Raw genomic sequence first — 140,250 nt, 5'->3', positions numbered from 1 at the left:
AGGCTGGCAAAAATATTTTTTAAGTTGTGCACGAGCCAACATTGAGGACAAAAAATTAAAAATCAGCAGACTGATTTTAACTAACGGCTACCAGTTTGCAACCTTTGATTTTCATAATTAGGTATGGATTGACTCAGGAGAAATGGGATCCAGCCATATCTGGCTCCTACCTGGCTTGAGCGGATCATCAAACTTCTCTGAGACTCAAGTCTCCTCATCTTACGATGAGATTTTAGAATTCAGTCTTCCTTCCAACTCTTGACAGTCTGTGCCTGTGTTTTAGAGCAGTAGTGTCATGTGTGTACTTGTTGGCTCGTGAATATGTCACTGCTTTTGCATTCAAGACTGGAAAGTGTGTGCATGTCCTTTTTGCTGGGAGGTAGGAGGTTCCAAAAAACATATCATGACTTTACCTTTCCTCTTTGTATTAGAAACAACTGAGAAATAGACCAGGAAGCCAAGTGAGAATTAAACTATAATATGTGCTCTTTTGCTGGCAAAGCTGAATAATGACTGCCCTTTCAACCTGTGGTCAAAGTAGAGGTCATTACCTCCTCCTCAAGTTTAGGCCAAAGGATCTGCCTGTGGGCAGAATTTGGGCTACACAATAGAACTTTACACCAACAGCCATACTGAGGACCCGGCCTTCTCACATTGTGGGAGCATCACTAACAGTCAGTGCTCAGCACATTCCACCTGCGTCGTGTTCCAGGTACGCTTGCCTGGCCCAGTGACTCCTGGAAGCAGGAGATGAAAGGAAACCTGACTCTACATGCAGACAGATCACTGAGCAACAAACTTCAGAGGAAGCAGCGCTACTGCTAGCCCACATGATGCCTCTGTAAGAATTAGAAAAAGCTGCCTCTTCCTCTGGGCAGACACTGCCACATTGGAGTGCATGGCTTAGCAAGCAGGAAATAAATTATATTTCAGCCCAGAACTCATCTACCCTGCTGCACAACTACAGCAGCAGCTTGGGCGGGGGCTCCCATTTTATGGGCTGAGGATGGGATTGCAAGAGGAGGGCCTTGAGTCATTGTCATAAGTTCTGTGACTATGCTGTCCAGAATGGTAGGCACTAGCCATATGTGGCTATTGAAATTTACATTCAAACTAATTAAAATTAAATAAAACTAAAATTTCACAGCTCAGTCTTACTAGCTTACTGTAAAGTGATCAACAGGCCAGGCACGGTGGCTCACGCCTGTAATCCCAACACTTTGGGAGGCGGAGGTGGGCGGATCACTTGAGGTCAGGAGTTCGAGATGACCCTGGCCAACATGGTGAAACTCCGCCCTTACTAAAAATACAAAAATACAAAAATTAGCTGGGCATGGTGGCATGCACCTGTAATCCCAGCTACTCAGGAGGCTGAGTCAGGAGAATCTCTTGAACCTGGGAGGCAGAGGTTGCAGTGAGCCGAGATCATACCACTGCACTCCAGTCTGGGTGACAGAGCGAGACTCTGTCTCAAAAAATAAAAATAAATAAATAAAGTGCTCAATAGCCACATGGGGCCAGTGGCTACCATACTGGACAGGCAGATGTAGAACATTTCCATCGTCACTGAAAGTTCTCCCATTGTCCTATGGGACCACTATCAGTTGTATTAGCCACTTCCGAGTCTTAACTAGCTTACCTTTCTCATCTCCTCCCCTGCCATCCCACATAACGGACTGCATTTTCTAGTCCTTCTCGTGCGTTCCCAATATCCCGAGTGGAATCCAATCATCATACTTTTTGCTCCTGCTGTTCCCTCTTCCTGAAATGTCATTCCTCTACCAAGAACAATCCATCCAATCAAATCCAGCTCGCTCTTCCAGGCCCAGATCACATGACAACTCCCTAAGTTTCCTAGGTGGGCACTGTTATCTCTTGAGAGCACACTGTACATTTATCTGTCATAGTACATTTAGCACTGATTCTAGTCAAGTGTTAGGCTGTCTTGTGGCCCCTGCTCACCGTGTGCCTTTGAGAGCTGGTAGCTGTCTTATTCACCTCTGTGTCTCTAGGGCCAGTGTACAAAAGCCCCTCAAAGCTATACCTCTGGGAGGAAAAGTCTCTTGAACCCTATCATTAAGACCTTGCGTCAGATACGTGTGTCATGATATTTTAATGCGATTAATAGTTTTGATAATTTAATGTTTAATAACTCAGCAATATTTTTCATCACAATGCCTTGAGCACTCTCTGCCTGTTGTTTCTCTGAGCCCTTCTAGATGAGTACATTTTTCCCCAACTCACTGCTGAGAGAACAGAGGCGCAGGGACGGGCAGTCATCCAGGGTGACTCAGCTAGCAAATGGCACAGTGACATTTGGACAGAGCTCTTCCTGACTCCAGGGCCCAGATGCTGGAATGCCTCTCATGTGAGCGAGTGGTCTATGGAAATGGTCTGGCAGACCTGCATTTGTTTAACTGAGGCAGAATGGAGGATGAAGAGCTCAAATTAGGCAGAGGGTTCGTTCTGGGCAGCTGCCCCTGCTGCACACGGATAAACCCAGAGAAGGTCAAGGCGAAATTGAGGACGGGTCTCTGGGAGGCTTTCTCAGGCTTCATTCCTCTGGACAGGGTTGGGCAGGTCAGGGGACCTTGTTTGAACTCTCCTTTTCCTCTCCTACTCTCAGTCCATCGCTTCTTGTAAAATTGGATGTTGCAGAAAGGCAAGTTTGACTCTGGCTGGGAGAGGATTGTGTATCCCCAACTTTCCCTTATGCCTCAGCTTCAGGTCAGATGCTCTGATCTCCTCTCTGTCCTTGGGGGCACCATTTCCACGGCAGGCCTAGGTGAGCTGGGAAGTTTTATGATGACATTAAAACAAATTCCTTTCTGCAAGAGGCTTTTAGCTTGAGTGTCAACTAACTCTGGACATCTTGTTACTGAAGCTCTTCTAGCCTGGGGAGGGACATTTTATACTCAAAACTCATTAACGAGAATGGGAAAACTGGGGGAAGGAAGCACAAGTTATCAGGTACAGCCGGTCCACCCATGGCTCCCTCCAACCCTGGTGTAGGTTTCTGAGGGGCAACGCTGTGGGGCAACACCAGTCATTGCCAAAGCACAAGTCTCTGACCTCCCGCTAGAGTGGCCTCGGTTTTCTCTGTTTTTGGCCTTGTCTTCCTTCCTCTTCTAGTTTTCATGTTCTTGTTTCTCATTTTCTCTTACCTCTGTACATGCCTTAAATCTCCTAGTGAGTCCCCTGGGTATCGTGTGGCCCTACTGGGGGTATTCAGCTCAGAACACATCTTCATTTGGTTTTTGAAGTCCAGCTCTCCACCTCTGTCCCCCTTCCCAACCCACAGTAAACATCCCTGTTCAATGTTTTGAGGTCCAGATTCTATGACTATAAAAGGGTTGAATTACGAGCCAAGATATGCACTTGAGGAAGGAAACGCCTGCATTTAAGGGGCCAGGTCAATTGCCTCCTGGCAGATCACCTTTCCCTTTGGCCCTGCCCTCCCCAGATTCGGGTAACTGCACTTGTTATTCTGACCTTAGCAATTAGATTCTGAGCCCTTCTGTTCCTGGTCTGAGTTCCTCCCTGTTAGTGACATTGGTTGAGCCTAATCTCTAGGTTAGGACAGCCTGATAACCCATTGCCAACTCCTGGTGATGGTTCTGTTTTGGTTTGGCATAGTGGGACTGTTCCCCAACTTTTGTTAAGCCCTTTGTAAGACCTGAGCCTCTCCTCCTAAAACTGGGCACTATCATGTAGAAGTTAGGAGCACAGCCCCTAGTGTCGGACCGGCTATGTTTGAATCCTAGTTCTGTCCCTTGCTAGATGTGTAACCATGGACTCGTTATCTTAGCTTGCCATGCCTCTATTCTGTTTCCTGTAAAAGGTAGGAATTATAATGCCCATTTCACGGTGGTGTTGTAAGGATTCACTGCGATAAGACCAAAGAGATGGGACCTTCTCTCTTGGGAACTTGACAGTTAGGTCCAAAGGAGTGTGAGTAAAACCCAGGTGCAATTTAGGCAGGTGACAATAACCAAGGAGCCCAACCTAATGCAATAGGCAGGAAGTTGTATGGGGGAATAGATGGCAACAGAGTCAGAAAGCAGAGAAGTAAGTATTAATGCAGAGAAAAGTGAGATCCATAGGCAGAAATTCTACCTAAGGCCAGGCCCAGTGGCTCATGCCAGTAATCCCAGCACTTTGGGAGGCCGAGGTGGGAGGATCAAGGTAGGTCGGGAGTTCAAGACCAGTCTAGCCAACATGGTGAAACTACATCTCTACTAAAAATACAAAAATTAGCCAGGCATGGTGGTGTGTGGCTGTACTCCCAGCTACTCAGGTGGCTGAGGCAGGAGAATCACTTGAACCCAAGAGGCAGAGGTTGCAGTGAGCCGAGATCACACCATTGCACCCAGCCTGGGAGACAGAGCAAGACTCCATCTCAAAAAAATGATAATTAAAATTAAAAAAAAAAAGAAATTCTATCTAAGAGCCCAAAGTAGCCCCCTGCCCTCTCCCATCTCCTGCAGGGCATGGCACCAGTTCCAAGTTAGGGTAATCTGGAAACTAGCCTTGAGTGAAGGGGCTGAAAAGGCTCAGGCAAGCGGGACAGGATTTGTAGCCTGCTGCTGGAGTTCTGAATAAGGACTCGAGTCCACCTTCCCAGGATTTAGAAGGGCTAGGGAGGTGTAAAGGTGCAGCACAAAGCTACAACCTGAACATAGCACCCACTCACCTCTTGGTACTCAGTGTGGTTGGCTCCTTGGCACCCTTGGGAAGCCATTCCTTCCTTACTCTTAGTCCCTGTGTTCTTGGTGGAGTTCCCACATCCAACTTCCAGAGTAGACCAAGTGACCATGCCTGGCTAAACAAAGCATGGTGCCTCCCAGGCCACTGGGACTGGTTCAGAGAAGGGTCACCTTAGGTAGCTGATGTTGCTGCAGCTATCTTGCCACCGTATGGAGCCAAGACTGAAAGATGAAAGACAGCAGGGCAAGGAGGAGAGGCCCAGAAAGACCAATGACATTGTTGGAGACACAGGACAAAGATCCTAATGACATTGTTGGAGCCTTTGAATTCAGCTGTGCCTGGAGCCAGCCCCTGACCCTGGAGTTTTCAGTTACATGAATCAATAAATTATCTATTAGCTTAAATCAGCTTGATATGAGTTGTCTATCACTGTTAACCAACAGCATCCTAACCAAAGGCTAAAGCAGCTGAAAATAGCCTAATTCCAGACCTCACGTGCTCATTGATAAAGAGTAAGTTCCTGTCGTCCCATGAAGCCATGATACCATCGGCCTCACATCTGGATAAGGCTCAGGCTAAAGATGCCTGACATTACTGTAAATACCTGGGCAGGAGTGAGTTGGCAGAGCAATGACCAGGGATACAGAAAACCAGGTTCTTCCTGATGCCTTATATCCTGCTTTAATATTTCCATCTGCCATTGAGGAGTTCAATTGGTTGCCACCATTTTAGAGAGCATAATGGTTATACTTTACCTTCAAAAAAAATCTATCATCTATCTATCTATCTATCTATCTATCTATCTATCTATCTATCTATCTATCTTGCTATCTTGCTATTTTGCTATCTTGCTATGGAAGAACCAAGGCAAAGAAAAGTGTAAAGATGATCCTACCAATTGTCCCAGAAGACAGCCCCTGGAACAATCATAAAAAGAATCCCGGCGGGGCGCGGTGGCTCACACCTGTAATCCCAGCACTTTGGGAGGCCGAGGTGGGCGGATCACGAGGTCAGGAGATTGAGACCATCCTGGCAAACACGGTGAAACCCCATCTCTACTAAAAATACAAAAAAAAAAAAAAAAAAAATTAGCCGGGCGTGGTGGCGGGCGCCTGTAGTCCCAGCTTCTCGGGAGGCTGAGGCAGGAGAATGGCGTGAACCCAGGAGGCGGCGGAGCTTGCAGTGAGCGGAGATCGGGCCACTGCACTCCAGCCTGGGCGACAGAGCGAGACTCCGTCTCAAAAAAAAAAAAAAAAAAGAATCCCAAATCCTTTGAACTTTTTTGTCTATGACAAATAGCAAAAGCATCCATTGCTGTTAAATATCTGTTACTACCCCTCATTCCTTCCATCTTACAGATGTAAAAGTTGAAGAATTAGTTGCTATCTTAGTTAAATTAGAATAGCTGCTTAAACAAGGGATCCCAAAATATGTAATGACTCCACCTACTTGAAGTTCACCTCTTGTTCCCCTAATAGTACTGGATTGGTGAACAGTTGGCAGGGCAGGGCTTGTCCTGTGTAACTGTTTAAAGATCCAGGGAGAGGGAGGCTCTGCCGTCTTCAACATGTGAGGTCCTCTCGATTCCAGCCAGTTGGATGGGGAAGGAGCACGCAGGAGCAGTGCGTGGGAAACCTTTATGGGCCAGACTTGAAAGTGATGAACAAAACTTCCAATCTCGTGCAACTGGCTAGAATTCAGTTACGCACCTGTAGCTAAATGCAAGAGAGTCGGAGCCAGCTGTGGTGGCTCATACCTGTAATCCCAGCAACTCTGGAGGCTGAGGAAGGAGGATGGCTTGAGGCAGCAGTGAGCTATGACTGCACCGCTGCACTCCAGCCTAGGCAACAGAGCGAGACCTCATCTATTCAAAAAAAAAAAAAAAAAAAGGAAGAGAGTCTGAGAAACGTAGTTTATCTTTGTGCCCAGGAAGGAGAGGAAAATATGGATTTGGTGAGCAACTATTAGTCCCCGCTACACCATGCGGTGTTTCCTTTCTGAATTGGAATGGCATTTTGAGCTTGCAATTTTTTTAGTCTCTTCTGCGTCGTTGCAATGCCCAACAGCTTTGAGAGTATAATCCTCACCCGAGAGAAGTGAATCATTTCCTTCTTATATCTTTAGGTGGATACTCAATATATATTTATTAAATGGATATGTGAATTCATAAGGTAAAAACAAATAGAGCCTGTTAAAATACGTTGTTTATTAGATCACTCTTTAGCCTTAGAAAACTTTCTTAGAATGTTTGTATGACTAGCCATCTTCTTTTACCATTTTTGTTTTATAAATACATAAATATCATAGAAAGGAAAATTTCAGGAAGTAGAAACATATACTGTTTTTTCGCACTAAACTCAGCTATTATCAAGGACCTGTTAACTTTTGCATTCCTTTGTATGCTTAAAAAAAAAAAAAAAATACTCTCTTTATCTCTTGGTGCCTCCAGAATGCAAAAATCCCTGAGCTCCACGAATCTCCTATAAGGCTGCTGGAGCTTGGATGTTAGAAGTCCTCATGAGGGCTTTTCAATAGTATGACTTCCTCTTGCAACATTGGCACCTCACTTCTCACTTAAAAACATTTGCTTATGTGCTTTTCAAAGTGCTTTTATAGCCAGGGTTTGATTCAGTCCTTACAAGTCTGTGAAGGTGGCATGAGGTCATCATCACCCCTCGGACCGAGAAGGGTTCATACACGAAGGTGAGCTCAGAGCTAGAACTAACACCCGGTCCCTCTGCCTGCCATGTAAACCATCTCCCAGAGGAGTGCTGCGTTAATGAGCTCAGATTGGCTCCCTCCTCACCCCTTACTCCTGTTTTCTATCCCACGTCAGAAAAAGGCAAAAAAAAAAAAAAAAAAAAAAAGACAAAAGAGCAAGATCAAGGTATACCTCTTAACCTCTAATTAACACAGAGCCACTACCCAACCCCAGAAGTGGTCCCGCACCAGTAGATGAGTCATTTGTCCACTCAACTTTCTGCCGACCTTATTTATCAACAAGAAATGTGCACAAGTTCTCTTTGCTAGCTAAGAGGCTTTCCACTATTACAGGCTGCCCCCTACGGGGAGGAGACCCCTTTCCCTCCTAGCCTTTAGCATTGTATTTTGAATATAGCAGACTAGAATTTTGATTAGATTTGTTTTTTCAATTATACGGTGGTTCCCTCACTTTTATAAGCACAGTAGAAGTCGCTGTTGGCACCATGTCACTAGGGGCTTAAAGACAGAAACCGGGTTGATTTCCACATAATGATCCAAATAAAAAAGGCTGAGGAATGAATCCTGAACCACTAAGTCCACCGCAGTTTATGTAAGTGGTTTATACTGAGACATGGCCATAGCACATTACCCTGATTTCTGAGCATAAAAATAAAGCATTTTCCTGTGGATTATTTCTAACCTGCGCATTTTTTTTCCAAAGCCAGGTTTGCCTTGACCCCAGGGTGAACATTTAGAGAGCAATACTTCTCAGTCGCAGTTCCCATGATGTTATCAATTCCATTGTAGGGCCAATAATTAATTATAACAGTAAGAAAGACATGATTCAACCAGGCCTCCCTTCCTGCCCTTAAATCCACAAAACTCCCTGCCACCTGGGCGGTTGTTGATGTGTGTTTCTGTGTGTGTGTGTGCATGTGGGTGCACATGTGTACTTAAAAAAAAAAAAAACGATTAAAATTATGTGTAAAATATACAAATGAAAAACTTTGAAAAAGAAAATATCAGAGTAACTAAAGTAGCTGTAGAAGAGTGGTGACGTTAGTGGAAGATGGGTCTTTTACTCTCTTTTTCTAAAATAACTCTATTGTAGTGTTAGTACTTAAATAACTAAAATTCATACTATTAATTTTACATTAATTCAACATAAAAATTCTAAGTACTTTACTGTTCCTCTAATGTTTATGATGTACCTGCTACATGCCAGTCATTGTCTGGGTGCTAAGGATACAGGATGAATAAGACACAGTTCCTTCTCCCGTAGGGCTTCTACTCAAATAGGAGAGAGAGACCATAAACAAGTAATTATACAGGTTTATTAATTAATATGTGATATGGTTTGGATCTGTGTCCCCACCCAAATCTCATGTCAAATTGCAATCCCCAATGCTGGAGGTGGGGCCTGGTGGGAGGTGATTGGATTTTGGGGGGGATTTCTCATGGCTTAACACCATCTACCTCGGTGCTATCGTGGCGAGTTCTTGTGAGAACTCCGCCCTCTCTCTCTTGCTGCTGCTCTGGCCACGTAAGACAAGCCTGCTTCCCCCTCGCCTTCCACCATGATTGTAAGTTTCCTGAGGCCTCCCCAGAAGCCAAGCGGAGGCCAGCATCATGCTTCCTGTACAGCCTGTGGAACTGTGGGCCAATTTAAGCCTCTGTTCCTTATAAATTACCCAGTCTCCAGGATTTCTTTATAGCAACATGAGAACAGACTAATACCCTGCATACAACAAATATTTATGGAGCACATACTATGGTCCTGAATATGTTTATATGCTTTGATCAGCAGTGAATGAGGCGAGCAAAGACCCTTGCCTTCCTGGAGCTTATGGTCTAATGGATATAGATCATGATTTGTTTCCAATCATAATGACTATAGTGAAGAGAAAGTGCTAGCCGGGGACCTGACCTAGGCTAAAAAGCCTGGGAAGGCCTCTCCAAGGAAGCAACATGATTTTAAGTGCCTCTGTAAAATAGGGCTTTGTTTTGCCATCCAGGACAGAGGGGGCTACCCTGGATGTGGCAGGAGTTAATTCTGGTGGACACTGAAGTCTGTCTCTCAGTTTCATCTGCCACAGAGTGTAGCCTGGCACAAGAGCTGCCCCAGGCAACGTGTGGCCTCCAGGCCTTGGGCTAGCTGTGTGTAAGGGGATTTGGAACCAAGTTTCCATTAGCAGTCCCTGTCCATTTTTGCTGCCGTGCACTGTTTCTGGTAAGTCCTGATATAGAAACCAGCAAGGCCATCCTTCCCTCGCAGCACAGACAGTAACTAATGGGCCTTTCTTCTGAAGACGCGAAAACTGGAGCAGGGAAGACAAATCCAGCCTGAGCCAAGAGGCCTCCGCATCGCTGGTCAGGAAGAAGCAACTGCTAGATTTCTGGTTTGCCCCTCAGACCGTGGAGCTCTGGGTCACCAGCCTGAACCACTTAATGCACATCACGCCTGGGTCTAGTTGGAAATGGCTGAAGGCACTTAAATGGAACTCCCAACCTTTGTCCTCAGCTTCCGAAACCACAGGTAAGTATTTAGGTCTGTGTTGTATCGATCATGCCTCCCACTGGCATCAGGAAAAATGCTGTGAAGCAAGTCAACTTTCTAGTGACAAGGGAAGTCATTCTCCTAATCCGCTCTCACTGGACAATCAGGTTGACAAAAACCATTAAGTTTTCCGAGATTAGAAATTCACTGTCAGAGGGAGCCGTGTATAGAGTTTTCCACTCCATTACACCCAGGACAATAACCAGAGGCCAAGTGACAGGAAAAGGCTGGGGCGTTTTAAAGTTTCCTGTGTCCTTGGGTAGAGAAAAATAAATTCACAAAGCGTCTCCTTTTTGTAGGATGTGGGATTATATATAATCTCATTAATCAATGCAACAAGCTATGAGGAGAGGTCTATTTATTGCATTTGACAGAAGAAGCTGCCGAGGTTTTGCAGGAATAGGTATGCTATCTAAGATCACCCAGTTAGTTAGTGTTGGATGGGGCTGAGAAGCAGAGTCAGAAGACTGGAGGGGTCTAGAGACTAAATGACCTGCTTTCTCCTAGGCAGAATAGCACTTAAGCCATCCTTGAACCCACTTCCCCCCGGAAAGACTCCACCGTTCTGTAGCAAGTGGAAGCGGGCTCGCTCAGGGGTTAAGATCGCAGGCTGTGGTGCCTGGCGGATTCACATCCACCCCCCAACTCTGCCTCCCACCGTGTGCCTTGAGGCAAGTTCTTTCCCCTCTCCAAGCTTCTTTCTCCTCCTCTTATTCGTAAGAAGATAATAACCTAAAACACTACCCCATAAGGGTTCTGAGGATTAAATGAGATCACACATGTAAAGCATTTATCATATTGACCGGCACATGGCAAGTACTTCGAAAAACAGAAGACAGTCAGCAATAGGAAGTGGTTTCTCACTTATATCTTTACTATAAATTTATATAAACACATTTTAAAGTTTGAAAAACAGAAAAAAAGAAAAATTCACCTATATTCATAACAACTATTACCACTACAGTATATTTCTTCCAGTACTTTTTTCCAACGAATCTATTTTTTCCCACAGATATAATTTTTTTCTGTAGTATTACATTCCATTCTTTTTCACTTAAAATTATATTAAAATCATTTATTCATATTTCTGTAATCTTTATTTTCATAACTGTACTGTATCTTATCATCCGAACATAACCATAGTTTTCTTATCCATCCCTCTATTGCCTGACATTTGTTTTCAATGTCCCTTATTATAAATAATGCTGGCTCAAGCCTGTAATCCCAGCACTTTGGGAGGCCCAGACGGGTGGATCACCTGAGGTCAGGAGTTCGAGACCAGCCTGGCCAACATGATGAAACCCCATCTCTACTAAAAATACAAAATTAGCTGGGCGTGGTGGCAGGTGTCTGTAATCCCAGCTACTCGGGAGGCTGAGGCAGGAGAATCACTTGCATCCAGGAGGTGGAGGTTGCAGTGAGCTGAGATCATGCCATTGCACTCCAGCCTGGGCAACAAGAGTGTAACTCCATCTCAAAATAAATAAATAAATAAATAAATAAACAAATACAATTAATAATAATAATAAAATAAAAATAAATAAAGTGCTGAGATTACAGGCATGAACCACCACACCCAGCCTAAAATCTGGCAAAACCAAATGTTGGTAAGAATGTGAAGCAATAGGAACTTTCGTTCACTGCCAATGGGAATGCAGAGGGGCACAGCCACTTTGAAGAGCTGACATTATCTACTATTAAAACTGTTAGAAATGCCTATCCTATGACACAGTAATACCAACTCAAAAGCATATATTCTAAATCAAGCATTAGAAAACTTTTCCTGTAAAAGATTAAAAAGTCAGAATTTTAGGCTTTGCAGGCTATGTGGTCTCTGCTGCAACTACTCAGCTCTGCTGAGCAAGAAAGTGGCCACAGACAATGCAGAAAGAAACCGGCATGGCTGTGTGCACTAAAAGTTTAATTATGGACACCAAAATTGGAGATTTTTTATTTTTATTGTTATTTTGAGACAGGGTCTTGCTCTGTCATCCAGGCTGGGGTGCAGTGGCGCAAGCAGGCTTACTGTAGCCTTGACCTCCCAGCCTCAAGCGATCCTCCCACCTCAGCCTCCTGAGTAGCTGGAACTACAGGCACACACCACCACATCCAGCTACTTTTTAAAAACATTTTTTTGTAGAGATGGGGGTCTCACTATGTTGCCCACACTAGTTTCGAACTCTTAGACTAAAGTGATCCTCCCCTCTCAGCCTTCCAAAGTGCTGGGATTAGAGGTGTGAACCACTGCGCCCAGCCCTGAATTTTATATAATTAATTTCATATAATGTATCTTCTTTGGATTTTTCCAACCATTAAAAAATGTAAAAATCATGCTTAGTGCACAGACTGTACAAAAGAGGTAGTGGGTCCATTCTGGGTTATGGGAGGTAGTTTGGCAACCCCTGCTCTGTAATATTACTCAAGCGGTGGTCCAGGGATCAGTAGCTCAGTAACAATTTGTTAGAAATGAAAACATAAGGGCCCACCCTAGACTGACTCAACCAGGATCACTAGGAAAAAAAAACAAACAGGAATCTCTATCTTTGCAAGCTCACCAGCTATTTTTATGCACACTGAAGTTTGAGAATTACAGATGTGGTTCTCAAACAGACATATGTGCAAAAGCCTGTATGTACAAGAATGTTCATAGCAGCATTATTTGTAATAAACCTAGACTGAAAACAACCCAAATGTTCAGGAACAGCAAAATGTCTAAAAGCAGTAAAATAGGTAAACCAAATAATATTCAGTAATGAAAATACATAAAGTAGGCTTTATGCTCATATTATGATAATATGGATAAACCTTTTAAATGTTTATATGGATAAACCTTTTAAAGAATGTTGAGCCCAAAAAAAAATCCATTAAGGAGGCTGAGGCAGGAGGATCACTTGAGGCCAGAAGTCCAAGTCCAGCCTAGGGCAACATAGCAAGACCCCATCTCTACAAAAAATTTAAAAAATAGCTAGATGTGGTGGCACTTACCTGGAGTCCCAATTCCTCAGGAGACTGAGGTAGGAAGATCACTTGAGCCCAGGATTTCGAGATCACTTGAGCCCAGGATTTCGAGGTTGCAGGGAGCTATGTTCTCACACTACTGCACTCCAGCCTGGGCAACAGAGCAAGATCCTATCTCTTAAAAAAATCAATAAACAAATAAATCCAGACACAAAAGAATATGAACTCTATGATTCTGTACAACAATATAGAGTTCAAAAATAGACAAACTATTGTTTTGAGGTGAGCACTTAAATGGCAAAACAGTCAAATGAGGCAAGGAAGTTATACTTAAAATCAGGATTGTGATCTTTGGGAGGAAAAGGGGTGTTGTGTTTAAATAGGCACACAGGAAGCTTCTAGTGAGCTGACAATGTCCTATTTCTTGACCCGGGTGACTATAGCATCTGTATTCACTTTATGATAATTTGTTAAAGTGTACGTTTATGTTTTATGCACTTTTCTCTATGTGTGATTTTTTTCACAATAAAAAATTAAAAGGAAAAATAACTGCGAGGAGTGGCAACTTTCTGAGCTAGCCCTGTGTATAGAACCTGCCAGATCCACTTCACACCTTGACTTCCTGCTTGGCCGATTCCCTGTAGCCCACCCAACTGCAAGTTGCAAATTTATAGGCCAACTGAGCCCAGATGGTTTCCTGCGATAGCTGCTAGGGGCATAATAATGAATACACGTCTCCCCGCACGTTCCCGAATGCGTTTTGGCAGGATTTTTCCTGCAGGCAGTAAAACCTTGTTACAAAGTCTCCCTCTGTCTCAGGGGCTTGGCCACATTGCAGTTGAGCCACACTGCCTCCTGTTCCAGGCAGCCATCATCCTTGCTCCACATAGCATCCTTGAGAGCTGGCTTTTTCTCCATTGTCCTGTGAAGCTGTTTGATTGATTGTTACTAATAATCATTGCATTTCAGAAACTCAGATTTCTGTCCTCACAGCTGGAACTTTCTCTTCACACTAATTAGAAAACCATCCTCTGGGAAATGGGGCATCTTTATTGAGTCAATCTTTGGCAATGACTAAGTCAACTGGCAAGATGAAGTTTACAGCAGGGAGATGAAGGGACTAAAACTCTTCCAGTACACTGGTCCCAGGCCTGAGTCCAATAAGCCAGGCTGACCTGACAGATATCCAGACACCCTCATCTAGAGAAACTAAGGGTTGCATTACAGAAGGGCTAACTAGAGGTTGGGGTCAACCCAGAGGTCAAAGAGCCATCCCAGCTAATGACCCCCAATTTTCTTCCCCTTCTTCCTAATTTACTGTAGCTCTGGGGTATTAGCTACATAATTAAGACCACATTTCCCAGACTCCCTTGCGGTTAATACAGTCATGTGACTAAATCCTCATTAATAAGGACGCAAGCAGAGGTGGTATCTGGAACTTCTAGGAAAGGTCCATGTCCTTCTCCTTTCCCTTCTGTGTTGTTGCTTGGAAGCTTTAGCAGCCATTTGAACAATGAGGTGACGTTTGAAAATGGCATCCACACCAATGAACAGCAAAGCATCATGCAAGTCCTGGACTAATTTTTGGCCTTTTTTTTTTTTTTTTTCAAGACAGGGTCTCACTCTGTCACCAAGGCTGAGTGCAGTGGCACGATCTCGGCTCACTGCAACCTCAACTTCCCAGCTTCAAGCAATCCTCCCACCTCAGCCTTCCAAGGAGCTGGGACTATAGGCGTGCACCACCATGCCCAAATAATTTTTTATTTTTTGTAGAGACGAGGTCTCACTATGTTGCCCAGGCTGGACTCAAGCAATCCTCTTGCCTCAGTCTCTCAAAGGGCTGGGATTACAGGCATGAACCATGGCACCTGGCCTTAATTTCTTGGCTTTTGTAAAAAAAAAAAAAAGAAAAGAAAAGAAAAGAAAGAAACTTCTATCTTGTCTAAGCCACTGCTTTGGCGGAGTTTCTGTCACTTGTATTTGAATCCAATCTTAATTGGTACAACAGCTTTTTTCAATGGTAAAGAAGTTGAAACAACCTCAGTGGCCCACAAGAAAGGACTGGCTAAATTCGTTCACTCATTTGCTTACTCATTTATCGCATTTCTAGTGAGTGCCCACCACATGCTCAGCTTTGATCTAGGCTCTGAGCTATTGGGGATTTAGTGGTAAAAAAGGTGTTGTCTCTAACCTGACGAACTTTGTTAAAAGAGGAGGCAGAAGGCATAAGTAAATGCACAATATAATGATGTGTAATTAGTGGAACCATAGAGGCTAAGTAGTTTTAAAAATATAGGAAAGGATAGGAAAGATAGGAAAAATGGTGACACATTGCTAAAAGGCGGATAAAGATCATGCACACTGAGTTCAATTTGTGAAACAGCATATATATTTGCATGGAGAAAAAACTAAACTGATATATGCTTTGTCTGAACACCTTGAACAGCAGTGGTATTTAGTAGGTAAACAATAAATGATTAATGAATGAAAGAATCTATTTCAGGATCAAGGGATTCTGTTTTTTCTAGGTATTTTTCTGTACTTTTCAAATACCCCCCAGTAAGTATGTATTACTTTTGTAATAAGGAAAAAATATCACCATTAGGAAACAGTGAATTAGGGAGTTAAGGATCAAGATGGCATGTACAGCAGCGATTTTTGTTAGAATGCAAACTAAGCTGTGCTAGACTTTACTTAGTCTCAAAAAGAAACACAAGTCTGAGGTCTGAGTTTGGCCTCTCCCTAAGGGGCGGGGACTGTGGCTCTCCACCCCATGCACGGTCTGGAAGCAGGCAAGAAAGTTTGCCCTGGGCTTTGTTCTACATTTTAGTGGAGCAGGGCCCACTGCAGCCAAGTTATTAAGCACTAGGTCTATCACTTCTCTTCCCGTGGCTCCTCTCCGCTGGGCCTCCTGCCCTACCATCAAGGCAGCTGTTGTTGTTTTGTAGAGGCTAATTAACTCCACACTGCATGAAGCCAGACGCTAATTGGCCCAGTCACTTAATCAACTTGAATGTCTCTCTTCTGGTGGACACGGCTGCTGCTTTTTGTTCCCCTGATCATCAACAAACGCGGTTCCAGGGGAAGGGCAGCAACAGCCTCTGGTGGTGACAGCCTCAGCCTGTCACCTACCACAGGAAATACTGAGGCTCGTTTTGACACCTCAGCTCAGTGGACAGGCCCTCAAGTTCATGATCACCGAAGCATCTTGAGACCTGAGCTTATTGCTTCTCTTCCAAACACTGCATGATGATATGAGTCATCAGATGGTTGGTTCCTCAAGAGAATTGGCCTCATCTCTGTCTGTTGCTGACACGTAGTTAAGGCTATAACATCTAACTTATACAGCTACCTTTTGCTGAGTGGTTTTTTTTTTTTTTTTTTTTTTTTTTCTGTAGCACTGTGTTGGAGCCTTTCCAACGGAATATGAACACAACAATTGCACAGAGTAGGTAAGCAATACAGATTTTTAACCGAATGAGGAAGAGTGATGTTTATCACTCTTATCCCATTTGTCAGATGAGGACACTGAGGCAACAATAGTGTTTACATCTGTAATTGAAATGATGTACATATTCCTATAAGATTAGGACCAGGAAGTATTCTAATCCCCCCCCACTTGTTTTTTGGTTTTTGGTTTTTTTTAGAAATGGAAGCTTTCCAAAAGAAAAATGACTTTCCTAAGGACACAGAGTATGACAAACAGAATAGTGTTACCCTTCCCAAAGACGTTTACCTGCTAATCCGTAGAAGCTATACATTTGTTACCTTAGATGGCAAAACAACCTTGCTGGTGTGACTAAATTAGGATCTGGAGATGGGAAGCTTCTCCTGGAGTATTTAGTTGGGTCCAATGTAATCACGAGGGTCCCTATAAGAGGGAGACGGAAGTCTATGAGTAGAGAGAGCTATAAGAACAAAAGCAATGTCAGATAGGAGAGAAGAAGCTGCTGGCTTTAAAGATGGAAAGATGGGCCACAAGCCAAGGAATGCAAGAAACCTCTGGAAAATGCAAGCTGGAAAACAGGAAGAGATAGATATTCCCCTGAAGTCTTCAGAAGAAATGTAGTGCTGCCAACACCTTAATTTTAGACTTCTGACCTCCAGAACTATAAGAGAATAAAACTGTAATGTTTTAAGCCACAAAGTTTATGGTAATTTGTTACAACAGCCATGGCAAATGAATACTGATTTTGTTACTGCAGCAATACAAAACTGTTACACACTGCAAGTGGAAGATTTAAACAGCTTGACATTTAGGCATTAGGATGTGAAAACCCTTTTTGACTGAATTGATGAGATTTTTCCATACCTAATCAGTCCATGGTGATTTTGAATTCTAGCTTCCCATAAAGATGAAGATAACTGTGCAGGTGGAACTGTTGGCCTGCTTTCTCACCGCCAACATTTCCTCTGTCTCCTTCCTAGTCTATTCTACACTTCCTGCCCTTTTACTTCCTCTTTCTTCCTCAAGAATCTAAAACTCAACCTTGCCAGGCACAGGGGCTCACATCTGTAATCCTAGCACTTTGGGAAGCCAAGACGGGTGGATCACGTGAGCCCAGGAGTTCAAAACCAGCCTAGGCAACTTGGCAAAACCCTGTCTCTACAAAAAAATACAAAAAATAAGCCAGGTGTGGTGGCATATACCTGTAGTCTCAGTCACTCAGGAGGCTGAGTTGGGAGGATCACCTGAGCCTGGGGAAGTTGAAGTTATAGTAAGCTGTGATTGTATCACTGCACTCCAGCCTGGGCAACAGGAGTGAGACGCTGTCTCAATAAATAAATAAATCCAGCCTCACAATAGAGCTCATCTGGGGGAAACCATGGTTTCCCTTCAGATTTCCCTAAATCTGAAGGTCAGCTTTAACTGGGGCAGAAAGAGTCACAGAACTTGTGGGAGGTTGGTGTTTGGGAGATGTTAGACAGAACACTTAAACTCTTGTGTTTGAATCCTACCTAACCCACCTGCTTCCAGCGTGCCTCCATTTCATCCTCCATCTGAAGGGTTGTTGTAAGAATGCAATGAAATAACCCACATCGGGCCGGGTGCGGTGGCTCTTGCCTGTAATCCCAGCACTTTGGGAGGCCGAGGCGGGCAGATCATCTAAGGTCAGGAATTCGAGACCAGCCTGGCCAACATGGTGAAACCCCCGTCTCTACCAAAAATACAAAAAATTAGCTGGGCGTCGTGGTGGGCGCTTGTAATCCTAGCTACCTGGGAGGCTGAGGCAGGAGAATCACTTGAACCTGGGAAGTGGAGGTTGCAGTGAACTGAGATCATGCCACTGTACTCCAACCTGGGCAACAGAGTAAGACTCTGTCACCAAAAAAAAAAAAAAAAAAAAAAAAAGGGAAGAAAGAATCCATGTCATGCTTAGCATAATACCTGGCAATGATAAATGCTCAACAGATGTTGGTGATAATGACACTGACTCAAACTGAGCTCCTGGTTCTCAGGAGCCTGGGTTTACTCCTCAGAAGCCTGGGTTTACTCCTCAGAGGCTTGAAATCTGGAGCAGTGGTTCTCAAACTATAGCATGCACCAGGTTCCTCTGAAAGGGACTGAGCCCCTCTTCCAGAGTTTGATTCAGTAGATCTAGGGTGGGGCCAACATCCGTCCCAGGCAATGGGGATTCAGTGGCACCAGGGACTACACTTTGAGAACCACTGATTTAGAGCTGAGAGTCAAGGATGGTGCCTTCACTATTGTTCCCCAGTGCCCAGCATGGTGTCTGACATATCATAGGCATTCAACAAATATTTGTAGAATGAATACATTTTTTTCCACTGTCTCCCTGAGGCTTTAAATGTCTGGGAAGCTGCCCTTCTCCATAAAAGAATTCCTTTCTCTATCTTTTTTATTGCCATCGTATTTACTACAACTTGGTGCCGACAATCTCCTCTTCATAGACTCCCTGTTTTCCCCTTGAATACCCTCCATTTCCCCAGCGAGTGTCTCTCCCTGGATCTCAACCTTTTCCATTAACTCCATGCACTGCACAGCCTGTTCCAGGACATCAAACTTTAATTTAAACAGAAAATAATCAATAAGCTTAGCAAATTGCCCATGGCAACCTCTGCTGAGTGAATCAAAGAGTTTTATAGGTAATTTAAAGGGTGTCTTCACTCATCCCTCAAGGTAAAGCTTAGCACATTGACAAGAGCCCTTTTCCTCCCTGGCTCGGGAAGCTCTGGAAGGAAATGAAAGAGAAAGGACTTAGGTCCTGGGGTTGGGGGAGGCTGGGCCGGGAAGGAAAGATCTGTCTTTTAGGATTAAAAGCTTCTAAGAAAAAAAACACTGACATTAGATATTGAACCCCATATGAGTTGGGGAGTTTTGGATTGCAGAAAACAGAAATGGACTCTGGATAACTTTAGAAAATAAAAATAATGCCAGTTTATAGGGTGTAATTGAAGAAAAAGGCCAAATAGCTGGGTCGTATATTAGCAACCAGGGCTGCTTTCTGATAGGTGCTGTTTAGGGATGTGTCTGTGCTGCTTTCTGTCTTTGTGTCTTCTGATTCAAGATTGGTATTCCAAGCCAACATCTGAGCAGCCTCACTGGGTTCCAGTCATGGCCTTCCCTTGGCCCTCGGGGAGAGGTGCCTGATGGAAAGTCTCACCAAGAATGTAAGTGGGAAGAGAGGAATAGCAAGGTGGGGAGTTACTGAGGAAGGGAGTGGTGAAACAGGACTGGCAAACACATGTTTCTACTAAGGAACACCTCTGATATTAAGAGTTGTTATTGTTTGTTTGTTTTTTTTCCAAACGAAGGCAGGCAATCCAGCAGTATATATGAGTATTTATGAGATCCTGGGGTCCATGCAGGACTTTGAAGGACCATCAAGCACGTAGCCTGTTTATGTGCCCAAGCCAGGGAGCTATTGTTTTCCAAGAATATCCCCAGGCTCCTCTGAGAAGATTGTTCAACTTCTAACTCCTTACAAACAAGGCATTCTTCTCTCTATCCAGGGTGACATGAGAAATATTTGATGACTGGCATGCCATAGGCATAGACTAATCAAAAGAACAGCTGTAAAGAGCACAGAAGACCAAACTGGTCCATGCCACTGACCATCAGTCTAGTGTCTCCTGAACCCAAGTAGGGCATTGAAAGCCCATTCCTGCCAGGCGCGGTGGCTCACGCCTGTAATCCCAGCACTTTGGGAGGCCGAGACTGGCAGATCACGAGGTCAGGAGATTGAGACCATCCTGGCTAACACGGTGAAACCCCGTCTCTACTAAAAATACAAAAAATTAGCTGGGTGCAGTGGCAGGTATCTGTAGTCCCAGCTACACAGGAGGCTGAGGCAGGAGAATGGCGTGAACCCGGGAGGCAGAGCTTGCAGTGAGCTGAGATTGCACCACTGCACTCCAGTCTGGGTTACAGAGCAAGACTCTGTCTCAAAAAAAAATAAGAAATTAAAAAAATTTAAAAAAAATTAAAGAAAGAAAGCCCATTCCTTCTGATCTGCACAATGAACGTCTAGAATGGCTTCTCTTTCCTTGGGAGAAGTACTGGGGTCTTCTTTCCTGAGTTTCACAGACTCAGAGCTTTGTCAGTGCCTCCAGAATTTAGTGTGAAAACAGTCAGATGGATCTAGTGTTCTGAACAGAGCTGCAATTATCCCATGCAGTCCACTACTTTCTCCTGCCTGTTGGACTCTGGAGCCAGACTGCTTGAGTTTGAAACCCAGCTCTGTGACCTTGATCAGTTTACCCTTTCTGAGCCTACCTTTCATGTGTGAAAGGGAGATAATAGTAGACCTGTGACGTGGTTTGGCTGTGTCCCCACCAAATCTCATCTTGAATTGTAGCTCTCACAATTCCCACATGTTGTGGGAGGGACCCAGTGGGAGTAATTGAATCATGGGGGTGGGTCTTTCCCGTGCTATTCTCATGATAGTGAATAAGTCTCATGAGATCTGATGGTTTTATAAAGGGGAGTTTCCCTGCACAAGCTCTCTTCTCTTGTCTGCTGCCATGTGAGACCTGCCTTTCACCTTCCTCTATGATTGTGAAACCTCCCCAGCCACGTGGAACTGTGTGAGTCCATTAAACTTGTTTCTTTTGTAAATTGCCCGGTCTCGGGTATGTCTTTATCAGCAGCATGAAAACAGACTAATACAGCCCACCTCATAAATGTTGTAAGAATTAAATAAATTAAAGCTTATAAAGTACTTAGTCTTATGCCTTATTAATAGTTAGCACTCAATAAATGCTAGTTGTTCTTACTAATATTATTAATATTTGTCTTCTAAAAACATCCAGGACAGAGGGTCCTAGAACCAAAGAATTGGGGTCCTTGAGAAAATCGGTGTTGAAAGATTCTTTGGAAACCAATGGATCTAATCCCTTCCTTGAATAGAAAGGGCACTGAAGCTCTCATTTGCCTGAGACCATATAGCCAGTTAACGGAGCACCTTGACTGTGACCCAGCCTGCTGCAGTGAGGGCAGCCTGTTTGCATACAGTAGCCTTGTCAGTACCCATAAGAGTGGCGTCAGAAGCCTGAGAGGCCTGATAATGGAACCTGCCTCACCATTAGCTGTGCATTGCATCCAGCCATCCTGGCACTCCCTGCCACCCTTGGGGGAATCAGGAGGGAAGGCAAGATGGGGAGTGCAAGACCCCAGAATAAAAAGTCAGAGATCCTGGCTTCTCACCCTAATCTTGCTTTATGCCAGCCTTCCCCAATGGGAGGAACAGGCATTTCTGACCACCTTTATTCATCTCAAAGTATTTTCACACACCCTATCATTTTGTTTAATCTCCAGTCTTCCTGTGGGATAGGTATTATTAGTCCATTTATAAATGAGACAGAAGATGAGTGATTGATACTTAATCCATTTTTTAAAAAATCATTTCTTATGAAACTTTTCAGACATGCATAAAGGAAAATGAGACCATACATTTCCATTTATCCATTCACAGCTTCAATAATTAACAGATGGCCATTCTCGTTTCACCTGTACTCCCCTCCCTCACTCTTTCTCCTCTACTATAGAGCAAATTCTAGACATCATATTATTTCATCCATAAATATATCTGTAAATGATAAGAACTCTTTTTTTTTTTTTTTAGACGGAGTCTCGCACTGCCGCAGGGGCTGGTGTGTAGTGGCACAATCTCGGCTCACTGCAACCTCCACCTCCCAATTCAAGCGATTCTCCTGCCTCAGCCTCCTGAGTAGCTAGGAACAGGTGCCTGCCAGCATGCCCGGCTAATTTTTGGTATTTTTAGTAGAGACGGGGTTTCACTATATTGGCCAGGCTGGTCTTGAACTCCTGACCTGGTGATCTACCCACCTCTGCCTCCCAAAGTGCTGGGATTACAGGAGTGAGCCACTGTGCCTGGCCAAGAACTCTTTTTTTAAAGATAACCACAACTGGCTGGGCACAGTGACTCACGCCTGTAATCCCTCTACTTTGAGAGGCCAAGGCAGGTGGATCACGTGAGGTTAGGAGTTCGAGACCAGCCTGGCCAACATGATGAAACCCCATCTCTACTAAAAATACAAAAATTAGCCAGGCATGGTGGCACGCACCTGTAATCCCAGCTACTTGGGATGCTGAGGCAAGAGAATCACTTGAACCCAGGAGGCAGAGTTTGCAGTGAGCCGAAATCACACCACTGCAGTGCAGCCTGGGCGACAGAGTGAGACTCTGTCTGAAAAAAAAAAAGATAACCACAGTACTATGAATTTTTTATATCAAGATGTAGCTGTTCCTTTTTTATGGTTCTTACATAATATCTTAATTGTTTTCTTAGAATAGTAGTAATTATTATTTTCACTTAACATCATATCATAAACATTTCCTATGTCATTAAATGTTCTTTTAAAATGTAATATTTAAGCATGCATATTAATAAATCAATTAATTTATTGAACCAATCATGATTTTAGATATTTATGTTATTTCCACATTTTTAACATTAAAAAGTGCTTCAAATAAATGTCTGTGATAGACAGCTCAGTGTCTTCAAATATCCAAATATCCATTCTCCTCTTATTCTTTGGAATGAAACCCCAATTTTACTAGGTGTGACAAAAGATAAGCTAAAACAATTTCATTTTCCAGCTTCTTTTGCAATTTACTGAGGCCAGGTGAATACATCAGCCAGCGAAAACTATGTAGAAATGTAAGTGGGACCTGGAGGAAGGCTGCTTAGAGAGAACTGACTCAGCCAGGCAGTGCTCTGTTTTTGCCCTCCCCTTCCTGCTTCTACTGCTGGGAATGCACGCAGAGTGGCTAGGGGTCCAGTGCCATCTTGAACCATTCAAATGGAAACAACACTTCCATTCTGCACATTCCACTTCCTTCTGCTCACGATGGTTGAGCAAAGGAAAGAAAGAGCTTGGATCTTTGATGGCCCCAGAGCCAGGGATTTGTTTACCCCTGGACCTCCTTTGTATGACAAAGCAATAGATGTCTCTCTTATTTAAACCTCTGTTACTGGAATTTTCCTTGGTATGCAACTGAATCTAGTTCTAATGGGATCTTTGCACATGTGCATGATCACTGTATACAGCACTTCAAATTCTTACCTTGTATTATATTTATTTTCCTATCTCACCCCTCCTATTAATCTGTAAGTTCCTTGAGGACAGGGTTTTGTTTGTTTGTTTGTTTGTTTGTTTTAATGTTTTATCTTCTTATCCCACATAACACCTATCTAAGTTCCTGGCACAAAATATAAGTTTAAAAACATTTTTTTGAAAAAAAATGAATGAGCATATAAATGTGGGAATGTGTGACCTTGAGCAACTGATTTTACTTAACCAAGACTTGGCATTCTTAATTTCAAAAGAAGGTATAAATTCCTACTACAGGTGTTTTTGAGAAAACTCAATAATCTGTTATTGAAAGATCCACGAAAACTATACAATATAAGGGTTTATCGTGAAGGAGGACAGGAGAACAGAGTGATGAGAAGGTCTCGAGACTGGGAACATGTGGGTCTTCACAAGGGACAGCAGGAATGTCGTGGAGCTGGGGTAGAGTCATTGAGTGGAAGAGGAGCAGCATGAAGTTGGAAAGGGGTCTTGCAGGTGATGGTGAAGATTTTCTTTTTTCTTTTTGAAACAGGGTCTCACTCTATCACCCAGGCTGGAGTGCAGTGGTGTGATCTCGGCTCACTGCAGCCTCAACCTTCCAAGCTTAAGTGATCCTCCCACCTTACCCTCCAGAGTAGCTGGGACTACAGGCACACGCCATGATGCCCAGCTAATTTTCATATTTCTTGTGGAGATGGGGTCTCACCATGTTGCCCAGGGTGGTCTTGAACTTCTGAGCTCCAGCAATCTCCCTGCCTTGGCCTCCCAAAGTGCTGGGATGACGGGCGTAAGCTACTGTGCCCAGCCTATGGTGAAGATTTCTAAATGTGATTGGTGTCTCAAAATGCATGACCCTCACAAAGTTATGAGAGGGTTACATGACAGTGCTTACCACAGTGCCTGCTGTAAGATAAGCATTTAATACATGGTCATTGTCATTATTTCATTATTGTTGTTGTTTTTACTGACAGGGCAGTACAGTTGGAAGAGAATGGAACCAGAAGTCAGAAAAACAGGGTTCCACTCTTGGTGTTGGAAGTTTCCAGTCTCACTAGCCAAGTGAAGATGCGGAAAATACAAGCCCAAGTAAGTGACTGCCAAACTTATGACAGCCTCAGAACCATTTACTCAAATGGAATATTTCACGAGAAGTCAAACATGTCAAATAGACGCAAGTGGCGTGATTGTGGTGGGGGAGTGGGTGGAAGTCTTGCACACCATTGCCGCTGCTCAGCTGTCTCTTCCTCTCCACAGTGGCCCCTCAGGGGGCTTCTCAAGGCACTATTTAAAAACCGCTAGACATATGCTGAAGGCCATTAGTCATTAGGGAAATGCAAATCGAAACCACAATGAGGCAGAGCACAGAGGATTTTTAAGGCAATGAAACTATTCTGTATGATACTACAATGATGGATACAAATTATTCTATATTTGTCAAAACTCATAGAATATCCCACACCAAGACTGAACCTGAATGTGAACTATAGGCTTTGGCTGATTATGTGCTGTGTCAATATACGTTCATCAAGTGCAACAAATGTATCACTTTTGGTGCATATGTCAACAGTGGAGAGGTCGTGCATGTGTGGGGACAGTGGGTATTTGGGAACTCTCTGTACTTTCCACATAATTTTTATGTAAAACTAAAACTGCTCTAAAAAAATTAAGTTTACCAAGTAAAAAAAGCACAGTATGTTCTCACTCATAAGTGGGTGTTGAACAATGAGAAAACATGGACACAGGGAGGGGAACATCACACACGGGGGCCTATTGGGGCGTGGGGGCTAGGGAAGGGATAGCATTAGGAGAAATATCTAATGTAGATGATGGGTTGATGGGTGCAGCAAACCACCATGGCACATGTGTACCTATTTATCAAACATACACGTTCTGCACATGTATCCCAGAACTTAAAGTATAATATAAAATAAAATAAAAAACTTAAAAAGGCATTAAAAAAAAACACACAATAAGATACCACTTCATACTCACTAGGGTAGCTATAATTAACATTTAAAAAAAACAAAACAAGAAATGGAAACCAAAGAGTTAGCAAAGATGTGGTGAAATTAGTTGAAACCTCCATACATTGCTGGTGGAAATGTAAAATGGTTCAGTCACTCTGGAAAACAGATTGGCCTGGCCAGTCCTCAAATAGTTAAACATAGAATTAACATCTGACCCACTCAGTCTACTAGCAGGCATATGCCCCAAAGAAGTTAAAACAGGTATTCAAACAAAACTTGTAGAACAGTGTTCATAGCATCAGTATTCACAATAGCCCAAAGGTAGAAACAATCTGAATGTCCATCAACAGATGAATAAACAAACTGTGGTATGTCTGTAAAATGAAATATTATTCCATAATAAAAAGGAATAAAGTATTGATAGATGCCACAGCATAGATGAACCTTGAAAACATTATGCTAAGTCTCAGAAGCCAGAGACAAAATGTCACATACCGCATGATTCCATTTATATGAAATTATCCAGAAGAGGCAAATTCACAGAGATAGAAAGCAGATTAACGGTTAGCAAGGGCTAGAGAAAGGAACAGAGAAGGTGTAAATGTGGCATAAACAGGGGTGGGTACTGATGGTGCCATAATGGAAGGCCCTGGAAATTCACCAGACTCCATCACTGGGAGTAACGAAGACAATTACATCGCTGGAGGATTAAGTTGTGAGCGATTTCTAGTCAAATCCAAAGGGTCGGGCTCTTTGTTGCCTACAAAGGTTAAAACAAGAGGCCCTCCAGGGATCCAAGGGATCAGGAAGGACTGGTAGAGAATTCTAGACCTGCGCTGTCTAATACGTTGGTCACAAGCCACATGTAGCTATGAAGCACTTAAGATGTGGCTAGTCTGAATTGAGATATGCTATGGTGTAAAACACACATCAGACTTTGAAGACCTAATATGAAAAAAAGAATGTAAAATAGGTCATTAATCATTTTATATTGATTGTATACTGAAATAATATTTTAGATATATCGAGTCAAATAAATATATGATTAAAACTAATCCCGCCTGTTTCTTTTTACTTTTTCACGTGGCTACTAGAAGTTTTTATATTGCATGTATAACTCACATTATATTTCTGCTGGACAGCACTGCTTACGGAATCATTGCTCCTCAAGGGCAGAGGTGGTGCTATCCAGGGGCTTTGGAGGCAGAGACCACTCAGCCTAATGCATCATGTGGACATTAAAGCTTCCCAAATGGTTGCTGGGAAAATGTGGGCATATCTTGTCCCAACACAGCACAACCCACAGAATCTATTAAGCAAACCAAATTTTGCTTGTGTCCTGGATACAAACACAGCTGCATCCAAAACTTAAAGTCTTTTAAAGCAACTCAATTTTCTCAAAAGGACCCTATGTCCATAAAAATAGCATCAGTGGAGGGGTAAGTCCCCACCATGCCCCTCCCTGACCCCCTAATAGGTCTCCCAGAGTCTCAGAAAGGGTAAATGAAATAGAATTTTCAAAACACTTGAAAACGGTCAGAAAAACCATGCAATGTTTCTTCTGTGGCAGAGTAAAGATTGCACATTTTCTAACAGGATAGAAAATAAGAACAAAGATCCATATAGCCAGTCCCCCAAACCACCATTTTAGTCAGTCTGCCTGAGCTTTTGGCTGAGTTACAAAATGAAATAAATCCCTTTATAATCCCTCACTCTGGCTCCAAAATATATTTTCACAAGCACCAGAGCAGACCCTTTGGGCATTTCTTCCTAGAAATGCTCATCTTTACTCCAACTCTTTTTTTCTGATCATATCCTTTTATAAAATAGTGAACTGAAATGATTCTTGTGTAGGTTATATCAGATGGGGATGGGGAGAGGGGAGATGTGGGCAGTGGTGCAAACAGAAATCGGCCTCACAAGCTCAACATCACTCCCAGACTCTCCATAATCCTCCCCGGATCACACACCTTGGTTGGCTTCTCCTTCCACCGAACACACTGAATTTCCCATTTTCTGCCTAGCTACATTCTCTTGCATTGTTTAATCTTTGAGTTGTTACTTAACACTTCACACCGCTTGTAGGGTCTTTGAAGAGTATGATACTTTCCCTTAACCTCCACCCCTATACCTAGCTCAGTATAACTTCACATAACACTCAGTAAAAATTCGTTGAATGACTGAATGAAGTTGAATCTGATATTTGCCAACTGCGATAAAATAGAGAAAATCAATGTCAGCTTTTCCAGCTAGATAGAGAAATAGGACAGCTATATAAAATGATCTGTAGGAAAAATTGCATCCAACACTTTACTTTCAGCTCTCCAAAGGAGGCTGTTATAACAATGGACTATAAATACTGGGTGAATGCTGTATCTGTAAAGAAGCAATTCTAACAGTGGGCTGGAAGAGCCAAGAAAATCCAGCTTCTTCTCCCTGTGTATATACACAGGTGCGCCGTGTGGAATGAAATCCACTTAACTTGATTTTATGGACAGTGATTCATGCAAACTCAGTTCCAAACTGCGCAGCACGGCTCAGTTAAATAAATTACAGCAAGAGTAAGCCAGCCAGCAGTAAGGCAGAAGACAGAAAATAAACTTGAGGTCGAGGATTGAAATTTTAGGAGTTCTTGATATGCCAGAATCATCTTTCTTCTGGGGGTTCTGAAGGGATCTTAGAGATCCTTCAAGGTCAAGGCCCTGATTTAACTCTCCAGAGTCACTTGGAGAGTAACAGTCAGGGCTGCTGGATCCCAGGTCAGAGCATTTTTCCATCTTATCGGGATCTCGAACGTCTTGTTCACTGCCTCAATGCGAGGCACACTCAAGAAACCAATGAATGACTAAATCTACTAGGCTGCGATAGCCAGAGGCAGCATGACAGAAGAGGAAGAAAGATCTAAGAAGCTTACCCTCTAGAAAGAAATGGGAATTCCTTCTGTGGGGATGGAATGTGTAGGGATGGAAGAATACTGCTCCAAACAGCCCTGCCTAGATCTCCAGCTTTCCAGCCGCACCTGGGAGCCGCACAAGCAGCTCCGTACTGTGGCCTCTTCAGTTGCTCTGTGACAGGCCTGCTGCCGTGCTCCAGTTCCTCCCGTTAATGGCACCACCTGAGAGCCTCTGGAGCAATGGCATCACTGCCCAGGTGTGCTGATGCATCAGCAGAGAAGACCTGGCCTCATTAACCCCTCAGTACCCACTGGCGCTGAGCACACGTTAGGACTTACGTGACATTTTTGGGAGTGTTCTGTGAGATAATGCTGCATCCTTAAAATAAATTATCCATGCCCTTTTTTCCCCCCAAGCTAGCTTGAGTTGTTTTTTATTTGCCATGAAAAGATTCTTACACAAAATAAAGGATCTTAGTAGCTGGGAAAAAATGGATAGATACATTTAAGATATGGCAGCCTTAAAACATGGCTGCAAATTCTTTAATAATTGTCTGCTCAAGAAATGAGGTCTACATCCCTCCCCCTTGAAACTGGGCAGGTTTGTGACTGTCTTAACCAATAGAGTAAAAGAGATGTGAAGGAATATATGAGTTCCAAGGATAGGACATAAAAGGCCACACAGCATTCACCTTGTACTGCTAGAACATTCATTCTTGGAGTATCGTGCCACCATATAACAAGTCTGGCCAGGTGCGGTGGCTCAGGCCTTTAATCCCAACACTTTGGGAGGCCGAGGCGGGCAGATCACTTGAGTTCAGGAGTTTGAGACCAGCCTGGCCAATACAGCGAAACCCCATCTCTACTAAAAGTATAAAAATTAGCCAGGCATGATGGTGGGAGCCTGTCATCCAAGCTACTAAGGAGGCAGGAGAATTGCTTGAACCCAGGAGGCAGAAGTTGCAGTGAGCCAAGATCATGCCACTGTACTCCAGCCTGGGCAACAGAGCAAGACTCTGTCTTAAAAAAAAAAAAAAAAAAAAAAAAAAAAAAAAGTCTGACTACCCTGAGGCCACCATGCTGCGGACATCCTGCCAACAGTTCCAGCTGAGCCCAAGCCAGCCCAGGGACACGGCACATGTGGAAGAAGAAGATTCCAGATGATTGCAGTCCCTGTTATTCAAGTCTTCCCAGTTGAAGCCCTAGACAGCTGACAGCAGCGACAAGCCATCGCCCCATGTCCTCTCCAAATTCCTGATCTGCAGAATACACGAACAGAAAAAAAATGGTGCTTGTTTCATGTCATTAAGTTTGGGGCAATTTGTTACATGGTAATAATATATAACTGAAACAGAAGTGTGTAAAGGAATAAGAAAAAGTCCAAGAGTATGGAGCATTGTTTAGCTGGTGTGACAGTGGGGGATAGTGAAATGCCAGTGCAGTCTGTAGCTTCCAGAGGCTGGGAGCTTAGGGGTGTTGGCAAAGGTGGCCTGTTGCAGAGAGACATTGCCTCTTTTGGTCTACACGTGGGCCAGCTCCGGGAGGAGGCCCTCATATAAGATGAGGAAGCTGAAATAGGAAACAACCAGCCTGCCCTGCGAGTGTCGTTTCTCGGCCCCATGTCAGTCACAGAAGAGCCAAGAGCATTAACTGGCAGGGGAGCCACTGAAGTCTTTCAAATGCTCCCACCCGTGGAACCTGGACTCTGGGTTGCAGAGACAGAAATCCAACTCAACTAGTGTAACCAGCACACGAACAACATAACATGTAACTTGGGACCAAAATAAAATTTTATTTCTCTCAGCCCCTTTAAAGTTTACTTAGCAAGGGATGGTGACATCACACTATTCGTGAGTGGCCCAACAGCACAAGTCTGGCTGTTGAATAAAACCGTGACCCCATATGCTGGTGGAGCAGAAGTCTCACGTGCTTCCATAAACAGACACTTTCCAAAGTAGCAACATGACATTTCACTGTGCTGAGGCCAAGTCGTGCCCAAGTCTATCCAGCATTTCATGACCTACCAGGTAGTAGTCCCTACATTAGACATAGCCGCAGCAGTATGTATTATCTATCATCAAAATCGTGCTGCAAAACAAATAACACAACACTTCAGGAATATCTAAGAGTTAACATTCTGTTCACGAGTCTGCAGGTCAGCCAGGCAGTTTCACTGGGCTTAAGAGTGGTCACATATGCATCCACAGTCAACTGTCGGTTGGCTTAGGGAGCTTGGTTGACCTTGGCTGCACGGGCCGTCTCACATATCTGGGGCCTTGACCTGGCTTTGCTCCTGATGTCTCATCTCCACTGAGAGGCAGGACTAGCTGCATTTCCTAGGCAGACTAAGAATCGCTAAGCCTAACTGGGACGGTGACCGCATGCACCTTTAAACACAGGGCTTGTAACTTAGCCCACACCTGACCAATCAGAGAGCTCACTAAAATGCTAATTAGGCAAAAACAGTAGGTAAAGAAATAGCCAATCATCTATTGCCTGAGAGCACAGTGGGAGGGGCAAGGATCAGGATATAAACCCAGGCATTCCACCCGGCAACCCCCTTTGGGTCCTCTCTCCTTCTATGGGATCTCTGTTTTCACTCTATTTCACTCTATTAAATCTTGCAACTGCACTCTTCTCGCCCATGTTTTGTTACAGCTGGAGCTGAGCTTTCCCTCGGTCCACCACTGCTGTTTGCCACCATCGCAGACCTGCCCCTGACTTCCATCCCTCCGGATCCAGCGGGGTGTCCGCTGTGCTCCTGATCCAGCGAGGCACCCATTGCCACCCCCCATAGGGCTAAAGGCTTGCCATTGTTCCTGCACGGCTAAGTGCCTGGGTTTGTCCTAATCGAGCTGAACCCTGGTCACTGGGTTCCACGGTTCTCTTCCATGACCCACGGCTTCTAACAGAGCTATAACACTCACCACACAGCCCAAGATTCCATTCCTTGGAATCTGTGAGGCCAAGAACCCCGGGTCTGAGAACACGAGGTTTGCCACCATTTTGGAAGTGGCCCGCCACCATCTTGGGAGCTCTGGGAGCAAGGACGCACAGAAACACCAGGACAGGAGCAAGAGACAGCTGGGCTTGGAACTGGCACCACTGTCCTTTCCACCGCTTTCTATCGGCCAAGACAAATCAGGTCAGCCCCTGTTCCAGGGGTGGGGATGCAGTCTTTACCTCTCAATGGGAGGAGCTGGGAATAGGGGAAAGGAAAGGAGAGCCACTTTGGAGATCAGTCTGCCACATAGCGTTTCCCACCCAGTGGCAGAATACATTCGATACATAAAATTTAGAAGCATGCCCAGAAAAGGTTTGCAGTACTCCGGAATGCCAAAGTACACAGGTTGAGAACCATTAGCATACTGGTTAAGAATTGGAGCTATAGGGTGAGACATCTGCGTTTCAATTCCTTCTCTACCACTGCTGGATGACCTTGGGCAAGTTCTCAACCTTTCTGAGCCTCAGATTCTTCACCTAAAAAGTGAGAACAGTAATAGCATCCATATGATAAGGTTGTGAAGATTAAATGGTAACATCTGTTATAAAGTGCCTAACACATGGCTTCCCACATAATAAGTGCAAAATAAATAGCAATGATGATGATTATTAGTTTCATAATAAGGTGCCAAAGCAGGAACTGGAGTGCCTGGATTCACCCTGATACTGTTATCACCTTCAATTCATTTAGCTCACCCTCAGGAATGCCACCAAGTTTTGGTAAAGGTAGGCTCATAGAAGGAAGAAAAAAAAAATGAAGCATCAGTCTCCATAGTAACTAATTAAGAATATGTCCCTATGTGCTCTCCAGTTTGCCCCCAAAGTATCATAGTTTTGAAATGTGTTGGCTTTCACAAATAATCTCAGATGTGGCCAAAGATTTAGCCACAAGAATTTTCAGCATATTATTGTGAATAATAGTGAAAAATTGGAACCCAAAGAAGATTGGCTAAATAAATAATAATACCTTTACATGATTGAATACAATGTAGCTATTAAATATGACATTGTAGGATATTTAATGACATAGAAAGATGCTGACGATATGTTGCTTAGAGAGAAGAGCAAGGAACTGCACATAGGGCAATGGACTTTTTTTTATTCTCCCACATTGCCCAGCACAGCTGTAAGTGCAGCATGAGGGTTCTATAATTCCTTATTGGTCAATACCAGAACTTCAGGAAGGTGGAAGGTTAGGCAATCTCGTCTTCCATTAAAGTATTATTTTCCTGACTTCAACCATTGGGTTCTTCAGCCTTCATCATATTCTAAATCCAGTCATGAATCAACATATGAAGTGTTTATCCTCATTAATAGTCAAGGATGAGCAAATCAAAATAACCCTGAGATACCACTACACACCCACCCAAATGGCTAAAATTAAAAAGACTGACAATACCAAGTGCTGGTGAGGAAGTGGAGCAATGGCAACTCACATACAACCTTTTGAAAATACTTTGGCTGAAGCTGTAAAAATTGAGTGTGCATAACGCAGCCCACTTTTAGTTGACACTCAACAGAAATGTGTGTGCATGTACTCTAAAATACAAACACAGGAATTTTTTGTGGCAGCATTATTTAGAACAGCCACAGGCCAGATGGGGTAGCTCACACCTATAATCCCAGCACTTTAGGAGACCAAGGCAGAAGGATTGCTTGAGGCCAGGAGATTGAGACCAGCCTGGGCAACATAGTGAGACCCCATCTCTACAAAACACAAAAAATTAGCTAGGTATGGTGGCATACACCTGTAGTAGTAGCTTCTTGGGAGGCTGAGATGGGAGGATCCCTTGAGCCCAAGAGTTGGAGGCTGTAGTGAGCTATGATTGTTCCACTGCATTCCAGCCTGGGCCACAGAGCGAGACTCTTTCTCTCAAAAAAACAAAAACAACAAACAGAACAGCCACAAACTGGAAACAATCCATATGTCCATTTATAATAAAATTGATATGTCCATTTATAATAAAATTGATAACTTGTGTTATATGCATACAGAGAATTATCTGTAATAATGTAAATGAATGAAGTATAGTTATAAGCAACAAAACAAAGTGGAACAAAATAAGCCAAATATTAAAATATATACCCACTCATAAACTATATTATATGCTTCCATTTATATAAAGTGTAAACACCAAAAACTAAACTATAGTATTAGAAGTCTGGATAGGAGTTACTCTGGGGAGGAGAGAGGAACTCTCTTGGAGTTCCTCTTGGAGTGCTGGAGGTTCTGGGGTGCTGGTAATAACCTGTTCTTGATCTGGATGGTAGTTACATGGTGTTTGCTTTATGAAAACTCATGAGGCCAGGCTCAGTGGCTCATGCCTGTAATACCAGCACTTTGAGAGGCCGAGGCGGGTGGATCACTTGAGATCAGGAGTTCGAGACCAGCCTGGCCAGCATGGTGAAACCCCATCTCTACTAAAAATACAAAAATTAGCCAGACAAGGTGGCAGGCACCTGTAGTCCCAGCTGTGCAGGATGCTAAGGCATGAAAAGCGTTTGAACCCCTGGGGCAGAGGTCTAGTGAGCTGAGATCATGCCACTGCACTCCAGCCTGCGACAGAGACCCCTCAAAGAAAAGAAAGAAAGAAAATTCATGAGCTATACACTTAATAAGCTGTGTACTTTCTAGATATTTGATATACTTTACAATACAATGTTTTCATATAATAAATTTAAAATAGATCATATAATAAGACATGGCTTTATAGCACTTTCTAGGAGTTAATGCCTAACAAAGTGGATTGACTGTCTTTTAGGATTCCTCAAGAGACAAGACAGCATCCCTCTGAGTGTCGCCTGACTCCCCAGCTGCACAGCCCAGCTTCTGACGATAGAGCCCAATCTGGCAGCTAATTGAGACTAGCAGAAACCCCAGCTGGGGGATTTCTGCGAGGAGCCCAAACAAGGAAAGAGACCCACCCCACAGGCACTGGTGGCTCATGGAAGCCTGTGTCTCTGCCTGCGTTGGAGATAGGAGAGCATTTAGATCTGAACAAAGCCCCTACCAGCCCCCACTGAAGGAGCTGTTTGTTTCCAAAGACCTGGTGGAACAACTAACTGTAAGCTCGGGAGAGGAAATTACACAATGGATGTTGAAATGTGGGCTTGTTGAAAAGTTGTCACTCGAGTAATGAATGCCCTATTTCCTGTTTTTTTGCCGAAAGTTAAATGCTGGGCATAATTAGCTAGTAAAAAAGCAAGCTTGGCAGCAGAACAAAAATAGCACATTTTGGGAGCCCAGGCCAATTAAAATTGTTTATGCAGCCATTTAGCAATATTTTTCTCCAAACTATTATGACCGGGAAATATGCAGCATGAGACTGTAAGGCAAGTTCCTCAGAAGAAAAATGGCCCACACACTGATCCTTTAAACAGCCTGCTGTTCTCAGGGGATTTTATAATAAGAATGAACACTTCCATCCTCCTGAACTCCCTGGGCCTCCTTGGGATCTTGAGAACAGCATCAGTCACACTCTGTAGCAGGCAGCTGTTGACGAGGCGCTGCAACCTGCTAATGTTAAGATTAGCCAAGCTCCCCTATGTGTTAGCAGGGCCAACGATTATGGATTTAGCTGCCTAATGCAGTCATTTAAATCATCTGGCTGATGCCATAATCGGACCGAGTATATGAAACATTTTTGTTAATAACCGGACACTCTGGCTGGTGTTAGGATTCCTTGCTAGAACTCAGCAAAATTGCCCTTGGCAATGTTTGCCTGGATTCCAGCTCTTCTTCTCATTGCTGTCTCCCCTACTCCCTGTGACCCTGACAATCTTCCACCTCAAGTACTCAGATTACATCTTTCTTTCCCTCTCCAGCCTTCCTGTCAAAACCTGCTTTCAGATTCTTCATTTACAGTTGGGTAGAATAGAACAGTCTGATAACAGCTTTCAATGCTAGCAATCACAGCTTCTAGCTAAGACATGAAGCTGTGATTATGAAATTCCAGGCATTACCCCACTGGATCAAGGAACGGTGTGGGCAGTTTGGAGGCAGGGATCTTCTCAGCCTCGCCAAAAATTTGCCCAAGAGAAATAGCCTATTTTACTTAAGCTACCAGGTTAACCCACTTGGTTGAACCCCTTTATTGGCTGATAGGAGAGAGAAGATCTCTAGAGATTTTCACTCAATGCTAACACTGCCCCAGAAGCTCCTGTGCATTTTATCTGAGCTTGGCCACCTCCTCTGCCAGAGTTGTGGATGGCAGCTCACAGGTTCTTCCCAGCCCAGAGGCATTGAGGGGAGCACCTGGGAGGCTGACTATTAAAGCCTTTTGTCCTTGCTGGATTGGACAGAATTATTCAAACAGCAGAGGAGCCATCTCCTTCCTTCCTGTTCACCCTCTGCTCTTTTTTATAATGAGTTATTCATTTGTTCATTACTTCATATGTAGGTAGTACTTATAAGTATATGATTGTTAGAAACAAAATGCTTGTTCCTCGGTGCCACAAAGAAATAGCACTCGAACATAAATTTTCTCAGCAAGGCTATTTTTGCTTCTATAGAGGGGTGCGACTCGTGGATGGAGTAATGGCAAAAGCACACCTGAACAAGGGATGGGATGGAGTTCTTATTTCTAAAGCAGGTAGCCCCTACTGCTGTGTTGTTCCCCTATTGGCTAGGGTTGGACCGCACAGTCTAAGCTAATTCCGATTGGCTGTTTTAAAGAGAGCAGGCAAAGAGCCAGAGTGGCGGGGTGAGCAGTTTGGTGGGACAGTTATGGAACAGGTAACTAAAGGTGACTTAGGTCAGAGCAGGTGACCAGGGGTCACTCAGGTCAAAGCAAGTGACTGGGATGAGTCAGGATGGAGCAGGTGACCAGGGGAACAGATGTGAACTACTGATTAAAAGTGGTGGAAAAGGTTGTTTACTGAAACTATGTGGAAGTTAAACTTTAAAATGGAGGACAAAGAACTGAACATACTGACATACTGATTCTTTGAAGAGAAATCTAGAACTCACTGTATCCAACATGTATGAATAAAAAACAATTTAACTTGACATTAATGGATCTCTTGGGCTTGACCCCAGCCTCCCCGTCTCACCTTTTCTCTGACTACTCATTTTCCTGAGTTTGCCAAGAACCTCCGGCCTCATAGGCACACACTGTACTCTTCTACTTTTGTGCTTTGTTCGGGCTGTCTCTCCTGCCTGTGCTCCTTTTTCTCCACATATGCAAATCTATCCCATCATATAAGGCCAACCTGAACCCCGCTTCTTACCATGAAGACATCTCTGACCACTTCCGGCCACAGTGATCTCCTGTTCATCTGAACGCCTATAGCATTTATTCCCTCAACCTGTGCATGGCCTTTAGTCAAGAATGGCCTTTGACATGTCCTGCATTGCTATTGAACATTTTTGGCAGGGGAAGAGGGTGGCATAGGATCAGACTCACTCCCTCCCTCCCTCCAGCCTATGGGCATTTGAGTCAGGAAGAGACCCTGGTCCACAGTTCCAGGTCAGAACTAAATGAAGTTCCTGGCAATAGTCCCGCCCCCTGGATCCCCACAGGAATTTCCTGTTAACACCCCTGCCCTCTGTTCTCCATTTCCTCTCCTCCAGGCCCCACCTCTGTCATGAGTTGCCCTGGTAGCACCTCCATTCTCTCTCCCCTCCACTTCAATAAGCAGTATAAGGCTTAAGATAAGAAAACCTTACGGGGTCAGCTCCGCAGCCCCAGAAGTGCCACTGTGTTGATTTTATTTTGTTTCTATAGGTAGATGTGGTTGCGGTGGCTGGAGTAACGCTTTGCAAAAACCAGTGACTTTGAAAGGTCATCAACCCTCTGTTATTCATTCAGCAAATATTTTCTGAGCACATCTGTGTCCCATACCCTATGTGGGACCCCAAGAATATAGCAGTGAGCAGATGTCAGCCCCTACCCTCTGTCTTCAAGGAACTGGTAGTCTAGAAGGTGATCCAGGCTGTTAAACAAGCAGTTAGTACAAATTCTGTATGATGGTGCTGCCAGAGGGCTAAGGTATCCCAAGAGGATAAAATTCTGTTTTGTTCAACAATATCTGCTGAGAAGCAGGGCCCACAATGCTCTTCTATGATTCTTTTCAGAGACTGCAAGTTCTTCCTTAGTGTTTCACCCAAGTCTTCAAAAATCTCAGGTTGTTCCTATTACCTGTGAAAATTAGCAGCAACCTTTATTTATTTATTTATTTTTTAAAGTGCTGGTCACAACACTTCGCAGAATTCTTCATGGATTTCAAGACAATAATCAGGTCATGCCTCCAGCTTTCCACCAGCTGCTTTAACTTTGTCTAGTGTTTAAAATTATGCTACAAAAGCAGTAATTCAGGCACCAAGGCTACTAGCTATTGCTTACTGAGCATGTGTTCAGTGCTGGGCCCATTCCACAGGGTATATCATTTACTCCTCACGCAGGTCTGGAAGAGAAGTCTGAAGGCCAGGGAGGGCCTGAGTTACCATACACCAGGCCATCAGCAGCTCCTTTGAGTCTGCATTCTCAGCTGTCTACCTAGTGAGCTTCTATTATTTTGACCAGACCCTCATCTGTTCTCTCCTCTTTCTGGTATCATCACTCACCTTTGCTAGATACAGACCATCTGGTTACCCCAACCTCCCTTGACCAAAAGGTAGGCAAGTGACTGAAACTAGACCCAACTAATATTGAATTTGAACTTGAACTTGATATTGAACTCCCTTGAACTTGAATCTTATGAAGCTTGGCTGGTGCTGATCTAGCCCACTACTGAGTTCCAAAGAGACTTTCCTTTAAGTCTCACTTTGCTTAAGTCCGTCACAGTTTATTTCTGTTGCCTGCAACCAACAAACTGTAACCAAAACTGTCGTTACTTACAAGCTGGTGCTGACAAACACAAATCTTCTTATTCTCCTTTTGTTCCAAAGAGAGAAAGCTGATTCGGCCTGAAACTTGCAAAGTCCCCTCAGCACTTTCTGAAAGGAGGAGAGTCTTGGGTGCCAGGGCCACAGACCGTGGGACATTTGAGAAAGGAACTGCCTGATAAACAGCAAACGTGCCAAGCGAATGCTTTCAGGGAAACAAGGGTTGTCTGAACGCTATTGATTCCAGGTCCACTAATGGTTCAGGCTGTGAGGCTGGGTGTGACAGCTCTGCCTCACTCAGTGCTGTAACACACTGCCAAGTCAGGCCTATTTTCTGGTGTCAGCAGGGAAATGGGAGACTATTAAGGAAGCACCTTATCAGGAACTGAGCTCAGTGTCACTGGGGAGATGGTGGCAATTAGCATGATGGAAGCCATGCCCCCGCTCCTAGCCAGGTGCAGAAGAAATTAGTAGGAGACCTCCTAACTGACAAGTCAGCAAAGGCCCCAGCAGGAAGAGGTCCCTGGGCAAATGCTGATGCTGGCTTTTCTCCTATTGGGAAGATCCCTACTCCTTCCTAGCCATCTTCTGAGGTGCTCTCCACACACTCGTTTGTGGGTGTCTGTCTCTCTACTTTGCCTTTCCCCAGCTGCAAAAGCACTAAAAACCCTTCTCATTTGAATGGTGCGTCGTATGGATTATGTCAGGCAGCAGTGAGGGCAAGGGCCCAAGATTTGGAGACTAGAGTGTCTGTGACAGATGGGTGAATAAGGCAGACACTGTCTTTGCCTTCTGTGGCTCTGAATCTAGAGGAAGCTACAAGTGAATGTGTGAGGGGCCTTACTTTGAAGAAACGCTCACACGTGGCTTATCGCTTCTCTCCCACCCTGTACCCCATTCCAAACACAGGTGATGTAAAGGAAGTGGGTCTAGCCTGCAAGCTGGGAGACCCATTTCCTGCCCTGTGTGAGTTTACTGTGTGACATCTCAAAGACCCCTTTGCCTCTCTGAGCTTCTGTTTTCTCAACTATAAAATGAGGCAATCACTAGGTGTTCTCGGAGTTAGTGCCTCTCTCCAAGAAGCAGATTCCAGGAAAGGATTGAACATGCGAGGACTTAACAAGAAGAAATGCCTGTGAGAAAAATGGTGAGGGAGCTGGGAAAAGCTGAGAGAGCCTCGGAGGCCCCATGAGGCAGGTCTGACTCGGAGTGAACAAGAGCGAGAAGGAGGTGAAATGGAGGCAACCTAGACTGTACTACAGTCTAAGGAAGGCTCAGAAAGGCCATCAGAGAGTTCTTGAGCCAAAGTGGGCTATCAGAGGAGTCCAGTGTCTTCCAGAAACAGGACTACTTTAGCCTCTCTGCTGCATTCTGTCATCCGGAAGCAGCTTGCGGGAGGCCGGGCCTTGGAGCACGCAGTGATGGATTGTGGAGCCAGCAGCTGGGGCCTCCTGTCATTGGAGGGCAACAAGGTGCATTCTTTTGGCAACAGCAATCTCTAAGCATCCTGGATGCCCTGCTGTTCCATGTGACAACAGACCCCAGACCCATGGCAACTTGAGAGGGCCTGGCTGGGCACAGCCCGGCGGGCCGACCTCTTAAGTAGCCCCTGCGTGGCAGCTGTTCTCACACATTCCCTGATGGCAAAGTTGGCAGGATATTTATGTTTGTTTGACACTTTGGGATCAAATGTTTCCTGTCTCTCCTATTTTTGGCCTTGCTTTGGTCTTCAGAGAAGGGAAGTTGGGGGCTTCAGTTTCCCTGCTGTTGTCTTTGTTTGAAGTAAAGCCAAACAAAAGACACCCTACCCTGATCATGTCTGTCCTGCCTTTCCTGGGGCCTCCCAGCCCTGCAGCAGCTCTGCCTCACGGACCCTCCACGCGTGTGTCTACACGTAGGAAGCAGTATGGGTCTGGTATTCAACTTCTAGGTGGGTCTGGGCTTAGACAAACCTGGATATGTGTATCTGTTCCACCACTGCCAGCAGCACAACCCTGAGCAAATGGTTACCTTGGTAAGCCCTAACTTCCTTATCTATAAAATGGGGATATTTGCCTAACTCATTGCTTGAATCCAGGAGTTCAAGACCAGCATGGGCAAAAGAGTGAGACCCTATCTCTAAAAAAAAAAAAAAAAAAAAAATTTAAAATTAGCTAAGTGTGTGTGGCACGCACCTGTGGTCCCAGCTACTTGGAAGGCTGGGGTGGGAGGATCATTTGAGTCAGAGAGACTGAGGATATAGTGAGCCGTGATCACATCACTTCACTCCAGCCTGGTTGACAGAGCAAGACCCTGTCAAAAAGAAAAGAAAAGAAAAGAAAAGAAAAGAAAAGAAAAAAGAAAAGAACCTACCTTATAGAGTCACTGCAAGTATTAAATAAGATAAGGCACACACATGAAGTCTTCAGTATAGCTTGGCTTATGGTACACGCTCAGTGAATGATACTAGTTGTAGCACTTACAAAACATCTACTGTCAGTCTTCTTATTACCTTCAGTAGTATCTTGTGGTGAGTGACATGGAGGTCTTGGAAGTTTCTCCTATCCTCAAGAAGCATACAGACTAGAATCATAACACACAAAAAGCCTTGCTGGGATCAGCCACTAGGGTTTTGGAGGTTGGTTTGCAGAAGTTTGCCACAGTTAGGTCTGTCTCATTCAATTCTCCACTTTTACAAGACTTCCCTCTCATGTCTGCACGTGTGATCTGAACAAATGGGCAGTGTCTTAGACCCGGCACACCACAGCATGTAGAGATGGTGCTCCAGGCATGATGAGAGTACATTCCAGGCACTGAGTGGACTGGGGACCGGGAAGAGAGCTGGTTGGGAGTGATGATAGATACAGCAGGAGGGAGAGGTGTGCCCTCAAGTCCCAGTGATAAAGGGCCTCATAGACCAGATTAAGGAATTGGACTTGATCCTGAAGGCAACGAGGGTGCCCTTGAAGAGTTTCAAGTGGGAGAGTGATGTAATCAGATTTGTCTGATGGCTTCAGAACAATGTACCGGGTTAGCCCCTTTCCCTGGGGAAAGCCTGTCCCCTGGGAAGGAAAATAGGAAGAGAAAGAACTGGAATTGCCACCGCCCCTTAAAAGCACTGCCTGCTCAAACTTTCCCTGACCTGTCGTGTCTGAACAAAGGCCCCATGGCCAGCTGGAGAGGAGCCTTGTTGATTACTCACAATTCCCTTCCCGAGAGGACGGGCGCTGATGTGTTTTCTCTTGATAACACTGGCTCCTTTCGAGCAATAGGACTTCCTGTCTGATCGGAGAGCAATTACTGCACCTCCAAAGAGAAAACGCTTTAAACAAATCCAGTTTTAGCCCTCTGTGATAACGGAGACGTTTGCTCACTCATCAACCATTAGCCCTGAGCTTAAGGAAGAGTGAGTACTTAGGACCAGAATGATGTTTCCAGATCTGTTTGGTAAAAGATTCCAGTGGCTGAAGGGGACATAATCCCAGGGAATCTGGACCCCCTCCTCCAGCCTGGGCTCAGAGCTCCTGGCTCTCCTGATTCTCCCCAACCCACAACAACCCCCGCACATCACAACCGTAAGGTTGGGTCTACTTGGGGCAAGTCGTAGCTGCTCAGATCAAACTCAGTGTCTCTTGGTCTGTGTATATGAGAGGATCATAGGGAAATCTGCATGAAGACAATTTGTTACCCAACAGCCAAAAGTTAAAACTGCTTTTTCCTTCCCATTTTAGGTGGCAGTGGTTTTTTGTTTTTTGTTTTGTTTTGTTTTGTTTTTTTGAGACGGAGTCTTGCTCTGTCTCCCAGGCTGAAGTGCAGTGGCACAATCTCGGCTCACTGCAAGCTCCGCCTCCCGGGTTCACGCCATTCTCCTGCCTCAGCCTCCCGAGTAGCTGGGACTACAGGCGCACGCCGCCACACCCGGCTAATTTTTTGTATTTTTAGTAGAGATGGGGTTTCACCATGTTAGCCAGGATGGTCTGGAACTCCTGACCTCGTGATCCGCCTGCCTCAGCCTCCCAAAGTGCTGGGATTACAGGCGTGAGCCACTGCGCCCGGCCTGTTGTTGTTGTTTTAGACAGGGTCTCACTCCATCACCCAGGCCGGAATGCAGTGGTGTGATCAAGGCTCACTGCAACCTCTGCCTCCCGGATTTAAGCTCTCTTCCCATCTCAGCCTCCCAGGTAGCTGGGACTACAGGTGCACGCCACCACACCCAGCTAATTTCTTGTATTTTTAGTAGAGATGGGGTTTCACCATGTTGCCCAAGCTGCTTTTGATCTCCTGGGCTCAAGTGATCCACCTACCTCGGTTTCCCAAAGTGCTGGATTACAGGCATGAGCCATGGCACCCGGCTGGGAGATTTGAAAACAGAAAATTCTACCTCTAACATTGTTACCAGAGACCATGAGCTGTCATAACTGTCTCCTTTCCAGGACCTGCTGAAATATCCCTCACTCCTTCCTTGCTATTGTAAGACTGAGAAAAGGATAAAAGGGAGATAATCATATATTAGTTAACACTTACATGGTGCTTGCAATGTGCCAGGCACTGCTCTAAGCACTTCATGTATATTAAATCCTGTAATCCTCAAAATGATCCTGTGACAATACTACTATTATTATTACCACTTTTAAATGAGACAACTGGGGCATAGGAGAGCTAAGAAACTCGCTAAAGGTCACACAGTCAGTGTACGGCACAGCCAGACTCCAGACCCAGGCAGTCCTGGCTGGAGATTTTGCACTTGAAATCACCACGTGTACTACACACAACCATCATGCTCTCCCCGCATCTGTACCTCTTCCTGTGTTCAATCCTGGCTCCATCCTTACCTCTTCCAGGAGGTTTTCCTGAGCCTACAAGTTCCTCGAGGGCAGGGATAGTAATCTTACTCATCTCTGCCTCCTTGGCACTTAGCATCTAACTGATGCTCAGAATATTTGTTGAATAAATATAATGATTTATTGAGCACTGGCCAGAGATTCTTTGTGTTCTAAGGACTTCTGTAACTGTCAGCACTCTCTAAGTCGTAACAGCTTGTAATGTGCTCATGACGGTCCTCACAAGTGAATGCTTTGTGTCCTGGCGTAGACTGTGAGATCCTCTGGCCTTCCTTGGCAGGAAGCTGAGTTCAAAATTAGTGCACAGTCGGTATTCTGATGTGGCATTTTCTCTGCTTTCCTTCATACTAGGTGTGTTAGGCAAAATAATGGTTCCCTCAAAATTTCAATCCCAATCCCCAGAGCCTGTGGATATGTTACGTTATACAACAGTGAGGGAGAAATTTACACATAGAACCAGGTTGCTAACCAGCTGGCCTTGAGATGGGGAGAGCCGCCTGGATCATCCAGGTGGGCCCAGTACAATCACAAGGGTCCTTATAAGCAAGAATCAGAGTGTAGTTGGAAGATATATACTGCTGACTTTGAAGATGGAGGAAGGGGCAAAATAATGGCTTCCCCAAAACGTTCATATTCCAATCCACAGAACCTGTGGATATGCTATGTTATATAATAGCAAGGACCCAAGGAGTTCAGATAGCCTCTGGATTCTCTCCCAGAGGCTCCAGAGGAATGCAGCTTGTCGACACCTTGATGTTAGCCCCATGACACCCATTTTAGACTCTGACCTGTAGAACTGTAACATAATACATTTGCATAGGGTTTTTTGTTTGTTTGTTCGTTTGAGACAGAGTTTCACTCTTGTTGCCCAGACTGGAGTGCAATGGCACAATCTCTGCTCACTGCAACCTCCGCATCCTGGGTTCAAGCGATTCTCTTGCCTCAGCTTCCCAAGTAGCTGGGATTACAGGCACCTGCCACCATGCCCAACTAATTTTTGTGTTTTTTTGTAGAGACAGAGTTTCATCATGTTGGGCAGGCTGGTCTTGAACTCTTGACCTAAGGTGATCCACCGGCCTCGGCCTCCCAAAGTGCTGGGACTACAGGCGTGAGCCACTGTGCCCAGCCATCTTGCACTGTTTTAAGCTCCTAAGTTTGTGGTCATTTGTTACAGCAGCCATAAGAAACTGATACACTGGTACTGGACACAGGACAAAATCGACATGGTCTCTGCCGTTACAGAGCTTGCTGAATATTCCCAGTGTCTGGGGACGCTGGTTTTGGCAGACAGTTCCTGAAACACATTGGGTCCCAGAAGCATTTCTGGGGCAGTATGAGATCTGCCCTCTCTGGGGCTGAGAGCCTGTCAGTGGTGTTTTGTGCTCTCTTTGGCGGACTTACCTCCTTTAGCATGTAGCACATTTTCTACATGCTAGTGACTACACTAAGTGTTTTGCATACAGATCTAATTTCATCCTGACCACAGTGCTCTGAGAGAGGTATTTTTATCCCCATTTACCAGATGAAGAAACTGAGGCTCTGAGAGGAAAAGTGACTTTCCTAAGTGCACACAACCAGTAAGTGGTAGGTATGAGCCCAAGACTTCTGACTCTGAGCTCACATGTGCTGCCAGCCACTCTGTTTTGGTTCCAACCTCTGCAAGGCAGGGGGCAAGGTAGGCCAACCCCACCCTGCTTCACCCCAGCCCCACTCACACCTCAAGGCAGTTGCAGGGCCCACCCAGGGGTTCCAGTAATAGGGCAGAGTCCTTTGTCTAGGCAAATGCTGTTCCCACCCAGTAGCACAGATGGGTGTTTTCCTCCCAGAAGCCTGACTGAGGCTGAAATACACATGATTCAGTGTAGCTCATGAGGGGCTGTTTTGGATAAAAACTCTAGGACAGGCTAGGTGTAGTGGCTCACACCTATAATCCCAGTACTTTGGGAGGCCAAGGTGGGTGGATCACTTGAGATCAGGAGTTCGAGACCAGCCTGGCCAACATGGTGAAACCCTGTCTCTACTAATAATACAAAAATTAGCTGGGCATGGTAGCACACGCCTGTAATCCCAGCTACTAGGGAGGCTGAGGCACAAGAATCGCTTGAACCCCAGAGGTGGAGTTTGCAGTGAGCCAAGATCGCACCACTGTACTCCAGCCTGGGTGACAGAGTGAAACTGTCTCAACAAACAAACGAAAAGCCCTTGGGCAGAGTGGGTGATACGGCAGTACGCAGCAGGACTGGAGACTGCCGGCCAAGTGCACAGAGACAGACATGGGCTCCGATTCCCGGGGAGCTCAGGCCTGGGGAATGGCCCCTGAGGAAGCTGAGACTGGGATGTGGCTCTACTCCAGGCCTTCTCATTAGGCCAGCTTCATGCCTCCCCAGCCTTCATCTCTGAGGTGGCTGCATTTCCACCAAGTGGAGGCACCTCGATCCAGCCTTCAGGAAATTATGGCTTAGGGTTGGGGGCAGTAATTATGGCAATAACAACAATGGCAATAATAATAAAATAGTTACCGTTTATTAGGTGTTTGTAAACATGAAAGTAATCCCATTTAACCCTCACAATGATCATTTGAGGTAGATTCTCTTATCATCCTCACTTTACAGATGGGGAAACTGAGCCTCAAAGAATGGACTTCTCAAAGTCGCACAGCCAGTAAACATAGAGCCTGGTTCCCCCAGTTCCAAAGCACATGCCCCGTAGGAGTTGGGGACACATTTACAACTGAGATCATTAACCAGGTTGCTTGTCATCATGACCTAAAAAAAAAAAAATGGTGGGGGGTGGTCTCTGGCCTGCTTCCATTTCTCCAAGGATCCTGGCTCTGATGCAGCTCTTGGCTCTTGGTTTGGGAACCCTGCTGTGGGACTCAGGGCTCTCTAGCCAGCAAAGGGTGTGTGTGTCTGTGGGGCGAGCCACGCTATCATACTGAAGTAGAGTGGAGAGGAAGTGACTCAATCATCAAAGGCCTGGTCTTCCTCGGGGAACTGTCCCTAATCACAATTATCCCGCTACAATAATACCATTTCAGAGACACTGTGAGCCAGGGCACTGTGTAGCCATGTAAACTGCTTCCTGTATCTGCCAAACCCAACAGCATTCGGCAATTAATAGAATCCAGCAAGGCCTCCTGCTCCGATAAGGCCAGAGCCATGCTGCTGCTGGCCTTGTTGTTCTAATGACGAATAGCCCTTATGTTGCAAAGTCATCCTCTCCTCCCTGCTAGCAGGGCCACAGTGGCCTGGGGTCCCAGGAGGCCAAGGACAGCTATGCACAATCTGCTTGGTCTTAAAATTTCATTGAGATGAAAATTATTTTCACTGTCCTGCTAAATAAAAATCATGACTATCCAGGTCACCCTCAGATCCCTTGGTGGAAAACTGATGTTGTGGGATTGGGTAGGACCCCTGCAGCCTAGAATGGAAACCCCAAGTAAGCAGGCACTTCGTAAGGTGGCTCAAAGGAAGAAGGAGTTAGAAAAAGGTCATACAGTGCCACCTTTAGATGGTACCAGGGCTCTGGGATATTCACGAACCTCAGATCCTTCGCAGAGGGCGGTGGCTCACACCTGTAATCCCAGCATTTTGGGAGGCTGAGGTGAGAGGATACCTTGTAGCCAGGAGTTCAAGATCGGCCTGGACAATATAGTGAGACCCCATCTCTCCAAAAATATTTTTTTTTAATAGCTGGGCATGGTGATGCATACCTGTAGTCCCAGCTACTTGGAAGACTGAGGCAGGAGGGTCCCCTGAGCCCAGGATTTTGAGGCTGCAGTGAGCTATGATTGCATCTGCACTACAGCCCTGGAGACAGAGTGAGACCCCTATCCCTGAAAAAAAAAACAAAAAAGAGCCTAGGATCCTTATAATCAACTGCTTTGCAGGGCACAGAGAAACACTGGAGAAAATGACCTACCCCCACAGAAATTCTTTGTGGTCCTCCAGATGCTGTTGGGAGACGTTGTTTTGGTTTCAGGGCCTCCCTGAATGTCCAGGGCGAATGTAGTTTGACAAATGATGGTGACCTGGCAGACCTACCTGGCTCTGCCACCCAAGCTCGGGGTCAAACAAGGTAGATGTACTTTAAAACACTGTTCTTGTCATGTTTCTATTTTCCTTTGGTAACTAGTGCCCTCATTTCTTGCCACAGGGTGGGGCATCCTCATTTCCTTGTGAAGGATCAAGTGTCTGCATTCTCCAGGGGAAGAGGTGATTAATTCATTTGACTCATTTTGGACGCTTCAGCCAAATTCCCACGAAGGTCACGCTGGTCACGCTGGTCATGCTGACTGTGGTGTGATTCTGGCTCTCTTCTCAGAGGAGTGACTTCAGAGCTGGCTCACTCTCCCCCTCCCAAGAACAATGCAAATGAAGGCAAAGGGATTTTTGCCCGGGCAAGGCCAGAAGAACCTTTGGGGAGGAGGGAGAGGTTCAGAGGATGTGGGTGTTTTAAAATTGGCTCTCGATTTGGTGGAAGACATAGTCCCTCTCTCAAGGTGATTTGCAAATTGTACTCAAGCATGGTCATTTCCCCTGATTTAGGTCTTTTTTAATTGTTAGCTACTATTCTGAGTTTGGGGCCCATTCTGATGAATTTTCTTGGTAGAATTTTGTTTGTTTGTTTGTTTGTTTTTTTGATAGTGTCTCACTGTCACCCAGGCTGGAATGCAGTGGCAGGATCTTGGCTCACTGCAACCTCCACTTCCTGAGTTCAAGCGATTCTTGTGCCTCAGCCTCCTGAGTAGCTGGAACGACAGGTTTGCGCCACTACACCCAGCTAATTTTTGTCTTTTTAGTAAAGACGAGGTTTCACCGTGTTGGCCAGGCTGGTCTCGAACTCCTGACCTCAAGTGATCCACCTGCCTCAACCTCCCAGAGAGCTAGGATGACAGGCGTGAGCCACTGTGCCTGACCTTTTTATCATTATTATTATTATTTTGTAGACACAAGGTTTCACTATGTTGCCCAGGCTGGTCTCAAACTGTTGGGCTCAAGCAATCCACTTGTCTTGGCCTCCCAAAGTGCCAAAGTGCTGGCATTTACAGGTGTGAGCCATTGTGCCTGGCCAGAAATCTCTTTTTCAAGTTCTAGTCGTTTTATGCTATAATAGAAGGAACTGGGGAGGTAGACAGGAAGTAGTAATGGAGCGGGTACTCTAGCATAATGGATGGTAGTTTGGCTGCTAGGATTTGAGTCCCAGCTCTGCACCTCCTTGCTGTGCAACCTTGAGCAAGTTACGCACCTGTCTCCATCTCAGTCTCCTTGCCTGTACCATGGTGGTAATTATAGGACTCACTGCACAGGATTGTTGTGCTGGTACATGGAAGTGCTCATTACCCACATAGTGAGCTACTAATGATGTTTAATTTTTTTTTTTTTTTTTTTTTTTTGAGACGGAGTCTCGCTCTGTCGCCCAGGCTGGAGTGCAGTGGCGCGATCTCGGCTCACTGCAAGCTCTGCCTCCTGGGTTCACGCCATTCTCCTGCCTCAGCCTCCTGAGTAGCTGGGACTACAGGCGCCCGCCACCGTGCCCGGCTAATTTTTTGTATTTTTAGTAGAGACGGGGTTTCACCGTGGTCTCGATCTCCTGACCTTGTGATCCGCCCATCTCGGCCTCCCAAAGTGCTGGGATTACAGGCGTGAGCCACCGCGCCCAGCCATGATGTTTAATTTTTATGTTGTATTAGAGTATCCCTTTTCCCTACTTCTCAGTGTCCAGACCTTCCTCAGGAATAGCCCACCTATGAAATGTCCCTTATTATATGTGTAACAGAATGAAATATACAACTCATACCCAGGCAAGGCTTGGACAGGAGACTCAGTACTCAACTAGGTAGTCTATTTCATTTTCAGATCATTCTGGTTGATAGAGATTTCTTCTTTTCATTGAATGAAAGGCTGTCTCTCTGGAGCCATCATTTAGTTTCTGCTGTGCTCTCCAGAACCATAGGTAATTTAGGTCTAACATTGCTTCTGTGTGGAAACTCGTCAAATATTGCAAGAGAATTGGTATATGCCTTCTGAGATGTCTCCATCCAGAATGCTTGTGAGTCCAGTCCATGAGGCTGGTCACCCTCATTGGAACATGTCCCCATTTATCAATTTCTCTCTGGTGGGAGGGTGAGATCAAAGAAATCAGAAGACTCATTCGTTTAACAGGAAACACTTTGCAAGTTTCAGATATTTTGTTATGGGGGTGAATCTCCACCCCTATGGCACCAAAATGGTTGGAGGTGGCTGATTAATGAGAGGTGGTTCTGGAGATTAAGCACGTCCCAGTGCCCTGTAGCTAGCTGGCAGAACATTTCCTTCACTAGAAGTACTGGAGGTAGTTTTCATGGAAAGATGACAGGGCCCCTCTGAGGCAGGGCTGTGGCTCAGCCTTCCCAAGGCCTGGCAGCAGGTTGGGCCAGATAACAGCTGGATAGCAGCATCAGGGAGCCACAGGAAGACCAGTACTAATCTCTCGGGCCATGTTGTGTGAGCATCTGAGATCTGGGGAAGGGACACTATGGTCTTTGACGCATTTGATTTGGGCCCAGGAGACCTCCCACTCCCTTGCTTCATGTTAACAGTTAGCTGCTTCAGAAGATAATATCCAGTCCCAACTTTGTCGTACCTAGTTCAAAGGGAATAGCTGAAGCTGACTTTCGCTTTTAGTTGCTCTCTAATGAGAATTTCAGTCCAAATTCCTTGGTCCAAAGTCGTATTGAACGGTCATGACTATCACGCATGTTTGAGCCTTAAGTTACTTTGTCTAGCTTTTTACATCCTGGGCACTTAGAAAGCATTTGTTCAGCCATCCATGTAGCCATCCATCTATCCATCCATCCATCCATATATTCATTCAACAACTTGTGTCTGAGTTCCTACTGTGTGCCAGGCACTGTGGTAGGCATGGGGCTATCATGGTGAGAAAACCAGGTAGATTGCAGATTCCTGCCCTGGCTGAGCTTAAGATCTAAGTGGTGGAGGCATACATTAATTAAAGAATTACTAAAGTATGTACAGAACAACAAACGAAATCAAATGTTATAAAGAAAGGGAGTAAAGTTCTAGAGGAGTGATTTGCTAAGAATCCCATCCAGGACTGTGGGAAGGCCTTGCTGAGACAGCACCCAAGGAGAGAGTAGGTGTCATGTTTACTCCCCAGCCCCCACTCCACACTGCCTAGGGGCCTAGCATGGTCCTCAGCACATAGTAGGTGCTTAATAAAGTTACGTGAATGCAGGAATGTATGCATGTGTTGACCACGTTGCCCTTGATTAGAATAATACTCTAAATGAAATCTCTTAGCTGTGTAGCTCTCCAGAATTTATATAATGCTTCATGTCCATAATTTTTTGGTGCTCGGAATGCCCTCAAAGGAGTGGAAAAGATGGATATTGTTCTCCTAGTTTGATGGGTGAGAGAACTGACAAAACTAAGTTTATATCATAGGAAGGAAGTATAGTGGGTAAAATCTTGCTCTTTGAGTCCTGTAGTCCTGGAATAAGCTCTGCATCTTATCGGCTGTGAGAGGCCTGTAATCAAACATGGAGTTCAACAACTTTGCCACATTTTTCCCTGGGCCTGGTGCTTTCCTGAGTTGAGGTTTGCACTAGAGGGCCCAAAGTAATGATTATCTCACGCTTTTTTTAGGGCCCTGTGAGAACTGGGCTTGCTCGTGGCCCACACGATTAATTAATTGGAGCAATGTCAGTATCCCAGGAAGGAAAATGTAAGCTTTTCAACTTTTGACAAGACTTTCTGTAAACTCAACAATCCAACAAATATTTATTCTGTGTTTACACAGAAAAGGCACTGCACTGTTGTAAATATGCTTTTCATATCTTAGTAGGGGAATCACCTTCCAGAAATTTCTGTTTTCATAAAATTAATAACCACAGTGACCAATTGTTGAGCCCTCATTATGTACCAGATGCTGTGCTAAGTATTTAACACCCATAGTTAATTCTCACAATGCTACATGATAGGTGATATTACTCCACCCCCAACAACCATGAGAGTTAATTTTTTTTTTTTTTTTTTTGAGACGGACTCTCACACTGTTGCCCAGACTGGAGGGCAGTGACATGATCTCGGCTCACTGCGAACTCCGCCTCCCAGGTTCACGGCATTCTGCCTCAGCCTCCTGAGTAGCTGGTACTACAGGCACCTGCCACCATGCCCGGCTACTTTTTTTGTATTTTTAGTAGAAACGGGGTTTTACTTTGTTAGCCAGGATGGTCTCGATTTCCTGACCTCATGATCTGCCTGCCTAGGCCTCCCAAAGTGTTGGGATTACAGGCGTGAGCCACTGCGCCTGGCCGAGAGTTAATTTTATGTGTCAACTTGACTGGGCCACAGGGTACTCAGATATTTGGTCAAACATTATTCCGAGTGTGTCTGTGAGGGTGTTTCTAGGTGAGATTAACAGTTAAGTTGGTAGACTAAGTAAAGCAAATTGCCCTCCCCAGTGTGAGTGTGCCTCATCCAATCAGTTGAAGGCTAGAAGAGAACAAAACGATGGACCATCCTCAGAGCAACAGGAAACGTTTGCCTGTCTGCCTTCAATGTGTATAGATATCTACATCTATTCTGTTCAGACCTCAATCTATACCATGTCACACGGCCAGAGCAGAGGCCAGGGGGAGGTTGCCACACATATTTAAAAAAAAACAGATCGCTCAAGAACTCACCCACTCTCATGAGGACAACACTATATTTATTCTTTTTAGGCCTTTATCTCATTCGATCGATCGATAGATAGATCTTCTATTAGTTCTGTTTCTCCGGAGAGCGCTCATATATCCCCTTTACAGATAAGGAAAATGACGCCCCAGCCCTTCTCATGAATATATCCCAAGCTCCACCCATCCTCTTCCCCCTAACCCCACCCCCCCGGGATTTGAAACCAAACATCCTTTTGTTCTCCTAGAGTTCCTTGATCTCCTGGATTGGAAGTGTCCCTGTCTTGGGACTCTTTTCTGCATTCATCTCCCTCCCTTCATTCCTGCTGCCAGTACCTACTGCCAGACCCCCAGCTTCCTCCCTGTGGGTGGAGGTGATATCACCTGAGGGGTTCCCATAGCTGCCGACCCTCCTGATCACCAGTCAGGATCTTCCCCAAACTCAGGTCTTCCCTCCCCAGGCCCCCTCAGTCACCGGAGGCTTTAGGCACAAAGCCCAGGGCTTACATACTTTTTCAGATTAAGTCCCAGCATAAAGCTTTAGGTCTGAAAAATATGTTTTAACTGATACCAAAATATGAAAAGAAGAATTGGAATTAATAAATATTCCAACAATGCCTTAAAAATTAATTTGTTAAACTTCGTAATTTCATCTCAACAGAAAATAATTTTAGGATTTTTGTTTTGTTTTGAGACAGAGTCTCCCTCTGTCACCCAGGCTGGAGTGCAGTGACACAATCTCAGCTCACTGCAACCTCCACCTCCTGAGGCCCTGCCTCAGCCTCCTGAGTAGCTGGGATTACAGGCATGCGCCATCACGCCCAGCTAATTTTTGTATTTTTAGTTGAGATGGGGTTTCACCATGTTGGTCAGGCTGGTCTCGAACTCCTGACCTCATGATTTACCCACCTTGGCCTCCCAAAGTGCTGGGATTGCAGGAGTGAGCCACTGCACCTGGCAATTTTAGGGTTTTTAAAATCACTTTGAAAGAATATCTGAATGTGCATGGTGACTGTTGCATCATTCCAGCCAGTGGTAAAATAAATGTATTTGTAAGCAAGTAATTTTTTAACTTTTATTTTAGGTTCAGGGATACATGTGCAGGTTTGTTATAGAGGTAAGCTCATGTCATGGGGGTTTGTTGTACAGATTATTTTGTCACCCAGGTACTAGGCCTATACCCAATAGATTTTTTTTTCTTTTTTTTTTTGAGATGGAGTCTCGCTCTGTCGCCCAGGCTGGAGTGCAGTGGCCGGGTCGCAGCTCACTGCAAGCTCCGTCTCCCGGGTTTACGCCATTCTCCTGCCTCAGCCTCCCGAGTAGCTGGGACTACAGGTGCCCGCCACCTCGCCTGACTAGTTTTTTGTATTTTTAGTAGAGACGGGGTTTCACCCTGTTAGCCAGGATGGTCTCGATCTCCTGACCTCGTGATCCGCCCGTCTCGGCCTCCCAAAGTGCTGGGATTACAGGCTTCAGCCACCGCGCCTGGCCGATTTTTTTTTTTTTTCTGATTCTCTCTCTTCTCCCACTTTCCACCCTCACATAGGCCCCAGTGTCTGCTGTTTCCCTCTTTGTGTCCATGTGTTCTCATTATTTAGCTCCCACTTATAAGTGAGAACGTTTGTGTAATAAGTAATTTTAAAGGTGAGTTATCAAAATCTCGTCTACTTTTTCTAAAGGGAAAAGTATATATATATACACACACACACACACACACACATATATATATAGCGTGGGATGCGGCTGTGCCTGGGTCCTAACAAATTCTTAAAACCCCTTGCCCGTTTGTATCCACTTATGGTATTCAGTGCCCCCCATTACCCAGCCCATCCTGCTCTGCACTTTATCTCATTCATTCATTCATTCATTTTTTCAACAAATTCAACTAATACTTGTGATTGATATTCTGAGTTAGGCATGACCAAGAAGGAGCCAACATAACAAGTTGGCCTGTCCACAGTAACACCAGTCAAAGCAAAATGCCTCAAGCTTACCATTGCAGGGGCAGACAAGGACGGGGAGACAAGGAGAGAGAAGTATGAGGCTGAAGTAGGCACCTGGGGTCAGGTTGTATAAGGTCTAGTAAGCCACAGTAAGAGGCCTGGATTTTAAGCAGGGGAATGATTTGCTTCATGTTTTAAACAATTCTCTGCCACTGCTAGGTGGGAAGCCATCAACAACTGGAACGTGCATTTGTATAGTGCTTTACGATTTACACAGGCATACGGCACTAAGCAGGACAAACCTGGTCCCCACCCTCCAGAAGCTTACACTAGACTGTGGGGAGTAGCAAAGTGGCAAGTGGATTGGAGATCACCTATAAGCAAATAAGCAAATAGATTACAATCAACTGTCAGGTTTATTTGAAGAGAAATAAATGAGGGAAAGAAACTTGAGTGTGGCTGGAGGGAAGGTACTCTTTTTAGACAGGCTGTTTTTAGAGAGGCTAAAAAGGCCTCTCTGTGGAGGTCACATTGAAGCAAAAACATAAATTAAGTCAAGAAGTCAGCCAGGCAAGCGTCTGAGGAGGAGAGTTCCAGGCACAGGGAATAGCCAGTACAGAGGCCATGAGATAGATACGGGCTTGGTGGGTTGGAGGGAAGGTAAGGACGCCAGCCCTGCTGGAGCAAGACTGAACAAGAGGAGAGAGTTAGGAGCTAAGGGCAAAGAGCTGAGGGGAGTGGGCAGGACACGGAGGATTTTGGTCAACACTCAACTCCCCTGCTCTCCAGAATGTTCCTACAGCTGCTCACTTTACAAATGCTGCCATTGTACGGGAGGCACTTTAATGGCTGACTGGCTCATTAAGCAGTGGCAGCAGTTTGCCAAGCCATGGGACATCGTGGATCTGCCAACACCTCCCTCCGACAGACATCTCTGTGGGCAGAGCCAGCCAGGCACAAATTACCTCACTAAACAGCCACTGCCTGCCAATTCCAGCAAAGGCCTCCTTGGACCCCCTTGGCTTTGTTGCCCTAAGAGTCCCACTTGCCGCTCACCATTTTCCTCTTAAATGCCAATGGCCCCGTCCTTGTCTGCCCCTGCAACGGTGAGCTTGAGGCCTTTTGCTTTGACTGGTGTTACCATGGACAGGTGAACTTGTTATGTTGGCTCCTTCTTGGTCATATTCTGACTCAGGATTCCTGATTCTTAAATGTAGCAGGAGTTAAATGAGTGAGACATAATTCAAAACTCTCCCATTTTAGAAGTCTGTGGTGACTTATAAACATTTTTCACATGAATGAAACTTTGTTAGCTTTTGTTGAAAAGTTTTGGGAGGTGACGGGGGCTGTAGTTAAACTTGCCCAGTAAATATTTCTGGATCACCTCTTAGTGACAGGCACTATTCGATACACTGGTAGAGCAGTGACCAAAACTCACCAAATCCTTTTGGAAGGAACTTATGTTGAGGGGAGAGGGAAATGGCCAAAGAGCAAGTAAATGACAAATGATCAAGGCACATTCAGATAGTGATCAACTCCATGGGGAAAATGAAACAAGCTGAGTGGGGCTGGAATGGACAGAAACTTGGATCAGATGGCCCAGGACCGGCTCTTTGAGAAGATGGCATCACAGATGAGGCCTAAATTAAAACAGGGAGCCAGTCATGGACTCCTGGGAGAGGTAACAGATAGTGCAAAGGCACTGAAGTAGGAATAGCTTAGCCCTTGGTAGAACAGAAAGGCCAGTGTGACTGGAAGATGGTGAACAAAGGAGAGAGAAGTATGAGGCTGGAGTAGGCACCTGGGGTCAGGTTGTATAAGGTCTAGTAGGCCATAGTAAGAGGCCTGGATTTTAAGCAGGGGAATGATTTGCTTCATGTTTTAAACAATTCCCTGCCACTGCTAGGTGAGAAGCCATCAACAACTGGAACGTGCATTTGTACAGTGCTTACGATTTACACAGACCTCCATGTTTGCAATCACATTAGCATCACAATATCAAACGAAATGGATAGAATTCTTCCTATTTTACAGAGGAGAAACTGAGGCTCAGAAAAGTTTAAGTGATTAAGCCAGATAAAATGTCAACAGGTGGCAGGACTCAGTGAGAAGCACCTAGTGAGGAGGCTGCTTCTTAGGAAAAGTTTCCCGCATATGGGTTAAAGAGAAATGAACAGAAAAATCTAGATGATATGGACAACTTCGTAGACACATACAATCTATCAAGATTTAAACCAGGAAGAAATTAAAAACCTGAACAGACCAGGCACAGTGACTCATGCCTATAATCCCAGCCCTATGGGAGGCTGAGGTGGGCAGGTTACTTGAGCTCAGGAGTTCGAGACCAGCCTGCCCAACATGGTGAAACCCCGTCTCTACTAAAAATACAAAAATTAGCCAGGGGTGGTGGTGTGAGCCTGTAATACTAGCTTCTTGGAAGGCTGAGGCAGGAGAATCACTTGAACCCGAGATGTGGAGGTTCCAGTGAGCCAAGATCACCCACTGCAACCTCCATGCAACTGTAACAAGATAAAAGCCATAAAAAAGCCTACAATGACTTCACTGCTGAATTCTACCATTTAAAGAAGAACTGATACTAGTTCTACCCAACTACTCTGAAAAATAGAGGAAGGACTACTTCCAAACTCATTCTACAAGGCCAGTATTACTCTGATACCAAAATCAAAGATATGTCAAAAAAAGAAAATGATAATCCAATATCTCTGATGAATCTTCATGCAAAAATCCTCAACAAAATTCAAGGATACTAAATTCAGCAATACATTAGAAACATCATTCATCATGACCAAGTGGGATTTATCCCTGGGATGCAAGGATGGTTCAACATACACAAATCAATTAGTGATACATCATATCAACAGAATGATATATGATTTTTGGTGAAGTCTTTAGTCTAAAACCCTGAAGACTCCACCAAAAATCTATTAGAACTGATAAACAAATTCAGTACAGTTGCAGGATACAAAAGCAACATACAAAAATCAGTAGCATTTCTGTATGCCAACAATGAACAATCTGAAAAAGAAATTTTAAAAGTAACCCATTTACAGTAGCCACATATAAAATTAAGTACCTAGGAATTCACCAAAGATGTGAAAGATCTCCATAATGAAAACTATAGGCCGGGCATGGTGGCTCACGCCTGTAATCCCAGCACTTTGGGAGGCAAGGCGGGTGGATCACCTGAGGTCAGGAGTTTGATACCATCTAGACCAATATGGTGAAACCCCATCTCTACTAAAAATACAAAAATTAGCCGGGCATGGTGGCATGTGCCTGTAGTCCCAGCTACTCAGGAGGCTGAGACAGGAGAATTGTTTGAACCTGGGAGGCCGAAGTTGCAGTGAGCTGAGATCATGCCACTGTACTCCAGCCTGGATGACAAAGCAAGACCCTGTCTCAAAAAAATAAATAAATAAATAAAAATAAAGATAAAAAATGTAATGAAAACTATAAAAGACTGATGAAAGAAATCGAAGAGGAATCCCCAAAATGGAAAAATATTCCATGTTCATGGATTGGAAGAATCAAAATTGTTAAAATGTCCATACTTCCAAAAGCAATCTACAGATTCAGTGCAATCTCTATCAAAATACCAATGGCATTCTTCACAGAAATAGGAAAAAACATCCTAAATGTATATGGAACCACAAAATACCCAGAATAGACAAAACTATCCCAAGCAAAAAGAACAAAACTGGAGGAATCACATTACCTGACTTCATATTATACTACAGAGCTTCAGTAACCAAAACAGCATGGTACTGGCATAAAAACAGACACACAGACCAACGGAACAGAACAAAGAACCCAGAAACAAGCCCATACACCTACAGTGAAATCATTTTCAACAAAGCGCCAACAACATACACTGGGGAAAAGGCAGTCTCTTCAATAAATGGTGCTGGGAAAACTGGATCTCCATATGTAAAAGAATGAAACTACACCTCTGTCTCTTACTGTACCAAAAAACCACATCAAAATGGATTAAAGACTTAAATCTAAGAACTCAAATCATAAAACTAATACAAGAAAACATTGGGGAAAATCTCTGGGACATAGGTCTGGGCAAAAATTTCTTGAGCAATATGCCACAAGCACAGGCAACCAAAGCAAAAATGGACAAATGAAATCACATCAAGTTAAAAAGCTTCTGCACAGCAAAGGATACAATCAACAAAGTGAAGAGACAACCCACAGATTGGGAGAAAATATTTGCAAACTACCTATCTGACAAGGAATTGCCAGCCAGAATATAAAAGGAGCTCAAACAACTCTATAGGAAACAATGTAATAATCTGATCAAAAAAGAGGCAAAATATTTGAATACAGTTCTCAAAAAAAAAAAAGACATACAAATGGCAAACAGGCATAAGAAAAGGTGCTCAACATCGTTGATCATCAGAGAAATGCAAACCAAGACTACAATGAAGTATTATCTCACCCCAGTTAAAATGACTTTTATACTAAAGTCAGGCAATAACAAATGCTGGGGAGGATATGGAGAAAAGGGAACCCTTGTACACTGTTGGTAGAAATGTAAATAGTTCAGTTACTATGGAGAACCGTTTGAGGGTTCCTCAAAAAACTGAAAATAGAGATACGATATGATTCAGTAATACCACTGCAGGGTATATAGCCCAAAGAAAGGAAATCAGTATATCAAAGAGATATACTGCACTCTCATGTTTGTTGCAGCACTGTTCACAATAGCCTAGATTTGGAAACAACTTAACTGTCCATCAACAGATGAATGGATAAAGAAAATGTGGTACTTACACACAATGGAGTATTATTCATCCATAAAAAAGAATGAGATCTGGCTGGGTGAAGTGGCTCACACCTGCAATCCCAGAACTTTGGGAGGCCAAGATGAGTGGATCACTTGAGGCCAGGAGTTTGAGACCAATCTGGCCAACATGGCGAAACCCTGTCTCTACTAAAAACACAAGAAATTAGCCAGGCATAGTGGCGCGTGACTCAGCGAGACTCCATCTCAAACAAACAAATACCTAATTAAATTGTTTGTATCACAAAGGATAAATGCTTAAGGGGATGGATATCCCATTCTCCATGATGTGATTGTTGTGCACTGCATGCCTGAATCAAAACATCTCATGTGCCCCATAAACATATATACCTACAATATACCCACAAAAACTAAAAATTAAAAAAAAAATTTCTTTTTTTTTTTTTTTTGAGATGGAGTCTCGCTCTGTCGCCCAGGCTGGAGTGCAGTGGCACGATCCCAACTCACTGCAAGCTCCACCTCCCCGGGTTCATGCCATTCTCCCACCTCAGCCTCCTGTGTAGCTGGGACTACAGGCACCTGCCACCACGCCCGGCTAATTTTTTTGTATTTTTGGTAGAGACAGGGTTTCACCATGTTAGCCAGGATAGTCTCGATCTCCTGACCTCGTGATCCGCCCGCCTCGGCCTCCCAAAGTGCTGAGATTACAGGCGTGAGCCACAGCACCCGGCCAAAATTTTTTTTAAAAAATGGACGAGCAGCTATAACTCTATCCATCTCCTCCCTTGCTGTGGCCAGCAAACCGCACAGTCATGCCTGCTTTCCTCCGTTTGCGTGTGTCATTCCTTACCTGGAATCCCCTCACCCCCATCCCCTTTCCTTCCTCCTACTCAATCCCTTTCTCAACAGCTGCTGCCACAGGAGCGCTTTCCTCTTCCAGCCACCCACCAGAGTGCACATCAGGGTGCTTAATTATTATTACATCAGTATGTCCTTGTATTTTGTCTCATCACCATACCCTGCAGATGCCCATTCCCCCCCAGATTTTGTTCGTACCCACTACCACACGCTAATTCTCGTGATAGAGCTAAGCATGTAGTAAGTGCTTAATGTGAAACAGAATTCTTTTATTTTTATTTTTTATATATTTTTTGAGACAAGGTCTCACTCTGTCACCCAGGCTGGAGTGCAGTGGCGGGATCTTGGCTCACTGCAGCCTTGACCTCTGGGGCTCAGGCGATCCTTCCGCCTCAGCCCCCCAAGAAGCTGGGATTATAGACGTGAGCCACTGTGCCTGGCTAATTTTTTGTAGAGACAGGTTTTTGCCATGTTGCCCAGGCTGGTCTCAAACTCCTGAGCTCAAGTGATCAGCAGGCCTCAGCCTCCAGGCATGAGCCACCACGCCCGGCCAAAACAAAATTCTTTCTATTGAATTAGAGTTATCATTTCCTGAGTGCTTCCTGTCTGCCAGGCACTGAGTTATTGGTATTTTCCAAAAAGTATTTTAGTCAATTCTAATAGCAATCGTCTTTGAGAAAGTTACTGTTATTATTTTATACATGAAGAAATGGAAGCTCAGGGATATTAAAAAGAAGCAAATGACACATTTCAACTGTTCTATACATATTTTTAAAAAGAAGCAAATAACTCCTTAAACCCATACTGTTAATCTCCGTTGTATTAATACTTCCTTCTTATTGAAGACAAAGTTTTTTCCAGCCTTGATATATGAACCTTAGGTGTTAAAAACAGGACTCTAAGAACAAATCAAAATGTTTTCTGGGCTGGGCGCCGTGGCTCACGCCTGTAATCCCAGCACTGTGGGAGGCAGGGCAGGTGGATCACCTGAGATCAGGAGTTTGAGACCAGCCTGGCCAACATGGTAGAACCCTGTCTCTACTGAAAATACAAAAATTAGCAGGGCGTGGCGGCGCACGCCTGTGGTCCCAGCTACTTAGGAGGCTGAGGCAGGAGAATCCCTCAAACCCAGGAGGCGGAGGTTGCAGTGAGCCAAAACTGCATCACTGCATTTCGGCCTGGGTGACAAAGCAAGACTCTGTCTCAAAAAAAGGAAAAAAAAAAATGTTTTCTGCTGCAAACACATAGACTATCATTGCAAAACTTTCTGGGATTAACCATCAGTCCATTGGTCTACACGTCTATCCGTTCATCCATTTATCCTAGCAACCACCTTCCCCTCTGATTTATGCCAAGTCTCTGAGGAAGGTCCAAATATGTCTACAGATAATGGGAGGGGTGACAGGGGAAATGTGTCAAGGAGGTCTGGCTTGCTTCATACTGCCCTGCTCCTTCCCTGAATTAACCCCTTTGCCCATGTAGAAGAAACAGAGGAGTGGTGTCAGTAAGGCTATAGAAACAGGTTCTTGACATCTCCTCTTGTTATTACCACTCCTTTTCAGCTCTGAGTCTAATCAGCCCAGAGCTTCTGCTGAATTTTTCATCCTAAGGAGGCAAAGTATGCTTCCGAAACTCACATTCAGATGTGCAGATCAGTTGTTCCTCTGGATCCGTGGAGTCCAGCGAAGCAAAAATGGCCACTGCTGCAGCGTAGGAGAGAGAACGGCAAAGGACCACACGGGTGTCTTCCTTCTGCGGTACTCCTTGGTCAGTTCCCTAATCTCCCGGCTTCCATTTTTTCCTTTATTTAATAGGCGACTAGAACAGGATTTTCTTTTTCCTTCACCTCCTTAATCTTCTCCCAACACAAAGTCTCTGGTATAGAAGAGAACTCTAGTAAGACAGAATAAAAACACTGAAACTTTGTTAAGCTAATAACACATCCAAAGGAGACAATGATGAGGAGGAGTGGGCAATAGCAACAAGAGACAGGTCTGTTGGTCCTGTAGCTACTCCACTCTAGACTTAAAGCAGAGGCAGCAAACTGAAACACCCTGACGGAACAGACAGGTAATAGAAATAAGCGCAATCAGAAAGCCAGATCTATACAATAGGGCCTTGATGAGCGAGATCACACACGCCTGCTGAGAGGGGTGGGCGCAAGATTGGTGCCACGTGGGAGCACAGGCTCAGTGCTGACAGATCCTTCTGGCTTTGTGAAAAAAGTCAGAAATTCTGATTTTATGCAAAAAATTGTTTATTTTTAAGCATTACTTACTAAGTCACATGATGTGTTAAAGGGAAATACTCCTCTTCTTGAAGATTCCTCATGGAAAGAGACATCTCTAAGAGTAACACTCCTAGCCTCTCCCTACTCCTTACTCATTCCTCCCTTGATGGGAAAAGTACCTTATGACTGATGGGTTTGGAGGGAGAAACTGGGCATTCATTAGAGAGTGCCTTTTCCTCCCTTTCCCTTTGGGTGCTACCTGTCCACATGGGGCACAAGCTCTGCCCTGATGAAAGGCAGCCTCCCGCAGTTCAGTATGAGTAAGTCTGCCTAATTCTAGGATTCTGTATTAGGGGCCCTATTTGCCTATAAGGTATTCTCCAAAAATCCGCTCTCTTACTCAGGTGAAACCCAGCCTCCATCAGCTGGCTCTTCATCTTATTTATCAGTTGGTTCGCAATTCAGGCAGAGAAAAGAACCTCTAATAACTGGGCCTCCCTCAAGTCTCCAAGAGCCAGCTCTTGTCTCAGGTATCAGCTTGCTCCCTCTGAATACGAATCAAATCTCTGGATGCAGTATGAGGGCCTGCCATCATCCCCCCATGGTGAAGCTGGGAGCCATGCTTAGAACCCTGAGGGTCTTCTGGTGATTCTACAGGATGGAGCTCAGAGGGAGGGGGTAGAAAGGATTGAGGAGATTGTGGGAGGTAGGAGAAGAGGGACGGGAGGCCGGGCGTGGTGCCTCACACCTGTAATCCCAGCACTTTGGGAGGCCAAGGTGGGTAGATCTCTTGGAGTCCCAGAGTTTAAGACCAGCCTGAGTGACATGGTGAAACCGTGTCTCTACAAAAAATACAAAAATTAGCCCGGCATGGTGGTGGGTGCCTGTAGTCCCAGCTACTCAGGAGGCTGACCAGGAGAATCGCTCGAACCTGAGAGGCAGAGGTTGCAGTGAGTTGAGATCACACCACAGCACTCCAGCCTGGGTGACAGAGTAAGACTCTGTTTAACAAAAAAAAAAAAAAGAGGGAGGGAAGACCCAAAAAGAGAGACACCTGGATGCTCATCCAAAGGGGACATTACGGGGACTGAAAAGCGACTTGGAGGGAAAACAAAAGAAGGCCTTGCACCGTCTTCTGAACATCAGGCGTGTTATTTTCCATTAAATAATGATCTGTACCTATGCACCCTTCCTGGAGGTAACATAAAAATAACAACATCTCTCATGCCCCTTTCACAAAGCTGAAAGGGTCAAATGTGTTATCTTTAGAGAATCTGATCGTATGACCCTGTTATCTGTATCATCAACAACATAATTCAAGGTGCCAAGAAGAATCAAACTTACTTATCCTGACACTCATTTCCAAAACCCCAGAGCACTAAAATCAGATGTTATTTTCTTAAGGACGATTTAACCACCATTGGGAACAAGAGAAATTACTACCTGGGAAAAAATATTAAATAGCAAAGGAAACTATTTTGAGTCTCACGTATCTAACATTTATTGAGCATTTACTATGTGCCTGTCACTGCTCTGAGAACTAGGGATACAAAATTGAATAAGTCCTCTGAACAAAGAGAGTGGGAGTCGTGGCAATTTCCGCCAATTCAATATGCTGTGTTTTTGTTTTGTTTTATTTTAACTGAAAATGTATTTTTAAAGAATGTTTGGGAATTATAGCCCTACGATAAACTATGTTTTGTTTCACTTCCTTTAGCCGCTATTTTATGACAGCACTGACCTTCTGACCAAAAGCAAAATTCTGGCCTTTCTGAATATCCCATATTGGCTGGGCTTACTGGGTTTTCAAAATAAATGGATTAGATTTCTCGACCTGTCAAAATACAGAACACGAGGGCTTCTTTCAACTTGGGGGCCTGCTCTAAGTGCAGATTCAGAGTTCACTCATCTGAGCAGGAGGGCTGAAGTCCAGCTTCTCAGCAACCTGTTATTTTTGATGGAAGTAGAGGTGACTAGAACAAAGAAATTTGCTCAGGCTGGTCAGACTAACTGAAACTTGATGTCACCGGGGCAATCAAGGCATCAGATGCCTTGGACTTCCTCAGAAGCATATTTCAGAGGATCCTATCTCAGACGTAAGCCTAAGCTCCTGAGAGTTCCTGTGGTTACATCCCAGGGAGGGGTCCAGGGAGGAGGTGAGGCCCCTGGGAAGATGGTCTGAGGTGCCCAGTGCACCATAACAAGTAGGGATAGCTATACAATGATGGACTGTGTTGTCAATAATGGAAGGATGGAAAGATGCTTAGAACAACCTGGATTTGCACCTCAGCTTCACTACTTTCTAGCTATGTGACCTTGAGGAAGACCTCAGTTTCCTCATCTGTGCAATGGGGCTGATAACAGTACCAACTTTACAGGACTGTAAAGATAGCAGGCCCGGTATGGTGGTTCATGCCTGTAATCCCAGCACTTTGGGGGACCAAGGCAGGAGGATCACTTGAGCTCAGGAATTTGAGACCAGCCTGGGCAACATAATGAGATCTCATCTCTAAAAAATGAAATAAAATAAATAATAATAATAATACTTTTCTATCTTCAATAATAAATTAACCTTAGCTTACTATACCTCTTTTACTTTATACACTTTTAGATTTTTTAAACTTTTTGGCTCTTGTGTAATAACATTTAGCTTACAAAAATATTTGTACAGGTATACAAAAATATTTTCTTTATGTTCTTATTCTACAAACTTTTTTCTATTTTTAATTTTTTTACTTTTTAAACCTTTTTGTTAACAAGACACAGAGCTGGGCATGGTGGCTCATGCCTGTAATCCCAGTAACCTGGGAGGCTGAGAAGGGAGGCTCACTTGAGTCCAGGAGATCGAGGCCAGCTTGAGCAACCAAGCTCTACAGAAATTTTGTAAAAGTTAGCTGGGCATGGTGGTGCTTGCCTGTAGTCCCAGCTACTTGGAAGGCTGAGGCTGGACGATCACTGGAGCCCAGGAGTTCAAGGCTGGAGTGATCTATGATGTCACCACTGTACTCCAGCCTGGGCAACAGAGCAAGACCTTGTCCTTAAAAAATGTATAATTAAAAAAATTTAAAAATTAAAAAAAAACAAAGACACAAATACATGATTAGCCTAGGCTTACACAGTCAGGATCACCAAGACATCACTAGGTGATGGGAATTTTTCAGCTCCATTAGAACAGTATGGGACCACTGTCCGTCACTGACCAAAGTGTCATTATTACGTGCATAACTACATATTAGAAAATGCCAAAACTGGGTCAAACAGAAATTGTGATGCTCTAACAGTTAAATTCTTTTCTTTTTTTTTTTTTTTTGAGATGAAGTCTTGCTCTGTTGCCCAGGCTGGAGTGCAGAGGGGCAGTCTCGGCTCACTGCAACCTTTGCCTCCCAAGTTCAAGTGATGCTTGTGCCTCAGCCCCCTGAGTAGCTGGGACCACAGGCATGCACCACCATGCCTGGCTAATTTTTGTATTTTTAGTAGAGACTGGGTTTCACCATGTTGGCCAGACTGACCTTGAACTCCTGACCGCAAGTGATCTGCCTGCCTTGGCCTCCCAAAGTGCTGGGATTACAGGTGTGAACCACCACGCCCCATCTAATGGTTAAAGTCTGTTGTTGTATTGTTGTGGCTATATGCCAACGCTTACTCAGAGATAACATATAAAGTCAAATTTGAAATATTTTGTGAATGTGAGGCTGCTGGGAAATGACTGACCCCTCCCCTCCCCTCCCCTCCCCCCCACCCCACCCCACCCCACCCCACCCCTGACCCTGCCCTGAGGCCCTGATCTCTCCTTGTATATGAGAAGGCTTCAGGAGTGTTTAAGGTTTGGCTCACCTTATCTTTTCCCCACTACCTTGTCGCTGTGTAACTTTTTAGGACCTGAGCCCAAAGCATGGGGAAAGAGAGAAGCAACTCCCAGAGTCCATTTACGGTATGTGTAGGAACAGCAAAGGCCTCACAAAGAGGGGAACTCCACTGCAGGAAGTGCGTTTATTTCGCAAGTTACAAAGGGAAAGGGAAACCTTTCTGGAGTGTGCTTTGCCCTCCAAGGCCACAGGATTTAAACTTCTCTGCCACACCGCCATTGCTTTGAATGAATTATGGGGGCCAATTATCCTGTGAGCATGTGTTTCCTCTATTGTAACAGACTCCATGGTGCTTTCTGTACCTTTCTACACGGTCAGGGTGGGGGATCTTGCCAAGGTCAGCCAGAAGCATCCTATATGACTGCATGAAGACCCAAAGTCTTCATAAAGAGAAGGGAGAGGGGTGGCAGGCAAGGACAAGAAAGGAAGTGCAGGAGAGAGGAATGGAGCCACCCCTCCCTTTTTTTTTTTTTTTTTTTTTTTTTTTTTTTTTTTTTTTTTTTTGAGACTCCTCTGTTGCCCAGGCTGGAATGTAGTGGCACAATCTTGGTTCACTGCAACCTCCACCTCCCAGGTTCTCCTGCCTCAGCCTCCCAACGAGCCGGGATTACAGGCACCCGCTACCACACCCAGCTAATTTTTGTATTTTTGGTAGATTCAGAGTTTTGCCATGTTGGCCAGGCCGGTCTCAAACTCCTGAGCTCAAGTGATCCACCTGCTTCAGCCTCCCAAAGTGCTGGGATTATAGGCGTAAACCACCACGCCCGGCCTGGAGCCACTTATTAATTCTATCTGGCCACAACCAACAGCTCACTCAAGACATTTGCAGAGTGGTTTTGGGATCACAGAACACATCTCAGAAAGAGGCACATGAAAATCCAGCTCCGGCTCTGCCGCGGTGGGGTGCAGAAACCCAGTGGAATAATTCCACACTTCCATTTTGCTGGCTCTAGCTCCTAGCAGATCATTAAATGGACATCAAGAGCTGTCCCAGGTGTTGGGAATTATACGATAGAAGGGTTTCCCAGCTAGGAAGTGAGATAAATCATGGAATGAATGCCCACAGACAAAGGGAAGTGCCTATCAGCACTAGGCCAGTGAACAACCTGGGAGCCACAGGAGCATAAACCAGAGAGGGTTGACGCTGCCAGTTTATATGCTTCTGTCTAACTGTTACTGTGAATTGGGAGCCAGGGAGCAATGTCTGTAGCATCTTGAACTGAAAAAGAATCGTCCATGGTGTTCCCAAGTTTGTCTTCTTTATATTCTTTATTATCACCATTACCTTGACCTTCACCATCAACATTGCTATCATCATTATCGATCATTTTTATCATCATCCCTGGCCTGTGCACAGTCTCTCACAGTTTACAGAGAACTTCTGCACCCGCTATGACAATTGGATCATCACACTAACTCTTTGACGTGGACACAGCAGGATTAGTATCTCCATTTTTCCAAAGTGTAAACCAAAGCTTAGAGAAGGTAAATGGTGGGCCCTAAGTCACACTCAAGTTCAAGTCTCATGTAAATACTGTCAATTTACAACACTAAAACTTTACCTTGAGAATATCAAAATACTTAACAACTGATAAGGTATGGGTACTAACCAGTCAGGACAAACACCAGCCATAAACAGTGGATGTGGCCATTCTGATTCATGTATTCGAATCTCTCCCAGATATTTGACCCAAAGCCACTACTCTCAACACCACAACTGTGTATCTTTGGGTCCTTCTCTGCCACTTCACATAAGCTCTTCTGTTCCCAAATAACACTGTAAGATGAAGCCCTAAGAGGTGAGATGGTGAGTTATTATAATAAAGAGGGGGCTCTCAATCTTGTCTTCCTTAATGATCTTGAGACAAGGAAGAGGGGAAAATGGCTTAGAGGGGTTCTAGAGGACATGACAGCTAGGACATGGGATTGTGGGCTGAAAGAAGTCACCACTCTTGAGAGCTGGAAGGTTGACTTCAGACCAAGTCTTTAGAGTGTCATGAGGGAATCACAGGTGTGTGTTTGTTTGTTTGTTTAAGATAGAGTCTCTCTCTGTTGGCCAGACTGGAGTGCAGTGGTGTCATCTCGGCTTACTGCAACCTACACCTTCCAAGTCCAAGAAATTCTCCTGCCTCAGCCTCCCAAGTAGCTGGGATTCCAGGCACCCACTACCACCCCCAGCTAATTGTTGTATTTTTAGTAGAGCCAGGGTTTCACCATATTGACCAGGCTGGTCTCAAACTCCTGACCTCAAGTGGTCCTCCTGCCTTGGCCTCCCAAAGTGCTGGGATTACAGACATGAGCCTGTAATCAAAGACAGGAGAAAAAGCCAGGAATCAGGAGCCAGGTGGAAATAGGATTGGAGAGGAAGCCAATTGCGAATCAAATGAGAAACCTATTTTCCCACTGGAAAAGAGTCTGCTACTTGCTTCTCTTGGTATCTGGCAAGTAGATATGTTGGCTTAGATACAAGGATGGGGATAGATAACAGGTAGTCAGTGCTTTCATTAAAGCTAACAGAAAATGTACACAATAGGAACTCAGAAATTAACAGAAGTTCATCAGATTTTCACTTTCTCAGAAGCTACTCTATTTTCCATTAAAGAATGCTAATTTTTCTATTTTTCTTTAGTTTTATCAACTCTTCCTATGTACTCTTCTTTGAAAAAGATATTTTTTGGTCAGGCATGGTGGCTCACACCTGTAATCCCAGCATTTGGGGAGGCCAAGGCAAGTGGATCACTTGAGCCCAAGAGTTCAAGACCAGCCTGGTCCACATTATGAAACCCCGTCTCTACCAAAAATACAAAAAATTAGCCAGGAGTGGTGGCACATGCCTGCAGTCCCAGATACTTAGGGGGCTGAGGTGGGAGGATTACCTGAGCCCAGGAGGTTGAGGCTGCAATAATCTGTGATCACATCACTGCACTCCAGCCTAGTGGACCAGAGTGAGACCCTGTCTGAAAAAAAAAAAAAAAAAGATCTTCTTAAATTCAAAAGTAATATTCACTCATGGAGAAAAATTAATACAGATAAGCCAAAAAAAAAAAAAAAGACAAAGAAAATTAAAATAACCTATGATTTCTTTATTAAGAAATAATATGGCTTAATATGTTTATATACATCTTTCCTGACATTGTCCCATGCATAAAACTATCATCATAATTATTATGATTTATAAAAATTTAGCTATTTTATGCCTAATGTTTTGTCTACCTACCGTTCTTGAAGTTCAGGGCCATTATCTTTGTTTGACAATATAGACTTAACATGAGGAGTCTGGAAATATTTTATTGCTTTGGTATCTTGTTGATATCATAAAATCAGAGACAGAATAATATTTGTTAGAAATATCCAAGCACAGGGCTCAGAAACAAATCGCTGGTGCCTGAGCAGCATTCTGTGTTTTCAAAGTGGCCATGTAAAACACGAAGCCCGGTGAAACTATATATCACCACTACATAAACAATAATAACAATTCTTGATTTATATCTTCATATTTTCTGCCTTGTTCTTGCAGAAAAGTTGGTAAAAGCTGATTAGACTGTTACACCTACTTTTTTAGCAGATGGAAGATAGGAAAAAATATTACCACGATGAAAGCGGGGGAAAGCCCAAAGGAAAATGTGTTTTTTAAAAATCGAGGACTTGTCAGCATGATGCACAGCTCTGAAGATTAGAGCAAAGCAAAACAAATGTGTGAGTTATTTCTTGGATCAAAAGTTTCAATCATCTTTTGAGCTTACTTCTCAGGTATTGGGATATCTATAAATGCTAAGCAAGATGGCCAACTGAAAAAAAAAAATTTAATCCAGAATGAGGGGCTTTCAGGTAAATTGGTCTTTAGCCATGTTTCTGGCTGTGGTCTTCATCAAAAGAATTTCTAACAGCAGGGGGAGCAGAGTTTAACATTAAGATGTTTCTTTTTTATGATTATAATCTTGCTGAATTGATATGAGGCAGAAATGTGTGCAGAGATATGACACCAAACAAAGGGCCCCATTTCTCTGTTTAAACAGAGGCACCCGGAAGAAATTATTCTGCAGGATATTTGAGAACACATAGTATTCTTAGGTTGGTGCAAAAGTAATTGCGGTTTTTGCCATTGAAAGTAATGGCCAATAATATTATGTGATAAAGGCCAGTAGTATTATGTGATTACTTCTAATAAAATGTTCTCACAAAAAGTGCTTGGTTAATTAAATTTTGTATGCTGTAGGGTACTAACAATTTCAGAATCCACTGATTCGGAATTTATGACATTTTAAGCATAGCATGCCTGAGTCTTATTGGATTTTTAAAAGGGCTGCTGACCAACCCCCTAGTGTTTATTGAGATTTACTTGTCCGGAACTCAACCAACCACTCTCTGGGTTAGAAGAGAACTTCTGTTCTTAGACAGCCTATATTTTCATTGACGAGAAAAGTCTTACTCATAGGAAAACACAAGACCAAGAAAACACCGTGTTGAGCTGCCATTGAGGTTTCAGAAAAGAAAAATAAAATTGTTGTGGGCTAGAGAACTGAATCCTAACACTGCTTTTTACATGCTAAAAGCAATAAGAAGGGGAAAGAAAAGAAAACCAAAAAGAGCAAAAATGGATGTTCTACTCCATGGTTTCATATTTCATGAAAAACGGAAATGGAAGAAAATCCAGGCAAAAGGTGATATCAAGTGGGGGTACCAGAATCAGCAAAAAGCGAAAAGGATGCTGGGAACAGAAGAAACATTTATGATGCTCTTTTAAAAAAAATTTACTGAGCACCTATTATGTGCCAGACACTATAGTAGGTGTTACAGATTAAAGTCAATAAGATAGACATGGCCCTGGTCTTCATGGGGCTTAAATGAGTGGAAGAGGCAATAACCAAGTAAACAAATACATAGACCTAAAACTATAAAATATTTAGAAGAAAACGTAGAAATAAATCTTTGTGGCCTTGGTTCAGGTGATGGTTTCTTAGATACAACACCAAAGCACAGGCAACAAAAGAAGAAAAAGATATATTGGAGTTCTCAAAAAATTAAAAATGTTTGTGCGTCAGTGCACACTACCAAGAAAGTAAAAACATACCCATAAGAATGGGAGATAATATCTGCAAATCATATATCTGATAAGGGACTTGTATGCAGAATATATAAAGAACGCCTACCCTCAATAATAAAAAGGCAACCCAACTTTTCAAATGGGCAAAGAACATGAAGAGACATTTCTCCAAAGAAAATATAAAAATGACCAATAAGCACATGAAAAGATGCTCAACATCACTAATCATTAAAGAAATGCAAATCAAAACCACAATGATACCCCTTCACATCCACTAGGATGACTATGTTCAAAAAGACAGACCATAACAAAGTGTTGGCAAGGATGTGGGCAAATTGGTGGGTTGCTGGCGGGTTGTAAAATGATGCAGCCACTTTGGAAAACAATTTGACAGCCCAAAAAAAATGTTAAACATGGAGTTATTACATGACCCAGCAATTCCACTTCTAAGTATGCACCTGAAAGAACTGAAAACCTAAGTCCATATAAAATATTGTACACAAATGTTCATAGCAGCATCATTCATAAGAGCCAAAAAGCAGAAAAAAAACTCAAGGATCCATCAGCTGATGAATGATAAACAAAATGCTTTATATGCATGCAACGTAACATTATTTGGCTCTGAAAATGAATAGAATCCTGATACATGCTACAACATACATGAACCTTAAAAATATTACGCTACTTGAAAGAAGCCAGTTTTGTATGATTGCATTTACATGAAATATCCAGAATAGGCAAATCCATAGAGAAAGAAAATAGATTAGTTGTTGCCAGAACTAAGAGAAAATAGATTAGCTGTTGCTCTCCTTCTGGGGAGAAGGAGGAATAAGGAGCAACTACTAATGAGTATGGGGTTCCTTTTTGGGGCGATTGAAATGTAAAATTAGATAATAGTAATGGTTGCACAACTTCGTGAATATACTCAAGAATGCTTTAAATGGGTGCATTTTATAATATGTGAATTATATCCCAATAAAGTTGTTACAAAAACAACCAACCAGGCAGGGCACGATGGCTCACGCCTATAATCCCAGCACTTTGGGAGGCCAAGACAGGCGGATCACCTGAGGTCAGGGGTTCGAGACCAGCTTGGCCAACATGGTAAACCCTGTCTTACCAAAAACACAAACTTATTCGGGCGTGGTGATGCATGCCTATAATCCCAGCTATTCGGGAGGCTGAGGCAAGAGAATTGCCTGAACCCGGGAGACGGAGGTTGCAGTGAGTCAAGATCGTGCCATTGAACTCCAACCTGGGTGATGAGTGAAACTCCATCTCAAAAACAAACAAACAAAAACAACGAACTGAAATGACAAAATAGGTCACCTTACTGCTCTATGGGGGAAAGGGAAAAAGGGTCATAGAAGGAGGAAAGTGGAAGCAGAGTGGCACAGAAGAGGCCGGTGCATTAAGGATTTTCTGGGGTAGAAATTTTAAAAAATGAAAAAGATAAATAAATAAATAATTAAATGTAAAAGAAAGAAGCTACTGCAGCCATCAAAGTAACAAGTAACAGTGATTCACGTGGGGGTAGTGGTAAAGGAAGGGGGAATCATGGGGTTTCGGCTTGGGTACATGGGTGTAGGGTGGTGCCATGTCCCATCCTCCATCAGCAAGAAATTCAGGTCTGGGTCCAAACAAAAAAACCCACACCGAATCATAATCCTAATGCTATGAGGTAGGTATGACTATCCCCATTTATAATTTTCTAAAACAGCTTTATTGAGGCCAGGCACGGTGGCTCAAGCCTGTAATCCCAGCACTTTGGGAGGTCAAGGTAGGTGGATCACCTGAGGTCAGGAGTTTGAGACCAGCCTGTCCAACATGGCAAATCCCCGTCTCCCCATTGCTACTAAAAATACAAAAGTAAGCCGGGCATGGTGGCAGGCACCTATAATCTCAGCAACTTGGCAGGCTGGGGTAGGAGAATCAACTGAACCCAGGAGGCAGAGGTTACAGTGAGCCAAGATTGGCTACTGCATTCCATCCTGGGTGACAGAATGAGACTACATCTCAAAAAATAAATAAATAAAACAGCTTTATTGAGATCTAATTGACATGCAATAACTGCACATATTTAAGGTGTACAATTTGAATAAAAAAATAAAGTGTCCTGGACACTTACACTCTTCCAAGACTAAACCAGGAAGAAGTTGAATCCCTGAATAGACCAATAGCAGGCTCTGAAATTGAGGCAATAATTAATAGCCTACCAACCAAAAAAAGTCCAGGACCAGATGGATTCACAGCTGAATTCTACCAGAGGTACAAGGAGGAGCTGGTACCATTCATTCTGAAACTATTCCAATCAATAGAAAAAGAGGGAATTCTCCCTAACTCATTTTATGAGGCCAACATCATCCTGATACCAAAGCCTGGCAGAGACACAACAAAAAAAGAGAATTTTAGACCAATACCCCTGATGAACATTGATGCAAAAATCCTCAATAAAATACTGGCAAACCAGATTCAGCAGCACATCAAAAAGCTTATCCACCATGATCAAGTGGGCTTCATCCCTGGGATGCAAGGCTGGTTCAACATTCGCAAATCAATAAACATAATCCAGCATATAAACAGAACCAAAGACAAGAACCACATCATTATCTCAATAGATGCAGAAAAGGCTTTTGACAAAATTCAATAGCGCTTTATGCTAAAAACGCTCAATAAATTCGGTACTGATGGAACGTACCTCAAAATCATAAGAGCTATTTATGACAAACCCACAGCCAATATCATACTGAATGGGCAAAAACTGGAAAAATTCCCTTTGAAAACTGGCACAAGACAGGGATGCCCTCTCTCACCACTCCTATTCAACATAGTGTTGGAAGTTCTGGCTAGGGCAATCAGGCAAGAGAAATAAATCAAAGGTATTCAGTTAGGAAAAGAAGAAGTCAAATTGTCCCTCTTTGCAGATGACATGATTGTATATTTAGAAAACCCTATTGTCTCAGCCCATAATCTCCTTAAGCTGATAAGCAACTTCAGCAAAGTCTCAGGATACAAAATTAATGTGCAAAAATCACAAGCATTCTTATACACCAGAAGCAGACAAACAGAGAGCCAAATCAGGAATGAACTTCCATTCACAATTGCTTCAAAGAGAATAAAATACCTAGGAATCCAACTTACAAGGGATGTAAAGGACCTCTTCAAGGAGAACTACAAACCACTGCTCAGTGAAATAAAAGAGGACACAAACAAATGGAAGAACATACCATGCTCATGGATAGGAAGAATCAATATCATGAAAATGGCCATACTGCCCAAGGTTATTTATAGATTCAATGCCATCCCCATCAAGCTACCAATGAGTTTCTTCACAGAATTGGAAAAAACTGCTTTAAAGTTCATATGGAACCAAAAAAGAGTCCGCATCTCCAAGACAATCCTAAGTCAAAAGAACAAAGCTGGAGGCATCACGCTACCTGACTTCAAACTATACTACAAGGCTACAGTAACCAAAACAGCATGGTACTGGTACCAAAACAGATATATAGACCAATGGAACAGAACAGAGTCCTCAGAAATAATACCACACATCTACAGCCATCTGATCTTTGACAAACCTGAGAGAAACAAGAAATGGGGAAAGGATTCCCTATTTAATAAATGGTGCTGGGAAAATTGGCTAGCCATAAGTAGAAAGCTGAAACTGGATCCTTTCCTTACTCCTTATACGAAAATTAATTCAAGATGGATTAGAGACTTAAATGTTAGACCTAATACCATAAAAACCCTAGAGGAAAACCTAGGTAGTACCATTCAGGACATAGGCATAGGCAAAGACTTCATGTCTAAAACACCAAAAGCAACAGCAGCAAAAGCCAAAATTGACAAATGGGATCTAATTAAACTAAAGAGCTTCTGCACAGCAAAAGAAACTACCATCAGAGTGAACAGGCAACCTACAGAATGGGAGAAAATTTTTGCAATCTACTCATCTGACAAAGGGCTAATATCCAGAACCTATAAAGAACTCAAACAAATTTACAAGAAAAAAACAAACAACCCCACCAAAAAGTGGGCAAAGGATATGAACAGACATTTCTCAAAAGAAGACATTCATACAGCCAATAGACACATGAAAAAATGCTCATCATCACTGGCCATCAGAGAAATGCAAATCAAAACCACAATGAGATACCATCTCACACCAGTTAGAATGGCAATCATTAAAAAGTCAGGAAACAACAGGTGCTGGAGAGGATGTGGAGAAATAGAAACACTTTTACACTGTTGGTGGGATTGTAAACTAGTTCAACCATTATGGAAAACAGTATGGCAATTCCTCAAGGATCTAGAACTAGATGTACCATATGACCCAGCCATCCCATTACTGGGTATATACCCAAAGGATTATAAATTATGCTGCTATAAAGACACATGCACACGTATGTTTATTGCGGCACTATTCACAATAGCAAAGACTTGGAATCAACCCAAATGTCCATCAGTGACAGACTGGATTAAGAAAATGTGGCACATATACACCATGGAATACTATGCAGCCATAAAAAAGGATGAGTTTGTGTCCTTTGTAGGGACATGGATGCAGCTGGAAACCATCATTCTTAGCAAACTATCACAAGAACAGAAAACCAAACACCGCATGTTCTCACTCATAGGTGGGAACTGAACAATGAGATCACTTGGACTCGGGAAGGGGAACATCACACACCGGGGCCTATCATGGGGAGGGGGGAGAGGGGAGGGAGGAGGGATTGCATTGGGAGTTATACCTGATGTAAATGACGAGTTGATGGGTGCTGATGAGTTGATGGGTGCAGCACAGCAACATGGCACAAGTATACGTATGTAACAAACCTGCACGTTATGCACATGTACCCTAGAACTTAAAGTGTAATAATAATAAAAAATAAAAAAATTAAAAAAAAATAAAGTGTACAATTTGATAAGTTTTTAGTTTTATTCTTTTAGAGATGGAGGCTCGCTATGTTGTCCAGGCTGGAGTACAATGACTACTCACAGGCACAACTATAAAGCACTACAGCCTTTAACTTCTGGGCTCAAGCAATTCTCCCACCTTAGCCTCTCGATTAGCCTGGACTACAGGTGAACACAACCACACCCAGTTTCCCTATTTACAATTGAATAAATAAATGTGGCTCAAATAAGTTAAAATACACACCCTAATAAACCTTACTGCTGTGATTAATGACAGCCTGACTCACACCCAAGCTCTTTACTGTAGTCTATAGGAAGAGAGAAAGAAACTGTAGGTACAATACTTCTAGTCAAGAAGGAGGGGTCAGGCATTCACATGGAACATTTTTGTCCCTTTGGTTTTGGCCTAATATCTTGCACATACTGTCATTAAGAACCAGAGAACTCCCCAAATATTATCCTCAGCTTCCAGCCTGTAGCCAGAGGTTGTTAATTCTTCCCAAATGTGTTTACAGCTCTCTCCATTCACGATGCTGTGGCTTTCTTAGTTCAGTGTCCCCTCATCTCTTCCAGGAGGTATTGCAACACCCTCCTAACTCTTCCCCCTGCATCCAACCCTAGCTACCACACCATCCCTTCCCCCGCACAATGGTGGTGGAGTGTGCACACACGCACATGCACACACACCCACACACACATACACACACCCATCCTTCTTGATCCCTTCTCCAGCTGGGATGCTCTTTCTAAAATGCAAACCTGTTCCATTCACCACCTTCCTTAAAACCCTTCAGAGATACCTACTGTGGCTCAGGATCAAGCTTAAAGTCCTTAACACAACTTCCACGGCCCTTCCCAAGCTTGACCCTGCACACCTCTCCAGCCTCTTCCTCATTCTCCCTCCCCATGTGCACACCCTATGCCCTATGTGCCAGCCACACTAAACTACTTCCATTCCCCTGAATGTGCCATGCTCCACTGACCTCAGGTTTTTGCACACGCTATTGCATTCCTGCCAACTGCTTGCATAGCTAACTCCTACATATCCTTTAGTCTTCCTGACCCTCCAATTCAGGACCAGGTACCCTTTAAGCCAGCCTCAGGGCACTCTGTACAGCCCCCCTGAGCAGAGAGGGGTTAAGGGGTGACGAGCTGAGCAACCACCTGGGGCAGAAATGTACAAGTGGGAATAAAAATCATAGGAGGTGTAACAAGATTAGAAAAATTTTATCTCCTAGAACCACTCAGGATAGTACACTATGTGGTTAGAAATAATATGCTGATAAGTCCCTCAAGGTTGGGGGCAATGTGCCCCAAGGGGCATGCCCTCCAAGGGTGTCACCCCTGTTTTACTATAGAGTGGTTGTTTGGTCCAGTGGGGAATGTGAGTTTGGGGCCAGAGTGGAATTGCTCAGACCTTTGGGTGTCAGGCTGAGTGTTGACATCAACAGGCCTCCTTTCTTCATCCTTCCCTCCTGACAGGGTCCCAACATGTGTTATAATATATATGTCTAGCATACACGCTAGAAAGCTCTAGAGGAAGGGAAAGTACCACCAAAAAACTCTGGTGGGTGAGCAGCAGTCCTACCTCCCCAAGTGCTCAGCCCCCTCTGTAATAAAAACTGAATAAGTGGTGGCTCATGCCTGTAATCTCAACACTTTGGAAGACCAAGGTGGAAGGACTGCTTGAGCCCAGGAGTTCAAGACCAGCCTGGGCAATATAACGAGACCTTGTCTGTGCAAAAATTTTAAAAATTAGCCAGATGTGGTGGCACATGCCTGTGCTCCCAGTTACTTGTGCAGCTGAAGGGGAAGGATTGCTTGAGTCTAGGAGGTCGAGTCTGCAGTGAGCCGTGATGGCACCACTTCACTCCAGCCTAGATGACAGAGCGAGACGCTGTTACGAAAAACCCAAAACTGAATAAAGATTTACAGCACATTGATTCGATAAAGTTTCTATTTATTAACCTGTCCAGGTGCTCACATATGCCAGTCTGGATGTGCCCATCAAAGCATCCATCACATAATAGTAACTTACTTGTGGCCCTGCTGGAAAGGCTGTACCATGATAATCATGAGTGGTTAATGCCAAGTGTTAATTCACTTAGTTATCAAAATAATTCCTTCGGGTGAATGCTATTTCACCCCCATTTTATAGTTGAGGAAATGGAGGCATAACAAAGTAAAGTCATTGGCAGGGCTGGATTTCAAACCCAGACAGTGTGGCTCCACCTGGTGCTCCAACCAGCATGACACGCTCCCCCTTAGGATGGGACTGCGTCCTCCTTTCACCTGAAACAGCCTCTGCAGCCGAGCACAGACCTAACACACAGGAAAATTTAATAAATGTTAGTTGAATGAATCTTCAATTAGTAGAAGACTGTTTATTCACTTCTTCAGTAAATATTTATCAAGTGCCATCTATGTGGCCAGCATTATTCTGGGCACTGGCACAAAGTGGTGACAAGACGGCTGCATGCCTGAGTGGCCTCTTGTTCAGCCTGACACATGATGCAGAAACCCCTTCTCCCACATTCCCACCTGATGGCCATCCCACCTCTGGTTCAGGAGATGGAAAGGCCATTGCTGTTAGATTATTTTTTGTTTAAGAGACTGGCCTTCCTTGGCCTTCCACTTGAAGACGTGCAAACTTGTACCACAACCTCATGCCTACAACAGCCTTTTACATCTTGCAAGATAGTTGTAGCTCCTTCAGGTCTTCTTTCTTCTAGGCTGGACTAAGCTTCCTTAGTTCCTTCCTCAGTTGATATTCTGATTACATTTCTGCAGGAGACAGCTTTTATTTACTCACTCACTCATTCATTTAAACTTTACTGACTGGGTGTGGTGGCTCAGCCTGTAGTCCCAGCACTTTGGGAGGCCACGGTAGGCAGATCGCTTGAGCTCAGGAGTTTGAGACCGACCTGGGCAACATGGCAAAAACCCTGTCTCTACTAAAAATACAAAAATTAGCTGGGTGTGGTGGCGTGTGCCTGTAGTCCCAGCTACTCGGGAGGCTGAGGCAGGAGGATCTCTTAAGCCTGGCAGAGGTTGCAGTGAGCCAAGATCGTGCCACTGCATTCCAGCCTGGGCCACAGAGCCAGACCCTCTCTCAAAAAAAAAAAAAAAAAAAAAAAGCTTTACTAATGACTTACTATTAATATGTACCGGGTACTTTGCTAGGCCCTATGAATGCAGAAATGAAGGGCATGGTTTCTTCCCTCAAGAAATGCAGGGTCCACTGGGAGAATGAGGCATTTAGGGAAATAATTTCAACATTTCCTAGGTGACAAGTGTAATACAGATACAGTTATACTGAGTAGAACCACTCAGTGCTACAGTTAGACTTTAAGCCGGCCACACTGGGGTCATTCAGTGTGGCCATGTTTATCTTGCATAGTGGCCACCAGAATAAAAAGAAGAGCTAGGAAATAAACATCTCCACTATCCTGACATGAGTGTTGTCGTTTAAAGGATGCAGTCCAGAACTGTAACTGATTTATTTAGCAGGTGGCTAACTTTAAAAAAAAACCAGTATTAATTTCATGAAATTAATAATTAATTAATAATCAGGCCCATCCTACACTAATGAAATGAGAGATAGATAGATAGATAGATAGATAGATAGATAGACATTTTGCATGTTTCATCCCTGGTAAATATCCTCTTATTTAAATCTAGCAAAGCTCTCATATACAATACCAGGCCTTAGGAATCAAGGTCCAATTTCCAGCTCCATTATTTCAACCTCCAAGACCTACCTCATAGGTCTGTTGAGGGCATTAAAAGAAACAGTGAATGAAATGATCTGGCATGTTGTAAGCCCCATAGTTGGTGCTCAATAAATGCTAGTAATATTCATTGAGATTCTTTAAAATCTGAGTCTGGACACCCAACGTATGAGGCTGCGCGCCAGCTTCATATCAACTGCAAACCTGACAGTGTGTCTTCTAATTTTCAATAATCACTCCACTCCCAACTCCATTCCTCATCCGCATCTGCTTCCCTTCCGTTTCCATCTTTGCTCGGCCCAAGTATCAGGTGCTATCTCAGAAGGTTGTCAAACCAGCATTGCCACCTGGAGGACAGCATGAGAATCTGGGTGAAAGAACAACTCAGCTGTTCTGTGCCGGCACTAACGAGGCCAAGTTCACAGGTTCATCCCCAAAGGGACCAATTAGCTTTACACCAAGAGGCACTCCAGAGTGCAGCCCCAGCCTCTAACCTTGGCCCTCAAGTCACACGTGTGAGGCTGGTTAGAAGTGAATTCATCAGTCCAACCCCATTTTCCATAATTTCTTTAAAACCCAGTCGTAAGGCAGTGTGGAAACAACAAAAATGCACAAGACCTTCTTCTTCCTCTTAAAGAAGCTTCAGCCTGCAACAGTGTTTCCCCAAATGAGTCCTGAGACATTAACAGGAGTTATGAGAATAAGTGGCTCCAGTGTTAAATCAGTTTGGAAAATAATGATCTAATCAAAGTTGAGGGGCTTGTTTAAAAGGGCTTCGCAGAGCTTGCTACATGCTAATGTGCACATGCTAATTTTCCAAGAAGGAAATGCAATGTGCAGAATTTTGCAGATTTGGGCAGCCATAGGCATCAGCACCTTTAAAAAAAAAATAAAAGAATAGTAACTAAACTACTAGCCTAGGATATGGCTACTTTCAATGGAACATCTATTTTAAGAAGCAATTCATCCATGGGAAAGGTTCACAGTCTATTACTAAGTTTAAAAAAGCAGGGAGGGGGAAGCATACTGTAGAACAGTATCACATTTTGAAAAGATAGAAAAAGATGTACATATACTTGGGAGAATAAAAAACAAAAAGACACAAATCAAAATGTTAGCAGCCGCGATCTTTTTGTTGGAGTGGTAGTTGTTTCTCTCTGCTCTGCTTTTCAAGTTTTCTGCCGTAAACACACAGCACATGTCAATTTTAAAATAAAACCACTGGCCTGGCATGGTGGCTCATGCCTGTATTCCCAGCACTTTAGGAGGCTGAGAAGGGCAGATCACCTGAGGTCAGGAGTTTGAGACCAGCCTCACCAAAATGGCAAAACCCTGTTTCTACTAAAAATACAAAAATTAGCCAGGCATGGTGGCATGCACCTGTAATCCCAGCTACTCGGGAGGCTGAGACAGAAGAATCGCTTGAACCCTGGAGGCAGAGGTTGCAGTGAGCCAAGATCATGCCACTGCACTCCGGCCTGGGTGACACAGCAAGACTCCATCTCAAAAAAAATTAAAAATTTAAAAATAAAACCACAAAGCCCTTGTTTTAGGACAGTATACCATCTTCATATGACTATTATTGTAGAATGCAAATGTTTCTTACTTACAATGGGGTTACATCTTGATAAACTAAGTTGAAAATATCCTAAGTCAAAAATGCATTTAAGGCCGGGCACGGTGGCTCAGGCCTTTAATCCCAGCACTTTGTGAGGCTGAGGCGGGCAGATCACGAGGTCAGACAATCGAGACCATCCTGGCTAACATGGTGAAACCCCGTCTCTACTAAAAATACAAAAAAAAATTAGCCAGGCATGGTGGTGGGCACCTGTAGTCCCAGCTACTTGGGAGGCTGAGGCAGGAGAATGGCGTGAACCCGGGAGGTGGAGCTTGCAATGAATCTAGATGGCGCCACTGCACTCCATCCTGGGCAACAGAGCGAGACTCCGTCTCAAAATAAATAAATAAATACGCATTTAGTACACCTAAGCTACTGAACATCATAGCTTAGCCTAGTCTACTCAGACATGCTCAGAACACTTACATCAGCCTACAGTTAAGCAATATCATCTAACACGAAGCCTATTTTATAATAAAGTGTTGACTATCTCATTTCCATTTTAACATTACCAAAAGTGAAAAACAGAATGGTTGCATGGGTACTTGAAGTTTGCATGGGTACTTGAAATATGATTGCTGCTGAACGTGTATCGCTTTCACACCACTGCAAAGCTGGAAAATTCTAAGTGGAACCATCATAAGTCAGGGACCATCTACACTCCTAAAAGCTAACATTTAATGAAGAATAACTAAATGCCCAAATTACGAATTGCCTAGACTATTTAATCTAAATTTCATGTAAATTTTATAAGACAAGGTACCATTTTCTTGCCCCAATTTAAAGATGAAAGGCCAGGCATAGTGACTCACGCCTGTAGTCCTAGCACTTTGGGATGCTCAGGCAGGTGGATCACCTGAGGTGAGGAGTTCAAGATCAGACTGGCCAAGATGGCAAAACCCCATCTCTACCAAAAATACAAAAATTAGCTATGCATGGTGGTGCGCACCTGTAATCCCAGCTACTCGGGAGGCTGAGGCAGGAGAATTGTTTGAACCTGGGAGCCGGAGGTTGCAGTGAGCTGAAACTGCACCACTGCTCTCCAGCCTGGGCAACAGATCAATACTCCATCTAAATAAATAAGTAAATAACTTGAAGAAACAGAGAAATAAAACTGATGGAGCCAGAATTTGGACCCATTACGTCCCTGTGTGCCATCTACCTCCATTCCTCAACACACACACACACACACACACACACACCCACACAAACACACACACAGAGAGAGAGAGAGAGAGAGAGAGAGAGAAACAGATGAGAGATGACACTGTTCCTCCATGGAGAGATACTACACTTGGCCAACAAGGTAGCTTTGCTATCTCATTGGCTACTGGCTGCCATTTATTAAGGGCTCACTGGTGCCTTTTATTTTGCTGGGTGGAGCAATTCAGCTCTTTCCAGCTTCTATGCATATATTCTACTGCCGCCCCTCCTCAATACATCCAAACACCATGGTTGTGCTCTGTTAAGTAGCAGACCTACCTGATCTCACGCTAGTGCATGCACATGTCCTCTCTCTTTCTCTTTCTCTCTCCCCCTCTCCCTCCCTGTGTGCTTCTGTGTCATGTGTACTGTCTATCACTTCTGGGGAAGGGCACAAACGACAAATGAATTTCCTCGCTGATATGAAGTGTGTCTACCTCCCTTAAAAGGCAGAAGTGGCTGTAGTCAGTTTGGTTTAATACACTATTTTTATTTTCCATTACACATACATTATCAAAGTAGGTTATTTTATTAATTCAATTTTACAGATGAGGAAACTGAGGTCAGATAACTTGTCTGAAGCACCAAGGCAGATGGACCTTTGTTTAAACCAGGCCTGTCTGACTTCACATCTTGGTGTCACTAAGATGTAAAGAATAATGAGTTCACTCTGAGCTTCAGGACATGAGAAAGTCCCCTGAAGAAGTGGTTCTTAAAGCATAAAAAGGCTGACTCAATTTCTTCAATGTTAGCAAGGACAAACTGGTTAGAAGAGACCCCAGCTAAAGCAAGCACACAATTCTTCACCCTTCAGGTCAGAAATCTGGTCCCACAAACCAGTTTATAATGATTAACCTGACTGCTTACCTCACTGATAGCCGTGGCCTTCTAAGAGAAAATTCCTCCTTTTTCTCTTCCCCTGCCCCACTCTGGATTCCTCTTTAGGAGCCAGGCCATCATCCACATTTGAAAACTACTTCATTGTGCTTTTTTTTTTTTTTTTTTTTTTTTGTATTTTTGATAGAGACAGGGTTTCACCATATTGCCCAGGCTGGTCTCAAACTCCTGAGCTCAAGCGATCCGCAGGCTTTGGACCCCCAAAGTGCTGGAATTACAGGTGTGAGCCACCACACCCAGCATTGTTGTGCTTAGTCTTAAAAAAAAAAAAAAAAAGCCAGGCTCAGTGGCTCACGCCTGTAATCCCAGCAGTTTGGGAGGCCAAGGCAGGAGGATCACCTAAGGTTGGGAGATCAAGACCAGCCTGGCCAACATGGAGAAACCCTGTCTCTACTAAAAATACAAAAAATTAGCCAGGTGTGGTGGCGCACACCTGTAATCCCAGCTACTCGGGAGGCTGAGGCAGGAGAATCGTTTGAACCCAGGAGGCAGAGGTTACAGTGAGCCGAGATGGTGCCATTGTACTCCAGCCTGGGCAACAAGAGCAAAACTCTGTCTCAAAAAAAAAAAAAAAAAAAAAAAAAAAAATTCTGAGAGATCTTTTTCTTTGCCTCCTTAGGTCTAAGGAAAGGTGGTGACTTGGCCCTTTCCTTGACTGTGTGGCACCTTTTAACCAGACTCCTGCAAAGCTGAATAAACAAGTTTTTTGCCCTTCCACTGCCTTCTAGGTGAGTTTGTAGCTAAATTTTCCCACCAGCCTGGTCTCAAAGGTTGAGCAGGGCTCAGGGCAGAAGGCATAGCAAAACAATCTTAGACAATATGGGTTCTTCATTACGTCTGCAAAATGGCACTAGCACCTTTGACCAACCGTTAATATTGCATGACGCTGACATCCTGTGATGTAGCTGGAGTTTGAGAAATGGAGCTGAGGGTTGATTCTGGTCCAAAAAATAAATCTTTTCTATTGCCATGGAGCAGTTACAGTTGCACAACTGAAATACCAGCCCTTTGGAAAAGCTATCAAACCCACTCATGCAGTTGGGTAATATCATCATCCGAAGCATTTCTTAGATGCCTGGTGTTGGAAGCACAGGACAGAGTAAGTTAAGCGGATACAATCTATTATGTGAGACATTTCTAAGACAGGATGTAAGTTTCTGGTGCAAGCAGTGAGACTGGTTGAGACAGAGGCCAGCGTGGTATCTTATAATAATAACCAACATTTATTGGACCTCTTCCCTTTGTCAGGTCTGAGCTATATGTCTCACATACACTGTCTCACATACACTGTCTCACATAATCCTCAGAGCAACCCATGAGGGAGGGGCTATTACTACCCCCGTTTTACAGATAAAGAAACACAGACTGCTAGATGTTGAGTAACTGGCCCAAGACAATAGAGCTAGTAAATGGTGGAGTATAACTCAAGTCCCAATCCCTCTTCCACCACAGTCCGCACGCTTGATCACTGCACCCTACCTGTATGATCCATGCAGAGTAGCTCCAGCATGAATTTTAGAGTTGGATAGCCCTAGATTCAAATTCTGGTTGCATTACTCAATTGGATCAGGTATACAACCTCTGTAAACTTTAGTCACCCCATCTGCAAAAATTAGTGGTGACACTAATACCTAGCTTTCAGGGAAGTAAAGAAAGAAATATTTGTGTAACTGTATTGCATCCAAAGGCCCACATGGATGGGTCCCAGAACCCAAATCCTTCTTTCAACGCACAGCAGGAGGAAAAAGACTCCAATGTCAATCGTTGTTGTTTTGTTTCATTTCTAAAACCTCTAGCCCATGGGCTGGGCATAGTGGCTCACCCCTGTAATCCTAGCATTTTGGGAGGCTGAGGTAGGAGGATCTTGAGGCCAGGAGTTCAAGACCAGCCTGGGCAACACAGCAAGACCCTGTCTCTACTTTTTTTTTAATTAAAAAAAATTTTTAATTTTTTTTTTTTTTTGAGATGGAGTCTCAGTCTGTTGCCCAGACTGGAATGCAGTGGCGCAATATTGACTCACTGCAACCTCCAGCTTCCAGGTTCAAGCAATTCTTCTGCCTCAACCTCCCAAGTACTGGAATTACATGTGCCCGCCACCATGACTGGCTAATTTTTGCATTTTTGGTAGATACGGGGTTTCACCATGTTGGCCAAGCTGGTCTCAAACTCCTGACCTCAGGCGATCTGCCTGCTTTGGCCTCCCAGACTGCTGGGATTACAGGCATGAGTCACCACACCTGGCCAAAAATTATTTTTAAAAAAAGAACAAACAAACAAAACCCTCTAGCCCATGGTAGGCATCCAGTAAGTTGTAGCTATTATAACTATTTTTTTTACAAGTTATATCTTTAAATAACTAGCCAATTCATCTAATTGAAATGCTATTTCGATCATCCTACTTTTCCCCCACCACTACTTTTCTTAGAACCTCTAAACTGTTTCTACTAATTTGCACTAAAACAGAACAGGATGAGTAGCAGAAGCTCCATCGTAGCAACACCAAGCTATGTTCCCTCAAAATTTTAGATTGGGCTGGGGACGGTGGCTCATGCTTGTAATCCCAGCACTTCAGGAGGCTGAGGTGGGAGGATTGCTTGAGCCCAGGAGTTCAAGACCAATCTGGGCAGCATAGTGAGATTCTGTCTCTGTAAAATAAAAAATAAAACAAAATTTTAGACTAATCTGTACCAATTTGGAAATCTGAATAAAGGAACCCCTCAAAGCTCTCCAGGCAAAGAAGTTTTATTTATAAAACCTCTAGCCCATGGGCTAGATGCAGTGGCTCTCACCTGTAAGAAAGCTTGGTCCAAAGAGGTGAGACCCACCCACCAGCTTGGTTTAAGTACAGATACAACTTCAGGGTTGGAGAGGAGAGATAGGTATTTGACACATAGATTTTGTGTGGGCCCAGCACTTGAGAATTTGTGTCTAATTTGAGACAGCAATCTGTACTTCTTCCTTGATCCAAGACTTTTCCTGCATGCATAAATATGACCAGCAGTTTCCTTCTGTTACGAAAGCTGAGGGTGGTCTAGCTAGGGACCCACAAGACCAATGCTATCAGGAGAGAAGCACCTGGATCTGCAGCACACACTCTGCCCTCCCTCCTGTTAGGATGGGGAAAAAAGCAACCAGGTCCTGTGCCCAGGACCCCATCTGTCATCACTTTCTCAAGGATTTTATTTCTACAGGTTATCTTTTTATCTCCTGCAGGGTTCAAGTCCTCCTCCTCCTCTGTATCATTGCTATCTGTATACAAACATCTCTTAAAAGTTATCTAGGACCAGGCATGATGGCTGACCTCTATAATCCCAGCACTTTGGGAGGCCAAGGTGGGAGGATCACTTGAGCTCTGGAATTCAAGACCAGCCTGGGCAACATGACAAAAGCCCATCTCTACCAAAAATACAAAATACTAGCCGGGCATGGTAGCAGGAACCTGTGGTCCCAGCTTCTTGGGAAGCTGAGGTGGGAGGATGATTTGAGCCTGGGAGGCAGAGGTTGCAGTTAACTGTGATCACACAACTATACTCTAGCCTGGGTGACAGAGAGAGATCTTGTTTAAAAAAAAAAGAAAAAAAGAAAAAAATTATCTGAACCATCTATCTGTTCCCTACACTGCTCCTTTGCACAAAAAAGCTCTGAAAGAGTTGCTTATATCTCACCTCCCATCCTTTTCCTTTTCTCAGCCTACTCAGATGAGGCTTCTGTGCCCCAGCTACCCGCTATTCCACTAAAACAGCTCTAATCAAGGTGCCAAAGGCCACGCCTCTGTCTTCATCTTAATTCCCTTACTAGTAGCCCCTTGCTTGATCTTCTTCTTCCTGAAATGTATTCCTCCTGAGGGCTCCATGAACTCCTGCTTGCTTGGCCTTTTCCTACCTTACTTTATACCTCCTTCATCTGCTGGTTGTCTCCTCCTCATTCACCACCAGCCCTCTAAATGTCGGAGTGCTCCAGTCTCCATCCTCAAAACTCTTCTCTTTCTTTTTTTTAAATGTATTTATTTTTATTTTTTGAGACGGAGTGTCTTACTCTGTCACCCAGGCTGGAATGCAGTGGTGCAATCTCAGCTCACTTCAATCTCTGCCTCCCAGGTTCAAGTGATTCTCCCGCCTCAGCCTCCCAAGTACCTGAGACTACAGGCATGTGCCACCATGCCTGGTCAATTTTTGTAGTTTTTTCATTTTTATTTTACTTTAAGTTCTGGGACACATGTGCAGAACATGCAGGTTTGTTACATAGGTATACAGGTGCCATGGTGGTTTGCTGCACCCATCAACCCATCATCTTGGTTTTAAGCCCTGCAGCATTAGGTATTTCTCCTAGTGCTCTCCCTCCCCTTGCCCCCAACCCCTGACAGGCCCTGGTGTGTGTTGTTTCCCTCCCTGTGTCCATGTGTTCTCATTGCTCAACTCCCACTTTTTTTTTTTTTTTTTGAGACGGAGTTTCGCTCTTTTTGCCCAGGCTGGAGTGCAGTGGCGCAATCTCGACTCACCGCAACCTCCGCCTCCCAGGTTCAAGCGATTCTCCTGCCTCAGGCTCCCGAGTAGCTGGGATTACAGGCATGCGCCACCATGCCTGGCTAATTTTGTATTTTTAGTAGAGACGGGGTTTCTCCATGTTGGTCAGGCTGGTCTTGAACTCCTGACCTCAGGTGATCCACCCGCCTCTGCCTCCCAAAGTGCTGGGATTACAGGCGTGAGCCATTGCACCCCGCCTTAACTCCCACTTATGAGTGAGAACATGTGGTGTTTGGTTTTCTGTTCCTGTGTTAGTTTGCTGAGAATGATGGCTTCCAGTTTCATCTATGTCCCTGAAAAGGACATGAACTCATTCTTTTTTATGGCTGCAAAAAAATTACAAAAGTATTTTTGTATTTTTAATAGAGATGGGGTTTCACCACGTTGGCCAGGCTGGTCTCAAACTCCTGAGCTCAAGGGATCCGTCCGCCTCAGCCTCCCAAAGTGCTGGGATTACAGGTATGAGCCACCTCAAAGCTCTTCTCTATGGGTGCTACTCGAAAGTTTCACCTAACCTCGATGCCTGCTTTAAACACCTTTCACAGATGCCTTGCGAACACCAGTGCCTCTCAAACACTTCTCTGTAGTCCAGAACTCATCCCTGAACCCAAACACAGATACTACTACCACTGTCCACTTCACATCTGCACTTAGAAGGATGCCTAGCATGTGCTTCAAACTCAACAGTGTCAAAATAAAGCTATGGTCTTTCCCCCAAATCCACTCCCCTTCAATCCTGTGCCACCCAACTAAATGGCACCACTGCCCACACATTTGCCCAGGCCCCAAACCCGAGAGTCCCCTTATTTTTCTTCCCCTTGTGTTCCAATTCCAATGCGTCAGTAAACCCTATCAGATCACTCTCCATAAGAGATCTTGAATCCAACTTCCTTCTGTGACAACTGCTCCCATCTTATCCCAAACAACCACCATTTCTTGCCTGAACTGTTTCAACTACCTCCTAACTAGTCTCATGACCATAACTCTTGTCTTAACTATAATACATCCTCCACACAGCAGCCACCGTGATCTTTCCAAGGTGTAACTGGGATCATGCCAAGCCCGCTTCCCTATTTAAAACCTCCGGTAGCTTCTCATTATGTTGATAAACCCAGCCTCTTTGTCGTGGCTTACAAAATCCTAAGTGATATGGTCCCGCCTACCTTTCCAGTCATTTCCTTCTTCCTCTTTGTTCACTACACTCCAGCTACAACAGCTGCCTTCTGTCATTCCTGGCTAAGGGCCTCTACCCTTGCTGTTCTTCCTGCCTAGAATACCACCTTGACTAAAACAGCCTCCCTAGCAACTCTCCACTTGTTATCCTATGCTATCTTTCTTTATAGGACTCAGCAGCGTGTGAAATTAACTTATGTACTCACCTAGTCTCATTGGCATGTAAACTCCTGGGATCGAGAATAATAGCTGGAGAGCAGAGGCACACACTGTGGCTTGCACACATCTCCCTGGATTCAACCACTGCTCTACACGTCGGATTTAAGCACAGCTTCTGCCTCCCCTGACTTGGTGACCCATGTGGATTGCACTGTCTGGTTTTTGACGCCCGCTCCCCATTTGACTCTTGGCTCAGCAGGTTCCCTGTATTTCAGCAGTGCTCAAAGCCTTGCTTGACAGACACTTCCTCTGCCATCTTGGACCCCAGACCTATTTCTCTATGAAGAGAGTTCTGTCTGAGGTCAGTTAGCCCACAGGGTGCAACAGTCTAAACTGGCCCTCTAAACTATAAGAAGGCTTCACCTGAGGCCAGGCACAGTGGCCCACACCTGTAATCCCAGGACTTTGGGAGGCCCAGGAGGGCAGATCACTTAAGGTCACGAGTTCAAGACCAGCCTGGCCAACATGGCCAAACCCCGTCACTACTACAAATAAAAAAATTAGCCAGGCGTGGTGGCACCTAGCTCCTCAGGAGGCTGAGGTGGGATAATCGCTGTAACCTGGGAGGTGGAGGTTGCAGTGAGCCAAGATCACGCCACTGCACTCCAACCTGGGTGACAGAGTGAGACTCCGTCTCAATAAAAAAGAAAAAAAAAAAAAAGAAAAGAAAAATAAGAAAAAAAAAAAAGAAGTATTCACCTGAATAGGCCCACTTCGACCACTGGGTCTTGAAGCAACTAAAGCAAAAAAGAAACTCAAACCACTCCAAGGGAAATGAGATTATTTCTTTCTTTTTAAATTTTTTTTTTACGACAGAGTCTTGCTCTGTTGTCCAGGCTAGAATGCATTGGCATGATCACAGCTCACTGCAGCCTTGACCTCCTGGGCTGAAGCAATCCTCCCACTTCAGCCTCCCCAGTAACTGGGACCATAGGCGCATGTCACCACACCTGGCTAATTTTTTTTGTTTTTTAGGGATGGGGGTCTCTCACTATGTTGCCCATGCAGAAGGTTCCTTTTTTGTGATTTTCCGCATGCTAAGCAGCCAAAATCACTAGGCTATCCATAAAACTGGACTGTCAGGATGTGGCTGAAGCTCACGTGACCAGAGAAATTGTCTGGCCCTGGAACAATGCATCCATCTCATCCCAATGGTGGCCGACTGGAATAGTCTGTCAAGCATGATATTACACAATGGTCTGAAGCCCTATTCCCTACTTCACAAACACAGCACCAGTAATAATGAATACGATGAATGAATACGATGTGCTGAGCCTATTACTCAATACTAAGTGTCGAGTGCTTTACGTTTATCATCTTGCTTAATTCTCACAACAAAATCAAGGTAGGTTATTATTCTTATTTAACAGATGAGAAAACCAAGGCTCAGAGACAGGTGAAAGAATTTGCCCCAGGTCATATAACAAATGAGTAGGAGAGCCTGCATTTCTGACTCCAAAGCCTATGCTCACAACCCTTACCCTCTAAATAGTTGATTATGAGTGCATTCACACACCCCCACACACCAAATTATATACTCCTTAAGAGCTGGGAGTTTGTTTTTGTTCCATAAAATCCTTAAGAACTAGGAATCTTTTTTTGCTCATCATCACAAAGCACAGAGACTGATGCTGAGTGGATATTAGCACATTTTGATGAATGAATTCCTAGTACTATTGCATTTGTACTTTTTTTTTTTTTGAGACAGAGTCTCGCTCTGTTGCCCAGGCTGGAGTGCAGTGGCATGATCTCAACTCACTGCAACCTCTGCTTCCCAGGTTCAAGCAATTCTCCTGCTTCAGCCTCCCAATAGCTGGGATTACAGGTGCCCGCCACTACGCCCAGACTAACTTTTGTATTTTTAGTAGAGACGGGGTTTTACCATGTTGGCCAGGCTCATCGTGGGCTTCTGACCTCAAGTGATCCGCCAGCCTCAGCTTTCCAAAGTGCTGGGATTACAGGCGTGAGCCACTGTGCCCAGCTGCAATTGTACTATTAATTAACTTTTTTATTTATTTATTTTTTAGAGACGAGGTCTTGCTCTGTCACCCAGGCTAGAGTGCAGTGGCACCATCATAGCTCACTGCAGTCTCGAACTCCTGGCCTCAAGAGATCCTCCCACCTCAGCCTCCTGTGTAGCTGCTATTGCATCAGTGTTATGATGTATACATAGTATTATTAATAGATCAATATAAATATCCATTGCCATAACACCACTGTTGGCTTTCCTATTCCCTGCTGTTGATCATTTGGGCTATTTCTATAGTGTGTGTGTGTGTGTGTGTGTGTGTGTGTTTTGTTTTGTTTTTAAGACGGAGTCTTGTTCTGTCACCCAGGCTGGAGTGCAGTGGTGTGATCTCAGCTCACTGCAACCTCCGCCTCCCGGGTCCAAGTGATTCTCCTGTCTCAACCTCCTGAGTAGCTGGGATTACAGGTGCACACCACCATGCCTGGTTAACTTTTGTATTTTTAGTAGAAACAGGATTTCACCATGTTAGTCAGGCTGGTCTCAAACTCCTGACTTTGTGATCTGCCCACCACAGCCTCCCAAAGTGCTGGGATTATAGGCGTGAGCCATCACACCTGGCTTAATTTTTAGTTTTAATGTACAGTACAGTAATTTGCTCTTACTGGAACATGGAATGGGAAAGAAAAGTGGAAGATGAACCTAATGAAAGAAAAATAACATGCTGCATCGTTCATGAGACTATTCAGGTGAATCCAATTAAATGATATGCTAATTATACAATGGAGAAACAATTATGGAATTACAATAATAAAATTACTAGCCTTTTCTAGTAAATGTAAGTACCACAATTTTCACTAGAAAAGCACATTTAATATAGTGTGTGAAATACACAGTACTCCCACCCCCAACCTAGGTTAGATTCAAAAAATTTTCAAAAGTGAGTATAAGAATACAAATGAGATTCTAGCTTGGCCAGGCATGGCAGTTCATACCTGTAATCCTGGCATTTTGGGATTACACTTTGGAAGGCCAAGGCAGGAGGATCACTTGAGTCCAGAAGTTCGAGACCTGCCTGGGCAACACACAGTGAGACCCTGTCTCTGAAAAAAAAAAAAAAAAAATTAAAAACAAATAAACAAAAAGCAAATGGAAGAGTATCCGAATTCTATAATTTAGTGGGAAAAAAATGTGGCTATCTTTTAGCAAAATGAATTTGGTTAATAATGTACCAGAAGTGTGTGTGTATATATCACTCTAGGACTGTGGTTTCTAGTTTAAATTTTTGAATTTGCTCTCCCAAGTTCTTTTATTGAATAACTCTCAGGTACCCTCTGGTGGATGAGATGAAGAATACTTTGGTACCAGATGTGCCGTCTGTCACCTATTCATGTATTATGTGCCTAAAAGTAATCATAACCCACATTGTTAGGTTTACATATATAAAAGATACAGGAATAATGATTATTTTTAAAGAAGTGCTTTAGATATTTATAGTCATAGCTAATGGCGAGGATTTACATTTATTTTCTGAGGTGGGATCCCCCTATGTTGCCCAGGCTGGAGTGCAGTGGCTATTCATAAGGGTGATCATAGCTCACAATAGCCTTGGACTCCTGGGCTCCTGCATCAGCCTCCTGAGTAGCTGGGACTGTAGGTGTGCATCGCCATGGCTGGCTAGAGTTTACTTTTATATTTATTAAATATATTTATTATCTATTCTATTATTATTAGATTGTTAAAATTAATTGACAAGCCAAAATATATTAGATAATTAATAATTAATTATTAGATAATAGTATTAATACATTATATTTTTGACTTGTCAATTTATTTTAAATAACTGCTACTGGAAATTTCCCTCTTACTACTATCTTTGGAGTAAAAAATTAATATGACGGTTTTAGTCACCTTAAATAGTCATTAAACATCTTTTCAAAGGACCCATAGGTAGGTTAAAGAAAAATATTAACTTTCACTCAAATGTAAATAATTTAAAAGACTACATAACCTAACTATAATTTCTGCTTTAAGAAAACCTAAAAATGGCAAACAAAAAGTCCACATTTTCCCAAATGGGTGCTGTGAGAAACTAGTTCCCTGATGTGCTGGAGGGGGAGTAAGAGAAGGGTACTCTCTTAGTTGAGAGACATTTCAGAAGATTAATTTCCTCCCTTTGTTTTGTTTCCACACTCAGATTGTAAGTTTCTGACAATTTGCTTTTCGTGCTACTTGCTCATGGGAAGAGCATGTCCTGGGCCACGCAACACAAATTTTCCAGTTTGATTCACAGCTCAAGTTAGCCTTGTGAAGTTAAATGTCAGCATTCATGGTCAGGCATGGTGGCTCACACCTGTAATTCTAGCACTTTGGGAGACCGAGGCAGGAGGACCACTTGAGGTCAGGAGTTCGAGACCAGCCTGGCCAACATGGCGAAACTCTGTCTCTACCAAAAATTCAAAAATTAGCCAGGCATGGTGGCACATGCCTGTAGTCCCAGCTACTCGGGAGGCTGAGGCACAAGAATCACTTGAACACAGTAGGTAGAGGTTGCAGTGAGCCAAGATGGCACCACTGCACTCCAGCCTGGGCGACAGAGCGAGACCATGCCTCAAAAAATAAACAAAAAATAAATGTCAGCATTTATATTTATATAAAAACATATATGCATGTGTTCTTGTATACATATAGTGATTTAGCTGAGTCGTTAATTTAGTCATAGCAAATACGCTTAACACTTAACAGACTTTTTTCTTCTTTAAGTGGAAGGGCCATAGTGGCGGACTTTCACCTTCAAAGCTATACTTTCTCTAATATTTGAAATTTTTACAATAGCGTGTTTAATGTATATAACCAAAATATATACATAAATTTAAGTCATCATTTTGACTTGTAGAATTTGAAAGGTAAAAAATATTTTCCCAAAAATGTTCCCAAATGCACCTCTCAAGCTTCCACATGCCCAGACTAGCAGAAAATCCAGTTTGCCTAAGCACAGCCCACCTACCTCCTTTTCTGCAAAATTCCCCTGCCTCTGCTTGTATTCAAAGGAAAAACCCTGTCTGGATGCTCTTGCCAAGTCCCTAGAACTGAAGCTTAGAGCGCCCCCTTGAGGCTTGAGGGACATACACACCGCTGCCCAACTCTGATTCTTTAATATGCAACCCACAAAGGTGACTTGGTGTAAGAGACCCTCTTGTCAATGCTGCTGCTGTTACTCCTCCCAGTGACCTTAGAGTTCTTTATAGAAATAGTTTCTCTCACTGAAAAATATAAAAGTCATCTTCACCAGACTCTAAACTTTTCTGTTTTTTTTTTTTTTTTTTTTCAAGACAAGCTCTCACTCCGTCACCCAGGCTGTAGTGCCATGGCACAATCTCAGCTCACTATAACCTCCGCCTCCAGGGCTCAAGGGATCCTCTCACTTCAGCCTCCCCGCCCCGAGTAGCTGGCACTACAGACATGCGCCACCAAGTCCGGCTAGTTTTTTTTTTTTTTTTTTTTGAATAGAGACAGGGTTTAACCGTGTCACTCAGGCTGGTCTTGAACTCTTAGACTCAAGCAATCCACCTGCCTCAGCCTCCCAAAGTGCTGGGATTACAAGCGTGAGCCACCATGCCCGGCCTTATGTATTATTTGTTTAAACTTCACAACATACCTCTATGATAGGTGCTATTCTTCCCATTTTATAGATAAGAAGACTGAGATTTGGAGAATGTAAATAAAGGGGTTTAAGGAGACATTGCATGAAAGCTCAACTTCTTGGATAAATAGGACACGAAACCCATATGGAGGTGATTCTGTCAAAAGCATCTACTCAAGGGGTCTTCAGTCTACACTTAGGATGGGCTAAGCCCAGGTTTTCCACACTAGGATGTGTGAACTTCCTGGAATAAGCAGAATCCCGTAGGTACTGATACTACAGGTAAACACAGTGCATCATCTAGGAGTATGTATTAGTCCATTTTCATCTTGCTATAAAGACATATCCAAGACTGGGTAATTTATAAAGAAAAGAGGTTTAATTGACTTACAATTCTGTAGGATGGGGAGGCCTCAGGAAACTTACAATCATGGCAGAAGGCGAAGGGGAAGCAAGGCACGTCTTACATGGCAGCAAGTGAGAAAGAGAAGACAGGGGAAACTGCCAAACACTTTTACAGCTTCAGATCTCGTGAAAACTCACACATACCGTCACAAGAACATCTTGGGAGAAACCGCCCCCATGATCCAATCACCTCCCACCAGGTCCCTGCCTTGACATACGGGGATTACAGTTCGAGATGAGATTTGGGAGGGGACACAGAGCCAAACCATATCAGTTTTCCTTCAAGGTTTTTTGGGGGAAATGTTATTTTGTAGTAAGACCAATGGCTATATTAAGGAGTATAAATAAAACATTGTAAAATATTTTGAGATGAAAAAGCAAAAAGATAAAACTAAAGCCATCCCGTTGGTGAAAGGTTGCATTACAAAATCCTTTAGGACAATGCTTCTCATGCTTTCACGTGCAGATGTCTCCCCTGTGGGCAGGGCCAGCTCCACGGATGTGAGGCCTGTGGAGTCACACCTACACTTGCAGATCCTGATTCAGGATGGCTGGGCTAAGGCTGCGACTTTGCAGTTCTAATGAGTCCTACGTAATATCTGTTGTTGGTCCAAAGACCACATGTTGAGTGGCAAGACCCAGCCTTTCTCTCTATTCCTCTATTTGTAAGACTTAACTAGGAAAGTTTAAGAAGCAGTAGAGAAAGAGGGCAGTGAATCACAGCAGTCAAAATCATATAGTGAAAAGCATGGGTCTTTACTGCCACTTACTCTGTAAAATACCACAGATTGCTTTTCTCCTGCCTGATGGCTCAGTTTCCTCATCTGCAAAATGAGAGTAGCAGTCACCTCACAGAATAGCTGTGGCGGTTAAATGTGTGTAAAGCATCTCACATTCACAGTGTTCAGTAAAGACAGCTACTTTCAGGATTTAAATGGTAGCTAAACATAAGATCATAGTAGAAAAGAAAACATTCAGGATGCTTCTTTCTTTATGTTAATCACACTTCCTATTTTCCAGTCTCTCCTCCTTGCACCTAGGAAAAAATACTCTTGGAGACAGCAATTCTGTAAAAGAAATATCATAGGACCTGCTTATTTTTTTTTTTTCTTTTTCTTGAGACAGAGTCTTGCTCTGTTGCCCAGGCTGTAGTGCAATCTTGGCTCACCACAACCTCTGCCTCAAGGTTTCAAGCGATTCTCCTGTCTCAGCCTCCGAAGTAACTGGAATTACAAGTGCAGGCCACCATACCCAGGTGATTTTCTTATTTTTTTAGTAGAGGCAGGATTTCACCATGTTGGTCTCGAACTCCTGACCTCAACTGATCCACCTGCCTCAGCCTCCCGAAGTGCTGGGATTACAGGCATAAGCAGCCAGGCCCTGCTTATTCCTCATGCAAAACTATTTTGTTGATTTCATGGGAAATATTATTAGTAGCAAGAGCTACAAATACAAGATTAGTTTACTAGGGTTGTCATAACAAAGTAGTACAGACTAGGTGGTTTAAACAACAAAAATCTGTTTCCTTGCAGTTCTAGAGGCTAGATGGTCAAACTCAAGTCATTGGCAGGTTTGGTTTCATGCTAAGACCTATTTCCTTGGCTCGTAAATGGTTATTTTCTTAGTTCAAGCTGCTACAACAAATTACCATAACTGGTTGGCATGAACAACAAACATTTATTTCTCACAATTCTGGAGGCTGGCAAGTCCAAGATCATGACACTACCAAACCCAGTGTCTGGTGAGGACCTGCTTCCTGGTTTACAGGTGGTCATCTTCTCATTATATCTTCACATGGCAGAAAGCAGACAGAGAGGAAGCTAGCTCTCTCTTCTCATAGGAGCACCAGTCCCAGCATGAGAGCTCCACGCTCTCATGCAACCCATCCTCGGAGCCCCGTACCCTCATCTGCGGCAGATTCCACTCTAGCAACTGTGGTTGCTACAGAAGCAGAGAACCGGGGCCTGGATTTGACCACTGCCCAACACGCCACGGCCAGTTTCTGCAGCACTCAGGCCCTTCGCTGCAGTCAACCCACTGAAATAGGTCCAAACCAGCCTTAGCTTCACCTCGGGCTTCACCTAGGGCTCTTGAGCCCTAGGACAACAAAAGGCAAGGAGGTTGGAACCCCACGGACAGGGTGATTGAACTTCTGAACTTCCAGCTCTTACCAGCAGGTGGAATCCCAAACAATGCAATTCCAGAACAGACTGAGAACATTGTATCCAGTAAGAGAGCACACAGTGCAGTCTCTAACACGCGGTAACCACCTTTTAAAATGAGTAGTTATTACGGGAAAGGTAATTATTAACGTAATAACTTCTTCTCCCCCTCACTATTTTATTTTTGCAAAATGGAAAGAAGAGAAGGAATTTCTCCCTGTTAGCAGAAGAATGAAACTCTAGTCCGAAATATAATTTTTTCCTTAACCTTAAAGGATTGTATAGAGGATATGAAAAGTCCTAAAGTACCCTCCCTTTTACCTTCTCACCTCTCCTGCTACCCCTACTCCTTAAATTTCAGTTGCCTACTATAGCTATAACCATAGCAACCCAGCTGGTGGGAAATTATGGAAACTCCTACTCATTCTCCTAGATTCAGGTAAGTTTTCACCTCATCTGGGAAGCCTCCACCAGTCTCCACTTTGGCATCAGAAGAGACTATCTCACTGTTATCATGACACGGACATGCCGTGCATGCCTGTATTTGAACACTTGTCTCATTGTTTCAGAACTCTGTTGGCCTCCTTCATTGCAGAATGATCTACTTGTTCATATTTGCATCCCTGGTGCAAATGTGTGGATTAGTGCCTGGCACATAGAAGCTGCTTGGTGCATTTCTCACTCGTGAACGTCAGAAACTAAAAGAAGGAGGGGTGGAGACTGTGTGGCATTGGGATGGGAGGGGAAGGGGGTGTTATCCTGGGAATGAAGTGGAGTCGGAGTGGCCTAAGGGGCAAGACAGTCAGGGAGGAGATAGGAATTATGCCCTTAACCAGGAAAGCTGTGCCTGGCACGCAGGCTGTCCAGGGGAGCAGAGGGGGATAAGAAACTGGAGAAAAGCAGTGAACATAGCAACCTGAGAGTATGGGGGTGGTGGGGCAGGGAGAAGTTGAGGTTCAGTTCAGTCCACAGCTTTTGAAATGGGTTGGGCAAGAGGTTCAAGACTGTGACCTGGTGAGTCCGGGTGTGGTGACTCATGCCTGTAATCCCAGCTCTTTGGGAAGCCAAGGCGGGCGGATCACTTACGGTCAGGGGTTCGAGACCAGCCTAGCCAACATAGTGAAACCCCATCGCTAGTAAAAATACAAAAATTAGCCAGGCATAGTGGCACACGCCTGTAATCCCAGCTACTTGGGAGGCTGAGGCAAGAAAATCACTTGAATCTGGGAGGCGGAGGTTGCAGTGAGCTGAGATCGTGCCACTGCACTCCAGCCTGGGCGACAGAGCGAGCAAACAAAACAAAACAAAACAAAAAAGACTGAGACCTGGTGAAAGGGGGCTACAGAACTTTTTAAAATGGTGTTAACTGTATAGTGGAGAGGGAGATGGAGTCTAGCAGAACTGCACAGTGAAATCAGGGGAATAAATACCTGTCCTTAATTCCTCTTCTAGTGGCTCAGGGAGGTGGGAAAGAAACAGATCCAGTATGAATACCTTGTAATCACACCCTTAACCTTTTAAACTGCTAAATGACACACATCATTTTATTTAAAAGCGATATGGACTGCTAGCCCAGCTGAACTTGGTTCAAATCCCAGCTCTTCCACTTATTAGCTATGTGAATTTAGATGTCACCTCAAGTCTCTGAGCTTCAATATATCCTATAAATAAAGGATATTAAAACCTTCCTCAAAAGACTATGAGAAAATTTAACATAATGCATGTAAAGTGCTTAGCACATGGCCTGACACAGGGAGACACTTAGCACTTATTCCATCCTTGGTCTGGTTTTTTTGTTTTTTGTTTTTTGGGTTTTTTTTGAGACAGAGTCTTGCTCTGTCGCCTAGGCTGGAGTACAGTGGTGCAATCTTGGCTCATTGCAAGCTCTGCCTCCCGGGTTCAAGCGATTCTCCAGCCTCAGCCTCCTGAGTAGCTGTGATTACAGGCATCAGCCACCATGCCTGGCTAATTTTTCTATTTTCAGTAGAGACAGGGTTTTACCATGTTGGCGAGGCTAGTCTCAAACTCCTGACCTCAAGTGATCTGCCTGCCTCAGCCTCCCAAAGTGCTGGGATTACAAGTGTGAGCCACAATGCCTGGCTGGTTCTTTCCTTCCAGTGCCAGCCAAGAATGTGTTGTCCAAATAGTTCTTCCTGAATCCATCTAAATTGTACTAAATCATATCATGATTTGTTTTACAAATGGAGGCTGGGGGTTGAGTGCTTGATATGATTGCAATAATCATTTTTCAGGGTCTACAGAAGACTATATTGGTACTTGCTAACTTTTGAACTATATTCTTCTTTCTCTCATCTGTTACCTGGTGGATGCAATCTGTGCCATTTTTCCCCTGTTCTTTCACCTTTGAGTGATGAGGCAATAATCGCTGCAGGAACATTTACTCAGCCAAACTATTTCGCCAACATTTTGTCCTCAAATACATTATTTGTTTCCCATGTGAAAATTGGGCTGTCTTTCATGAACAGAGATGACAATGTGATACTCTTCATCTTCAATGGGCTTTGTTAGCTTTCTTAGAATAACAATAGGTGGTGGTGAGCTGTCCACAAACTGCTTCACTTGGGATCTCAACCTTATTAAGTAAGAAACATGATTGGAAGGCTGAAGCAGTAGACTAGAAATTTGTGTAATTACAATTCCTGCATGAGCTATAAAACTGTCCCATATCAAAGGATAGATGGGTGAACCTATAGACTGAAATTTCAAATAAGAAATCTGAAGGATGGTTCTCTTTGTATAATAACCGTCTTACATAGGGAAAGAGGGAGTGATCTCCTATATGTTGTATCATTAATCTACTCTCAGCATATTGCCTGTCATTTGTCACTTCTTTAGAGTAATAATGAGATTGTGTAAGCACACTGGGAAATGTAAGGTGCACAAGGAGTCAATTTTTTTTCCTTTATTTTTTTAGAAACAAGGTCTCACTATCTTGCCCAGGCTGTTCTCACACTCCTGGGCTCAAGTAGTCCCCCTACATCAGCCCCCCAAGTGGCTGGGACTAAAGGCATACACTACTATGCCCAGCTAAAGAGTCCATTATTAATATATGGCCAAAACTAAGAGCAAAACTCCCATTATATATGGTTTACCACTGAGATATTTGGGGATTCCCAATAGTAATAAATCTGATAATTGAAAAATTATCCATATGGTGAAATGATCAGCATATCCCAGTGAATTCAAGTCTACAGATGCTTCATTCCCAAATACAGGTGAGTTCTAGATGGATTTTGCTACTTGTTAGATGTGTGAGCTCAGACAAGTCATTTAACCTTTCAGATTCTCAATGTTCTTATAAATTAGGAAAAACAATAACAATTGTAGAAAGAGGACAGTTTATGAAAAAAAGTGGAGCTATAATACTAAACAACAAATACTTGGAAGAAAGAAAGTTGATTGCAGATAAGGCGTTTTGCAGTCCTTATATTGTCTAGGATGAAGAGAAAGCCATTGATTAACTTGAAACTTTGTTAGGGTAGTTACACCCTTCACTGAATAATCAATATAAGAATGAAAATAGAATATGTAACTTTCAAATGAGTAGAAGAAAATACAGAAAACTCAGTAAACTCAATAGAAGACAGGAACTGAGTGAAAAGAAGTAACCAAACATTAGTAAGAAAAAAAATAAGATGGTAGAAATAAGCCAATACGCATCAAAAATAATAATAAATGTAAAAGGACTAAATTCACCAGCTGTGATGCAGAGATTCTGAAATTGCTTTTTTAAAAGAAGAAAAAGATATTTGCTGCTTACAAGAGATATCATTTTTAAAAGATGAAAACCACCTAGGTAAACTAACTAAAACTAATTCTTGAACCAAAACTAACTAAAAGAAATTTAATGTAGCTACATTATTGTCACACAAAATAGACTTTAAAAAATAAAGCATCACTAGAGAGAGGATGGTTATGGAATTATGAGTAATTTACTAGACAGTTATTTATAAGCATTCTCAAACTTGTAAGTAACTATCAACATGGCCTCAAGACATTTATAGCAAAAATGGACATAATTACAAAAATAAATAATTCCCAATCATAGCTGGGAAATATTAATATACTTCATTCAGAAGTTGCTAAAGAAGACAAAAGAAAAATAAGAATGCTTAAAATTTAAACAAATGTAATCAAATAACTTCTACAGAACTCTGTACTCAGTGTTTCAGTATTATATATTCTTTTCAAGCACACATGGAACATTTATAAAAACTGACACCAACATAAGTAATAGAGACGTTTCAATAAACACAAAATAATTTATATGATTCAAACTACATTATCGGTCTAAAATACAATGAAATTAAAAATCCTTTAGCAGAAACATAACCAATCAACCTATCATACCCTACTCCCAATATAGTTAGAAAATTTAAAACACTTTTCTAAGTAAATACACCAATTAAGAAATTATTAGGAAACTTATTAAATATTTATGACTAAGTGACAACCAAAGCACTATATATCAAAACAACTAAAGTAGTTTTTTGTTTTGTTTTTTTTTTTGAGACGGAGTCTCGCTCTGCCGCCCAGGCTGGAGTACAGTGGCCAGATCTCAGCTCACTGCAAGCTCCGCCTCCCGGGCTTGCGCCATTCTCCTGCCTCAGTCTCCCGAGTAGCTGGGACTACAGGCGCCTGCCACCTCCCCCGGCTAGTTTTTTTTTTTTTTTTGTATTTTTAGTAGAGATGGGGTTTCACCGTGTTAGCCAGGATGGTCTCGATCTCCTGACCTCGTGATCCGCCCGTCTCAGCCTCCCAAAGTGCTGGGATTACAGGCTTGAGCCACCGCGCCCGGCCTAGTTTTTTGTTTTTTGTTTTGAGATGGAATCTCGTTCTGTCGCCCAGGCTGGAGTGCAGTGGTGCGATCTCGGCTCACTGCAACCTCTGCCTCCTGGGTTCAAATGATTATCCTGCCTCAGCCTCCAGAGTAGCTGGGACCACAGGTGCACAGCACCACGCCTGGGTAATTTTTGTATTTTTAGTAGAGACGGGGTTTCACCATGTTGCCCAGGATGGTCTCGATCTCTTGACCTCATAATCCGCCCACCTCAGCTTCCCAAAGTGCTGGGATTACAGGAGTGAGCCACCACACCCGGCCTAAAGTAGTTTTTGAAGAGAAATGTATAACCTTAAATGCATATATTTGGGGAAAAAAGGATTAAAATTAATTTATCATGCAATTAAAGATGTTGGAAAAAACCACAGTGTGTATACCAAAAAAGAAAAGGAAAGAAAGACTAAAGATAGGCACAGAAATTAACAAAATAGAACACAAATAAGAAAGAGTACCAACAACAACACCAAAAGCTTGTTTATTTGAAAAGATTAATATACTAGATAATCCTCTAGTGAGATATATCAAAAAGATATTAACAATATCAGGAATGAAAAAGGGGCCAGGTGTGGTGGCTCTCACTTGTAATGCCAGCACTTTGAAAGGCCAAGGCAGGTGGATCACTTGAGCTCAGGAGTTTGAGACCAGCCTGAGCAACGTGGAGAAACCCCGCCTCTACTAAAAATACAAAAATTAGCTGGGTGTGGGTGGCGAATGCCTGTAATCCCAGCTCCTCAGGAGACTGAGGCAGGAGAATCATTCAAATCCAGGAGATGGAGGTTGCGGTGAGCCGAGATCACACCACTGTACCCAAGCCTGGGTGACAGAGCGAGACTCTGTCAGAAGAAGAAGAAGAAGAAGAAAGAAGAAAGAAGGAAGAAGGAAGAAGGAAGAAGAAAGAAGAAGAAGAAACGTTCCTTTGTGGCCAGCACAGTGGCTCACACCTGTAATCACAGCACTTTGGGAGGCCCAGGTAGGCAGATGATGTGAGTTTGAATTTGAGTAGAGTTTGAGAGTAGAGTTTGAGTTTGAGTTTGAGTTTCAGTAGAGTTTGAGACCAGCCTGGCCAAACATGGTGAAACTCTGTCTCTACTAAAAATTCAAAAATTAGCCAGGCATGGTGGCAGGTGCCTGTAATCCCAGCTACTAGGGTGGCTGAGGCAGGAGAATTGCTTGAACCTGGGAGGTGGAAGTTGCAGTGAACCAAGATCATGCCACTGCACTCCAGATTGGGCAACAGAGTGAGACTCTGTCTCAAAACAAAACAAAAAGAAATGTTAGTTTGCCATTCTGTAGGGTCTGTTTCACTTGTTCGGGCAGCTTCTTTGACGATGCCTTTTGCTCTTGAGTCTCAGACTGCATTTCTCACATATCTGTTACATTTGACTTTCTGTTGTGGAATAAAAATGGTTGCATTTACCATTAGTTAAGAGCCTGGGCTCTAGGGTCAAACAACCCAGATTTCGAATCCTGACTCTAAAACATAGCAGCTAAAATGTTCTTAGAAAAATTGAGCCTTCGTTTTTTTCATCTGTAAGATGAGGCTAATGAAGGGGCCTTCCCTGCTGGGATGGTAATAAATCAAGCTGGGTTCTCCTTGCACACAGAAGTCTATGTGAAAAAAAAGAAAAAGAAATCAAGGGCCGGGCACGTTGGCTCATATCTATAATCCCAGCACTTTGGGAGGCTGAGGAAGGTGGATTGCCTAAGTTCAGGAGTTCAAGACCAGCCTAGGCAACACAGTGAAACCTTGTCTCTACTAAAATACAAAAAAAATTAGCCAGGCGTGGCAGCATGTGCATATAATCCCAGCTACTTGGGAGGCTGAGGCAGGAGAATCGCTTGATCCTGGAGGCGGAAGTTGCAATGAGCCGAGATCGTGCCATTGCACTCCAGCCTACGTGACAGAGCAAGACTCTGTCTCAAAAAAAGAAAAATTAAATTAAATTTAAAAAGAAATCAAGCTGGGCTCAGTGGCATGTGCCTGTAATCCCAGCTGTGGGGGAGGCTGGGGCAGGAGGATAGCTTGAGTCCAGGAGTTCAAGACCAGCCTAGGCAAGACAGAAAGACCCCATCTCAAAAGACAGAAACAGTTAGCAGCACAGTGCCCACCAGATGAAACGCTTAATGAGTGTTGTTTTCTGTTAATATTGCTAACAATTATAGCATGGTTCTACAAAGATTGTCAGTCACCTAAAAACAACAATGTATTTTACTGAATATTGACTTTTTAAAAATTCTAGAGTAATGTCAGGAAAGATGATATGCATTACCCAATTAACCAAAGACAAAATTGATGCTTTTGTGGGCCAGTCCCTTTGCAAATAGGTGCTGCCATGTGGCATTTCCAGGCAGCAGAGCCCTGTCCTCTGCTGGCAGTCACAACAGATGCCATCAGCCTTGTCAAACCAGTCTGATTAGGTCACATGGCTTCAAGTAATCTCTTTTAGTTCCCTCTCTGGCCAGTCTACAAACTGAGGTAACCAAGGAACTTGGTTCTAACACTTGATAAAGAAGGATAATGGGGTGGGGGCTGCGGGCAGAAGGATAAACAAGAGAAAATGTATTCTGGAACTAGATAGAGGTGAGGGTTACACAACATGAATATACTAGATGTTACTGATGGTAAGTTACATTATGTATATTTTACCAAAATAGAGAGAGAGAATGATGCAAGGTTGACCCCTGAGAGTCACAGAATAATCTGCTATGTACAAACACAGAATTGGGCTATGATTCCAGTAAATAACAAAAGAAACATATAGTCACTTTACAAATTAACAGAGATGCATAAACGTGTCATGCATAAAAGATGAAAGTATTCCGTGTCTGATATGGTTTGGCTCTGTGTGCCCACCCAAATCTCATCTCGATTTGCAACCCCTACGTGTCAAGGTAGGGTGGTGATTGGATCATGGAGGTGGTTTCTCCCGTGCTGTTCTCATGATAGTGAGTGAGTTCTTACAAGATCTGATGTTTTATAAATGTTTGGAAGTCGCTTCTTGGCTCTTCTCTTTCCTGACTCCTTGTGAAGGAGGTGCTTGCAACCCCTCCACCTTCTGCCATGATTGTAAGTTTCCTGAGGCTTCCCCAGACATGTGGAACGGCAAGTCAATTAAACCTCTTTCCTTTATAAATTATCCAGTCTTGGGTATTTCTTTATAGCAATGTGAAAATGGACTAATAATGTCATACATTCATGATAAAGTAAAAGTGACCTTTAGCTTATCAAGGAGACCTGAAACTTGGATCTGTATGACCTCTAAGGAGCAACTATGTACAATTCAGACTTAGTTTTATGGGAATAAATGAAATGTAACAGGTGCAAATGGTGCCACTTTCTTGCCAGTGGAAATGGAGCATTGTTCTTCAGTCTATCAAAGTTGCCTAGTGTAGAGCTTACATTTCCTAAGAATAGCATAAAATCTACTGACTGTTCTTTTCCCGCAATCAAAGTCAGGCATTGGTTATTTTTGGCTTCATATATTTAAAGTAGAAATAAGAATGTGTTCCAGCCTGGGCAACATGGTGAGACTCCATCTCTACAAAAAAAATACAAAAAAAAAAAAAAAAAAAAAATTAGCTAGGCATGGTGGTCTGTGCCTGTGGTCTCAGCCACTTGGGAGACTGAGGTGGGAGGATCACTTGTACCCAGGATGTAGAGGTTGCAGTGAGCCAAGATCGTGCCACTGCACACTAACCTGGGTGATAGAGTGAGACCCTGTCTTGAAAAGAAAAAAAAGAAAAAGAATGTGTTAACTGGTTCAGTGTAGTGGCTCACATCTGTAATCCCAACACTCTGGGAGGCCAAGGTGGGAGGATTGCTTGAGGCCAGGAGTTCAAGACCAGCCTGGGCAACATAACAAGACCCTGTCTCTACAAAAATTTTAAAACATTAAAAAGTTAAAAAAAAAAAAAAAAAAAGGAATGTGTTAATTAGAAGACTTCTGGTGTATAATATATTCTGCTATATGTTAAAGATTTTCCAAGTTTCTACTTGGATTGGGACCTCTGAGGTCCAGAACAGGAAGGAGAATATCTGTGGGAAAGAGGTTCTAAATTTATCTCAGTATATGCAACAGTCATTTACTGAGAGCTTAGGCTATGTCCAGCACTTTGCTAAGCTCATTACAAAAGTTATCACACTTAATCCTCACAACAATCCTATGGAGGCAGGTACTATTTTCATCCATAGTGTACGGATGATAGGTCTGAGGCTTGGAGATATTATATAACTTACCCAAAGTCATATGGCTAATAATTAGCCAGGATGAGAACTAAGGGCCATATCACTCCAAATCTTATACTCTTAATTACTAGCTATGCCACCTCTCTGTTCCACCTGAGAGGAAAACTGAGTTTCACCATTTTTTAAAAATTATTATTATACTTTAAGTTCTAGGGTACATGTGCATAACGTGCAGGTTTGTTACATATGTATACTTGTGCCATGTTGGTGTGCTGCACCCATCAACTCATCATTTACATCAGGTATAACTCCCAATGCAATCCCTCCCCCCTCCTCCCCCCTCCCCCCACCCCATGATAGGCCCCGGTGTGTGATGTTCCCCTTCCCGAGTCCAAGTGATCTCATTGTTCAGTTCCCCCCTATGAGTGAGAATATGCGGTGTTTGGTTTTCTGTTCTTGTGATAGTTTGCTAAGAATGATGGTTTCCAGCTGCATCCATGTCCCTACAAAGGACACGAACTCATCCTTTTTTATGGCTGCATAGTATTCCATGGTGTACATGTGCCACATTTTCTTAAGCCAGTCTGTCACTGATGCACATTTGGGTTGATTCCAAGTCTTTGCTATTGTGAATAGTGCCGCAATAAACATACGTGTGCATGTGTCTTTATAGCAGCATGATTTATAATCCTTTGGGTATATACCCAGTAATGGGATGGCTGGGTCATATAACACCAAAAGCAATGGCAGCAAAAGCCAAAATTGACAAATGGGATCTAATTAAACTAAAGAGCTTCTGCACAGCAAAAGAAACTACCATCAGAGTGAACAGGCAACCTACAGAATGGGAGAAAATTTTTGCAATCTACTCATCTGACAAAGGGCTAATATCCAGAACCTACAAAGAACTCAAACAAATTTACAAGAAAAAAACAAACAACCCCATCAAAAAGTGGGCAAAGGATATGAACAGACATTTCTCAAAAGAAGACATTCATACAGCCAACAGACACATGAAAAAATGCTCATCATCACTGGCCATCAGAGAAATGCAAATCAAAACCACAATGAGATACCATCTCACACCAGTTAGAATGGCAATCATTAAAAAAATCAGGAAACCACAGGTGCTGGAGAGGATGTGGAGAAATAGGAACACTTTTACACTGTTGGTGGGAGTGTAAACTAGTTCAACCATTATGGAAAACAGTATGGCGATTCCTCAAGGATCTAGAACTAGATGTACCATATGACCCAGCCATCCCATTACTGGGTATATACCCAAAGGAGTTTCACTGTTTTTTTCTCCACCTCTTGGCTCTGCTTTCCTCTGGAATGGCTTCATCCTCAAGCAGGCTTTGTCCATGTGGCTGCAAAGATGGCCCTATCAGTTCTGGGTGTGTGTGTGATTCTTAGCCTCTGTGATTCCCAGGAAAATGGGTGTTACAATTGCCCTGGAGAGGGCTCCCAGGTAGATTCCCTGCGAACAGTTCTTCCCTTTGTTGTGTGAGCATGCTACTCCTCCCATCCAGAGGTGGCTTTTATTTCCTTTCCTCCTGAATCGGAGACGGTTTCTTTGACCAATGCGCATTCTGGAACTTCTGAACCCAGGCCTTTGAAAGACAAGTAGCCTTTGCTTTGCTGTCTAGGAACCTAACTGCCATGCTGTAAAGAAGTCCAGGCTACGTCACTGGAGAGAGGCCCCACAGAGAGGCCCTGCAGGATGAGATGCCACATGGAAGGAGGCCCATGAAGGAAAATCGAGGCACCTCAGCACCAGAGTCCTGGACCTTCCATCTCAGCCCAGCTGCCAGCTGAATGCAGCTGTGAGTAAATCCAGCCAACACCACACAGGGCAGAAGAACACCCTGTTGACCCACAGAGTCACAAGAAATAATACATCCTTGCCAAGTTTGGGGGCAGACAGTTATTGCTATTGGCTTGACATGAGTAATGTGCCTATTTCTGGCTATTTCATGCCCAGGAGCATGCAGGCCTCTGATTGGGAAGCTGTGCTTCACCTGCATCTTCCCTTGGCACCTCGGTGGGTACCCACAGAAATGCCAGACAGATGGAAAAAACCTGTGTCCACCTGTCTTTTGTGGTTTTTGTTAATGTGGTAGAAACAGCAAGGACTTTGGGGTTCAAATACCTGGATTCGAATAGCTGGCCATCTCTCTTTCCAGTATGCCACCACGAACAGGACATATGGTTTCTCTACATCTTTCTGAAAACTAGAAATAATTTTTCACGCAAGGTTCTTTTGTGGAGATGAAGAGATATTTATTTTGCAAATATTCACTGAGTTCTTCCAATAGACCTGGCATTATCCAGTGCATTATAAGCACTTTGAAGACAAGCTCTTTGTACTACCACTTTTTCTGAAGTTCCAAACACATTTATCGAATGAATGAATTGTGTCAGATCCTGGTGACACAAAGGTAAGTGCAGAATTGGTCTCTGAAAAGTTCACAGTTAATGGTAAAAAATGTGTACAAGACTACAAAGTGGCATACAAAATTTATTATTATTTAACCTTTTAAATGCAGTGATTAATTCACTCATTCATTCATTTACCAACTCTTCCTACCTCATTCCCAACAGTATTTGCAGAAGCTTTAAAAAATCATTAAATATAAAAGGATAAAATACAGATGATGAATTAGGGCAAAGGGAAAATAAAGGTTAGAACAATGATTTATTAATCTATAACTTAATTGCAACATGCTTTGGCTTTAAAGCCAAGGTAAATTGCATTGTTCTTTTTTTTTTGAGACAGAGTCTCGCTCTGCCGCCCAGGCTGGAGTGCAGTGGCCGGATCTCAGCTCATTGCAAGCTCCGCCTCCTGGGTTTACGCCATTCTCCTGCCTCAGCCTCCCAAGTAGCTGGGACTACAGGCGCCTGCCAGGTCGCCCGGCTAGTTTTTTGTATTTTTTAGTAGAGACGGGGTTTCACCATGTTAGCCAGGATGGTCTCGATCTCCTGACCTCATGATCCGCCCATCTCGGCCTCCCAAAGTGCTGGGATTACAGGCTTGAGCCACCGCGCCCGGCCCCATTGCATTGTTCTTATTGCAGCATTGACTGTTGTTTTTGTTTTTCGTTTTTGAGACGGAGTCTCGCTCTGTTGCTCAAGCTGGAGTGCAATGGCATGATCTCAGCTCTCTGCAACCTCCACCTCCCAGGTTTAAGTGATTCTCCTGCCTCAGCCTCCCGAGTAGTTGGGATTACAGGTGCCCGCCACCACACCCAGCTAATTTTTGTATTTTTAGTAGAGATGGAGTTTTGCCATGTTGGTCAGGCTGGTCTCAAACTCTTGCCCTCAGGTGATCCACCTGCCTCGGCCTCCCAAAGTGCTGCAATTATAGGCATGAGCCAACGCACCCGGCCTGTTTTTAAGCTACTGTCTTCACTTAAGGTAATTAAGCTATCACTACTGCCAAGATTTCTAGAAGCAATAACTTCTAAGTTAGCCAACTGTAGTTTTGCCATAAATATATCCTCTCAGATTTTATTGTACATCTCAATTAAGTTCAATTGGTAGAAAAGGTCTTGGAAAAACTGCTTATACTCCATTTGGGTTAAATTGGTAGGTTCAGTCTAAAGATCTAACCATTGTGTATATGGTGATCAAATGGGAAGCAGTGGACACTAGTAGGTAAAAACTAGGAAGGAAGCAGCTGGAAGCTAAAAACGAAACATCAGATTCCTCCTCTATCACTCACTATGTATGTAACCTTGAGCAGGTCACCTCGCAAAGGCTGTTCCCTCATCAATACAATGGGTGTAATAGTAGTATTTACAACACAGGGTCATTATGAGAATTAAATGAGATAACCTGCATAGTACATTGTAAATGTTCATAAATGTTAGCTATTATCACCATTGTAGTGGAGAGAGGATCAATTATGGAGGTGCCTGGCTTTGGGGCAGCTGTAATTTTATTGCAAGTCTGAGTAAGTGGGTATTAATTAGGAAATGCTGATGACAAGTGAAATGGAGGTAATACTGGTTGTTTGAAAATTACTCATGTGCTTTTATATTTAGCTTGTCAGAACACATGACTTCCACCCTTGTCTTCCTGAAGCATCCTTTTTCCTGGGGAGATTAAAAGTGTTACAGAGGAATGCAAAGAGGAAATCCAGCTTCTGACACTCAAAAATAGGATTTTCAGGCACTACTCTAGCAAGACAGGACTGCAGATCTTTCTTTACCTCTATCTTTATTTATCAAGGTTCAGACTAGTGAACTGTAGAGTTCCATATAGGAAGAAGAAGGAGGACAGTGCTACCCCTTCCTGGCCTCAGAGGTATTGTGGGAGGAAGGATAAAGAGAAGGGGATAACCCAAATGTTTAAATATGGGTCCCAGTGTTTCCTTTCTAGGTGTCGGCAAGAATCTTTTGCTCTATTGTCCATTTGGGTTTCTGTTTAGGAAAGAGACACCTTGAAGGCTGCTCACAGGTAATTAGCAGAGCAGGAACATCCATTAAATTTGGTAGCTCAGCTGGGCTGGGCAAAGACATTCTTTTTTCTTTTTTTTTTTTTTTTTTTGAGACGGAGTCTCGCTCTGTCACCCAGGCTGGAGTGCAGTGGCACAATCTTGGCTCACTGCAACCTCCGCCTCCCAGGTTCAATAGATTCTCCTGCCTCGGCCTCCTGAGTAGCTGGGATTACAGGTGTGCGCCACCACACCCAGCTAATTTTTGTATTTTTAGTGGAGACAGAGTTTCACCATGTTGGTCAGGCTGGTCTGAAACTCCTCACTTTGTGATCCAGCCACCTCAGCCTCCCAAAGTGCTGGGATTACAGGCATGAGCCACCGCACCTGGCCTTTTTTGTTGTTGTTGTTGTTGTTGTTTTTGAGACAAAGTCTCACTCCATCAACCAGGCTGGGTGCAATGGCATGATCTCGGCTCACTGCAAACTCCACCACCTGGGGTCAAGCAATTCTGCCTCGGCCTCCATAGTAGCTGGCATTACAGGCACGTGCCACCACACCGGCTAATTTTTGTATTTTTAGTAGAGTAGAGGTGGGGTTACCAGCAGTTCAACCCCACCAGTGTCCCACCAGCTTCTGTGATGAGGTAGATGACCTTCCTCCACCATAGCAAGCTGATTGCAGCCCTTTGATGCTTGAGAGCAGCTCAGAAACCTAAACTTCAAGAATGCTTCTGCCCAGCCAGGTGTGGTGGCTCACACCCGTCATCCCAGCACTTTGGGAGGTCAAGGCAGGTGGATCACCTGAGGTCAGGAGTTCGAGACCAGCCTGGCCAACCTGATGAAACCCCATCTCTACTAAAAATACAAAAAAATTAGCAAGGCATGGTGGTGCGTGCCTATAATCCCAGCTACTCAGGAGGCTGAGGCAGGAGAATCACTTGAACCTGGGAGGCAGAGGTCACAGTGAGCCAAGATGACACCACTGCACTCCAGCCTGGGCAACAGAGTGAGACTCCGTCTCACAAAAAAGAGAAAAGAAATCCTATGTTTCCACACTTCAAATCAATGCCAAACTGTCTCCTAACACATGCAATTTGTAATATGAATATAACCTAATTGAACTGCTAGAGCAGAGGTGTCCAATCTTTTAGCTTCGCTGGGCCACACTGGAAGAAGAAGCATTGTCTTGGGCCTCACATAAAATACACTAACACTAATGATAGCTGATGAGCTATAAAAAAAAAAAAAATACCAAAAAAATCTCATAATGTTTTAAGAAAGTTTACGAATATGTGTTGGGCCTCATTCAAAGTTGTCCTGGGACACGTGCTGCCCATGGGCTTCAAGTTGGACAATCTTGTGCTAGAGACTTCAGGTCATGGGGAAACCTGGTAACCCCCAGAGGAGCAGCAGAATTATAAGGCCTCGTGTCTAGTGAATTTCAGACCTACCACTTCTGACAAAAATCCCCTCTATTATCATGTTCAAGTAAAAGATTAAATAGAGCCAGGCACAGTGGCTCATGCCTGTAATCCCAGCACTTTGGGAGGCTGAGGTGGGCAAATCACGAGGTCAGGAGTTCAAGACCAGCCTGGCCAACATGGTGAAAACCCTGTCTCTACTAAAAATACAAAGATTAGCTGGGCATGGTGGCTCACCTGTAATCCCAGATACTCAGGAGGCTGAGGCAGGAAAATCTCTTGAACCTGGGATGGGGAGGTTGCAGTGAGCCAAGATTGCGCCACTGCACTCCAGCCTGAGCAACAGAGTGAGACTCCGTCTCAAAAAAAAAAAAGATTAATAGAATTAACAAACTTTTATGAATTTTAAGATCAGCTATTAAAACTCTATATCCCTTATTACTCAGTAATAAAACTACTAATATATGCAACAACATGGATAAATCTCAAAATAATTATGCTGAGTGAATGAAGCCAGACATAAAAAAGTACACACTGTATGATTCCATTTATATACAAAACTTTCTGTCTATAGTGGCAGGCAGATCACGGATGCTTGTGAAGAGGGTGGGGGCCATGGGGGCACTTACAAAAGGGGCATGAGGAAACTTTTGAGGGCAATGCATCTATTCACTGTCTTAATTGTTGGTGATGGTTTCATGGGTGCATACATATGTCAAAACTTACAAATGGACCATTTTAAATATGTGCAGCCTACTATACATCCCTTATATGTCAATAAGTCTATTTTTTAAGAATCAAATTTTTAAAAGTAAAAGAAACTTTATGCATTTCTTCATTTGTCAGCTTTAGCCAAAATAAACATCTTAGTTGGGTACAATGGCTCAGACCTGTAATCCCAGTGCTTTGGGAGGCTGAGGCGAGAGGATCGCTTGAGGCTGGGAGTTCAAGACCAGCCTGGGTAACATAGGAAGACCTCATCTCTACAAAAAACATTTTTAAAAAATTAGTCAAGCATGGTGGCACTCACCTGAGGTCTTGACTACACGGGAGGCTGAGGCAGGAGGTTCACTTGAGCCCAGGAGTTGGGGGCTGCAGTGAGCTGTGATCACGCTGCTGTACTCCAGCCTGGACAGAGAGACCCTGTCTCAAAAAAAAGAAAAAAAAAGAGAAAAGAAAAAAATTTCAAACAATGTTAACTTCTAGTTGTTATATATGAGAGGGAAAAAAAAACAATAAAAGAATGTATAAATATATGACATATGTATGTATATGTATCATGTGCGTGTATCTGTCTGTATACACATACAATTATGTGTCTTTTAATAAGGCCTTACCCTTTAATTATTGAAAGACAGAAATCAGATAGGCTAGATTTAAAACATCCCACAAAGTAACAAAACGTTAAAGCGTAAGATGCCATGTATTTCTGATTCGTACATGATTTGAGGTACTTAAACTTCAGCAATTTAAGTAGTAATACTGTCATTTGTTTAGGTTTTGTGCAACTAGTACTTGAGATGTTTTTAGTTTCCTTTGGATGCTTTGCCTATAACTAAAGTATGCCGTCACCAGTGGGCAATTATGTAATTATGTCTCAGTTATAGCCACACAGTATAAATGGCAGATCTTCCACCTCAAGTGTGGTTAACAGAAAAAGCAGCAGAAATGAGCACTCAACTTCTTTTTTTTGAGACGGAGTTTCACCCTTGTTGCCCAGGCTGGAGTGCAATGGCGTGATCTCGGCTCACTGCAACCTCCTGGGTTCAAGCAATTCTCTTGCTTCAGCCTCCCGAGTGGCTGGGATTACAGGCACCTACCACCACGCCCAGCTAATTTTTGCTTTTTTAGTAGAGACGAGATTTTGCCACGTTGGCCAGGCTGGTCTCGAACTCCTGACCTCAGGTGATTTGCCCACCTTGGCCTCCCAAAGTGCTGGAATTACAGGCATGAGCCACTGCGCCTGGCCATGAGCACTGAACTCTTTTTTTTTTTTTTTGAGACGGAGTCTCACTCTGCCACCCAGGCTGGAGTGCAGTGGCATGAACTTGGCTCACTGCAAGCTCTGCTTCCCAGATTCACACCATTCTCCTGCCTCAGCCTCCCAAGTAGCTGAGACTACAGGTGCCCACCACCACACCCGGCTAATTTTTTGTTGTTTTTTTTTTAGTAGAGACGGGGTTTCACCTTGTTAGCCAGGACGGTCTCCATCTCCTGACCTCATGATCCGCCTGCCTCGGCCTCCCAAAGTGCTACGATTACAGGCGTGAGCCACCACGCCTGGCTGAGCGCTCAACTTTTTAAAAGACTAAGTAAATAACTTTTTGCAATGATGTTATCAATACTGATTATGTCCATTTGTTTCCATTTTAAATGTGATAATTCTAGAAATCAATATAGACGTATTCTTTTCTTGCAAATGCCTAATTGTTATATATTTTAGTTATCTGGTTTTAAGAAGCAAGCACCACAACTCAAATAAACAGCATGAGAAAAGTGTGTCAGAGAAGTTAAAAACAGAAGTCCCTTGTTCTGGAGAAATCTGTGGATTTGAAATAATTAGCAGAGGATGAGCTTAATTTATGTAATAGTATATATACATTCTTAACTAAAAATTCAAAATGTTTTCTCTAAAACATTTTGGTGTTTTAGGATACTAAACTGGTGTGCAACAGGGTTAAGGCCATATGTCATCAGGCTTTGCTTGTCTAACATCTGAAGTTGACTTTAAATTCTAAAGTTGACTTTTCTTGTTTTACAGGCAGACAGGCAATGAGGTTTTTTGTTTTTTGTTTTTGTTTTTTTGGAGACCAAGTCTCACTCTATCACCCAGGCAGGAGTACAGTGGTGGATCTTGGCTCACCTCAACCTTCCAGGGTTCAAGAGATTCTCGTGCCTCAGACTCCCAAGTAACTGGGATTATAGACATGTACCACCATGCCCAGCTAATTTTTGTATTTTTAGTAGAGATAGGGTTTTGCCATGTTGGCCAGGCTGAACTCAAACTCCTGCCCTCAAGTGATCCGCCTGCCTTGGCTTCCCAAAGTGCTGGGATTACAGGTGTGACCCACCATGCCCAGCCTCAGGCAGTGAGTTTTCAAAGTTGAGTTTCATGCACATGGTGACTCAACTTTTGTGGGGAAGCATTGACAATTCCAGCTGTATTCAAATTCATTAAAGAGGCCCTTCATTCTGGAGTACTTTGAAAACTTAAACTCTGAGGATCAGTGACCATCCTTGTCTCATCTTTTCATTATATGAATAGCAGTGGAGAAGGAGATCAGAACACCAGCGAGGGAAAAAAGTGTGCTAGAATATGGCTGAGGAGGAGAAAACATACGAAATTATGCTATTTGGGATGGTGGATGGGAGCTCCTGGGCTGGGGACGAGGATAAAGTGTTTTTGGTGGGCATTTCCTCTCCTGGTAATAGCCCCAGTTTCGTTTCAAGGGAAGCACCCTACCCCCATGGTCAACCATGTGGTTTAGGTGCAACTGGCTCCTGCTGTAATCCTAGGATGGGCTGTAACTGGCTTAAGCCAGTCACTATACACTAGCCCCCTTGGTCACCATGGTCTTTCCAAAATAAGCAAACAATGCAATCTAAGACAACTCAATGGAAGGAGATATTGGGACCTCTGAGGGGCTGAGAGTTCCACAAGACACTCATTCTGTTCCCTAAAGAGTGGCCATAAGGACTAGAGGTACGACCTGGTTGGTAGCCATTTTATTACCAAGAGTGGGGTGCCTGGGGCTGCCAGGAATCCACTTTGTGGAGAATAAAACCAGTTGAGCAGAGAGCAGAGAAAAAATAAGGAGTGAAACAAGTCCTTAGTTGAAATCACTTGAGCTGTTGGACCAAATTATATGTAAAGTCACTTTCAGTTAAATAAACCCATTATTCCCCTCTTTTTAAAAATGAATTTTCTATATCTTGAAATATAAGGAGTCCTAACTAATCCATGATCATTTTACAAGAGTTGTGGACAGTGCTAAATATGGCCCAAGATAAAAATAGTTAAAGTGGTAAATTTCACCACAATTTGGAAACACTCAGTAATGTCTGGCAGTAAAGAAAAAAAAGATGCCTGAGTTTATGAGTCTGGAGCTTCTGAGTATTCATAAGATATCTAAAAAGGTCACATGATTATTCAAAACCCACCTTTGCCACAGGCCTCCAGAAAGACATTTTCCTGCAGGTCTATATAAGCATCCCACCGTGATGGCAGTGTCTTCCTTTTTTTTTTTTATTATTTCTGGACCATTTGGGCTCAATTTAAAAAAGAGAGAGAGATCTCTCAATTGGGTGCTTATTCTGTACCAGGTACTTTACTAATTTCTGCGTATCATCTAATTTTATTTTCTATCTATCTATCGATCTATCTATCTATCTATCTATCTATTTATCTATTTATTTATGAGACGGAGTTTTGCTCTTGTTGTCCAGGCTGGAGTGCAATGGTGCGATCTCGCCTCATGGCAACCTCCACCTCCCAGGTTCAAGCGATTCTCCTGCCTCAGCCTCCCGAGTAGCTGGGATTACAGGCATGCACCACCACACTGGCTAATTTTTGTGTATTTTTAATAGAGATGGGGTTTCTCCATGTTGGTCAGGCTGGTCTCAAACTGCCAACCTCAGGTGATCCACCTGCCTCTGCCTCCCAAAGTTCTGGGATTACAGGTGTGAGCCACCACGCCTGGCCTAATTTTCTTCCAGTAGCCACCACTCTTATGACCATCTTATTTTATAGATGGAAACATTAAGAATTAGAGGAGTTAAGAAACTTGCCCGTGCTCACACAGCTGATAAGAGACAGGGCTAGGACTTAAACTCTTTCAACTCCATGTTGAAAGTCAGTTATCAGTGGAGGAAGCCAGAGAGGCTGGTCCAAAGTCTCCGAGGCATAGAAAAGCTCTGGCCAATGTTTCCTCCTCTCCAGGCAACGAAAATAGAAAAACAAATACTGGTTAGCAGCACACTTACTTCCGCGTCAATTATATTGAAAACCCAGGATCATTTATTTCTGATTAGAAATTTCCAAACAAGTTCTGCTTTGGGGAGGAAAAGATCTGAAATTTCTTCTGCTTTTGTTCCTTTTGGATTGTCATTGTATATGCTGGAGTGTGATCAGCTGTGCGGAGAGAAGACAGGGTGGGGCAGGCCAAGAGCTGGTAAAGGAGACAGAGAGAGACTTGAGGGATCCTGAATGACCTACAAAACCTGTGGGTTTACAGAGGTGAATCTGAGATGTGGCATGAGAGGGGCTCCAAGGAGATGAACTGGAGATGCCCAAATCATAAACTGGGCATTATGTAGCAGAGAATTGGTAAGACTGCTGTTCAGATCTCCAAAGCTGCCAGGAATGTACTCTCAGAATGTCCAGGCTGGAATCCATCTCCAAACCAGGAAAAAGAGCAAGGAGGATCTGTTGGAATTCTGGCAACCCTGGGCACAAGGGAATGTTATTAGCACCTCATATTTGAATGATCATTTGGTGTCAGGCACCACGCAAGCTTTATTTGCATTGTCTCACGTAATCATCCTCCATGAGTTAGGTATAGGTGAGAAAGGTGAGGTTTAAAAAGATAGTTAAGGCTGGACACGGTGGCTCACGCCTGTAATGCCAACACTTTGGGAGGCTGAGGTGGGTGGATCACCTGAGGTCAGGAGTTCAAAACCAGCCTGGGAAATATGGCAAAACCCCATCTCTACAAATCATAGAAAAATTAGCCGGGTGTGGTGGCTCGTGCCTGTAGTCCCAGCTACTTGGCGGGCTGAGGCAGGAGGATCACTTGAGCCTGGGAGTTTGAGGCTGCAGTGAGCCATGTTCATGCCACTACACTCCAACCTGGACGACAAAGTGAGGCCCTGTCTCAAAAAAAAAAAAAAAAGACAGTAGTTAACTCACCAAGATCTCCCTAGGCTGGCTAACTAAAGACACCTGGTTCTCAATATAGTATCCCTAGGTAAGGAACTGAGATAAGACCTTGAGGCTGGGAATAGCATCTTGCCTTGTTGGTCCAGGGACAGAAACTTGAGACTATTCTAGTTTTAAGCTGATCAGAGTAAGTCAGACTCTGGAGGTCCTAATAATTGCAAGAGCAGAATTGATTCTCTGAGTTGCCATAACTTTTTTGTTTATTTGTTTTGTTTTGAGACAGAGTCTCATCTCTTGCCCAGGCTGGAGTGCAGTAGCGCGATCTCGGCTCACTGCAACCTCCGCCTCCCTGGTTCAAGTGATTCCCCTGCCTCAGCCTCCTGAGTAGCTGGGATTACAGGTGCATGTCACCACGCCCAGCTAATTTTTGTATTTTTAGTAGAGACGCGGTTTCATCACGTTGGTCAGGCTGGTCTCGAATTCCTGACCTCATGATCCGCCTGCCTTGGCCTCCCAAAGTGCTGGGATTACAGGCGTGAGCCACCGCGCCCAACCTGAGTTGCCATAACTTTCATAACATGGTCAGAAAGGAGTTGCTGAGTTGTGTCATAGCCGATTATCATAAATAATAATGGCTTTGAAAATTTTCCATCTCTTGCATCATATGTAGACACATTTATTTGACAAACATTTATTGATTTCCTACTTGTGTTGGGCACTGTTCTAGGAGTTTGGAGTATAAAAATAAACAGGACACAGTCCTTGTCTTCAGGGAGCTTTTAGCCTGTTTGGAGAAAATAAAATACCATGTGCTAACTGCTAAAACAGAGGTCTGTGAAAAACTCTGCCAAAGAAACTTCACAAAGATAACACTGGAGTTGGATCTTGAAGGTAAGTAGGCATCCTTTAAGAACATTACAGGGGCCGGGCATGGTGGCTCACGCCTGTAATCCCAGCACTTTGGGAGGCTGAGGTGGGCAGATCACCTGAGGTCGGGAGTTTGAGACCAGCCTGACCAACATGGTGAAACCCCGTCTCTACTAAAAATACAAAATTAGCTGGGCGTGGTGGCATGTGCCTGTAATCCCAGCTACTCAGGAGGCTGAGGCAGGAGAATCGCTTGAACCTGGGCAGCGGAGGTTGCAGTGAGCAGAGATGGCACCATTGCACTCCAGCCTGGGCAACGAGAACAAAACTCCATCTCAAAAATAAAGAAAATAAAAAATAAAATAAAAAAGAACATTACAGGAAGGACAGATTATGGGCAGAAGAACTGGGGTCTATGAGAATGGGCAAGAACACAGTCTGTTTATAGAATAGCATCATAGTCTCTGAAGCTGAAATATAGGGCATATCAAGAAGGATTTCGTGGGGGGGGGGCAAAATGGAGGAGGTAAAACTCCAGGACAATTCAGATGTCAAAAAGAAATTAAAATGCATTGCATTTGTTTATCTTTTTTGAGTTGACTGAGAAGAGAGTAGGGTATAAGTTGTGATTTTTACCAAGGTATATCAGCCTGGGTGTAATCAGGAGAGGGAAACCAAATAGGAATTACAGCAGGGAAAGCTTAATAGAAATATGGCCAGGTGTGGTGACTTACACCTATAATCCCAGCACTTTGGGAGGCCGAGGCGGGTGGATCACCTGAGATCAGGGGTTCAAGACCAGCCTGGCCAAAGGCAAAACCCTGTCTCTAATAAAAATACTAAAAATATATATATATATTAGCTGGGCATGGTGGCACACATCTATAGTCCCAGCTACTCTGGGACTGAGGAGGCTGAGGCAGGAGAATTGCTTGAACCCAGGAGGCAGAGGTTGTAGTGAGCTGGGATTGTGCCACTGCATTCCAGCTGGGGAGACAGAATGAGACTCTGCCTCAAAAAAAAAAAGGCCAGGTGCGGCGGCTTACGCCTGTAATCCCAGCACTTTGGGAGGCCAAAGTGGGCAGATCACCTGAGAGGTCAGGAGTTCAAGACCAGTCTGGCCAAAATGGTGAGACCCTGTCTCTACTAAAAATACAAAATTAGCCAGGTGTAGTGCATGCCTGTAATCCCAGCTACTCAGGAGGCTGAGGCAGGAGAATCATTTGAACCTGGGAGGCAGAGGTTGCAGTGAGCCAAGATAACACCATTGTACTCCAGCATAGGCAAAAAGAGCAAAACTCCATTTCAAAAAGAAAAAAAAAGAAATAATGATGAACTATATACAGGAGATTGGAGTAACTAGGGATTCATTAGTAAAAAGAGAAATCTAAAGAATATAGGAAATCACAGAGATATATACATGCATACACACACACACACACACACACACACACAGGTCTAACATATAACAGTACATCTAATAGCCATTCCCCATAGCCCCCAAAGTTGAGATCCAGATCTTATTGGAGAGGGCTTGGCCATGGCTCATTAGATGACTTAGAAGTCCATCATGGTGCTATATTAGTAAAGCATGCTGGAAATCTGCTCCCTGGAGTGCATGCCACTATAGAACCACTGAGGAGGATACCAGGGGAACCTGGCTGCTGAGCTGCCATGCACTTCAAGGGCAGGACCCTAGAGAAGCACCTCATGCAATAGGAGCTGGCCACCAGGGAAGTGACGTGTGCTGCCTAAGGGGCCTGGTATTGGAGGAAGCTACACAGGAACTCAAGCATGCTGCAGGAACCAAGAAATAAAATCCTTTTTTCCTGCAATGTCTCTCCAGCTCCCTCTACTGACAAACTGCAGTGTCAACTGGCAAAGGACAAATACTTAAAGGCCCAGGCCTATTTTCACAGAACAGGCAAAAAGGTTGAATTTGGAGCTGTGAGGCATTAAATCTGCAACTGGCACACAAGAACTGGTAAAAAAAATATTTTTGACTGGCATTTCTTGGGAAAATTATGCCCAAACTAAATTCACATTTTTGAAGTGCTGTATTTAATAAAATCTGTGCAAATTCAGTGCCAGGTGGAGAAAAATAAAATAAATAATAAAATCGCATACTGGGTAAAAATCTGACAAATGGTTCATGATCCTGGAAAATTTGCACCAGGACATCCCACTTACGTTTCTGTTATTGATAATGGTGAAAGTTATATGATCTTATATTTGTCACTAAAAGTGGTGTGATGTGCATTATTTTTAATTGGCAGTTAAGAGCAAATGCTTTAGACTTTCTTTCTGTATGTACAAAGAATAAAAAGAAAGAGCTTTGAAGTTGACAAACCTCATTTGAATCTGGGCATGATCACTTACTAACTGTATGACCTCAGGTAAATTACTTGATTTATTTCCTCACCTGTAAAATTAATATACCTACTTCGTGGGATTGTGGTGAAAATTTACTGAGATATGTTTAAATTTCTTAACCCAATGCACATAAATATTATGAAACAGTTGATAATAGCAGCTCAAAGGATGATAGCTACTGCAATAATATTTAAAGATAACTTACCGGCCGGGCGGGGTGGCTCAGGCCTGTAATCCCAGCACTTTGGGAGGCCGAGGCGGGCGGATCACGAGGTCAGGAGATTGAGACCATCCTGGTTAACACGGTGAAACCTCGTCTCCACTAAAAATACAAAAAAATTCTCCGGGCGTGGTGGCGGGCGCCTATAGTCCCAGCTACTCCGGCGGCTGAGGCAGGACAATGGCGTGAGCCCGGGAGGCGGAGCTTGCAGTGAGCTGAGATCCCGCCACTGCACTCCGGCGTGGGCGACAGCGAGACTCCGTCTCAAAAAAAAAAAAAAAAAAAAAAGTACCAGGAATAACGATGGCCTTAAATTATCAATACCATATTATCAATACCGTATTATCAATCTTTATTAGTTAAATCATGGAATTTGAGGAAGAAATTGGTTACAAATGTCACAATTAGATGGCAATTAAAGTGCATTGCTCCTTTCTATGCACTTCTGAAATGCCTTATTTGTGTACCTATCATAGCCCTTATTATAATATTATAGCACCTATAGCACTTATTTCATTATCTCCTGTATCACAGTATTATAGAAGATGGTCTTCACGAGACTGATTTCTTCATAAGCAAGATTGTTTAGTCATTTTTCTTTCCCACCAGACTTTTAAAAATTATGTATTTTGCATATAATAGTCAGATATTTGCCAAGATATAATTTTCTTATTTTACCACTAGTTTTTCCATTAGTATTGCAATTCTTGAAACTCTTGCAAACTCCTTATGAAGCTTCGGAGCTCAAAGGGACCAAAAATTTTAAAGATCTTGTTTGACAGAAGAGGATCCTGAGAGCAGAGTGAGTTACCTGCCTAGGGTCACGCAGCTAGTTTAAGGACATGCTTAGGACTAGAACTTACATTTCATTTATGTACTAATAATTTGTCAAGACTGGGCGCCCTGGCTCACGCCTGTAATCCCAGCACTTTGGGAGGCCAAGGCAGGCGGATCACGAGGTCAGGAGTTCAAGACCAGCCTGGCCAACATGGTAAAACCCCCGTCTCTACTAAAAATACAAAAATTAGCCGGGTGTGGTGGCACGTGCCTGTAATCCCAGCTACTCAGGAGGCTCAGGCAGGAGAATCACTTGAACCCAGGAGACTGAGGTTGCAGTGAGCCAAGATCGTGCCACTGAACTCCAGCCTGGGCGGCAGAGAGAGACTCCGTCTCAAAATGATAATAATAATAATAATAATTTGTCACATATTCAGTAAGGCACAATGCTGAGCTCTAGAGGTAAATTAAGCATATGCCTTTGCTTTCAAAGAGCTGATAATATGTTTAGGAGGCAAATAAGGATTATCCAATGAATACAAAGCAATGTGATGAATGCATTACAGGAAAATATGGGCTGACAGGAGCTGGTGCTGTCCAGCACAGCTGCATGATGGTCCAGATACTGAAATATGTCCATACTATTGATCAAGAGCCACCTTCCCTACCTCCCTTTCCCAGATATCTTCATGATCTAGAGACGAAAGAGCTGAAGCATGAATGCACAGGGCTCCGTTTTAGTTCTTGGGACCAGGCTGTATTCCGACTGGACATACTCAAAGCAGAACTAATTTTTCAATATCTTTAAGTATTTCAAATATCACCCCTGGTGATATGCATAGAGAGTTAGATTAGATGAAATATGTATAACAAGGATAGAGACCTAATTCAGAACAAAAGGTTAAAAAAAAAAACCTTCAATAACTGGAAAAAGACTTTCTTTTTCTATTATAAAATATTATAGAGAATTTGAAAAATACCAATATAGTCATGTAAGATGTTACCAAGGGATAAACTGAGTAAAGGGTACATGGGAAACAAACAAACAATAAAGAATACAAGGGATCTCTCTGTACTATTTTTGCAACTTCCTGTGACTGTTTAATAATTTCAAAATAAATAATGTTTTAAAATGTGAAGCAAGCCTATCTATCTACTTGGTGTTGTTAATTACAAAGATATACACACTATACCATTGCAAATGGAATTCTATTGGTGCTTTATTGAAATAAAACAATTTTAGGCCAGGTGTGGTGGCTCATGCCTGTAATCCCAGCACTTTGGGAGGCTGAGGAAGGCAGATCGCCTGAGGTCAGGAGTTCGAGACCAGCCTGGGCAACACGGTGAAACCTTGTCTCTACTAAACCTACAAAAATTAGCCAGGCATGGTGGCAGGTGCCTGTAATCCCAGCTACTCAGGAAGCTGAGGCAGGAGAATCACTTGAACCTGGGAGGCAGATGTTTCAGTAAGCCAAGATCATACCATTGTACTCCAGCCTAGGCGACAAGAGCAAGATTTTGTCTCAAAAGAAAAAAAAATTAATAATAAAAAAGCATAAGTCTTAAAAGGATGGAAATATTCCATTTCACTAGTTTGGAGTATAACATAGGTCATATCTCTTATAGTCAGATATAAAGGACTTGGACTTCCAGGAAGTCTCTTTTTGTCCTGAGGTTCTTAGAATCTCATGGATGCCCATTCTCTGTGATGGCTGTTGGGCCTGTTGCACGTCATCACCCCTGAAACCCAGCTACCTGGTCAGTCCTAGGAACTAGTGATTCACTGCCGCCATCACCACGTCCCTCAGCAATTACCTGTGGGAGTAACGGGTCAGAAAAACATTTAGCATTCACCCCTTGCTCAACATAAAAGCGTTTGCCCCAAGCAGGAACAGTTATCACCCTTGAATTCTCAGAGTTAAAGACAGACCTCACCATGCAAGGAGGCAATCACGATAGTTTACAATGCTTCCCTATAGTTGCTAAACCATCTAATCTAAATCACTAAAATTTTAGAAAGCCATTTCTTTACCTCTTCAAAGGCATGCAGGCTGGCTAAAGGAAAACTCAATTTGCATTACTAAACAGAACACAAAAATCTCAGTGTGTAGCATCAGCATGCAAACTTAAGGTGAGTTGTACAGCTTTCTTCAAGATTAACGGGTGAATGTTATTACCTTGTATATAAATGAATAAGGTGTCCATTGTGGTGAGCATCCCAAAACCAAGGAGTCAGCTTCAAAGGCAATTCCAGAAACTGAAACAAGTGAAGCTCCTTTGGGTGAAACAATCTTTTTATCACAATATGCAGATATACACCTACACATGTGTGCACACACATTTACGTATCTCTTTTTTTTTATTATTTTTTATCTTTTTGAGATGGAGTTTCAGTCTTGTTGCCCAGGCTGGAGAGCAATGGCACAACCATGACTCACAGCAACCTCTGCCTCCTGGATTCAAGCAATTCTCCTGCCACAGCCTCCTGAGTAGCTGGAATTACAGGCACCCACCACCATGCCTGGGTAATTTTTTGTATTTTTAGTAGAGATGGTATTCACCACGTTGGCCAGGCTGGTCTCAAACTCCTGGCCTCAGGTGATCCACCTGCCTCAGCCTCCCAAAGTGCTGTGATTACAGGCGTGAGCCACTACACCCAGCCTATATATCTTATTCTTAAATCTTTTTACTTTTTATATTATTCTTAAAGCCCTTCTGGTACCCCACAAAATAGATCACCTGTAAATACAAAATCACAAATAAACGAAATTAAATTTTAGAGTATATCTTTCCACTCTGCTTTTGGCACATGTAAATACACAAATGCACAGATATATTTCACTCAAATGCACAGATATATTTCACTCTAATCCTACTAAAAGAAAATGTGAAAATCATACACTATATATGTGAAATGCTTCCTCTGCTAGCGTAGGAAAGGAGTATTGATAAGAGTAGAGATTAGATGGAAATTAATCCATAGAATATTCATATTTGAAGGTTTGGTAGCATTTTCCAAAGATGACTGAAATAAACTCCACCTCCTAGTAGCCACACCCTTGTGCAGTCTCCTCTCACAATCAATCTGGGCTGACCCTGCTACTTGCTTTAACCAATAGAATGCAGTAATAGTGTGAGGTTGTCTCAGTTCTGAGCCTAAGCCTTGAGAAAGTCTGCCAGTTTCTGCATTGCACTGCACGTTGAGGACTCTTGAGTCACCATGAAAAGAAGTCTGGTTGCTCTGTTGGAGAGACCACATGGGGAGAGAGAAGCTCTGAGACTGTAGAGAAAGAGGGCCAGTTCTCCCAACATTCCAGCTGAGCCCAATATCCCAACCATCCTTACTAGGGTGCCAAGCATGTGAGTGAGCCCTATCAGACATTTTAACCTGATTGAGCCTCCAAATGATTGCAGTTCCAGATGACATCACAAGAGGCAGAAGAACCATCCAGCTGAGCCCAGTCAACCCACAGAATTGTGAGGGTTTTTTTGTTTTGTTTTGTTTTGTTTTGTTGAGAATGTGCCACCACACCTGGCTAATTTTTGTGAGACTTTTTTAAAAGTTGTTCTAAGCCAGCCAGGCACAGTGGCTCATGCCTGTAATCCCAGCACTTTGGGAGGCCAAGGCAGGCAGATCATGAGATCCAGGAGTTTGAGACCAGCCTGGCCAATATGGTGACACCCCATCTCTATCAAAATACAAAATTAGCCAGGCGTGGTGGCTTGCACCTGTAGTCCCAGCTACTCAGGAGGCTGAGGCAGAAAAATTGCTTGAACCCAGGAGGCAAAGGTTGCAGTGAGCTGAGATGGTGCCACTACACTCCAGCCTGGGTGACAGAGCGAGACTCCATCTCAAAAAAAAAAAAAAAAAGTTGTTCTAAGCCATCAAATTTTGCGATAATTTTTTAGGCAACAGTAGATAACCAAAAGAGAAGGCATCATAAAAATTTAATCAGAGAGATTATCCAGCCAACATTCTCATTTGACATGATTCTAAAAGATTTAAAAACTTCTTTGAGAGCCTTAACTACTTGTTGGATAGATCAGAAATAAAATTCTGGTCTCAAGTTTTAGTTGAACAGTCTTTTCACTATATCTTGAAATGTGAAAAATGGCCACTCACTGAGGGGTTTTGTTGTTGTTTTTTGTTTATTTGTTTGTTTGGTTGGTTTTGTTTTGTTTTTTTGAGACAGGGTCTCACTCTGTCACCCAGGCTGGAGTGCAGTGATGCGATCATGGCTCACTGCAGCCTCAACCTCCCGGGTTCAGGTGATCCTCCCACTTCAGCCTCTCAGGTAATTGGGACTACAGACATGTGCCACCATGCCTGGCTAATTTTTTGTAAAGATGGAGTTTTGCCATTTTACCCAGGCTGGTCTTGAACTTCTGAACTCAAGTGATCCTCCTGCCTCAGTCTCCCAAAGTGCTGAGACTACAGGTATGAGTCACCGTGCCCAGCCCATTAACTGAAATTTTTAAAATGACCAAAGAGGTTAATTTTTCTTGAAAAGAACTACTCACGGTTACTTGGGCTCTAAATTAGTATTCAATTTATAAAACGTATAAATTAATGCATATTTTTTCTTAAGTTTATGTTTAACTTATAAATCTTGTTTTAGCTATAAATCAAGTAATGTTTTTTGGTATTTAGTTATTTAAAGCTTACCAGATGAAATTTTCCCAAATAACTAGTATCATTTACAAATGTAGTAATTAAATCCATTTACATATTTTGAAATAACTTTGCATAATACCTCCCATCAGCAAGCACTTCAAGTAATTTACAGGATAGACTTACAATTCACACTTGTAAAATCTTTTTAAGCACTTAAGTAGTTCTTATATATGTAACACATCAAATCCATTAATGTGGTAAATCAGCTTCTCTTGTAAAGAGTCTAATTCTGTTAAAAACTATTTTACATCCTGCAGCTTAAAATTAGTCTAAAATAAATTGCATATTTCAGGTAAAATAAGCTAATTTGTGACATTCTCTAATATGCCAGTTCTCTTAAATATTAGGTACCGTATCAGCTAGGATGCTCTGAAGTCACGTAACGATTCCAGCTGGGCGCAGTGGCTTACGCCTGTAATCCCAGCACTTTGGGATGCCGAGGCGGGTGGATCACCTGAGGTCACGAGTTTGAGACCAGCCTGGCCAACATGGTGGAACCCCATCTTACTAAAAACACAAAAATTAGCTGGGTGTGGTGGCAGGCGCCTTTAATCCCAGCTACTCGGGAGGCTGGGGCAGGAGAATCGCTTGAACCCGAGAGATGGAGGTTGCAGTGAGCCGAGATTGTGCCATCACGTTCCAGCCTGGGGACAAGAGAGACTTCATCTCACAAAAAAAAACAACAAAAAAACCAATTCCAAAAATCTCAGTGACTGAAAACAATAGTTTGATTTCTCACTCATACTACCTATTCACTTTGGGTTAGCTGAGGGAGTCTGCTTCAGGTCCTGCTCTCTCTGGGGCCCACACCAATGGAGAAGCCACTAAATGGAATGCCAGCACTGCTGGTACTGTGGTAGAGGAAAAGAGAGAGTGCCAAAGCAAACCCTAGTTCTTCAGCTCTCACCCTAAAGTGACATATGCTATTTCTGCTCACATTTCCTTGGCTAAAACAAGTCTTTTTGGCCACCATTAACTCCAAAGAATCAGGAAAGTACAATTTTATCGTATTTCTCCATTCATAAGGTGGAGAACTAGAAATACTTCATAGGAATAACACTAATGGCCATCACAGATACTTGAAATAGGAAATATGTATATGATCCCAATGACTGAGAATAACACTAAACTGAAGGTATTGCCTGCTGTTTGATTTACCCAATGGTGTTGAAGAGGCCAATTTTTACTGGCGTGTTAGAATCAATTGTTAAATTTTTAGGAAATTTGCAAGCCAATTGTTAAATAGAAGTTATTAAAAATTAAATTATGTAAACTTGCCATTAAATAAGTTATACTTAAAACAAAGGTCACATATATTCAAAATGCATTGCTTTCTAATTATGTTACTATTAAACACATTCTGCTAATACCTATGTTCTTAAGGTTATTTACATCTATTTTATCTGTAATAGTACAAAACTTCATAATAGTGTTCTATGGCACATTTCTTCCCACTGTTCATTCAGTGACATCTCATTGTTAGCTTACAATTGGCTGTGGTGGGAGTATATTTACACCAGGAAAATCAGCAAACACTACCAATTATGGTTTGATTTATTGTCTATTCTTAAGAAAGTGACGTAGAAAATGTAAATAATGTAGTGTAGTGTCTCTAACAATTACATTGTGAACAGCACATAAAATTGAAGAAATGTTCTTCCAATATTCAAAATATATTATCTTACTCAGTAAAGAAGTCACTCATGTATTGATAAACAAGTGAAGTTCTGACATCATTATTGCTTCATTTTCTTCTCACTGATTAGTGGTAAGGAAAACATTAACCAACATTCACGTCAGAATTACTCTTGTTTGTCAGTTACAACCATGGGTTAACCATGGATATAAGAGGCAAAAATCAACAAAAGCATTTTGTGACAATCAATTGGCTATATATAATTCAAAATAAAAAATATTGGCCGGGTGCAGTGGCTCACGCCTATAATCCCAGTACTTTGGGATGCCAAGGCAGGCGGATCACTTGAGGCCAGGAGTTCGAGACCAGCCTGGCCAACATGGTGAAACCACATCTCTACTAAAAGTACAAAAAGTTAGCTGGGCATGGTGGCATGCACCTCTAATCCCAGCTACTTGGGAGCCTCAGGCACGAGAATCACTTGAACCTAGGAGGCAGATGTTGCAGTGAGTCGAGATGGTGCCATTCTACTCTAGTTTGGGGGATAGAATAAGACTCTGTCTCAAAAAAACAAACAAGCAAAACAAACAAAAAACAAAATTAAAAAGTATTATATATCTTTTTGTAAGTTGTGTATTATTCATTACATTAAAATGCAAGCTAAACATACATACACATATACATACACGCATGTAGAAACAAACAGTTTTTCCTATTCTCTGCTTTCATACAGTCATTCAACATTTCTGACACCACATGTGTGGGATTTTTTTCCTCACACACCAAGCAATTATCTGGCAGATCTTCCAACAGACACTAGCTGTGTGTCCTCTAATTCAATTCACTTTTGACACCGTCTACCTGGAGTTAGCATCAGCTCCCTTAGGTTGAGGTCTCCATCCCACAAGACTGCCCCCTACTTCAGCTGCCAGTCGAAATCACAGGTTGTGACTGTGCTTCTGACTGACCAGCTATACATCAGGGTTCCCACAGCCCCCTCCTCAGTTTCAATTAATTTGCTAGAGCCGCTCACTGAACTCAGGGAAACACTTTACTTATGTTTATTAACAAATAGTATAATAAAGGAGACAGGTGAAGAGACAGATGAGAGATACATAGAGTGAGGTCTGGCGGGGTCCCAAGCTCAGGGGCTTCTGTCCCCATGGAGGGTCAGTGCACCACTCTCCTGGCACACAGATGTGTTTGCAACCTGGTAGCTCTCCAACACCAGTCCTTTTGGGTTTTTATGGAGGCTTCATTTCGTCAATATGACTGGTTAAAGCCTTGCCATTGATGATCTGCTCAGTCTTCAGCTCCTCTCCTCTCCTCTCCCCAGAGATCAGGGAGTGGGCCTGAAGATTTCAGTACTCTAATCACATGATTGGTTCCCCTGGCAACCAGCCCCCATCCCAAGGTTATCCAGGAGCCCCACCAAGAGTCACCTCATTCAAATGAAAGATGCTGCTATTATTCAGGAAATAGCAAATGTCTTAGGAGCTCTGTGTCAGGAACTGGGGTCAAAGATCAAATAGCAAAACAGAAGATTCTCCTAGCACCCCTATTTACAAAGGTTTTAGGAGTTCTGTGCCAGAAAATAGGGATGATGACCAAATACGTATTTCACAATATCACACACGTGCACACACCTTTCCCCCAGAGAGCTGGTTGTTAAACATTCACCAGCACCGTTGGTCTTACGTCATCTCAATATACCTTCCTGGAGTTGAAATCTTCTGGAAAAGATCAAGTTTTTAACCTTTGTAGTCTGAAACTGAAAGTTAATGGGACCTGCCAGGGTGGACTTGGGTGACCCTTACAAAGCGCTTATGATAGGAAAGACAAAAAAAAGAAAAGAAAAGAAAAGAAAAGAAAAGACACTCCCCATAATGATAGGAAGAGCCTGAAGAGCCTGAACCAGTGGGCTCACTTCTGCCTCACACAAAGGAAACTGAAGGTTCTGGGTCTACCAGAAGGCCCTGCCTCAATGCCCTTGAAGGGAGGCTTCAAGAGTTGACGCTGAGAAGCTGTGCAGAGGGAATCCAGGGTGATCTTGGCTTACAGCACCTTAAGGAAATGACCAACAGCCCTAGTCCAGACTGTAGCCCGCCAGAGTTTCAGCAGGCACAGAGGCCGAGTGCCAGGGTGACACTGTTGAGCAGAAACTTCTCTTCACAGAACTCAGTTTCAGCTGAGTGAACAGGCAGCATCCAAGAGCAGATGTCCAGTCTCAGGCACTTCACTCTGGCTTCCAGCTCCAAAGCTTTGAGAGCCAAGCTGTGTTAAGGCCCCAAGTTCTAGAAGGCTTTTGGCTCTAAGTGAAGTTTCTATGTTAGATGAGATTTGTTTTCTACAAGAAGTAGCAGTTTAATTTTTTAAAAGGAGGGGGAAGAGGAAGAAAAGGAAGAGGAGGAAAAGATAGTTTGCTTGGTCTTTAAAGACCAACATTCAGGCCCGGGTGCAGTGGCTCACGCTTGTAATCCCAGCACCTTGGGAGGCCGAGGCGGGCAGATCATGAGGTCAGGAGTTCGAGACCAGCCTCACCAACACAGTGAAACCCCATCTCTATTAAAAACACAAAAATTAGCTGGGTGTGGTGGTGGGTGCGTGTAATCGCAGCTACTCGGGAGGCTGAGAGGAGAATCGCTTGAACCCAGGAGGCAGAGGTTGCAGTGAGCTGAGATCGTGCCACTGCACTCTAGCCTAGGTGACAGAGCGAGACTCTGTCTCAAAAAAAAAAAAAAAAAAAAAAAAGACCAACATTCAGTTGGGCTCGAATCCAGCACCATGACAAAGAGCATAACATTTATCTTAAAGCAGAAGTGGAAAGGCAGTGAGGGTCCTCACATAGTCAGATCTCAGCAGGTTGCCAAGGGGCGGTGTCCCAGTATACATGAAAGCTTGCTACCAAAGCCAGAGGTAGGGATATAAAGGTGGAAAATGTTTCCTAAAGGAAGAAGCCACTTTAAAATGTAGTATTTTTAAATAATTGTTTTCTTGTCCCTCTAAATTTTAGGCCCAACATCAGACAAAGTCTCAGTCCACTCTGATCTAAACTGTAGCTCTAGATCATGTAAACTGAGTTGAACATGTAAACTCTCCAAGTCTCCAGGCAATCTTGTTGGTAAAATGGAGAGAGTAACCCGACTCACTGGGTCATTGTACAGATTAAATAAAAACATATAAGCGGGCATGGTGGCTTACGTCTGTAATCCCAGCACTTTGGGAGACCAAGGCAGGTGAATCACTTGAGTTCAGAAGTTCAAGCTCAGCCTAGGCAACATGGCAAGACCCTGTCTCTACCAAAAACACAAAAAATTAGCCAGGTGTGGTGGCATGCCTGTAGTCCCAGCTAGTTAGGTGGCTGAGGTGGGAGGACTGCTTGGGTCCAGGAGGTCGAGGCGGCAGTGAGCCAAGATCGTGTCACTGTACTCCAGCCTGGGTGACAGAGTGAGACTCTTTCTCAAAAAAAAAAAAAAAGAATAGGACGGAAAAGAAAACATATAAGATGTGCTTGGCACAGAGTAGGTGGTCAGTAAATGGTGGCCATAATTATTATAAGAAGGTACTTGACCTTACTGGGTTTATTTCTTTTTTCTCTAAAATTAGCAATTGCTTTATTAATGATTTCTGCAGAGAATCTATTGAGGATGTTTTATTAGAGTAGTTACCTGAGACTTGGGAATAACAATCCATTTTGACATGTAATCCTACATGGGTGCCATCATTCATCTTTTTTGTATTACTTGAATTTCAGGCATAGCGTGTAGGAAGAAATAAATAGCTTCTGAAGGACTATGCAAAGCAAACTTATAAAGATATGTGTATTTTGGGGGGGAAAAAGTGCTCCTGGTGATTCTGATTGTGCCCATAAATATTTATTTAAATGACTGGATGCCCAATCCCCTAAACTCCACAGTGGAGAACCTCTGGGAACATATTCAAATTCTGTTGCCAAGCTCTGCTTACTCGCCCTAATTTCCAGTTAACTTGAGCATGTCCAGAGGGTACATAGAGCATGTCCAGAGGGTACATAGTACTATACTTTTAGACCTTCTACGACTCACGAGACAGTATTTCATGTCCTGGTAGGTCCCTGGCTCTGTAAGGGCTTGCCCTGCACTAGCCCCGAGCAAGGTTACACACAGGTATTTGTGGGTGGCCCCACTGTTTTTTCCATAGCCAATTAAAGGGGAAGGCTCAACAAAAATCTAGTCTCATCTTGAGAAGTAACAGAAGTGAAGTTGGTTTTGTTCTTTTCTCTCTTTTTTTTTTTTTTTTGACAGAGTCTTGCTCTTGTCACCCAGGCTGGAGTGCAAGGGCACCATCTTGGCTCACTGCAACCTCCACCCCCTGGGTTCAAGCAATTCTCTTGCCTCAGCCTCCCGACCAGCTGAAATTACAGGTGCCCGCCACCACGCCAGGCTAATTTTTTGTATTTTTAGTAGAGATGGGGTTTCACCATGTTGGCCAGGCTGGTCTTGAACTCCTGGCCTCAGGTGATCCACCCACCTCAACCTCCCAAAGTACTGGGATTACAGGCAAGAGCCACCGCGCCCAGCCTGTTCTTTTCTTTTTAAAAAAAATTTAACATGCGGGCTGGGTAAGTGACTCATGCCTGTAATCCTAGTACTTTGGGAAGCCAAGGCGGGAGGACTGCCTGAGCCCAGGAGTTCAAGACCAGCCTGGGCAACATGGCAAGACCATGTATCTGTTTTTTTTCTTTTTAAATTAATGTGCACACAAAATGAGAGCAGGGAGAATTGTCCCAAGTTTTGCTCTCTTCATGGGGACTAATAGGTTAAGTCAGTATTGACTTTGGCTCATTAGCCTCCTCGGAAGATCTTGTAGAGTTCTCTGTACCCCTCTAGGACATTGGTGCCAGAAGAAGATTCTACCTGCAGTGCTCAGAGAGTTGGCTGCTCTCTGATTCCAAATGCCACCTCTTTCCTACTGCAGTTCTAACCTTCTGTTAGGATTGAACCTCCAGCATGATCCTGACTCCCATTGGTGCTTCTTCTTGAAAGGGCACACATGACTTGTCCCTCTACTAGCAGGCTAGCAGCAAACGATGGCCACAAGTGATTCATGGGCATGTATAATTTTTCCTGGGAATTTCACAAATGTTAGGAAAGAGGGAAACCTGAGTGATACCATACCACCTTCAAAGCAAGTAAGTCAGGGTTTGGAACTTTCCCAGAATTCAAGCCAAGTATCAATGAGATTATTCTTGTAAGAGCATCCCAAATTTCAGTTCTACAACCCCTTTCCAAATATTTTCAGAGAAAACACTGGATTGGAATCCCTGCTAGTCAATCCAGTAAGGTCTTTGAGCATCAAGATAAGGTGTATTGGCATAGTTGTGACTTCATTTTTATGCTCCAGCATGTGAAGTCTGAGACCTAAGAGTTATTGGCAGCTCTGGGTTCTGATCAAGTTGTCTATTGCCTGGCAGCCCTTGATTGCTTCAAGCACCATCGCTGCTTGGCAGTGGAGCCAGACATCTGATTATATCACTGCTGAGACTTCAAAATTCAAGCACCAACAATCCTACCAGGATGCAGCTTTAATCTGGTCTCTGATTCCACTGGACTCAGTATAAATATCCTCCAGTTCACAAGACACCACTGCTTTGTGTTAGGTCCCTGAAGCAGATGTGTCATAGTTCCTCCATAGTAGCAGATTTCTGTTCCCCATGGTGTATTATCTGGAACTAAGCTGACACAATTGAAATTAAGACCAAACTCTCACTATTGCCCCAACCTAATGGACTGAGGCCACAGATGTCAAGTTGCTACCACCTGCAATGAATGGAGCCAGCCCTCTGTCCATTAGGCTAGAGCCTGACATCCTTCAGGAGATGGCTTAGAGTGATCCACTCTGAACTTTCATCCCTGTTTCTATTGCCACATTTGTCACTGGTCTTCCATTACATCAGTGGTATGAAAGTGTGGCCCTTGGACCAGCAGCATCCATATCACTTGAGAACCTGTAATGCATATTCTCAGGCCAGCCCCAAATCTACTCAATCAGAAATTCTGAGGCTGGGACCTAGTGCTATGTGTTTTCACAAGCCCTCTTTGCCATTCTGATACATATTAAAGTTTGAGAATGACTGCAACTATATCATCATCCCCATAGTACTCCACATTTCCTTGTTCCTCAGTTCCCCACTGTTGGAATGTACCCGCCTACTCCCAGCTCTCCACCCGCCCACTCCCAGCTCTCCAGTGTAGCCTCTGAAGCACCTGCTCTGCGATTAACAAATTCCTCTATGTCTTACACATCTCTTCTGGGGACGTTCTCCATAATTCATTCCATTAATTAAAACCTGATCTCTCTCTCTCTTTTTAGATAGGGTCTCCCTCTGTCACTCCGGCTAGAGTACAGTGGCTCGATCATGGCTCACTGCAGCCTCAATCTCTAGGCTCAAGCAATCCTCCCACCTCAGCCTTCTAAGTAACTGGGACTACAGGCATGCACCGCCACACTCAGTTAATTTTTAAAACTTTTTTACTAGAGATGAGGACTTGCTATGTTTCCCAGGCTGGTCTCAAACTCCTAAACACAACTGATCTGCCCACCTTGGCCTCCCAAAGTGTTGGGATTACAGGCATTAGCCACCATGCCCAGGCTTAAAGCCTGATCTCTTCTGTAGCAGCCTTCTGTGATACCAAATCTGTGCTCGCAACTATCCACTACAGGACAGGTTCTTGTCCTCCCTTCTCCTCGTCACTATTTCTAGATCATTACTTCTTCTCTACTGTCTTGTAAAAACTCCCACTCCTTTGAGGCTCATGCCCCATGATGGTTGATTTTATATGTTAACTTGACTGGGCTAAGGGACGCCCAGATAGTTGATAAAGCATTATTTCTGGGTGTGTCTGTGAGGATGTTCCAAGAGGAGATTAGCATTTGAATCAGAGACTGAGTAAAGAAGATCAGCCCTCACCAATGTGGATGGGCATCAATCAATCTCTTGAGGGCCCAAATAGAAAAACAAGGTGGAGGAAGTGCTGGATGTAGTGGCTTACACCTGTAATCCCAGCACTTTGGGAGGCCAAGGTGGGAGGATTGCTTGAGGCCAGAAATTTGAGACCAGGCTGGGCAACATAGCAAGACCCCAGTTATATGTGAAAAAAATTTTTAATTTTTAAAAATTTTTTAAGGAGGAGGATGAGCAAATTATTCATTCTCTCTCTCTCTCTTTTTTTCTTTTGAGGCAGAGTTTTGCTCTTGTTTCCCAGGTGAGAGTGCAATGGCATGATCGGCTCACTGCAACCTCTGCCTCCCAGGTTCAAGCAATTCTCCTGCCTCAGCCTCCCAAGTAGCTGGGATTACAGGCATGTGCCACCATGCCTGGCTAATTTTTTTTTTTTTGAGACGGAGTCTTGCTCTGTTGCCCAGGCTGGAGTACAGTGGCGTGATCTCTGCTCACTGCAAGCTCTGCCCCCCGGGTTCATGCCATTCTTCTGCCTCAGTCACCCAAGTAGCTGGGACTAGAGGTGCCACTCCCAGCTAATTTTTTTTTGTATTTTTAGTAGAGACAGAGTTTCACCATGTTCCCCGGGATGATCTCGATCTCCTGAACATGTGATCCGCCTGCCTCAGCCTCCCAAAGTGCTGGTATTACAGGTGTGAGCCACCATGCCCAGCCACACCCAGCCACGCCTGGCAACTTTCGTATTTTCAGTAGAGACAGGGTTTCACCATGTTGTTCAGGCTGGTCTTGAACTCCTGACCTCTGGTGATCCGCCTGCCTCCGTCTCCCAAAGTGCTGGAATTACAGGCGTGAGCCACCATGCCCGGCCCATTCTCCATCATTTTGAGCTAGGACATCCATCTTTCCTGCCTTTGGACAGCAGAGCTCCTGGTTCTCGGGCCTTCGAACTCCAGAACTTGTACTTTACACTTGGGACTTCTTTCTATGGGCTATGGAAAGCCATTGAAGAGTTTTAATCAGCTGATTGAATTGGTCTGACTTTACTTTGAAAAGAGCACTCTGGCTACTATGCAGGAAATAGCCTGTGGGGGAGGCATGGATGGGGCTGAGACACAGTGAACAGAACATGGGTGTGGTCCAGCTGGAAGCTGAAGGTGTGGGCTAGGGAGGTAACCCAACACTTTTTTTTTTTAGATGAGGTTTTCCTCTTATCTACCAGGCTGGAGTGCAGTGGCGTGATCTCGGCTCACTGTAACCTTCGCCTCCTGGGTTCAAGCGATTCTCCTGCCTCAGCCTCCCAAGTAGCTGGAACTATGGGCACACACCACTACACCTGGCTAATTTGTGCATTTTTAGTAGAGATGGGGTTTCACTATGTTGTCTAGGCTGGTCTTGAGCTCCCGACCTCAGGTGATACACCAGCCTTGGCCTCCCAAAGTAGTGGAATTACAGGCCTGAGCCACCGCGCCCAGCCAACCCTACACTTCTAACCATATGCTCTCCTTGTACTTTTCTCTGAACGTGCAGTACCTGGACCAGCAGCATCCAACATTACCTGGGAATTTGTAATGTAAATTATCAGGCCCGACCCACTTACCTGCTTACTTTTATGAAACCTCTGATTCTTTACATCCCCTCTCATATCCGTGAAATAACTTTCACCTCTTAATTCACAGTGGGGGAAAAAAGAATCTGTTGTGCAGGAATTCCTTCAATTTCCAACCACCATACCTATGAATGCCTATAAATTATTTTCTTCAGGTCCATTTCATACTAAAGAAGGATCCCTCCTTCTAAGTGTGGCTGAACCCTCTGTTTGTGCTTACCATTTATGCATGCTCAAGTCTCCATCAACATATTAAAACCAGTAAGTAATTTCCCCTACCTCTGCCTCCAGCCATCACCCTGTCTGTCCCAAAGTCAAACATCTTGGAAGAGTTGTCTACATTCATTCTCTCTACTCTCTCGTCACCTCCCCAGCCTACTTAAACCTGGCTTTGGTTCCTGCCGTTCCACTGAATGAACTCTCACTGGGCTTCCCAATGATCTCTTGCTGCTAAAAACATAGGAAACATTCAGTCACGTCACAAGTATGCCTGTACTTCCTGTTAAATTATTGAAATATTTTGCACCAGTTTTAAAAAGAGCTGCCACCCCAAGTCCCCTCAGTACCTCCTCTCTGGTCACTGCCTCAGACCTTCCTCCATAGCTTCCCATCATCTAGCAACTAAAGAGCTAATGCCACCCACCACAGGCCTGCCTCATCCTGTCCTGCGTCAGGCTACTGTTCATTCTGATTGGTTGGTGTTCAAGCCATATCAGTTGTTAAATATTTTTAGTGTAGCCCACCCTGGCAAAACTCAGCAAATTTTCCAATCTCCATCTTGACTACTCAGAATCATTTAACATAGTCAACTCTTTAAAACACTCTCTTCCTTTGATTTCCGTGATGCCATACTCTCTTGATATTTTTCCCTCTACTTCTCAGTCTCCTAGACTGACTTTCCCCATCCATATAACCTTTAAAATGTTGGTATTGCCCTCAGTCCTCTTTGCTTTGATATCTCAATAGATCTCACTATTCTCACATCATGGCTTCAATGACTACCAATATGTGAATGAATTCCACATTGAATCCAAGACTTCTCTGAACTGCAGACAGGACTTAAATGTCTGCTTAGTGCATTCATTTGGCTGTCTTGTAACTCCTGCAAACTTAACATGCATAAAATTGAACTTCCTGGCTGGGTGCGGTGGCTCAAGCCTATAATCCCAGCACTTTGGGAGGCCAAGGCAGGTAGGATCACCTGAGGTCAGGAGTTCGAAACCAGCCTGGCATACATGGTAAAACCCTGTCTCTACTAAAAATACAAAAAAATAGCTGGGTGTGGTGGCAAGCGCCTATAATCCCAGCTACTCGGGAGGCTGAGGAAGGGAGAATCCCTTGAACCTGGGAGGCAAAGGTTGCAGTGAGCTGAGATGGCGCCATTGCACTCCAGTCTGGGCAAAAAGAGTGAAACTCCTTCTCAAAAACAAAAGAAAACAAAACAAAACAAAAAATAAAATTGAACTTCCCATCTCTTAGCTGCCCTTCTAGTCCTTCTACCAGGATGGTTCTACTATCCACCCAGTGCATGAATCTAGAAAACTAAGAGTCATCTGTGACTCCTCTGTCTCCCTTACTGCCCTCTCATATTCAATCAATTACCATGTTCTATTTATTCTACCTCTAAAATATATGTAATGCATATTAAATCCATTAAAATCTCTCCATATGCCCTGCTAGTACTTTGCTCAAGCCACCATCGACCCTATGATTATGGTGGCCTCTTGTATTCTTGCATCCATATTTGCCTCTCTCCAATCTATTTTTTTGTAAAGCAGCCAGAGTTATCTTTTAAAAATGCAAATCTGATTAGACCAATATATCCTTTTTCATTCTCCTGGGGTTCAAAATGAGGTCACATTCCTTTCAACATTCAAATCAGATGACTTGGAGCCTTCAACTTGTCTCCCTTGTGTGGTAACTTCAGATTCCAAAGGTACAGATTGTCTTGATAAGTGGAACTGGGAAATTTGCTCATATTCTTTTTGCCTGCTGTGACTGTCAGTAAAATACCTGATTCTATGTGTTTTTGCATCCTCATGTAGTCCTTATCCATTGAGGTTATGATGTGCTGTGACTAGGCACAGATGTCTACCAAATAGCCTAGGGTAATCTTTATTCAATGAAAGAAAGTATTTTGATTATCTAGGGGCCCAAGAGTGTTTCAATTTTAGAACTAGGAAAAATATACATACATATATTTCTTTCAAAGTATTGCATTCGGCCGGGCACGGTGGCTCATGCCTGTAATCCCAGCACTTTGGGAGGCCGAGGTGGATGGATCACCTGAGGTCAGGAGTTCAAGACAAGCCTGGCCAACATGGTGAAACCCTGTCTCTATTAAAAATACAAAAAATTAGCCTGGCATGGTGGCGGCTGTAATTCCAGCTACTTGGGAGGCTGAGGCAGGAGAATCGCCTGAACCCGGGAGGCAGAGGTTGCAGATTGCACCATTGCACTCCAGCCTGGGCAACAAGAATGAAACTCCATTTCAAAAAACAAACAAACAAACAAACAAAAATTAGCCGGGCATGGTGGCGCACGCCTGTGGTCCCAGCTACTTGGGAAGCTGAGGTGGGAGGATCACTTGAGCCCAGAGAGATCTAGGCTGCAGTGAGCCATAATTGCACCACTGCACTCCAACCTGGGTAACACAGTGAGACCCTGTCTCAAATAAATAAATAAATAAATAAATAAACAAACAAATAAAAAGAGAATATTGCCAGGACCTCAAAAGCCTCTCTTACTACATCCCAGTCATTACCTAATGACAAAGGTAATTACTGTTCTGATTTCTTTTACCATAGATTAGTTTGTTTTTATTGTTCCATACTTTTGTGTCTAGTTTCTTTGATTCAACACTATGTGTGTTGAATTCATCCATGTGGTTGCTAGTAGCAGTGGTTTGTTCATTTTCACTGCTATATGTATTAAATACATCATATATTTATCTTTTTCTACTATTGATAGAAATTTGGGTTGTTTCCATTTTTGGTTACTAAGAACAATGCTGCCATGAACATGCCTGTATATGTCTCTCAATTACCATATCTATGCTTTTCTATTAGTATATGCCTAAAGCAGAATTTCTGAGTTATAGGGTATGTGAATACTCAGCTTTAGGAGATACTGACAAATACTGTTCTAAAATGGCTGGGCCAATTTATTTATTTATTTTTATTTTTTTATTTTTTTGAGACAGAGTCTCGCTCTGTCACCCAGGCTGGAGTGCAGTGGTGTGATCTCGGCTCACTGCAACCTCCACCTACCAGGTTCAAGTGATTCTCCTGTCTCAGGCTCCCGAGTAGCTGGGATTACAGGTACACCCCACCATGCCTGTCTAATTTTTTGTATTTTAGTAGAGACGGGTTATGCCGTGTTGCCCATGCTGGTCTCAAACTCCTAAGCTCAGGCAATCCACCCGCCTCGGCCTCCCAAAGTGTGAGGATTACAGGCGTGAGCCACTGCGCACGGCTGTCTGGGCCAATTTATACTCCCATCTGCAGTGCGTGGAATTTCCAGTTGCTCTG

At 43.5% G+C, this 140,250-nt stretch overlaps 2 long non-coding RNA genes across 2 annotated transcripts; both read right to left on the bottom strand.

Annotated features, from left to right (window-relative positions):
* Positions 1-60,894: 60,894 nt before the first annotated feature.
* Positions 60,895-121,282, bottom strand: LOC140713350 (uncharacterized). Its single transcript, XR_012095388.1, has 3 exons — positions 121,072-121,282; positions 112,779-112,891; positions 60,895-61,118 (listed from the first exon to the last, which is right to left on the bottom strand). It is a non-coding gene; the product is annotated as an uncharacterized lncRNA (long non-coding RNA).
* LOC140713349 (uncharacterized) lies at positions 77,210-91,730 on the bottom strand. The gene is made up of 3 exons (XR_012095387.1): positions 91,626-91,730; positions 79,236-79,378; positions 77,210-77,622 (listed from the first exon to the last, which is right to left on the bottom strand). It is a non-coding gene; the product is annotated as an uncharacterized lncRNA (long non-coding RNA).
* Positions 121,283-140,250: the final 18,968 nt, after the last annotated feature.

The sequence above is a fragment of the Chlorocebus sabaeus genome, chromosome 1 (genome assembly GCF_047675955.1).
Source record: "Chlorocebus sabaeus isolate Y175 chromosome 1, mChlSab1.0.hap1, whole genome shotgun sequence".
Taxonomy (NCBI): Eukaryota; Metazoa; Chordata; class Mammalia; order Primates; family Cercopithecidae; genus Chlorocebus; species Chlorocebus sabaeus.
This window is presented reverse-complemented; position numbering and strand designations above follow the sequence as displayed.